This window comes from Odontesthes bonariensis, chromosome 14 (assembly GCF_027942865.1).
Source record: "Odontesthes bonariensis isolate fOdoBon6 chromosome 14, fOdoBon6.hap1, whole genome shotgun sequence".
In the NCBI taxonomy this organism is placed as follows: Eukaryota; Metazoa; Chordata; class Actinopteri; order Atheriniformes; family Atherinopsidae; genus Odontesthes; species Odontesthes bonariensis.
The window spans coordinates 9,830,501-9,971,344 of NC_134519.1; the positions used below are offsets into that span (position 1 = coordinate 9,830,501).

At 40.0% G+C, this 140,844-nt stretch overlaps 1 protein-coding gene and 2 non-coding genes across 4 annotated transcripts; 2 read left to right on the forward strand and 1 right to left on the reverse strand.

Annotated features, from left to right (window-relative positions):
- The first annotated feature begins 1,465 nt into the window (after positions 1-1,465).
- On the forward strand, positions 1,466-115,397 carry LOC142398674 (contactin-associated protein-like 4). Of its 2 annotated transcripts, XM_075482773.1 has the most exons (24): positions 1,466-1,768; positions 35,088-35,198; positions 50,520-50,713; positions 54,583-54,730; positions 55,248-55,451; positions 62,274-62,449; positions 62,645-62,773; positions 65,064-65,331; positions 65,922-66,071; positions 66,442-66,613; positions 75,707-75,813; positions 77,739-77,858; positions 79,997-80,197; positions 80,954-81,116; positions 82,237-82,364; positions 83,442-83,612; positions 86,526-86,744; positions 95,096-95,335; positions 97,982-98,206; positions 99,729-99,862; positions 104,454-104,541; positions 109,593-109,811; positions 110,697-110,768; positions 111,535-115,397. In XM_075482773.1, the coding sequence occupies exons 1-24, from the start codon at positions 1,684-1,686 to the stop codon at positions 111,729-111,731; spliced, it is 3,921 nt and encodes a 1,306-aa protein (XP_075338888.1). In that variant the 5' UTR covers positions 1,466-1,683; the 3' UTR covers positions 111,732-115,397. The 2 variants fall into 2 exon arrangements, with proteins under 2 accessions (XP_075338888.1, XP_075338889.1); XM_075482774.1 differs by lacking the exon at positions 110,697-110,768.
- On the forward strand, positions 37,140-37,222 carry trnal-uaa (transfer RNA leucine (anticodon UAA)). The gene has a single exon. It is a non-coding gene; the product is annotated as a tRNA-Leu (tRNA).
- Positions 68,472-68,554, reverse strand: trnal-uaa (transfer RNA leucine (anticodon UAA)). Its single transcript has one exon. It is a non-coding gene; the product is annotated as a tRNA-Leu (tRNA).
- Positions 115,398-140,844: the final 25,447 nt, after the last annotated feature.

Genomic DNA, 140,844 nt, shown 5'->3' on the forward strand with positions numbered 1-140,844 from the left:
CATAGCTGAAAATGTGTTACTCTCACTTTGGTTATGCCCGTATATTACAGTCCACAGTCAGACCACAAACCATGTCTCCTGAAAGAAACACACCACCACACACTTCTAGTGGTTGAGAAGCATTATTTTTGGATGAACATACACATTTTTGGTATTAATATTCTGCCTATTATGCCTGTAAGTAAAAAAAAATAAATAAAAAAAAAAGGTCAGTAGCATGACTGGGCATTAAAAAAAGCACCTAAGAGAGGTGAAGTCTCTATAAGTACATCTCAGATAATCTGCAAAAAGCAGCGTAAGCAAATAGTGAAGTCATTTCTGAATATTGTTTCAAAGCATTTGAATACTCCTTCATCTACAGTACATAATATCATCAAAAGATTGAAAGAACCTGGAGTTAAAGCTCTGTAACAAACGCAGCTGTCTTCTCTGGGCCAACGCTCTTTTAAAAGGGACTGAGGCAAAGTGAAAAACTGTTCTGTGGTCAGATGAATCCAAATCTGAAACTCTTTTTGGACATCATGGACGCCACATCTTCCAGCCTAAAGAGGGAAGGGACCATCTGGCTCAGTTTAAAGCCTGTATCTCTGATGGTATGGAGGTGCATTAGTGCCTGGAACTGATGCACATCTGGAAAGGCACCATCGATGCGGAAAATATGCCAATTTTAGAGCAACACATGCTCCCATCCGAATGACGTCTTTTCTTTTCAAAAAAAGGCCCCATCATATTTCAAAAAGACAATGCAAAACCATGCTCTGCTTGGCTTACAACAGCATGGCTTGATACAAGAAGAGTCCAGCTGCTGGACTGGCCTGCCTGCAGTGCAGACCTTTAACCATCAGAAAACTGCACACCGGGAAATGCAAAATGCAGTAAAATAGACCCAGAATTGCTGAGCAGACTGAATCCTGTATCAGATAAGAATGAGACAACATTCCTCTCCTAAAGGTCGAGGTCTGGTCTCACTTACCAGATGTTTACAGACTGTTGTTAGATGAAGAGGGGGGGGGGGGGGGGGGAGGGGGGCACACAGTGGTAAACATGACCCTGTCTCAACTTTTCTTCTCCCAAGACGTGTTGCTGCCATCAATGCAAGATGAATTTAAGCAAATATTTTTCATTTTCAACACTGATATATTTTCGAAGTTCTGATGTGAATAAAAATGGTTGATCGGATTTAACCACTGCATTTCTAAAAAAAAAATCATTCTACATAAAGTCCCAACTTTTTTGGAATTGGGAAGTGTGTGGAAGCCTCAGTGTTGGGTGGGTGGCGGGAACAGACAACATGTTGGGTAATCATTTTAATAAAATGGCTTCCACCATTCTCTCTGGAGCTTTTGGGTAGTTACAGCTTTCTTTTCCATGAGAGTCCTCCTCAGTTTTACTTTAAAGTCACCGCAGCTATGATCAATTAGCCTGCGTTCCCAAAGAGATGATGCTCTTCTCAGGACCACGGCTTCAGTGCAGGCACATGCCCATTTTCACTCCAACACAGAGCAGCTGAGTGTCCAACAAATCTGCACACAGACAGCACAATCCCCTCATCCTCTCCCTCCCTCCGTCACTCCACCTTCAGCCGAGTTTGAGGAGATCTCTCTTGGAGCTGGAGAGGAGAGGTCGTCCGTCTCTCTCCTCCAGCAGCAGTCGGTTTTCTCTGCAGCCTCCCTCTGGTTCAGCATGGATTTGGGGACTAAAATAGGCGCCGGAATTATCCCTCGGTTGGCCCTGCTTCTCCTCTGCTTACACGGGACAACCGGAGAAGGTGAGACGGCTGTGCGCTTTTTACTTTTCCCGGAGGAGGCAAACCGAGTCCGAGCAGCGCAGAGCAGCAGATAAAGCTTTAACTCTATCTGTCGTAACATCTGGGAAATCTAAGTTATTTATGTGCTGCATGCAACCAGATTGAGTTGTTTTATTTCTTAACTTCTTGTGTTAATTTGAAAGACGGTTGGGCTGCAGGATTTTGCGCGTCTCGGATGCGAAAGTCTTTGCTGTGAAGAGGGTGTTTGACTTATTTACTGCAGCTTTGTCGACATTAATAGAGTAGATATTAGATTAATGTATTAATGTATTAATGTATTTTTTAGCTACTTTCAAGGAAAAAACTAAATATTTCCACCTAAAGGTCTTAGCGGGATGCTGCTTCTTAGCGCATGATGCTGTCGAACATAATTATCATGTTACTGTCACCTGAACTGGGCATATTCCAGCTCATCTGTATGCATGAAGCAGTTTTATTTCTGGGGTTTCTGCTTAGTTTGTTGCTCAGCGGAGCGTGACGGGCATCCTCGGACTGATCTCCTTTGAGCAGTCGGGACCCGTTTTTAATGCAGGTTGGAGAGGTGTTAACCCTTTATGCAGTTTTAGAAATCAACGTATGCCCAACTGTTAGTCACTATTCAGATGTTCTGGGTTAAAGTGGCAGGGATCGTGTGATTATAGAAAATCAACAAGGATGGAGATGTGGTGAATTGTTTGAGGCAGATAGCTGTGAAACTTCTTGGTCTCTCTGATGTTTGATCCTTCTCTTCCACAACTCGCTAATATGCCACTTTACTCCTCATTTGTTCCTTATCGTTACTATCTTTACGTCTCTACTCCTTGCACCGTCGCACTCTTCTCTGAGACAGTCCCACATCTTGATAAAAATGCAGCATCTGTAACTGTGAATGATCCCTTTGATGTAAAGAAAGTCTGCTGTAAAGCATAAAATGAGGAGGAGTCATTCTCTTTCCACAGGTGGTCGGATGAAGATTTCTCCTCAAAGAAAGGTTTATGGAAACAGAGTTTTTTCTCCTCCCCGCCGCTCTCTTGTCCGTCTGCTGTGCTTCTCTTTCAGCTTTTCCTGCTGTTTCGCACTGAGATCAGCCTCTAACTCTCTGCACGCTTCTCTTTTCTCTCCGTCCTGCTGGTCCTGCTGTCAGCTCCCTTTCGCTCGTCAATGGATTTCCTTTTTCTCATCTTCTCTTTCTACTTCCCTCTCCACGTTAGCCATCTCTTTGTGCTTCACATCCCCCTGGATCTCTGCTCCCCTGCTGCATCTGTATCAAAGAGCCTCTGCTGTTTCGCTTCCCCCCTTTTCTTCACCACTCTTTATCTTCCCTTCCCTGCATGTTTTCTCAATGTTTCACCACCACAACGCCTCATTCCTCTTTCTCCTGTCTCTCCTGCTGCTCTTTTCATTCTCTGAGGTTGTGCCGGTAATTTTTCAACCGTCGTCTCTCAAACAATTGTTTATAGGACTGAAATCTACGCTCACACTGCACTTTGCTTCTCCCGTTCATTCGGGCTGTGTAAGCCCTTCAACAGATGCTGGTGTATTAGCCGTCTGTTGGTCCAGTTTGAAACTGATGTAGTGCCATACTCTCCGTGTTCATGTCGCATTGTCTGACAAAACTGAACACTCATCATGCACAGACTATAAATCAGAGCAGCATCATGATGAGACGGCAGAAGACAAAAGAGTCCAGCTGCAGGTTTCTGACTTGCTTTTACCTCTCCATCCCTCCTGAAGACATTTTACAGTTCACCAAGGCGGTATTACTGAATAACAAAGCAGAAATACACATCTTAACAGTCTCCGATGGTGCGATGATGACTTGTTAGCTGGAGGACTGCTTATGCGATGAGTTTCAGGACAGTTAATGTGAGACAGAGCTGCCTGGAGAGCTGCGAAGTCACTGTGTGTTTAATCATCTCTGATATTAACAGCCAGAATCGTGTCCTCTCAGACGGTTTCTTTCTCGAATGCAGAGTAAGGAGGTCGGATCTATTTAGTGTGCAGATAAAAGGAAAGTACAGCAACGTAAAAGGTGTGTAGCATTCTCATCACATCAGTGCTCATTTGAAGCCTAATCCCGATTAATAGAATTTCTATTATCTGTTCCTTTTTAATGCAAAGAAATTGCTTTTTTGGTGTTTAGATGCTCCACTCTAACTTTTTTAATTAAGGGAGTGATCACCGAGTTTATCAGTGGAGTTCCTAGTGACCTCAAAGATGCCGAAAGATCAGAATTAGAAACCTCCACTTTCAGATTAGATCCAATAGTTATTTGAGCCATTATTAATATCTGGGCAGGTGAAAGTAGATATGAACCTTTTTTTGGAAATACAAGAAGTGTCAGCAGCTTACTTTTAAACAGGTACAAAATTGACAGTGTAACATAACAAACAAACTCGGGAGGTAAAAGGTCGATATGGCTGAAACACAACGGCACATGACAGAACCAACCGGTGGGAACAGAGGAGGACATCCAGAGTACAAGTGAAGAATGAGCAAGAACAGGGAGCGTCAGCACGCCATAAATGACATAGATACAGTTATTACAGTGTCAAAGGGAACTTGGAAATGCATTTCTGTTTTTACTCCACTGTCTGCAGAAAAAAGCAGCAATAAAATCACATTTGTTTCAGCATAAAAATGTAAAGACTTGTGGAGTTGGCAGCAGTTTTGCAACAACATCAATCTTACAGACCAAGAGAGACCAATTTTTTTCCCAGAATTCAGTGATGGCTCAGGTATTGTAGCCCTCTGAGAGAAGAATGTGGCTGCTTTCTCAAAGCCAGACTTAGCCTGTTTGTGTGGCCACACACTATTTTATTCAAAAGCAAAACTTTTATGCAAACCGCTAAACTTTGCAGAAGTAAAAGTGGAAAGTGGGTCGAACTAACAAAGGATTTAACACAACATTTTATACAAAAAAATAAATCAATTAAAAAGTATGTTACAATTCAATCTCAGATTCTTTGTGGTTTTATTTATTTTTCTTCAAGCTGAGTATCAAGAGAAACTCAAATAATCTGAATCTTTCTGTGTAGCTGCCGAAATGGAAGAAGATATAAGCATCAATGCAGAGAAGTTTGTTAATGTTCATGAACAGTAACCCGGATACTAACATTTTCACCGAGTCGCAGTTCAGAGATGTTTCCTCCAGAGGCGTTTCATGTGAGAATTTAGATGCACGCAGCATTTATGCTGGACTTCTTGTGAAGAGTTTTTACCTAATCTCCTCTTAAACATCTGGGAGATTAGCGAATGAGATAATGTGCGAATGTAACTGCATTTTGTCCCCATGATTGCTTATTTGTGCCGCCTCATTCTCCCTTTGATTAGTCCGTATGTTGCTTTCCCTTCAATTTTTTACAATGTGGATGCATTCACATAAATTTGGCATTTAGATCAACACAAAACAGTCATCAAGGAGCCTCGCAATTATTCCCAACTTGGTGTAAAAAGGATACATCTATTTCCACGCTGTACATTTTGCATCATGCCTTGCCTCAGGGCACTCTGACTGGGTTTTGCTGTGAGAGCACATTTCCAGCAGAAATTCTCCCTGCAAACTGCATGTCAATGCCTGCGATAAACAAGACCAGATTGTCCGCACGTTCACCTGAGACTGTCATGTGTGAAAACAGCTTATGTTTGTGCACCAGTTGTCTGAATTTATGGGAAACGCATCAGTGCAGCAGGTTACTGGCCAAACTGGCAAAGCTAATCTTGCTAAGATAAGTATTTTTGTCCAAAAAAAGTCACCGGAATTGTGACTATGTGTGTACTTGGAAAGCTGAGAACAGTCTTTTCTCCTGCATATGAACATGTGTCGATCCAAAGAATGGATGGGCCAAAATATGACATAGATGTGAATGTCTTTGCCTTTATGTTATGTCCGGATCCCATATAATGTGGGACTCAGACGTCACATCGGTGACAGAGTTTGGTTTGATCCTCCACAGCGAGTCAGACTCAGAGCATCTCAGAGGCAAAGCATTGTGTTTTTCTAACTGTACGAGTCACAATAAGATGGGCAAACATGATGCATTGTAAAGACATCCAGTTGTAAGGTATTTCACCTTTTACTTTTACTTTTACATCTTGCTTTTTAAAATGCACTGGGTGTTTTATCAGGAGTGTGAGTTCCTGCATGGCTCTGTTGCTGTGTGCACCATGACACGGCCTCTGTAATAGGTACACCGAGTCCGTACATTTAGCTCAGCAGAAGGCTACTTATCTAAAACCAAACCATGGTGCGAAATAATAACTGAAACCTTAAAATGAATAATTAAATCTACGAATGGGTTTGCCAAATATACCTGGTTGGCTGTGAATACGTGTAAAGTCTGTGTTCTTTACTCTGGTTTGCTGAGAGATGCAGCAGCAGAGGAGGAAAAGCTCAAGATATTTTGACTGTAAACTCTGAAGGACAACAGAAAAACACTTAGAAGAAAACCAATAAATTTGTAATCCCGTATATCATGTAAAATTTATAGTGTCCGACTTACAGATGGACTCACTCCACATAAATGTACAATTTGATAGAACTATTAAATAATTTTTTCTTGTATTTGAAGAAGTTTAGACCAACGTGTTGGAGAGAGAGCTTTTATTCCAGTTGCTGAGATAATCTTGTAGGAGAATGTGTTGGCTGTACTCCTTCTGCTATAACTAACTCCACTTTGACAACTTTATACCATTTAGAAGTATATTCATCACGTTCTTTAAGAACCTAGATATTTGTATCCTAAGGAAAATATTAATTTAATGGCAATATCTCACTCTTAAGAACAAATGTCCACCTCATGCTGGTGCAAGATGAACAAAACAAAGTCTTAAAGTTTTGATAGAGTCGGAATCCTTCAGAGACCAGGGGTCAAATAAACCAGCGTGTTTATTCATGACTAAAGCTGTGTGACCGCACAAAGGCAGAGATATTTTCACCGGATTAATAAAGCTGTGTGCGTGCATCGTTCTCATTTTTTAAATTTGTCATCTAGAAACTATCCGCACTTGCACAAACTTGATTTTTAACCATGAGTGGATGCCGGCATTCCCTTGATTTCTCATTTCCGTACGAAGACAAGCTTGCGCCGTAATTTGATCGTCATGATTATTAAATTAACAGTGAAGAAGAAGCACAGTTTTACAGAGAAATTCATCAGTGAAGCAGAGAAAAAGAAAATCTGCTTTATTCTATGGTTTCCAATCGGAAGGTCGGTGGTTCGACCCTCGGCTTCCCCGGGCTACATGTCGAAGTGTCCTTGGGCAAGACACTGAACCCCATGTTGCCTACCTTGTAAGTTGCTTTGGATAAAACCGTCTGCAAAATGACTGTAATGTAATGTTTCAGTTGGGAAATCATAAGAAAAATAATGAGAATTGCTAAGTTAGAAAGAACCTGCAGAGGTAAAAAAAAAAAGTTGAGTTGACTATAGCCCAATTCGCACGGGATAAGTATTACCTATGGGCCCCCCCGTAATTCGGAATAATTGCGGAGAATGTCTGAGTTCTTAGTCCTGTGCGAATGCGCCATGTCCATGATTTGTGGGGTAATAATTCCGCCGCGAATTACCTACTGTATTTCGGCGAAACACAGACGTCCTGTGGTAATTTAAGTCCCGTCTGAACGCACACCTGTGTGTTCAACCTATGTGTACAACCAGGTACAACGGGGCAAAACAGGAAGTTACGACAATTACGGAATATCCGCTCATGATGTCTGTGATTTCAGTAAATTACAGACTTTCGCTTGTCCCGTCCGAATGCGCCACAAAAAATTACAGAGGTGCGGGGGTAGTTGCGAATTACCAGTGATCCATAGGTAATACTTATCCCGTGCGAATTGGGCTTATGACGAACAAAATTAGAGAGAATCAACATAATACTGAGCAAACTCAGTAAAATTCTGTTTGCTTTCATGGTAAATTATGTGGCGTTTCCTCCTCATGTCAAGGTTACATTGAGGTAGACGCGTGGTCTGAAGAATGTGCAAGGTGCGCACATGCTTCCCTTTTATCTACCAGTTTGTGTGGAGGGAAAGGCATACACTGGGTTTTTGTGTGTACACATCGTTTATGCATCTGGTCCCGGGACTATCTGAAATGCCACGGCAATTAGTCTGATAGCTTTTAAGATATCTGGATCAAAGTGGTTGAAAAACTGAGCAAATGACTGTGATCAGGGACTCCCTGATGTCCCGTTGGGATGCTCTTGAATAACTCTGTCAATCACTAAGAGTTTAAAATGTAACAGAGCACACAGACGGGCACACATACTGTTGTATGTCTTCCTTAACTGTGCTTTTTATCTGTAATCTGCTCTCAGTGTGCCCTCTGAAGCTTTTCTTCACTTGTGATGTGTTGTGTTTGCTGTATTTTTCCATGTCTTCAAGCACAATTTGAGTGCTACAGTAGTGACTTTAATGTATCTCCACATTGATTTGTGGGTTGTTTGAACAGTATCTTGTTTTTATAGCTCTCTTTGCAGATAGGCTGCTGTATTTTCGACACACTGATCAGGCTTCCTCTTATTATTACAGACACTTGTTGTTATCGTGAGCTGCACCATGCAGCCAAACATGAGTCAGTGTTGTTCTCACATCCAAAGTGTAATAACAGTTTGGATGGACGAACAGGTGGGGGGGAATGTGCACAACTCTGGTAAACTCTTGTTATTGATCAGCAGAACTTGATTTTCCCATGGCTGCGGACATGTGGGACAAGTCATCTCTAATTGAAGTTAGTAAGTTAACAGTTTTCTGTGTGTATTTTCCTTTTTTTTTTTTTAGTTTTCTCATCCTACTATGTCTGTCTCAGTGAAATATTGTGTTTTACAGAAGTTTCCCATCTAACCTGCGGTACTGTGGTTTTTGTCTCTTTTTCTGGCGTGGTGGTGCTCTGGTTAATTTTGCTGCCTCACAACAGGAAGCTTCAGGTTTGGCTGAGGTTTTTTTTGCTGTTGTTGTTGTGGAAATACACTTTCTCCCTCTGCCCGCCTGCATTAGTGCAGTTGAGGGGCTTTGGCTTACACATCAGAAACATATACCTGTTAATTGGTGATTCCGATACACTTTCAGTGTGAGTCTGCATGTTTCTTTGTGTTCCACCTGTGATCAACCAGTCCAGGGTGAACACCACTGTTTGCTATCTCCAGCCCTGTGTGACCTTGTACAGGATAGAAAAAGGACAGTGGATGCCCTTGTAACACCATATCAGGCGGTTATCACCTCACACTGGATACCAGACGTCTTCATCACAGCTTTCAAATGAGTGCTTTGAGTACATGTGATGAATTCCTGCATCCTTCTCTTCCCTTTAGAGATTTAAATCCAATAAATGGGCCCTGTGGTGTGTTTCAGGCAAACATGAAGTCAAAGTTTATGTAAGCACATTAATATTCAGATGCAGTTATTTAAATGAGACACATCTGACCTCCTGCTTGACTCAGTAATGTGTATCTGTGGCTGAGAAGACGCTCACTGCCTCTGCTTCCTCAGGCTCAGGCTGTAAAGTACTCCGAGTCTAAATGAACAGGTTAGTGCAGAAGTGTTCACAAAGAACTGGGCGTAAAGCACATTAAAGCTCCTCAGCGTAGATCTATGAAATCAGAACAGAGGTGAATAAAATAAAAAAAAGAATACAGCTTGCTGTTTCCAAAGGGAAGAAAGATTAGAGGCAACGATAAATAATGGATCATTTTGTTACACTTCAGTTAGATTTAGAAAATTTAACTCAATTTATCATTGAAGATATATGCAAATATTATGTATGTATGTAGCCTTTACTGCATATATGTCCACACAATACGATGCTGTAGCTAAACGAAAAGAAAATATTTCATTCGGAAAACATATTATCAATTAAGATTTTTTTTTTGAATGCCTGTTAAACCAGGATCCCCTGCCATAAAGATAGATTATGGAAGATAAATAAAACAAAGATGTACACATTAAGTAATTACCGCATTGGTAAGAGAACAACAGAATTAATGGAAATCCAGTGTGCAACCAAAGACAAAAGAGTGCTGCTTTAAAGGAAGTGGTTTCTGAAAAGAACCCACAGCTCGCGCAGTCCATTAAGTTTCCCTTCAGTCATTTATTCCTCAGGGAGCCCACCTTTGTTCAACATTCTCTTAATAACCCACGTGCCGTCCGTTTCAGTTCTCTGGTTAAAGCTGTTTATCACCAACAGAGCTGAAACACGACCGGAGGGGATGTTTTGTTTGTACTGTTTCCTTGAAAATGATCATGGCAGCAAACCAGCCAGCTGGAGGTTTTTATTGAGTTGGAGATTTGATTAATTGAGTTTATTTTTCATTCATTTTCTGTTCGTATTGTGAAAATGATCGATTAGAAAAAGCTAAATTAATTGGTGCACGTTTAGAAGCAGCGTAAAAACGCTTGTGATCCCAGAAAATAAACTTATTTTTATTCATGCATTTGTCCTCAGGCGTTACCGTTACACACAAGGTAATTATTTGTTAACAAAGTTAATTGACTTTTATATTTGCTTCCAGCTTTTGTTATCTTGAACTAAAGTAGTTTTGTTTGAGCATTTCATGGTATTTTGTCTAATTGTTAAGAATTTTAATTTCTAAACCAAAAGAGCGACATTGTCATGCTTGGAACGCTGCGCGGTTCAAATGGATCTTACTGGAACTGGAACAGCTGCAGCACATGCAAAAAAAACTTTGGTCAACAGCATGAAACAAATGGTAAAATCACTACAATTCCTGAGTCTGCTTGTGTGAAACTTGTCATGTTTGATAAAATGATGCTAAAATACCAAATTTTCAATTCTCCAAAAAACATTTCATGCAATTTTCATTTAAACATGAAAACATGCCAATGTTTGCATTGCGTGAAACTCATTAAAGGGATATCGAACTGCTCTTACATGTGTGAAAAGGCTTCTGAGGAGTCAGGATGGGTTCTTTATGAATCAGGGCCCTTGTGTTTGGTAAAATCTCATCTGCTTAAACTGAGTGACAGCTACAGCAGGGAGTTGTTCTCCATCTTCAGACTTCATTTTACTTTTACTGTAGGCACAATTCAGAGCTAAATGGGGTCAACATATGGAGCATCACTTATTAATGCAAATCTATCTCACCAAGCAGTCTCTGCTGAGTGGGAATTAGATTTAGTTTTTAGGATTTTTAGGAGATTTTAGGATGATTTAGTTTTCATCTGGGTTGTTGTTAATCATTTTGATTGATAATTGCACCGACTTTCTCAGCTGTCATCTTCAGGTATGTTCTCAGTCTCGTCAGTCTCATCAGTCCTCAGGTTTTTCTGTCTCCTCAGAGCTGATTAAGAGCCACTGGAGTGTGACTGTAATCGTAGCCTAATAACAGATAATCTTAAGAACACGAAATTACTTTAATCCTACCCTAATGACAGGCACACTAAACCTCTGTGTGTGGGTCCTGATTTCTGATTTGCATTTTCCCTTGGTGTTAAATGATGGCAAGCTGTCATTAGTGATCAGTTTCCTTTCTCTCGGCAGTGGGAAAGAAAACTACCCTGTGCTATTTGAAGTCAAAGGTTTTGTCAGGTCAAAACAGACTTTTAAAGTGGAGGAGAAACAACGAGCAGCTGAACAGGATTTCTTTATTAGGGACCGGGCAGTGAAACTGCAAGGACTGCAAGGACCCTATTGTATCTGTAAGGTTTCTTATTATTCCGTCTTCCGTCTTATTCTTTGCAAAAGGTGCTCGAAATCACTTGAAATTTTGCGAGCACCACCTGCCAGTTGACGACATGAAAAAATCTAAACTTTATATTTTTGGGAGTCGCTCATTGGCTCTGTAGCGCCCCCTACGATGCTTAAAAATAGTCAAAATTCGGTACACTCATTCATCATGCCCAGACGCACAAAAAGTCTCTTGGCGCCATGGTCCCACGTCCACAGGAAGGCGGCCATTTTGGATGGAAAGTGCGTTTTCGTGCCATTTTTGACCGATTCCACGCCTTGCATATGATCGAACTTGTCCTACAGATTTAATGCTACAGACTTCAAACTTGGCCAGGTTATTCTTAAGACATGGGGGGGAAAAAATCATGGGGAAACTTTTTCAAAAGGGCGTGGCCGTGGCGATGCCTCAAAGTTCGATGACTCGCCATCACTCGCCACAAAAAATGAAGTCGCTTATAACTCCCACATACATTATCCAATCTGTCCCAAACTTCATTCGGTGAATGCTGGACCCAGCCTGAACGCTCACATATTATCATAGTGACATCCTCCTATAGCGCCACCTGCTGGTGGTTGGAAAGGTCTTTTTTTTTACAACACCTCGCATTTGATCGAACTCCTCCGACATATTTAATGCTACAAGCTTCAAACTTGGCCAGGTTACTCTTAAGACATGGGGGGAAAAATCATGGAGAAACTTTTCCAAACTATGAACGGTGTGGGCGTGGCCAGGCGGTGAAAATCGTGCGATGGCGTTTGTTATTTGAAAGCCTTAGGCCGATTTCAGACCAGAGCGTGGCGTGGCGGCAGCGTAACGACGTCAGTCTTACGCCGGTTATCAGGCGGTGTGTTCAACTTGGCTTTTCACACCGGACAGTCCGCGGCCGCGGTAGTTCTGCTCCAGCCCTGTCTGCATTCCCCATTCATTTCAACGGGACACCGCCGGCCGCCGCCGGCCGCTGCCGTCCAAATTCCGCTCGAGTTCTATTTTCCAAAAGCAGCGCGGGACGGAGGCGTCTCCGCGCCGCTACCGCCCGACTACCGCCGTGTCGGTGTGCAAGGACAGATCTGTTTCCATGTATTTTCACCTCCGCCGGTGAAAATCGCTTCCGTTCCGCCACGCTTTGCCGCCCTGGTCTGAAATGGCTCTTATCATCATCGCAAGATCATGAAACTTGGCACACACGTCCACCCTGTCGACCTCGTACGTATGTAAAGGGTATTGTGTGTGGGCGGAGCAAAATGGCTCAGTGGCGCCCCCTAGAAATTTTCAAAAACCCCTCCGCATTGGGGTTATTATGTGCTCGTACGTACGCAGAGGGTATCGTGCATGTGAGCAAAGCTGCGTGACTACGACGTCCAGCGCATGCCCCAACGTGCGCACATCTCGGTCCCGCATACAGCTGCTTGCAGCTTTCTAGTTTAAATGTTGTAATTGTATCAAATCTAAGAGAGCAAACGTTGTGCTGAACAGTAAAATTTAGAGATGTTATTCCAAACTCAGTGAGGGCCCTTTTTTAAAAAAAAATAAAATAAAATAAATAAATAGATAGTAGATAAATAAAAAAGTGGGATTTAGCCTTGAGAGCCTTTTGAGGGATTATTGGGGCTTCTTCGATGCATCTTGAAGCTCAAGTATGGCACATCTTTTTCAGAATCAATTGAGCACAAAAAATTCTGCGGATGGTGTAAATTCAGCGGCTTATTTCAGCTCCCAGGAGAAGTTTTTGCTCTATGGTGAAAAAACAAACATTTTAATACAAATCATTTGGGAGTTATCGTGTGGTGAAACTCCCTGCAAACCAGCCCAGTGTTTATGATTTATGGAAGGGCAAAAAACTAAGTAAAACCAGAGGAGGAAAGCTGAGAGCAAATCCTATTCATATTTCTTCTTCTTTGGCATCATTTATGGAAATATGGGGAAGCAAAGTAGAGCCACGAATGGGTTCTCATGAAGTCAAGGCTACACAGCGAACAAGAAACCAACTGGTCATAAATCTGGAGCTCAGCAACAGGTCGTGAGGAGCCGATAGGCTGCTATCGTCCCTTCATTTGATATCTTAACCTGTTGGGCTGGCGTTTTTGTTCAAGGCCTTCCTTAGAACGAGGCTGTCCCTCAACACAATGAAACCATTAATCACGTGGGGTTACTTCCTGTATACAGATAATAAAACACTGATCTCAGTGGAGAAAATGAGCTGCACAAGTTTCCCGCCCATAATTTATCTGCAGCGGTTTCATGTGTGAGTGGAAATCTGATGTCAACATGTTTGCTAACAGCTGAATGAAAGCTATCAGAGAGTAGTTGGGAGCTTTTTACACTTGTGTGCAACAGACATTTTTCCATTTTTTTAACTGCTGAAAGCAGAAGATTTTGAAGAAGAAATGTGCTCGTTGTTAGAGCATTTAAGATGAAAAATAAAGTCAAAGTATCTTATGTGAGAGCTTAAACTATCCACGACCACATAATTCCTATTCATTCTCACTGATGTATTCAGGTCAGCATGTTCACTCACAATTAAGACTTGTCTGTCTTCTTATTTATGACCTAATGATGCAGTACTGATTACTTGATGTGACAAGCAACAGCAAGGTAATCACGAGTTAATGAGGCATTCGAGTGAAAAAAAAAAAGGTAGCTAATGTGTACACAGCATTAAATGACAAGCTAATAAAACTACAAGCCAAATATTTTGTCATCGTACACTAGCTGAGGGAAAAAAAAACACCTTTAGGCGTGTGGCAAATCGTTGAATATGGGTTAATGAACAGGTTATTATCCACCAGTGTGTTATCTGGGTAATTTATTTCAATGTGTTATGCTGGCCCGAGTGACAGAAGAGGCCATTATTTAACATTATTTAGCCAGTCATGTGAATTAGGTCAACATGATTGCTCCCAACAAAACATGTACTCCAAAACCATATTTCATCCAGTAAGCTGTAGTTTTTCTTTGTTTCACTGGAAAAAAATCTAAATTACCAGGTATATTTGTCTAATTTCTAGTCAAATATCTCATTACACTTGATATAAGACACAATTGCCTAACAAGTACCATTTCAGCAAGATATCGGGACTTGTTTGAAGACAATACATCTTGAATATCTTCTAAAGTGAAATCTTGACAAGCCGATTTTCACTAGTGCCATTGGCAGATTTTACTACTTATTTCAAGCAAAAACGTCTTGTATTTGTTGTGTTTTTACTTATTTTTGGAGGGGCATTTTTACAGTTTAGTTTTATTTATGGAAACTAACGCATCCATTTCACGAGGCTGGAATTCTTCTTCGTGTTCAGTTGGACTCAAACTGGTCCAAAGGTTCGCTGATGTCAGAAAATCCAACCTAACAAGCTGAAGAGGGGCATATCGCCACCTATCATGGCAGAGACAAGCAAACTTCCTGTGCTTGTACACTGGAACAAGGAGAGTGGTCCAGTTTAGTGGTAGAGTTGAGATGAGGCCTTATTTTTACCACTGGCTCTCTTGCCTTTGATATGGTAGGGAACATCACTGACAGCTAACTTCAGCCTAATTGGAAAGATTATGTATACTTGGATTAAAACAGACCCTTTTGTTTATTTTTGTTTAATTAATATCACTGTTTAGTTTCTGAACTATCTGTTTTGTTTTAGAAAAGGTTTTGGTTTGGGTGAAGTGGACATGAAGAGACTAAACAATAAACCCAGATGCTGACGAAGAGCTCGACATTCTCTTCCTTCTGGCCATCAGTGTTAAACTTTCACACCAAGTGAGCCACAATATGGAGGAAATCCCCTGTTACAGCCCACTGAGTCCACTTAAAATGATGAAATACTGGCTGTGCATCAGGCCACAGACGGGAACAGGTGGTGTCATTTAGATACAGAGCGCTTTGGGAATTTTAATGTCACATTTTCATATGTCTTCCCCCGCATTGGAAAAACAAGTTTAACCTTGCAAGTCTGACAGGTGTCGACTTAGCATGCTACTTATAACCTGTGCATTATTTTAATGCGCCAAGATCAGTGCATTTACATAACTTCATGGCTCACAGTAAGGAGCTCTAATGTGCCCCCATTACAAAAATAGATGGTCACAGCGAAATGCTGTCACTGCTGTGTATTTTTTATGAGGTCAGTGCGGCGTGACCGCAGCTCTGCAGCCTGCTGCTCTGATATTCGGCAACTTGATGAGAAAAAACGGGGCCATTCGGTTTGTATTAGAAGGGACTACTGAGCTGACTCGGTAACCATTAAAGATCGAGGGGTAAGGCCAAACTTCAACACATCCAGACAGTGCTACACAAGAGGTGGGTGAGGAGGAGGGGAGAAAAATGTAGATGCGAAAAGGTAAACTGCAAAGGTCGGAGTCTGTAGCTGTAATATTCCTTTTGTGTTTTTCACAACTGCCGTGGCATTTTCCCCATTTTATCCCTCAATGACTCAGATGTGTGTGTGTGTGTGTGTGCCACCATTTACTGTCTGAAAACCCTGCCTCATACCTTTGAGGTGAAAGGACTCCATAAGATGAATTAAGACAAGGCAGAAAGGAATAAGAAGGAAAGTAAGGAAGAAGAAGGGTGAGGACCGAAAGCTGGAGCCAAATATTTGAAAGCTGAGAAACTGTCATTGTGACATAAGCTGGGGTGGGATAGGGTAACGGGGGGGGGGGGGGCTTCTATAGAAGATAAGAAAGGAACAAGAAGATGGAAAAGAAGATATTAGAAGATGGTTTTGCTCAGAAAATTTTGCAGTTTGCCTCTGGCTGTTTCCTGCTGTGACATTCTCAGCTGCCTCTATAATTTCACTCCCTGCTGATTTCCACGAGTGTGTGTGTGTGTTTTTGTGTTCAGCTCTCAGTCTTTTGAGTTCGACAAGTTGTAGGTTTTTGCAAGATTGCACTGGTAGGAATCTTAACGGGCTGCCCATGAAAGTGATGATTCTGGTGATGTATTTCTTCCGTTTCTCCGCTTAATCGATTAACCGTCACAGCACCGTCATAGTGCAAAGGACTTTTCCGACTTTTTACCACTAAGGTTTCATCTTTCAACACATCTCAGGGTTGCAGTTATTCTTATTCTATGCAACATAACACAATTTCCAAAGTTTCCTTACTTGTGTTGCCATAATTTGATCATCATAGTCTATTTTCTGGCTGTGAAGTAATCATTTTAAAGCCACTACCCTCAAGGGCTGAAATCTTGCCTGTTATTTTTTTTTCAACGTGGGCCCCGATTCTTCATTGTATTAAGTGGTGAAATAATACCAGACACAAAAATCTTTGCAATATGGCCCATTTTGAGTAAAATCACCATAACTGGCAACCACATTAGCTGTAACTAAATCCCTACGAGCATGTGCCAGATCCCACAAATCTTTCTCTTGCAAAAGCATGAAAAGTGATTCCGACAGAGATTTGTGGATCAGTTATCACGAAACATACACGTATGAGCAAATATTCTGGTGTCTGACGCAATCCGTTACATATTTCTGTTGATCTTCAGGGAGAAAAGTGTCGCAGCAGGAGGTTTTCAAGCCTCGAGTTGGTCATTTCACAGCTGTGTGATGAATTCCATCCTCGTGTGTAAAACAAGAAACTGTATTAAATTTATTTGAAGTGTATCATCAACAAAAAGATGAAATACTCCAAGCTGTGGGAAAAGATTCAATTTAAGGCAGGCAGAGGACAAATGTGTGCATTACTGATCTGCAGCTATTCCACCCACAGTCTGCTCCATAACCACCACAACCTGCATTTCTCTGAGAAGGAGCTGGAAAGCACTTAGGCTGTGATTCACCCGACTAAAGCCTCCGTTTCATCAGACTTCTGAGTCAGTCAAACAAGCCTTGACAAGACATTTCTGAGCAGTTGTGCAATTGGAGTCTGTGGCATCTCCAGTTATCTCCAATTTAACTGTCTTATGAAGCTCAGCATCAATTCCCGTGACAACTTTTTTTAAAGGACAGAAAGTCTTTTCCGAGTTTGTCAAAGTAATCTACCGTGGGTGGCATTGGTGTATCAGCGTTAAGGAAAGCAAAGTGCTTAAGAGGCAGGAGATGATTGACATACGTACTATTTTCTGCAGAGAACTTTTTTTAATAGCACTCGTCCTCTAATTGCTCCTGAGGGAGATGGCTTTAAAGTCAAACTAAGCAGATGTTGTGACTGCAGCTGCTGTCTAGAAAAGGGTGAGAAGAGTCATTCAGACACACACACACACACAAGCAGAGCCGAAGTGATGGCATTTACTTTTCCCTTCCTGCTTGAGTTAACTTGGACACAAAGAAGGACAACCTTAAGGGACAGCAGAAGGTGCTAAACTTTGTGGAGGAGAGAACAAAGCATCGCCTGCACACTGTTTCTAGCAGTCACTGTTCTGTTCTATATTCACTACCAGTCGGGATTCCTGACATTTCTACTGCTCTCTCACTGGCAAACAATTAGATTAGGAGTTAAATGTGTCTGGTTAGGATTAATGTACACGATTAGATGTACAAATACATGGTTAGATAGTTCCAGATATCTGGATGCAGATATTCCAATAAACAAAAACTTGGTTTATTTCCAAAAAGTCAACACAAGGCACGGCTGAGCCGGAATACAAAACTAAAAACTATGAAAAACACAAAAGAACAACCCTGACCAGAACAACTGTGACTATCACGAGAGACTGTGACGGTGAGGATCTGGCACTGATGCATGGGAAACCTGGGAACTAAATACTGAGGGAGTGATTGGTGAGTGAGTGCAGCTGTGGGGAAAAACACAGGTGTTGTGAGTGAAGGTGATGGCAAGGCAACAGAAACTAAGGGGAACATGGAAAATGTCAGCTGGGGGTGGGTGCGATGCGTAGAAGAACACGGATGCGGACTTTCAAAAACAAGACTCGATTATTTATTTAAAAAACAAGCTTAACATAATTTGTGGCTGAGCCGGAAGACAAGATCTACACTGTGGAAAAACCCAAACATGACTAAGGCAAAACAAAACAAGGAACATGACGTGGCACAACTCAAAAGTACTTATCTTGGCTGTGACTGTGGGGAAGGATGTAAGGATCTCACAATGAATGTGAGAAACCAGAGAGACTAAATACTGTGGGAACTGATGAATGACTGGATGCAGCTGAGAAAATCGACAGGTGAAGTGAATGAACTAAAGACCTGAATATGGGGACTGGGGAAACAGAAACTGTGGGGAAAACAATGGCAAAAAACTAAATACAAGACCTGAACTAAGAAGACTAAGGCATGAAATAAACTAAAACATGATAAAACACAAAACTAAGAACTCATAACATGGGGAAAACCCCATGGACATGACAGAAAAACTAAAGGTCAAGGTGAAGTTTATGTATAGAGCACCTTATAACAACCTGGGCTGACCAAAGTGCTTTACATAAATAAAAAACAATAAAATCCAACAGATAAATTTAACAAAGAATTTCAGCAAAAGATAAAAACAGTCGACACACAAAGGCAACATTCGTTTCAGCCAGGTCCGAAAGCCTGGGAGAAAAGGTGGGTTTTAAGAGAAATTTTAAAAATTTCCAGTTTCTGACCAACGGATATGCAGCGGTAACCCATTCCACAGCTGAGGGGCAACCACTGCAAAAGCTCAATCACCTTTAAAGACTATACCTGAACTTGAAACTTAAAAAAACTAAGACATGACAAAACTAAAAACTAAAGGGGAACTAAAAACATGACAAAACTCACAGACATGACACTTGTCACTTGGATGCTGCCTGACAGAAAACATCAGGCTAGGGATACACACCCAGCTGACAATTTGCAGTTCCAGATTGGGAAACTTTTGGACAAATGTCCATATTACAGGTCTTTTGGTGGATATAGGCTCAAACTTTGGAAGCGTGACACCTGGTTTGAGGCAGTTTTTAAAATTAAAATCATTCTATTGTTCTTCAATTCCCTTTCTCTCACCTTTTTACCTCCCTTTACCTCGCTTTTTGGTACGATTTGAGAAAAGATTCTCGTCTGGTTCACTGCATCACAACATCAACATGGTGCTTGGGATAAAATATATATTTTCACTTTGTTTAGCCAAACTGATACTGGAGGGTACCATCTTTATTGATTTGTTATGCCAGGTGGTTTGACGAGGTTGAGAAGGGGTTAAAGCCAAGAGTAACTATAAAGTAGCTAAAATGCTTCTAAATAGCTTGTTAAACCACAGTGTCTTGTTTTGTGTTCCTGTACGTTAATTAGAGGGCGTGATGTCAAGTAGCAGTATGTGGCCTTGTTTATTTGCTCATTTGGTGGTAGATCATGTCCTGTCCACTTTAAGTGGATCATTTCTCCGTCCAGTGTTGGAGGGATGGAAATTGTATGCTGGAGAAGTTTGTGTTTCGAACTTATAAGTAACCTCGAATCTGTAGCCTGTAGAGGGCCAAATCTAATGGGCCAGACACTCAGTGGGGTTACATGGCACTGAAAGGATCAGATTATTGGCTAAATTACAATAAGAATGAGTTGAGCAAGGGTTATTATCCTTGGATATATGGCGGTGAATGAATCGAATCATAGGCTCAAAGCGTGTCATACTCCGGTATGATAGGTGGCGCTGTACCCGTTTCTACTATTGCTAATAGAGCCACTTCCTGTTGACCTCTTCACCACCAACAACAACAAACTTAGGCATTCGAGAAAATGTTGAACGCAGAGCAGGATGAAGCTACGTCCCTCTACATTTGGTCTGTGATGAGCTGCTTGTTGCACAAACACGATGCACAACGGAGCATTCTCCATCGGGTTGTTTGTTTCTTTCTGACGGCGACAACAACAGGAATATCGTCTCCTTTGACTTCCGGGTCCCGACCCCGGGAAAACATCTGGAGCATGCGCAGAACGCAAAGTCTAATTCACCACGTGCTTCAGCGTCTACAAGCAGGTTTAGTGTGACTTTCAACCGAGTTATCTCGGGGTCTTAATCCGATCCGATCCAATTTCTTGTCAAATTAAGGTGTCTACATGAACTTAATAACTCAGTCTTATTGTAATTCAGCCAATTATCTGATCCTTTCAGTGCCATGTAACCCCACTGAGTGTTGTTTGTTTCAACTTCCTTACTGCACTGGCGCCACAGAAAAGTGTCTTCTTAACAAACAAGATGGCATTTAATAAGAAAATAAAGCATTATGGACATAATGTAGGGAGGAGTCCTCATCTATGTGAACTTAAAGATTAGACACCAGGGTTTTTTTTCCAACCTTGAGCAGAATCATTGCCCACAGTTTATTGAACTTCTTCTCAGATCTTACTGTCTGTCTAAAACACGCCTATTAGTGGAGGTTGCTGAAAAAGGATAATCATTTCCCCTCACTGAAGCAGTTTTTTTTTTATTGCATTTTATGAGTCTTCAGTTTAAAGTTTCACTTTCAGATGACTTGAGGAAGCCTCCTGGATGAGGCCAATATCTGCGTGCATGTTGCCTAACTGACAGACACAAATGACTTTTTTTCTGTGGAAATGTGTTGATGCTTTCAATTAAGAGGAAAATATATTCAAATCATTTACTTTACCGCAGCCGGGAGATTAGTAGATATTTTACTGTACACCTCTCCCACCGGAGCCATTAGTATGAGTGATGCCGCCTGCAGCCTTCCCTCTTAATCTGCATGATTCTGCCGTTACGATCCGCAGCCAGTGTTTTGGGTTTTAGGAGTGTTTGAGCTGAACTCTGCTGGAAGTCATGTTTTCTTGCAGCTTCTTTCAACACTCTGTCAGAGTGTAAGCAAGTCTGACCTGGCAGTTTGAAGATGAAGAGATTTTAAATGTTCCCTTTGTGCTGTTTTGATCATTTCTGTCTCCCACACAGCCACCCACTCTGCTGTTTGGTGTGACACGCTCAGATAGGAGGATGATTATTTTCTGCTTTCAAAGCCAGCAGTCGATTAGTGTAATGTGAGTGGTGTGTGCATTGGGATGCTGTTTGTGTGGGATCCCTCTTGCGTTTTTATGAACCATGTGATGCTGACAGATCCTTTCACATCAAAGAGAAAAGCTATTATGGCACTTTCCATCTCTGGAGTAGTATTATCAAGTGATGTCATCTTACTTAATAGAATATGGGCTGTTGCTGTACTGGCTGCGGTCAGAGCGGCTTAAAAAAGGTTTTACTGTTTCTCGGCCTTTGCGAACTACAAATACTTTCATTTCGAGATGCACATCCCTGCCACATATCACAGTTTTGACAACTACATAGCAAGATTTCTGCAGACGTGTTCAACATGCCTTAACATTTGGATTAGTTGGATTCTTTGGGGAGTACAAACTAAGTGGAAACAGCTAATCTGTCTCTGTTCAAAATTCCCAAACAGTGCTTCTAAAACTCTGTCCTGTTGAATAACACACAACGTGTTAATTACTGAAATTCAAACCACTTTAAGGTAGATTTCAGGGCTCCAGACAAACTTTTTGCATTGTGTTTACATGGTGCATATAACTTATTTTTTCGGTGCATTGCCACAAAATTCAAGTGGAAATTATTTATTGTACCTTTAGCAACACAATGATACATTTAACCTTTTGTCATCTTATATACTCATAGATGGTTGTGTACATGATTGTGAACAGGGATAAGATAAATAAATCAAATAAAATAGGATAATTTGTGACTTAAATTTAGTAAAATCATCTTTTCTCTGGCTATAATGAGCAATATTGAATTTTATTGTGGTCTTCGGCTCCTCACTGCTTCAGCTGCTGCTGATTTATAGGGATAGACCTTTGTTTCTGTAGACTCTGGTCGCCTGGATTTCATGCTACACTTTTATTTATAGTACTGATTGTAAATACAATTGAATTATCTCATCTAATTCTTAGCCAAATAGAAAATAGATTGACTGGAAGTATATCATTATACAATTATGTAACATTTAGAGAAGCTCGGTCTCTTGGTAAACCAGAATAGGCAGTTGAACAAAAGTCATTGTGTTTGTGCAGATGGACACAAACAGTATCTTTGACGTCCAGTGTGACTTTCAAAGTGATGCATTTCATTTGGTGCTTTATTTGACGCCTGCCCCGTGTCAGTGTCTTTTGCAGATGGGGCGGTACTCAACTACCTTTCCTCATATTTAAGTCAAAAACTGTGAGTTTGGGTTTTGGCAGGACACGGATGCGGACTCCAGAGGTAGAAAGCAAGACTTGGTTTATTCACAAACACACAGTTAATAAAAGGCGCGGCTGGGCCGGATGACAAAACTAAACTGTGGGGACAAATAAAACATGAATATACTGTGACAAAAACCAAAGATTTGGCATGACATGACATTCACAAAATGAAAGGGGAGCATGGAAACTAAATAGTGAACTGAGTGATTGACAAATGAGTGCAGCTGGGGAACGATGGACAGGTGAAGTGAGTGAACTAATGACCTGGCATGGGAAGTGAGAAAAAAAGCATTGGCAAACTTAACTAAACATGGGCTGTGTTCGAAACCGCATACTTCTCCAACTACTCATACTGACTTTTTTCCCGGATGCATACTAGAGTCGCCGAAATGTTGGGTATGCATCATGAGGTTACTACTCATACTCAAACTACCCAAGATGCAACGTAACGTGACGTCGCCGATCGTCATTTCCTGTCAAAACGGCAGTTTCAAGCTAGCTACAACGAGGGTAGGTTCACTTCCTGTTTTCAAAACAAAAGCACCAATTGTATCGTAATGGCTTTCCCTATGATAAAAGGCAACGGGTATTTTATTTTGTGAAAATAACCGGAAGTGCGTTGCTCACTGCGGCTAGCTTTAGTAGTGCCGAATTCGTCGGAACAAAATTGTAAATAGCCGGTATTTTGTCAGATTTTCAACACGTTGGGGATCTAAACGACTACTTTCTCACCTGAAAATGTTTCAAATGTTGCTAAAGTTTACAGAGTTTAGACCTTAAGCGAAATCAGCTTCAGGCCGGCTGATTTCAGCTCGGACAGGAGCGAAATGCATTGTGGGTAAATGCTCTGCATACTGTCTGATCGATGAGTATGCAGTATGGAAGTATGTAGTATGCGGTTTCGAACACAGCCATGGATTTAAACTAAGACGTGACTAAGCATGATAAAAACACAAAACCAAAAACATGGGAAAAACCCCATGAACGTGACACTTATGAAGCCTTTACCTTAACATTCAACTGTGATGCTCAGTTGCTCGTACCTAACCAAACAATGCGAAAAGGATTTGCATGGGAGAATTTAGAATTGTGTGAAGTGTTTTCAGGCAGGACTCAAACTCAACAAGTCAACTGCAACTCCAGCCTCGTCACGCAGAGATTTTTCATCTTCCAAAACTGATCGATAGTCTTACCTCTTTCGTGGTGGCTTCACGATCCTATCTGTGGTACACAGAAAAAAACAAAACAAAACAACAACACAGTTGTTTTCCAGGTCACAGATCGATGCATTTGGTGACGGCTTCACAAATACCTGAGAGTGAGTCTACCTGTAATATGTGGCTCTACTTTTTTTTCTAAGCCAGAGAATCTCTTCAGAAATGATTAGTTAGAATAAATCAGAATGAGGTGGGGTTGGCGATATTTCAACATCCAGGATATCCAATTTGGCTTCATCGCAACTAGTACTTTTGATCCTTTATAGTGCTTTAGACTCCCCACACAATTTCCTTTTATCATATAATGGGGCTAAAACTTCAGCGAATCAGTATTCTTTTAATTGATAGATACTGGACAACTGACATCGTGAGACCAATAAATATTTTGGGTACGCATTAAGTCAAAATGAACGGCATTAAACTGATTTTAAAGTTTGAGTTTGCTTCTGTAGCTCATGCGGTAGAACAAGCTTCCCATCCATGGAGAATGAGTCCCGTCTTGGGTTCGATTGTGACTCAATTTACTGCATGTCAGTCAACCTCCCCCTTAGTTTCCTCTCCTCTCTTCACTTCAGCTTTCAAAAGTAAAGGCAAACAACCTCAATAAAATATTTCAAAAAGAATATTCTATTATTTCAATTCAGGTAGTTTTCTAAGCAGCGCCACATTTCAACATGAGGTCCTTTAGCCTCAAACTCACTCAGCAGAGTTTAAGCTCCCGGTTTCCTTATCTGACCTTCTCAACTACTGATTACTTACGTAATGAAGCAGTTTCTTTTAAGTAATGCACATGTAAGCTATGCTAATAGCATGCCGTGATTAATCTCGAGAATGCGCTACCCTAAAATATAAAAGATAATTTCTTAAGTGTCGGTTTGTATTCTCTATATCTGAGTGGACTGTTTTAAATGGCTGATTGAGGTCTGCTTCAGTATGGTTAAACTTCAGGTAGTGCAGTGGGTGCCATATGCTAGTCTGAAGTCTGATCAGATTCCCTGATCTTGTGCTATTAATTATGTGTCGGAGTTATGCTAATTAAACCATGAGAGGGGCGCTCCTGCCATGTCCTTACCTTCGGGGTATTAGTTAGCGCAGTACACTGTTCTGCATTTCAATTAATCAATTAACAAGTCGGGCCACAGGCAGCTTTAGAGCAGACATGGACTACTGTTGAATAATTCAGCAGTTTTAATCAGCTTGCTCTATCAAGGCAAGAATATAATTCTAACACGGTGAGTAAAGAGAATGGGGGGGGAAAGGAGGCTGTTATAGCTCCAAGGCTTATTAATGTTGGCAGTAGTGAAAGGCTGTCTTTCATTTCCTTAAATGAAGCATTAATGCTGGATATCAGTCTTTTTTAAAACCTCAGTCATCTAAACTTGGATAAAGTGTTGTGTGGTTTCTGCTGTCATGGCGTCTATACTCACAAAAAAACAGCTTCAACAATCTGTTATTTAGAATAAAATGATATATTAGATATATTCATTTTCTTTTAGCACTGATATGATAGGCAGTAAAATGGATTAGTTGATCATTTTGATGATTGATTAAACACCGAAGGGATTTCTCAGGGAAGAAATCTGCTGGTTTTCTGTTACATCACAATGCATTTCTTGTCTTTTGTATCTTTTGCCATCTTTGTATCATAATAAACATTCAAAATATCACCGGCAAGGTTATCTCAATCTAACTTTGTTAGTTTATTTTAATTTTGTGAAAAGGTAATGCAGGTGAATACATGGTTAGTTTCCTGATCCATGCTGAGAATGTACCACTGAGGTTTCAGTAGCTATAGTACAAATCAGAGAGAAGAAGTTGCTCTATACTTCAATACTATCAATGAGTTTTGTTTTCACTGAACAAGAAAGTTGAAAATTTAGACAGCAGCTGTTCTGGAACTTGGATATATCTGGACATCTAATGGCTGAATATGGGAGATTTAATTGCTGAAAAAAAAAAAGGCTGCACACATTGCTGAGCTGTATTTAACTTCCAAAGATAACTTAGAGGCTCAGGAGCAGCTTTTTAAAAAAGGGATGGGGTGTAGAAGCTGTTATGCTAACAGTAAATTTGTATTGGTCATATTTGCTGTGGAATATTTTTATCTGAATAAAACAAAAGAAGAGGGTTAAGCAGCTGAAAATCTGAAATGTGTGTGTTTCTCCACTGAGTCGTCTTGCTTAATGCAGGCTTGATTCTGAAGGTACACTGTTCACCCAGCCTCAGCTCTTTTGGGTCCCACTGTAGGCAGAAGCTGTGCGCATTAATAAAATGAACTTTGACACTTTCTGCTTGAGGATGATTGTTAGCGCCGGAGCAAAAACAACCACCACTGGAGCCTCATTATCCTGCTTTCTGCTACGTGCTTTGAATGGCCGAACAAGTCAAACTGTCTTACACTGGGAAGTGCTGAACTCCGAGTTTGTGGGGCTTTTAGAGCTCTGAAGAGCAGGACCTTCAGTTCACTGCTGTTTTCTGGGGTGATGGATGGAGCTCATCGGTATTCAGGGTCTCCCGCTCCGTCATGGACTCTGTGGGCACTTTGTCATTTGGAAAAAAAACAGTAAAGAAGTAGATAATGTACGACAGTGAGCTGTGGTCTCCCTCTCTGTTTCTTCAGTGCCAAGTATTAGTGTGCCTGTCATGTCAGAGGTGATTAATTGTGCTTGACAGTGCCAAGGCCTCCACACTCCAGAGATTTTTCTTTAAATCTTTTGAGACTTTTTACAGCTGTCAGAATCACAGTTTATTCACTCCGAATGATAAAAGTGACACTGCGGGTGGGTGAATAGGCTGCAGGAGAGACCTCTTTTCTCCTAAATCATCCTCCGGTTGCAGGAGCCGTTAAACTTTTATTCGAAGGAATATATATTATTAAGATGAAAAGTAAGGGGCTGCACGGTGGTGTGGTGGTTAGCACCGTCGCCTCACAGCAAGAAGGTTCCAGGTTCAACACCCAGCTGGGGCCTTTCTGTGTGGAGTTTGCGTGGGTTCTCTCCGGGTACTCCGGCTTCCTCCCACTGTCCAAAAAATCATGCATGTCAGGTTGATTGGCATCTCTAAATTGTCCTTAGGAGTGAGTGTGAGCGTGCATGGTTGTTTGTCTCGTATGTCTCTATGTGGCCCTGCAATGGACTGGCGGCCTGTCCAGGGTGTACCCCGCCTCTCACCCATTGACTGCTGGGATAGGCTCCAGCCCGCCCGCGACCCGATCGACGGATTCAGCGGTATAGATAATGGATGGAAGATGAAAAGTATTGCCCCATCCCCCATGTGTCAACACTTTGGAGTCCTGTTTTTGTCAGTGGAGTTCTGCAGTTCCTTTTATTATTGACACCTCAGGTAAAAAAAGAATGCAACCATATGTATTAAAAGGTGTTATTTTGCACCACAGTATTTTCTTTTCCTATATTACATTTAAAGAGGGAGAATCCTGGCTCATCTTTTCCACAATGGACTCCTGCACTTGCTCTGAAGGGATCATGTTTTGAAGCAGAACAGCTTTTGTTGTCTCGAATGCGATTCTAAACAGGTTGTCTAATGTCATAAAAATGAGTTCTTCATTTCTCAGATCCCTCTAACCATATACTGCCAGATGCCTTGGATGTAAATGTCAGAGGGAAAAATGTTATTTTGTGAGTCTACCTTTGATGTAACGCTGAGGCTGACACCAACGGAGGAGGCGTGCTTGTGTTTGAGGAGGGTGCAGCATCTTAGTATTCAGAAAGGCTCTCGATGCAACACAGCCAGGGTCAGTCTTGAGGTTCACTAGCTTCAGAGGCCGGCAGGTATTCAACGCTTACTTCCATTTTCCTGTGAGCTGTCTGTGTTTGTGTTCCGCTGGTCGCACCGTGAGGGACGTCGGCTCTTAAATGCCAAAGCTCCGCCGAGGAAAACTGTCTGGGTGTTTTTAACTCCGCCGCCCTCTCTCTGAGTGTTACCTCAGCGAGCCTTTGCTCCCACCACGCATCAGCTCCTCGGGGATTACAGCACTCACATTTCACCTCTTCAGACCATTACAATTTACCTGCTTCTCACACCGAGAACTCCCTGACCACCCACGGTAAGAGTGTCTCACATGGCGCGGCCCGCAGGGATAAAAATGATCAACAGAAGCTTCAGGGGAGTTTTCTGATAACTGTGGAATTAAACATGCGTGAGCCTTTGGACCACAGTGTTTTGAGCAATGTAATTTTTTTTGTGACTTTGGATACAAAGTGCAGTATACAGCTGTGGTTGAGAATTTATAAACTGTTTAGAATCTATTATTTCTGAATGTTTATGACCCAAATCATCAGATTAGATCAGAATATGTGAATCCATTTAAACAAATGATCTTATCCTCTTAAGATCCCTTTGTTAACATGACAAGCCACATAAATGTTTGGTTGACAATGTGTGTCCAAAATAAAACTTGGTAGACTTTACATCCTAGAATTATTACAGCAGAACGTATCAACACATCTCTGCATGAAGTGAATCTCATGAAGGTGAATATCCTGACCTTAATCCATCAGAAATGTAATGAAGGGACTTTAACTGAGCAGTTTGTGTGGAGAAGCCCATTACTATACCAGAGCTGAAGCTGCTTTCTCCACAGGTTTTCATTCTTTTGCCATTTAAAGTGCCTAATAATTGATGTTCTTCAATGAAGGAATGATCAAGTACATCAAGTACCATCAATAAGCCAGAGCCATATGACTGATGGGGAATGGATGTCATTCAATGCAGTCGATATTTGGAAGAGAAGATGTTGAATTAAAGAAAACAAACTAATCTTTTCTTGTTTTGGGGGTCACTACTAGACTGAAAAAACGGAAGAAAACACAGCATGCGAGACCAACTACCCTTTGGTTAGCTTTGACAGAAAACTGACGGAAACTTGTCTGACTACCTAATTCCACAGAGGAAGCTAACGGGACAGGTGGATTCTTGAGTCCAATTCCAAATAAAGTTGTGTCGCTGTGTGAAAATGAAATTTATACATATTTTGCATTCATGGAGCACCAAATGTTGCAGTTGGTAAAAGGCCTGCACTGCCAGCTGGCCAGTCAAGCACCTGGACTCTTCTTCTATGAAGCCATGCAGTTGGAATAGATGCAGTATGTGTTTTTATTTCCCCTAAAAAGAAATAATCTGGATGGGACCATATGTTGTTCTAAAACCTGTATATTTCAGTCTTAATGGTGCCTTTCCAGGTGTGCAAGTTGCCAGCTAATGTACATCCATACCATGAGAGATGCAAGCTTTTGAGTGCTGAGAACAGGCCGGATGCTCCCATTACTCGTTTGTCTAGAGGAAGCAGCACCAATGATTTCCAAAAAGAATTACGATTTTTAATTCTTCTGACTACAGGACAGTTTTCGACTTTGCTTCAGTCCATTTTAAATGAGCTTTGGCCCAGAGAAGGCAGCTGTGTTTCTGGATCGTATTCACGCATGGATTCTTCTTTGCCTGAAAGAGCTTTAACCTGCATTTGTGGATGGCACAGTTAAATGTGTTCACAGACAACTTTTTCTGAAAACAATCTGACCGACCCCATACAGGAATTATGCCTGTTTTTAATGCAGTGTGAGAGTCCAAAGATAATGGGATTCTAATTTTTGGCTGTGTCCAGATGCTCTGAATCCTTTGATGATATATTTGAACCCTTAGGAGACTGCGTTGCACGTTTTTATTTTTTATTTTTACGTAGTTTTCTTTGTGTAAAAACATCTGTAGCATTTGCGCTGGGTTTTAAGATTTACCGAGTTTCTTCTCTGACATTTATATTACCAACTCCGAAGGGTTAAATCATCGACAGTACGTTAAAGTCTGATCAATTTTACATTGAGGAACAATGCTCTGACATAGCTCCACAATCTATAGACACGTTTATTTTGCATATGGCTGAATCTCTGCCCATGTTTTCTTCTCAGAGATTCTGCCTCGGCGAGGCGCTCCTTTTATCCCCAATTACATTACTGGCCTCTTGCCAATTGACCTGATTAGTTGCAACATTTTCCTCCAGCTATTTCTTTTTAGTACCACTTGCTTATCCAGCCTTTTGTTGTCCCCTTCCCAATTATTTTAAGATGAGTTGCAAATCTTTGCTTGGTTCTTTTTAGATTTTGCACCGTGTCCCATTTTTTTCTTGACATGGAAATTTGCCACCAATCTTTCCACCACCTTTTTAAGCTTCTTTTGAACTTCTTTCAGTTGCACAGGAGATTAAAATGAATATAGATATAATAGAATGAAAATTAAATAAAAAAAAGACATGTCATTAGTTCATTTCAAACCTAAAAGAGGATTTTAAAGACATTTCACCGATGATGCTTAAGGAAACTATCATTTTAAATCAAAGTTTGATATTTCTTGAACCCTAACCAAGCCATTTTGTGTCCAAACTTAACTAATCTCATATGTTTTGTACACAGCAGGTGTTTCAGGCCCTTTTTTTTCACACATGTGTGGTGGAACAGATACTGTGTGCTTGTATTTTCATCAATACAGCTGTCAGGTTGCTTAACCGGCATACATATTGTGGGATTTTCACACATTATGTGATTACAGGGAATGATTTTTGGCATGTAGTTGTGTGTTTAAACACAGAGGGACAACACTGCTGACGCATTCTGCACCAATCATTATCCTTTCAAACGTTGTAGACAAAAATCGTATGTTGTTGATTTTTCCGAGCCTGTTGCACTGGAGATGGTATTACAGTATGTATCACTAAAAAGAGAGCCTATTTCTGGATGCACATAGCAGGTTGTCAAAGACAGAAAAAAAGCCACGCTTTGCTTGAAGCTCCAAACACAGGCATAAAAAGCTCAGGGATAAAATTTAAGCCGTCGTACAACAAAGGTAACCAAAGCAAACGCAGAATGTGTCGAAGCATGGTGTGAAAATCGCAGGGAGAAATACGTGGGAAATACAAACAAGGTAGACAGACAGACCGACAAAGAACTGAGGGGGATAACGGGTGGATGCACAAGGGAAGGATGACGAGGAGCAGTTAGAATGAATCAGGGAAGAAGCTGCATGTGAAGATGACATGCGAAAAAATTCAATGGTTTTGTTTGTCCGACTGAAAGAAGACTTAAAATAAATGTCAATCTGACTAAAACTGTATTCAATTTCTTAAAGCTGGACTAAGACACCCAGATAATGTGGATGGGAGCTGAATTGCATATATATGTTCCATTGGACCCAGAACTAGGCAAGGCAAGTTTATTTGTACAGCACAATTCAACTACAAGGCGATTCAAAGTGCTTTACAGATACATTAAAACAGTAGAAATAAAAAGCATGATTTGAATTTTAAACAAAAAAGAAAGAAATAAAAACAATGGATAAAATCAGTAGTTAAAATGTGATTAAGTTTTGAAACTCAAATGCAGCTGAAAATAGGTGTGTCTTAAATACACTGAGTGTTTCAGCTGATCTGAGGCTTTCTGGGAGTTTGTTCCAGACATGTGGAGCATAGAAGCTGAATGCAGCTCCTCCATGTCTGGTTCTGACTCTGGGAACTGATAGAAGACCGGATCCAGATGACCTGAGGGGTCTGGAAGGTTCATACTGGGTCAGGAGGTCACTGATGTATTTTGGTCCTAGACCATTCAGAGCTTTATAGACCAGCACCAGAACTTTAAAGTCTATAACTAACAGAAGAAGCCGGTGAAAACAGAATTTCTTAAACGGAGTCTTTCATTTTTATAATGAACAGAGATACAAGCCTGTCCAGTTCACCGGTCAGCATGGCACCAGTTTGCCACCAGATAAATTGTCATTTGTTTTGGTCAGTAATGTAATTTGTTTATAGAATATAAACCCAGCAGAGCTCTTAGATCCAAGGACTCAGGTCAGCTGGTCCAGTCCAGAGTCCAGACTAAACATGGAGAAGCAGCATTTAGCTGTTATGCTGCAAACAAGTGGAACAAACTGCCAGAGGAGATTAAACTTTCACCAAATGTAGACATTTTTAAATCCAGGTTAAAAACATTTCTTTTCTCATGTGTCTATGCATGAAATCTGCACGATATCTTTTAACTTATCTAGACTGTTGCTTGTTTTTAAATTCATTTAAATTGCTCTCAACTGTGACAGGAATAATAAATAAAAGAACAAAATCGTAACGTCCAACTCAACAACCAGCAGGTTAATGATGGTTTTGTATTCTCAAATTTTACAAAATGTAACTAACAAGAATCATTAGTAAAGAGACGTAATCTGTATCATTTACTAGTTTTAGTACCGTGGCATTTCACTTTCACATGTTAAGATATCAACAGGCAGGTGAAGCGGTTTGTTGTTGAGCGCTGATGTTGACCGAGTAAATGAAGCTAAAGCCTCGTTAGAGTTGTGGATCTGGACCATTCTGCAGAGTGAATCATCGTAATTGGCTCTTGTCTCAGTGGTGGAAAACAACATCCATTAACAGATAGGCATTAGATGGAGGCGGCGGTAGTTTGACTTTAAAACTGCACATCTATGGAGCCGAAGTTCATAAATCTGCATGTATGAATGTGGAATGCAATTAAAGTGAGAAAATCTCACAATATCTCAAATCACTCTTTTTTTTACTGCGTGTCTTTTTTATTGTTTTAATATATCTTCTCTTCGTGTGCGAAGTTGCTGGGGCTTAGTTAACAAGTTTTTTTTTTTAATAAAAGCAAATGCATGAAGATTTGTTCCTACAAGATAAGAAAATTTAATATGAATGACAGAACAATTATGGAAAAGAAAAGAATATATAATACATGGGATATTTTCTGCACAGTAATATGTTTTAATTGCCACCAATTGTGAATTATATTATTATAAACTGCGAACAGTGTGTTCCCCTGACAACAATGATTCATCTCCTTCAGTCAGAGTTCCTCAGAACGCTGTTAAATCTCCACCCATGATTACGACATTGGTTATTTATTTATTCATTTCTCTGATGTGGTGCAATTATAGCAGAAAGACCTTTGTCCTGAAAGTGAATATTAAACCTGCTCCTCAAATATTTTACCCCATTCTGCCTCTCATGTTGTAATGTTCAATAAGGAATTAAAGGTAGGGTAGGAGATCCTGGATTTTGAGTCCAGCGAAGCTGCATTTTGAAAATACACCGGTAAAAAGTCCCAACCCTTTTCTTCACTTTCCCCCTGAAGCCACGCCTCTAGAGTACATGAACGCGCACGAGCACGAAGGTGCACGAGCGCTGTTCTGACAGCAAGCATCGATCGTTGCCGTATTTAGTATTTAGTTTATGCTAACTATACGTTTAATAATGCTAGGTGCTAGCCAAGCTGGCTCTAGTTTAGCTTCCTGCCAAGCATCGTTCACGGAGCAGGGTACGCGCACAGGGGGAAGGAGGGGGAGGGGGAGGGAGGAGCAGATTGCAGTTTGATAGACGGCATCAGTATCCAATCATTGTGAACGGTCCGTTCAGTATGATTGGATACTGTTTTTCCTAGATTGTACGTTCTAGAGGCCACTAAAACTTTTCATATTTGTGTCAAAACTTTTAATTAATTGGTTGCAATGAGGGTGTGAAGAGTATTTCAAGCAATATGTAAAAAAATGTTCCAGAAAAAGATCCCCTACCCTGCCTTTAAATGCTGCTTTCACGCTGTACTCTTAGTGGTTTTCTGATGGTATCAAACACATCTTATTCCCGCTGTATAAGCTCTAAAGTGCAACGCTGAGGCTCTTTGATCCAGAAAAGGTGCTAATTTAGCGATAGAAGGCAGCTCCTCTCCAGCTGATTTTTATCAATTCAACTGATTACTGGAGAATAATCCATTTCCAGCTGTGTCAGATTCTGTGATATCCCTCGTGTGGTTTATGCTGTTGATCTCTGCTCCGTGAAACAGTCAGTTTTTTATCTCTGCAGAGGAGTTTTGACACATCATAAGATTTTGCTTCACTGAGAGACTGAACTGTAATGTCAAAAGCCTTTAGGCTGACATTGATATCAATTACCTATTCCACTTGCACTTAACAGAATTTCTTGAAGCTAAATGAATAAAAATTCATGCTGAAGTCAGTTTTTTTTACGTCTATAAGACCTACGATCTTTCACTTAGTCATGCAAAAATAAGAAATTTGCCTCAGATTTTGAAATACATCCATCTAAGCAAGGGCCTTGAGAAATGAACAAGAAGATTTGTTTTCTGTGGCAACAAAAGAGGAACTACGAGGGGAGAAATGTTGGAGTTGCTCTGATAAAATTGACCCAACAATAGCTTTATAAAACCTCTAATTGTCCTCGTGTTGAATTGGTATAATAACCAGGCCTTCATGGGTCCAAAGATTCAGGTAAATATCCCAAAATTATTAAGGTCTGGAAAGGAACTGCCCACCAAAAAGTACTTTTTTCCATCTATTTTACACATACTGGAACACTCTACTCTCATGATTATATGTACGATCAGATCACAGGTTTGTTAGAGTCTATAGGGTACTAAACAATTTATTAAAAAGATCCAAAAACCACTTGTAATAGAATGAGAGCAGACTTAAAGGATAAGACCGGTTTTTTGACATTGGGCCCTTGATTTCACATTATAACATGATGTTCTACTCACCCCTGCTTGTTGTTGAACATTTGGAGCTGTTCCGAAGATATTCGCGAGGCGTCTGGCTGCTCTCTTGAGATATTCGGCCATGAAACGGTTTCCTATGGGCAAGCTTATACAGGCACAAACTATGCTGTTTATAATTTATTAATTACTCTACACTAGCACTGATAACGTGGAGGTGCGTCGCTTACTTAAAAAAATCCGGGTTACTAATTTTGAATTTTAGCCGAATGAATAAATAGGCAGCAGGTCTGTGGGCTGTCTGTGGCAGTAGCACGACGATGACGTCAGTAACACCCACTTTACGACAAAAAAATCAAAATTACAATAACCCGGATTTTTTTAAGTAAGCGACGCACCTCCACGTTATCAGTGCTAGTGTACAGTAATTAATAAATTATAAACAGCATAGTTTGTGCCTGTATAAGCTTGCCCATAGGAAACCGTTTCATGGCCGAATATCTCAAGAGAGCAGCCAGACGCCTCGCGAATATCTTCGGAACAGCTCCAAATGTTCAACAACAAGCAGGGGTGAGTAGAACATCATGTTATAATGTGAAATCAAGGGCCCAATGTCAAAAAACCGATCTTATCCTTTAACTGACCCTAACCGAGCATGGTGCAAACTGTGGGTCGGACCTTTCGTGTGCCCAGGTTTAGGGGAATATGTGAAGATCTAAATTCATGTGAAGCTATAACAGAATCTGTATTTTTTGTTTGACAGAAGTGTGTGACAGCCCGCTGGTGTCCAACCTGCTGCCATCGTCCTTCAGGAGCTCCTCTAAGCTGTCCAGCAGCCATGCCCCGGGCTTCGCCAAACTCAACAGGAGAGACGGTGAGGAAGAGTTCTTGCATGCGTCTGTCCCTCAAGTATGTGTCGATGCTCAGCCAATGCTGTAGAAAACAGCATCATAGCTAAAGCTTGTTTGCATGCCTATCTGCAGATGGGCTAAACAATCCATCAAGTTATAGGTAATGACATATTAACTACACGACTAATAAACCTTAAAACAAACAAACAGCAACAAAACATTTTCCCAGAGTTGGGCCTGTCATGCTGCAGGAGCACCTCTGCTTCTGCTCTGCTGAGTTAGGGGGAGAGAAAAGCAGCAGCACAGTGCGCTACTTGCACATTTCCAGTGTTGCTCTTGTAGTTTCTTACTCAGAAGGAGTTTTTCTGTAGCCTGGGTGCCAGCCGAACTTAGCCCCGCCCATAAAACTTTTGGTCGGGAAGTTCGGTCTGGCTCTGCTCAGTTGGGAAATCATTATGCCCGACATGGAATCAGTCGACCCAATCAGATTGCCAGGGCGGGCTTTATACGATGATGGACAGATGATCAACAGGGACATTATCGACTACGTCACTAAAGAGCGCTTGGTTTGAATTCTGATTGGTTGTAGGTCTATCCAATTGAGCGAAGAGGCATTTTTTCTCCTGGTTCGGTTGAAACACGCCCCATACTCAAAACTATTGAGCGGTAGGCTATAAGACTCACATTCTGACTAGAATCGTGAGTATGACGTAGTCAGGCTAGTTTTTCTGCTCCATCTAACAGAAAAAGAAGGATATCTGTCACCTGTAACTTTCTCTTTTAAATGATCTTAGCATGTAAACACGGACCAAACGACAGCACTGCTGTTCTGTTAATGATGTGGATGGTCATTTTAATCAGACGGCACTGCAGTTACAAACTTTAGGGTTCAATCAGAGCAGCAGCCTCACGATTTCAGGCTTAATCTGTGAAAATGAAAGTTACTTTATTGGGAATTTGTTTGTGTCAAGAGCACAAAAAATGAATAAATATAAAGATCTCACACAATCAGCCCTTTTGACATAATCCAACAACAGTTAGCGAATTAGCCTGCTGGCTTTTGCTCATTAGCTTCTCTGGGGAGAAGCGTAGTGAGGAGGAGCAGGTTATGACTGCTTCCCATCTGCTCTATCTGAACAGTTCTGTTGCTGTTCAAAAGCCACCAATAGACAAATAAATATGCAGAGAGAGATGTTTTAAAAATTCATTCCATCCTCTTTCCTGTGCACGCAGCAAATGTCTGTGTTTGAGAGGTAACACCCTGTGTTGCTCGATGGGTGAACAAGTGCTGTGTGGATCCATTGTTTCTTTGTCTTTATTATTTAAATAAGAGGCTCAGAAGAGAAATATACCTGTGAATGGTGTTTGTTCCACCAGGTGGGAGTCTGTGCTGGAAACTGATGTGAGGCTTTGAAAAAATGAAGATTGTGGCTGCTTTATCTTGACATCAAAGCCAAGAATCAGCTGTGAGGCTGAGGCAGGTTTAATCTGGAGCTGACTGATTTTATCCACCAGGGAAAGCAAAGGAAGCTGAGCATGAAGAAGTTCGTGGCAGTCAGTCGCTCAAATGTGAACAAACATGCAGTGAAAAGCTATTTAGATGCTTGATACCTTTTTGCCTGACGTCTTCCGGCAAACTAACAGTAGTATTTTTGTTTGTCGCATTACGAAAATCGTTGACAAATGATAAATGATGGCTGATTTCCATCGTTTTGTTTTGGTTTCAGGATCCTTGTATTGTGCGTGCTGGTTCTCTGTCACGGCTTACTGGGATACTTAAGTAGAACAAAAACATTTTCAACATTTACTTCTTGTGTTTCTGTTGTAGAAAAGGTTTAAATATCATCTCTGGAAAACAAGCATTTTCTTTTGTACCTCTTGTTAGCATTGAATTGATGCCACTGACTTGCTGTGGGAATATGGCAATATTGACCAATTCAACTGATAATATCTTATAACTGAACACCAGGATGGCCGAGTGGTTAAGGCGTTGGACTTAAGATCCAATGGGTAAATACCCACGTGGGTTCGAACCCCACTCCTGGTAGACTAAATGATCTTTATCTTATCAATCATATATGCCAACTGATGTTGAACACACTTATAAGTTGCTTTGGATAAAAGCGTCTGCAAAATGACTGTAATGTAATTTACAATTTTTATTATTACCCCTGTTTTCTAGCCCCTTCTGTCTTCTCTAAAAACAGTTATTTGCCTCTTTCATAATATAGGAGCAATTATGCTCAATATTTTAGTCAATATTTCAGCATTATCAATGGATCAAATGATCCCCTGTAATATGAAAGCTGTTTCTTATAGCAGCAAAGTGTCAGATGATTGCTACCCAGTTAGCACATCTCTTAATCGCTGTAAAACATTCAGCTTGTTGTTTTCGTTTTACAGCCTGGGACTTGTTATTGCTGTGAAAGGATCTTTGATAGAACAAACTAGGAGGAGGCCCATAGGTCCAAAAGGCCAAATGGTATTTAAGTCAATCTCCTTAAAAGAGCATTATCCCTTGTTTAAAGCATCATTAGAGAATCTGGCAATTCTCTGCTCTTTTGCTTCCCCTTAAGTTGTGGAATGTCAGGAAAACTAGCCTCCATCTGAGCCCTGCTCATGCACAGCTGTACATTTGGGTCAATATTTGTTGTTTCGAAGCTGCCAAAAAAAGAAACCACCTCCAGAAGCCCCCAAATATATCAAGAGATAAGTATGGATAATGTTGCAGGACTTCATAATGTATATTAGTTAATCTTGTTCTATATATCTGATATGCATTTGTTTAAGTATTTAAATGTGGTGTATACGTGAAATCAATGCATGTGCAATGTAATGTGCATTGTATATACTATAGGGTCGTGTATTGCAAGATAGCAGAAAACATTTTGAAACTCTGAAAACTTCCAAGATTTTTTACATAAAATTTGTTAAAATCTTTACATGAGAAGAACTTGTGACTAAGTGAGGCTTCATCTGTGAGGCAGATGCGATAATCAAAGGGGTTAATACTTACATTTCAGTCTCTGATATACAACAACATGGATGAACATGCTGCTTTTGTAATATTGTGTGCTTCCCATTAGTCATGATTAGGGCTGGGCAACGATTAAAATGTTTAATCTAATTAATCACATGATTTCCCTGATTAATCACGATTAATCGCATTTGTACGCAAAATCCAAAAATGAATCCAAAAGTAGTGTATAGCTTTTAGCATTTAGTTTTATTTTAAATGTGCTGCCATATGAATGAAAGTGCCATAACATTTGTTGTGCAAACACACTTTTAACATCAGCATCTTTCTGTAGTTTTTATGTAGAAGCCTCGCTCCCAGCAGGGAGTGGAACTACTAGACTGGAACTACTACGCTGAGAAGACAATTCAACTTGGCAGTGTTTACAGATGACTTTGGTTCTGTCGACTCCGCCGTCTGGAAAAACTTTAAAATGAAAATGGCCGAGTAAAAGTTCCGTACCCTTCTCCATGTTTGGTGGATCCGCCGATTACTTTCTTTTCCGGTTCCGCAGCAGACAGTAACAGACTTTTACAAAATAAAAGCCTGTGAGCAACAGACTTTAACAACAATAAAATGAAAAATAAAACCTGCGTCAAAGTGATACAATGTAACTTCTCAAAAATAGTGAGGAGTCAGAAGGTGCAAGCTATGTCGACCGAGAAGGTAAGAGTAATCAAATGTACCTGGGAGCGTGAGAGGGGTCTATTTGTTTTTGCGGTAGGTGTGCCAGAAAGCAAGTCGAAGTACTTCCGCTCTAGCCTGATTAACATAGACTTTCAAATCTCTTCGAGATTCTGGTCTGACCAAGACCATAACGAATACGATTCGAAATGGCCTGGTCAACCCGCCTCCCTCGGGTTGCTACTGGTTGTGGCCAGAAAAGGCTGTGCCTAAGCTTAAGCCAATCACACCACTCTTTCCTCTGACGTATGATTTAGCTACCAGCGGGGCTAACTGGTAGATTAAACTCTTACCAAAGCCAGTAGGGAGCAAGGCGAAAACGTCTTTCCTGTCAAGAAATGATTCAAGGGCTGTTCTTTGCTCGATTTTTAACGAGAATCTCCCGTCGAACACTTTCATTACAGCATCTACAGCAGTGTCAAAAGCTTGACGCTGCTCCATGTTGATATTGAATGAAGCGCTTCCGTGTACAATCCATGGGTTGAGTGGCAGTTCAACCACGTCACTACCTTGAACACGCCTCTACCCTGGGCCTTTGGCGCTGCTCAAAGTTGATTGCTTCCCGACAAAGTGGGTGGAGTTCCCATTTTTTCGGGAACTCGAATCCACCTGAATGAGCAGTTTGCCTGAGTAAGTGTAGCAGAGCCGAAGGTGTTGCGTCACTGCGAGGGCGGAGCCTGGGTACTTCCGCTCAGCTCCCGGGCCGGTCCAGCAAAGTTACATAGCGCAGTTTTTCCAACTCAGACCCCCGAAGGGCATAGGAGACAGGCCAATCGTAATATTAAAACTCATTCTAGCCGCACAAAAGGTAGAAATGTTACATAGTATTGCTTTAATGCGCGATAAAATATTTGTCGGCGTTAAATAATTAACGCGTTAACGCGATAATAACGAGTTAACATGATACTCTTTCCTGTGGCCATAAAGTAAACTGATGTCAATCATTTTTTACTTAAAAAAATCAATCGTTTTCATATCAAAACTGTAACACGCCTTTCATTTTTATTATAACTGTACATCATATCAACTACCATTTATTATGGTATTTGGATTAGATTTCAGTTAGGTGTGTAGTGAATGATCGCCGCACCACTTATAGCTTCACTTTAGGATGACCTGTCATTTCCCTCACAGCTTATTTAACATCTACCTCTTGTTGCTGGCATGTCAGGTGAGAGTCACATTTCCTTCCCAGCTGTATTGATGGCGCTAAACCCACATGATCCCATCTGTTTGCAGAGGAAATCAATGAATAAATGAAAGCCTCCATCTCATTTCCCAGCGCTACTGCTGCTAATAGTCTGCTTCAGTTAGTTCTCAGAGGAGCAGCTTTGCTTTCGCTTAATTTACTTCCGAAATTAACAGATGATCAAAGCCCTGGAATACCTCCCACAAAATGCGTATATGCGTTATTAAAAGCTGGCTTTAGAATCCAAGAACTTTGTTTAATAATGATGCTATTCATTTGTACATGTACATGCACGTATGCTCCATGTTTCCAGCATTTTCTAGAACGATCTTTTGTTTCAAGAGTGTATAAGACCAAAAACACTCAGGATGCTGCTTCAGGATTGAGGAAGAAGTCAAAATACTTTATTATTTTAGAAAATATATTGATTTACATTGATAAAAGCTGTTTTGACCCGTTTGGGCATGGACAAAGGACTTCTGGGAGTTTCCTGTGGTATTTCCAATCGGGACATTGGGGCTGCAGGTTCAGGCATATCCAACGGATGCTAGATCAGACTGGGATCTGGGTTGTTTTGAGGGTCAATGCCGGATGGTCGTTTAACCACTCCTTATTAATGATGACGGGGCGCACCATCTTACCGAGGAAAGCCACTGCCATCATGGAGACCTGTTGGCTTTGGAGAAGGGCTGTGCTTGGTCTATGTAGGCGGCACATACCAAACATTGCGTGATAACAAGATAATCAACTTCTACCTTTCACCTTGTCAGTTGTTTTCATGTTGTGGATCTTTGACGTGTTCATTATTTAATTTTTCCTTTTTTTCTTAGCTTTCGGAGTTAGGAAAAAGAAATCTCTGGGTTGTTACAGAACTGATTTTTACATAAACTCCTTAAACAAGATATGCAAACCCCTGAATTCATACTAAGAACAACCATACTATTCTCTTGCTTAATCTAATCTGGAGTTGCTGTTTCTTTTTTCTGACACCCCGATACCCTTTAACAGAACCAGCCTTTGTCACTGCAAGCGGTCAGAGGATGCTTTGTTTTGCCATGTTAAGCAGAGTTTCAGCTGAAATAACCAAAAGTCCTTCTTTGATGTTTTAAATGCATTTATCTCAGCTGTGATACTCGTATTTGTGTCTTGAGTAAAGCATGCACAGAGAGACGCGCATTCCTTTCCATACACAGCAAATTCTTTTGAAAAGCAGCACAATGAATATTTTGTGCTGTCACATCAATTTTACATCTTGGCTCAGAAACGGCTGAAAAGCAAAGGCAAAGAGGGTGATTGGAGATGGATGTTTTTCTTTCGAACAACTGGCAGGATGAATTACTCATCACTTTAGGCTCCCCACTTCTCAGAGATTCATCACCGCCCACCTTCTCACTCAACAGTTAAAAAAAACAAACAAAAAAATGCTGAGTTTTTCAAAAGTCCTACCAAAACCAGACTTTAATGATGCCTGTAAACATGTTTATCCAGCTGAAATCGGACAAAATCAAACTTCTCAAAGCTGTACTAGCACACCCAAATATTGCAGTCGGGAGTTGCTCTTGCGTGTATATGCACATTAAAGGATAAGACCGTTTTTTTGACATTGGGCCCTTGATTTCACATTATAACATGATGTTCTACTCACCCCTGCTTGTTGTTGGTCATTTGGAGCTGTTCCGAAGATATTCGCGAGGCGTCTGGCTGCTCTCTTGAGATATTCGGCCATGAAACGGTTTCCTATGGGCAAGTTTATACAGGCACAAACTATGCTGTTTATAATTTATTAATTACTCTACACTAGCACTGATAACGTGGAGGTGCGTCGTTTACTTAAAAAAATCCGGGTTACTAATTTTGAATTTTAGCCGAATGAATAAATAGGCAGCAGGTCTGTGGGCTGTCTGTGGCAGTAGCACGACGATGACGTCAGTAACACCCACTTTACGACAAAAAAAAAATCAAAATTACAATAACCCGGATTTTTTTAAGTAAGCGACGCACCTCCACGTTATCAGTGCTAGTGTACAGTAATTAATAAATTATAAACAGCATAGTTTGTGCCTGTATAAGCTTGCCCATAGGGAACCGTTTCATGGCCGAATATCTCAAGAGAGCAGCCAGACGCCTCGCAAATATCTTCGGAACAGCTCCAAATGTTCAACAACAAGCAGGGGTGAGTAGAACATCATGTTATAATGTGAAATCAAGGGCCCAATGTCAAAAAAACGATCTTATCCTTTAAAACTGAAATTGGTCCAGGCACTCTTTGCATGCTTGACAGTTCCCATCCAGTTCACAAAAGGAGAACAATCTACTAATGACAAAGAAATAGCTGTAAGGGATAGCATTCGTCTTTGTGTACATTAATACAGCTGGATTCCCATTAAAGCTGCTCCCATTCACATATGTCTTTCTGTTGGACAACTAAACTTAGCGATTGACACAAAGCCTTCACAAGCAGCTTTTCAGTCCCTGTTTCTGCTGTCAATTTAGATATTTCACTTTGAAAAAATCTTCATTTTATAACCGCAGCGTCATCTGGCAAAATCACTATTCAAGTAACTAAAAGACAACGTTTGTGCAGTGAAATCGACTGTACCTACATGTACAATAATCTCCAACAAAGAAAGGTGGAAGCAGCAGAATGTTTTGAAGGTTTCTCACACAGTCTAAAGCAGAAGTGTCACACATACCTCAGACAGTAAATCCCCTCCCATGCACGTATACTGGGACAAAGGAGAGTGGTGTAGTTAAACTACAACCATAGCTCGATTAACAGCATGTAAATATGCTCACTGTTTCTCTTATTTCTCCTCCAGCCTCTTTGTCTTGTTGCTATGTTTTCATTCATTCATCCCATCTGTCTTCCTGGTTGTACAGAATCTCTTTCGGAATGGCCTCTTTCCCTTCCGTTCAGTTTTTTTCTCTCTTTGTAATCATTTGTTTCACTCCATCTGTACTCATATTTTCTTCAGTAAGAACTAAATTAGTCAGCTTGCCAAATGTTGATAACATTCTGCGTGTTTAGACGTTTTCTTTTCTCTGGCAAAGCTGACAGTTATCAGTTATGCTGCTGCAATTATGAATGAAATAGCTTTTCAAACTAATCATTGTGACACTGTAATCACTATGTAGAGGAATTTGATTTATAGTAGAATGTGACTTCATTTGAAACTTGTTATGAATGTGTATGTGAGGATGGCTAACTAATGTTCTACTGGTTATCAGGCAACTGAAATTACCACCCAGGCTCGCTTGTGTCATGCAAATTATGAGCTTCTTCCTTCTCAGCTACTTGTCTGCCAGTTCACTGTTCTGCCCATCTCTCGCTGTAACAGCTCACTGCTTCCTCTGCTCGTCTGGCCTTTTCCTTTCTTCGCTCTTCATTTTGCTCATGTCCCCCTCTTCGTATGATTATGTCACTCCTCTGTTCTTGCAAGATGGAATATCAGTGCATTATTAATGTTTCGGCAGTCCTTTCTTTACTTGTCCGAGCATCTACTTCTTACAGCGACGCTGCTTGTCAGGCTCCATCTCTGTTCAACAACAAAGTAGAAGGAGGGCTGAGCGGCTTGACCGACTCTCTACCTGCTCGTGTAACAAAGAGAGACTCTTGAGTTGGTTTCAGATGTCAAAGTCCTTGCAGATGTCTGGATTAGGGATGAAGTTGGAGAATAAATCCACCTCAAGCTAGTTCCTAATTAGCTCTTATTTTATTGCTTGGAATTTGCCCCGTCTCTTGGCCATAAGTCATATTGCAATATTATGAAAAAAGGATAAAATAAGGTTAAAATAACTCCATGTGGTCTGAAGGTTAAGCTTCCTAGAAACCAATTTTCTTTGTATTTTGGTACCAATCAGGAAAAATAAAGATTGCCCAATCAGTACAATTCCAGTTAATTAAGTCCAGTTAATTGCAAGCGTGGCCTCGAGGCTTTTCTGTTCAGTGAACATTAAGTCAACAGAACATCCAAATATTGTTGGTTGTACTGAATTTCCTTTGATTGCACAGCCTTGAAACTGCTCGGTGAGTATTTATTGTGTCACAACATCCACATCGATTATTTTCTTGACAAACTCTGGTGTGCAACCAGTGTCAGGTTCTCTAAAGACGAGGCTCTCTGACTTTGTAGCATTAATGTTTGTTTTGCTTTTAAGTGATTCATATTCAACAGTAAGAACTCAGTAGTTTAAAGTATAAACAATCTCAATTATAAACAATCTCAAGAGCCAACCTCATGGGTTGTTTGTCCATGCAGGCAATAAGTACAACAATCGTGTTCAAAGAATATGTGACATGTAGAGTACCAAAATGGTGGCGTGTAGTCCCAATAAATGCATTTTAGCCCAAGTAACTTTGATTTCTTACTAGGGCTGGGCAACGATTAAAATTTTTAATCTAATTAATAAAATGATTTCCCTGATTAATCATGATTAATCGCATTTGTACGCAAAATCCAAAAATGAATTCAAAAGTAGTGTATAGCTTTTAGCATTTAGTTTTATTTTAAATGTCCTGCCATATGAATGAAAGTGCCATAACATTTGTTGTGCAAACACACTTTTAACATCAGCATCTTTCTGTAGTTTTTATGTAGAAGCCTCGCTCCACTGTCTGTTTCCTTGAATGACTTGCTGCTATCAGTTGCGTGTTTTGCCTTTAAGTGATATTTTAGACTGGAACTACTACGCTGAGAAGACAATTCAACTTGGCAGTGTTTACAGATGACTTTGGTTCTGTCGACTCCGCCGTCTGGAAAAACTTTAAAATGAAAATGGCCGAGTAAAAGTTCCGTACCCTTCTCCATGTTTGGTGGATCCGCCGATTACTTTCTTTTCCGGTTCCGCAGCAGACAGCAACAGACTTTTACAAAATAAAAGCCTGTGAGCAACAGACTTTTACAATAATAAAATAAATAATAAAACCTGCGTTAATGCGCGATAAAATAATGATCAGCGTTAAATAATTAATGAGTTAACTCGCCCAGCCCTATTTCTTACCCTTACCGAGGAAGTGACGTGTTTACATAATTCAGATGTGGTTACATTTACATGGCAACCAGCAAAATGGCTTGGGCTGTACAAAGAATGCGTTTTAGCCAATTTTCTAAACTCTTTTTACAAAAACTCCTTTTTTTTCTTTTTTTTTGGGGGGGGGGGAAGGGGCAAAGTATTCAATATAATGCCTCTTGTGCGATAATGTGGGCCTGTGTTGCTACGGATAACTCAAGGGTGATAACGCAGACACAGGAAACAAACTCCAAAGAAAAGAGTATAATCTTATTATCAGCTGAGGCATGAAATTCAGGGAGGCAGTCAGAGAAGATAAAGCAGAGAAAGCAGATAAAGGAAAGAAAAAAAACTAACCGAAAGTGGTCCAAACAACCAGGCAAAGCAAACAGAGCGGTGATGTCACTGTCCTGACTGTCATCAACTGTAACTGCATTTCTCTGGAGACGGTTACAGTCAGTTTCTTTACAGACACAGAGGCAGAAACCCCAGAGATAGCTTTAATTATAAGGAGCAGTCATGACAGAAAGTGCTGACAACATCAGTCATCGCATCATCGTGGCTTCAATTATATCTGACAGGAATAAACACAGTAAATCTTCGTAATGCCTCTCAGTCACTGAACCATTTGCCTCCGACCTCATTATCCTTTTCTCTGGCCTAATAGTGATGAGTAAAGGTCAGAGTGCCAGGTCTTTTCTGCTCTGCTGTCACTGGAAACATCTACCAGTCAGGTGCTTATTAGCTCTGGCCTTTAGCTCTTAAAGGATCAGCCAGAACTGCCACCAGACCAGCACTGATTCATTTTCACTGTGAGCTTTTATGCTCGGCCTGCTGCCGTACACTGTCCACGGTTCTTTTTGGTCATTAATGTAATATAGGAAATACTAAAGCTTTAATATTCTCTGCGGTACTGCACACACAGAATAAAGGAAAAAAGGTACTTTTAGTCTAGATGCTAAACAGAATACCCATCTGAAGATAATGCATACAGTATAGGTGCTTTTGAAAGAAAGTAGACCTGCTCACACTGGACTAAGACCCCGATGCGTAGTGGACCAAATATTTCAGTCTAAAAGATGAACCCTGAACATGTGGATAAATGACTTGTTAATAAAAATGACTATAAATGACTCGGCTTCCTGAAAAAGACAGACTCTGATCAGATTGTGACACAAAAAGAACAACTTTTGACTTCTAAAGTTTGACCTATGAGTGTTCGTTCAGCCGATCTAATTGCCCTTTTTTGAAACTTAAACAAGACTTGTAACAATATTTTGGTAGTTAATGTTAAAGTAAACAGTTCTGTTTAGTTGTTTTCTTATTTATTTCTTATTTGATAGATTAGAACATTTCAGTAAACAGCTGGAGTTTGGATTTACATTGTAAACATTAATGCATCAAAAGCTGTAATCCATTTTTATTTGAAATGATCTCAAGATTAAGGGGTTCAGACCATGGAGCAGAGATATTTCTGCCTCTGTTTAGATGCCGACCAACTGCACATGAATAGACTCGCCGCCCAAATGGATTCCAAGAGGACAAGGCAAGACTGTAGTGCCTCCAGTGGTCTGTGTGTAAATCCTCCAGAAAGTATAGGCCTTAAGTGTTCTGCCGTTGCTCAGTACTGGAAGATTTCCAGTCTACAAATACAGCCAATTAGAATTGCACTAGTAGCCAAGGACCAGCCAATTTACAGCCAGTGTGAGTCTTCCATATGTAGGGCCTGGCAGAGAGTCAGCTGCGTGACAAAGTGAATGGCCCGTGCACGACGCTGCCGACCATTCTAAGCGGCTGCATCTGTAAGCAGGGTTAACTTGGCAATAAGCGCCAGATTGATGCGCTGATGCAGGCATTGCCTGCTATCGCTGTGTGGAGTAAGTAGCTGTGAATGTAACAGATACACCATCCAAATGACACAAAAATGTGGGAAACTTTCTCAGCCAGAGGATATAATGTGCAGCTCTGATTTCTGCCCCAGTGCTAAAATCAAATTGCCAACTATATTGTCCCCCGGATGCTTCACATAAATTCTGTGTGCTGCTCTGTTTCTAAATGTTGGCCTCTTGCTGCTGCAAGGACCGAAAACAGCTCGGTTAACACAAGGACCAGTGGTATTCATACAGTTCCATTTAAATGCTTTTCAGTAGCTTGTTGACTCCAAATGTTCACGTGTGAAATATCTCCTCTTTGCTCTTTTGTATCAGCAGTCACACATGTTCAAACCTCCATCCTCCCCTCTGTGTGTGTAAGTGTGTAAGTGTGATATTTGTGCAGCATCCTTCTTCAAAATCATCCATCTGGTGTTTGAGCTCTGAGATATATCTTTAGCCTGACAATACATATACACATACACCGACTCTAGCCTATAACTGTTTTTCTTGTGACTATCGTCTCTGTATCTGAATCAACATTTAAATCAAATGAAAATAAACTGCTTACCCCACTGTCCTCGTTGACAGTACTTTAAGATGAAACATGTTGCCACAAGCTTAATGATGATGTGCAACAAACCAGTATTTTCCACAAGAGAAAACACACTTTTTTTTCTACCTCAACATGTTATTACCTAGAATACGATCTGTCAACTCATTTTCTGTATTGATGATGTGCAACACAAGAAAGGAACCTGCATAGGTGCTGTGAAACTAATCAAAGCTTGGCACCACAACCTCTCATTGATATTTTATATCCTAAAGTCTCCATTCTCGCAGGCAAGCTGTAAAAGTAATCAATAACCTTCATCACAGCCACTCAGGAGAGTTTCATTCGGCAGATCGTGCAAATGGTCAAGCATTCTGTGCAACTCATCAATGCATGGCATTGACACCCTGATGTGTGCTGTATTACGATTAGACAAAAAACATTTTTTTTTTTTAAATTGTTAGTTCAAAGAAGATTATTCAAGGTTATTCTGATTGATGTTGCATTTCAGTGATTAGAATGAAACTGTCAGGTAGGGTGGGTGCGAGGAAGGATGCGGACGCAGATTCTGTCAAAGAAGAAAACTTGGTTTATTTTCAAAAGAAGGTTTTAACAAAAAGCGCGGCTGAGCCGGATACAAAAAACTAAACTGTGACAAAAACAAAACATGACTATGGCTTGGAATACAAGAAAGGTAACTTGGTTGCATGAGTGAGAAGTGACCAATAAGGATCTGGCCATGAGCATGGACAAACCGGGAGACTAAATACTGTGGAGGGTGATTGAGTACAGCTGATGGGGAAAACACAGGTGAAGGAAGTGAAGCTGATGGCAGGGCAGGAGAAAGACTGAGGAAAAAGGTGGCATGGCAAGGCAAAACTAAAAACAAGACCCGAACCTAAAAGTTAACAAAACTAAGACATGAGAAACTAAAACATGGTAAAACTAAGAACTTAAACAGAAACTAAAAACGTGGCAAAAAACCCACAGACATGACAGAAACATCAAATAACAACACATTCATCTTCTTGCATTTCCAGTTTGCAGTTTATACAGTTTCTGTTCTGGCCACCAAAGGAATTAAAAGACAGAAAAAGTTAGATTTGATAAGCTTGCATCGACTTCTGGACAGACAGCCACCGAATTCTGTTCAGATAATGATAATCTGAATCAATTTGTTTCCAATTTATTTCAACATCACTGTCATGATTAGAGAAATACAATGAAATGACCAACACTGCTCAGTGATCAAACATCTGCTAAATCAATAACATTCCAACAAGTCTGCAGCTCTGTTGTGTGTTAAGTGGCGAACAAGGTAGCAACTTTTTACATGTTAGCATGCTAACATTAGCATTTATCTCAAAGCATTAAGCCTCACAGAGCTGCTGGCATAACGACTCCTTGTCTAATTATTTCAAGCCATTTGTTAGTTTATTTTTCTTTTGTAAGAATATTCTAATTTGAATGTTTCTTTTTCTAAAAAGGGGGACTGAAAATACAAATTAAGAGTAACATGTTACACTGATCAGCCTTAACATTATGATCTCCTTCCTTATATATAGAGTAGGCCCCTCTTTTGAAGGCATGCAGTGGTTTCTCGCAGAAGAACTGTTAGTGGTAAATCCTTTAAGTCCGGTAAGTTGTGAGGTGGGACCTTCATGGGTCACACTTGTTTGTCCAGCACTTCCCACAGATCATCGACTGAAATAAGATCTGGAAAATTTGGAGGTCAAGTCAACACCTCAAACTTGATAAGGGAGTTTCTGCTGTGTGGCACATTACCTGCCACACGCTGTAACTAAATACCACGAAGAAGTGAACTTGGTTAGCAACAATGTTCACCAAGATGGTACAAGTCAAAGCAACATCTACATGAATGTTAGGAACCAGGGTTTTCACAACATTGTCCAGAGAATCACGCTGCTCCTGCCGGCTTGCCTTTCTTATGGAAATACTATGACCCAGCTGTCTAACTATCACAGAAATGGCCTTTTTCAAATCCTTGCTCAAATCCTGATGCATGCCCATTTTTATCTGCTTCCAACACATCAACTTCAAGGACAGAATGTGCACTTGCTGTCAAATATATCCCACCCACTGCCAGGTGCCTTTATAATCGATGCTCTACACTTCCCAGTTGTGTGCCAAGAAAGGGAATGTGAAATTGAGAAAAACTGAATACGGGCAAAGCTGCACTGCAGTTTATCAAAGTGAAAAAATATACACTCACATGAAATCAGAGGTTTTCATTCTCCCTTGGAGACTCCAACATGTGCCTGAATTTTAATTTCTAAACCATGCAGTAACAGTACCAAGCTCAGCATGTAGGTTTCTGTAAGTGTGGTAAAAAACTAAAAGTGTCAGCTGTTACAGTCAAGGTTGATAAACTTTAAATAAAGCTTTCAGTTACTGATAAAAAAATTTGTTCTGAGCTTTTGAATGTGCAACTTTAATTCAATTCAGTTTTATTTATATATATAGCTAGCGCCAAATTACAACAAATGTCATCTCAAGGCAAAGTCCAATTCAAGCCAATTGGAGTTCAATTCATTGTTATCATAATTATTTTCAAAATAATCCAATTCATTCATCTAGAGCTAATTCAAAAACAATTTCCAGCTAAGGAAACCAACAGATTGCACCGAAACTTGTCTTCAGTCCAATCTCCCGTCCTGAGCGTGCCTGAGGCGACTGTGGAGAGGAACGACTCCCTTTGAACAGGAAGAAACCTCTGGCAGAACCAGAACCAGGAAGGGTGGCCATCCGCCTCGACCAGCTGGGGTTTGAGAAGACAGAAAAGAGGGGAAAAAACCACTGTAACACCATTCAAAGGATACCTGTTGGAACAAGGAAACACGAGTTAATGACCACAATAATGTCACATGTACATAATATCATTTGGGAAATGAATACTGCTTTAATAAACTGGATTTATAAAGCAAATCGTTCCTCACAGACAGACATTTTTCATCTCACAGGCTGAAATATAACAATTGTAAAACTTTTTTTCCTCTGCAGGAGCTGGAGGCTGGTCTCCTCTCATCTCAGACAGATATCAGTGGCTGGAGGTCGACTTGGGCCAACGCACCAAGATCACCGCCGTCGCCACGCAGGGCCGTTACGGCAGCTCTGACTGGCTGACGTCCTACCTGCTGATGTTCAGCGACACGGGACACAACTGGAGACAGTACAGACAGGAGGACAGCATAGGGGTGAGTCCAAAGTGAAGTATACAGTCCCACAGGAAAAGTCCAGGACAAACTGAAGACAGAAGAATAAGACGTGACTCAGAGGCTCAGCTTAGAATGACAACTTGAAACCTTTGCACAGACACACGGACAAGCTGTACTACAGATATAAAATAAAAATGTGCACAGCTTAGGTTGATTACAGCTAATTCTTCTGGACTACTGTACCACAGTCATGTTTACAGTGGATATGTGGCATGAAGCATAAAACTGTGTGTGGTTTCACGACTAAAGCTGTGTATCCACAAAGAATAGTTCATAAATATAAAAGATGTGTTTACTATTCTATTTATAGAGCTGTGTGTGTGTTGCTCTCTTATACATATCTGTGATTGTGGAACTATACACACATGCACAAACCTTCTACACCCAGTTTTAGCCTTTTTAGAAACAGGCACTCCCCTAATTAATCGTTTGCACATAAAAATATCGTCTGCACCGCAACATGAAAGCAGTAGTAACAAAGCAATCAACTCGCTTCTGTAAAAGGAAAATAAATCTGCAGAATTAAAACCAATTTGGTGGGATTAGAAATGAGAGAAAATGCACATTAGCTTACATAAAGACAGCATTAGAGCTACCAGCCAAGGACCGGCAACTTCTGCTTAATCTGCACCTGACGGATGCATAGCCTGTACAGTATGCAGCCTGCATGGAGGTGATCAGAGGGCACACACAGATGCTAATCTTGAGCCAGAAAATCAATACAATCTCTAAATACTCATTCTTTTTGAAAGCCTTATTAGCAACGTCCTCCACAGCCCTTATGTGTGTATTAACCGTGTCACACATCTGCAGTTTTTTAAAGTTTACACATCTGAATTAGAGAACATTGTAAATTTAACATTAATGGTCATACTCTCTAGCCTGACTACGTCATACTCATGATTCTAGTCAGAATGTGAGTCTGATACCGCTCAATAGAGATTTGAGTATGGGGCGTGTTTCAACCGAACCAGGAGAAAAAATGCCTCTTCGCTCAATTGGATAGACCTACAACCAATCAGAGCAACGTAGTATGTGACGTAGATTAAGCAACACACACTTGTTGTAGGAAGGACGGCAAAAACATATTTTCTATCGATAAAAGCCTTTATCGCGTTCCTCTGTTCGTCTTTCAAAATGAATGCAATGTGGAGATCCTGTAGAACAGACTCGATGGCAGAATCTACACACCCTAGCTCTCCAGCGGCAGCCATGTTTGTTTCAAACCAAGTCAAACCAAGCGCTCTTTAGTGACGTACTCGATAATGTCCCTGTTGATCATCTGTCCATCATCGTATAAAGCCCGCCCTGGCAATCTGATTGGGTCGACCGATTCTTGGTCGGGCATAATGATTTCCCAACTGAGCAGAGCCAGACCGAACTTCCCGACCAAAAGTTTTATGGGCGGGGCTAAGTTCGGCTGGCACCCAGGCTACATACTCTCAGGAGTTTGGCAAAAAGCAGACACTATTGAAAGACGATAGTTTATTATAACAAAACAAAGGCGCTGCTGTGGCAGGATCAGGAAACCAAGACGGAACATAAAATAACTAATTAACAGAACAAAAAGGACTCTCTGACTGGCTGACGGCTGAACAAATGAACGAAGGAAGGAATGAAGAAACCAGCTAAGTTACTTAGAGAGGCAGACGTCAATGAACTGACAAGGAGCAAAGAAAAACCAGGAGAATAATATACTGAGGGAGTGAGGAGAGGATTAACAACAGGTTGAGCCATTAGCAACAGAAAGCAGGTGTAAGAGCGGAAGTAAACATAACACAATACGTATGGGACAAATTCTACAAACTAAAACAGTAAGCAAGGGAATTAAAATGCAAAATGGAAACCAAAAGACAAAGTCAAACACAACAACTCAAATGGGCTGAAGAATGTGTGAAATCCTCACATTCTCACCGAACAATCGCTCCTTTGTAAATACCGGATTGTGAGATGGAAAAAGCGTGCTCGTGGTTTTTTGTGCGTACGTGTCGTTTATGCGTGTGACCTCTGGTGTTTAACAGTGCTGCTCTGCTGAGATCAGCCCATCCTGCTCAGATAATCACAGTCATCAGGAGCCTTTGACTCTTCATTAATAATGGATGAACTGCTCACAGAGCTCTGCTGAATGTGCTGACCTGTTGCCAGAACTCTTGAAGCTGTTGTTGATGGACGCAGAGAGGGACAAAGAGGCTGAGGGGGTGCGGTCCGGAGCGCCGCCAGGCTGTGACGGTTGGATTGAAAAGATGGGATGATTTATGGACATGTTCAGACTGTCAGGAGAATAAACAAAGTGAATTGAAAATGTTTTCTGGCAGGATACGTATACAGTAAACCTGGTTGAGTGTTGTTAGACATTTTGCACAGTGGGGTCATGTATAATCTGTGCAGGTTTAATGTGAATTTAGATATTTTGATGGAGGTTATGACAACCTTGTTACTGTATAAATAACAGATACTCAGATTTCGATGTGCTGGTATTGGATTGTAGAACCTTCGGATTGAGCCTCACTGGTCCAAATATACAATTATATACAAAAAGGTCTGTAATATATTGTCATATGTGGTATTGTGCATCTTTTGCATAATTATTTAGTCTTTTTCATTTCTTTTTAGAATTCAAAAGATGAAAAAAACCCACCAAAAACTGTTTAGACAAAACATAATGAGGATATAGACACAATAGACACAGATAGCATACAATATTTGCACAAAGCCTCAGCTCCCTTCACCACACGAGCAGATCCAACTCTGCTCTCATTGTTACAGAGGAATTAATAAGTTAATTATGTGTCTAAGATTGTTTCAGCGGTGGGAGAGCCAGTTAACCCACATGTCAGCTTCAAGGGTGGCTTGTAATTATGATAGATGACCACATGGAAGAGATGGAAGGTAATAAAGAGAGCAATTTATCAGGCATTCACCCCAAAGTCTAAAAAATAACTTTTATTCTCTTACAGAAAATACTCTGAACAGACGTAGAGATTAATAATATAGACAAAATACCATTAAGTGTTGGGTATGGCTTTAAAATTAGAGCCACTTTTTGATTCACACCTGTGATGTTTTGTACAGAAATTGGTCTGTTGTTGTTATTGTCTGTTGGTAAAGATGCACACCACAGCATTATTATAAGTACCCCTTCCTGCCACATGATATATGTGTTATGTTAAACTGTTAACCTGTTAAATAGAGGACCTGAATGCAGAATGATTTAATAGGACAAAAGATGAACTTTAATGAATTAACTGATGATACAAATTAAAAGGCAGAGGGGAAACTAAAGAATCTGTCTGAAGAATAACACGGCTCTGTAACAAAACATGTAGGGAAATAACGACCTGGCAACCCACCAATGTATCAGGCTGTATGTGCAGAAGTACTGAACCGCTAACAAAACAAAGGTGTGTTACAATCAGCAAAGTAGGAGCTGGTGTGAATCCAGGACGGGAAGCAAAGCCAAGAGGAAATAAAGGGAAGATATTACCACAGCATGAAAGCACAGACAAAAACTAACTAAACACAAATAAGCCTGTAAATGTAAGTAAAAGTCTCCAAAAGCTTGGAAAGAATGCCATAAACATAACATTTATTATATCATATTTTTTTTGTCTATTTAGTTTCAGTTTTATGTTTCCATGGTCAACCTAGTAGTTATAGAAAATAAAAAAATATATCATATTTCCTTTAATGCACTTTGCACATCACATTCGTAACAGTGGTCAATTACTAATGAAGGTACGGTCTACAAAGATAAAAAGCAAAAAATAAGACAACTCCATTAATGTGTGATGACTTTTTTCTGTGCAGTGATTGCAGTCTGTTCACATGCTGGTATTCTGGGTTTTCAGTCTTTTCCAGGTAACAGTAATGCTGACAGCGTGGTTCAGTACAAGCTGCAGCAGCCAGTGGTCGCTCGCTTCCTTCGCCTTTTTCCTCTGGACTGGAATCCCAACGGGCGGATCGGACTTCGGCTGGAGACCTACGGATGTCCTTACAGTGAGTGCTTGTACTCTGGACTCTCACACGGCACATAAAGCTGCACTTAACCACATATACAATCTTCTTAGACATGCAATCGCTTTTTCTTCCTCCAATAAAAACAGTCCTAAACTCTCACGATTCTAATACCAGCTGGACCGAGCTGCCAATATTGGAAGTGCTTTTATGGACTTACAGGCAACCAGATGGCGGTAAACATAAACAGTGAGGTGCTGTTTATGTAGGCTGGGTTTGGACATGGTGGAACAGAACATTATGCCTGCACTGGTGAACCTGCCGCAGTCAGCTGCTACTCTTCTAGGATTCAGAGACACACAAACATAGACGTGTAAACTCGTGAAATTGACCCACTCACTGAAACTCATTATCTGTCGTGGACTTCTGCAATCAGACGCCTACATTAGCTGAAGCACTTAACTTGTTTTTAATGCTTCACCTCTCTTTTACATCATAGAGCAACACGCTGATTTATGACCCCAAAGCCCACGACCGCTCTGTCTGTTTTGCCTTTCAGCCTCTGATGTGGTGGGTTTCGACGGCAGCAGCGGTCTGGTGTACCGGTCCAGGCTCGGGATGAAGCGGATATCCAGAGATGTTTTCACTCTGAAGTTTAAAACCCTGAGGAATTGTGGAACGCTGCTTCGGGCAGTGGGACGGGAAGGACTCCATCTGAGTTTGGAGTTAGAGAGAGGAAAGCTGCTGCTGCTGCTCAGACAAGGTACAGCACACTGATGTCTTTGTGCTGACTTTTGTATAGATCTTAATAAAAGCTGTGCTGGATGGGAGAATAGCAAAGAGTTCAGCATAAACAGGTTTTATTTCGAGGGTGGGTGGATTACTGTGGCCAAAAGCATTTACGACAACGATATTGTCGACTTATTTAAAATTTTAGAATTGTAGACATATTTTTTGTCACTTATTTTCAAAGTTAAATATCACCCAAATCAGGTAAGAAACACTGAAAAATATTTACAAAAACTTAGATCCTTACTCGAATCATAATATCTTCACATGTAGGTAAATGGGCTGTACTCAGGGCCGTAGCCAGGATTTTGGAATAGGTGAGGTCCATGATGCGCGCGCCGAAATTTTTACTATATATATTTTAAATTATATAGTTTTTAATATATAGCCTACATTTATGTATATGTACAATATATATTTATATTTTTTAATGTATTATTAAATTACAGGTCACACAAGAGTTGTTTTGTTTAAATGTCTTTTAATTGTATAAACCAGCATTTATTTTTTTAAATGTAGGCCTACTGTACTAAATTTACATTTTTTTTATAGTACACCACCATGTTTTTAAAGAATATAGGGGGTAACTTTGAACTTGTTGAACTGAATGATGAATGGTATTGATATTCCAAAATAAAAATAATATTGAAGTAGAAATAAATCATTGCAAATTACAGCCCCTAAAAGTACAAATGGCATCACCTAAAATCTCAACAATCTATGCTTTTACATGAGCCTATGTTTTTAATGTTCATATTTTATGCAGCTGATGGTGTCAGTCCGTCTTTTTTTTTCTCCACTAACCAAATGACGGCTTCTTAAAAACAGTGACTTATCAAATTGCTTCACAAAGTTGTCAAAGAAGACATCATAGCCTACTCATAACTCATTATGCATAGGCTACTGTTTTAAAACTGTTAGCTTTGTTGCGCCCAAGTGCTGCGCTGCGCAGGCTTAATCACTTGCGATGTCTGCTGAATTGCGTTCTCTTCCACGAGTCGCACCACTCCACTCGCACAGTCTTTTTCACTCACACAGGCAAAAAACGAAAACAAAGCCCATGGATGTTAACCACAATCTGCAAAGCACGTTTCACAGAGGTTTTGAGGTTTTTTATGTTTGATTCAGTTGGGCATTTTTGGCGGTCCAAAAAAAAAATTAAAAAAAAAAACCTCGAATGAAATAAGGGAGGTCCAGAACTCGCTGTCCTCTAATGTCACTACGGCCATGGCTGTACTTACATACTGCTTTCCTAGTCTAGTTGCCTCCTCAAAGTGCTTTGACACAACAGGCCACATTCACCCATTTTCTCTACAACACCGATTCACTCATTGGAGGCAAAGTGGTTGTCAGAGTCTTGCTCAAGGACACTTCAACATGTGGTCCGGAGAAGCCAAAAATCGAACCACCCACCTTTTAAATGGTAGACTGCTGCTCCTCCGGCTCAGCTACAGCTGCTCCTGGTTTATGTGTGGACTTTATCGATATTTCATTCTTCAGATATGAAGAATGAGAGTATCTTTATCATATGAAAACCCTGTACAGCACTGTTCAACATCTCATGAAAATTAAACACATTTTCACTGATAACGTGCACAATATTTCCATTCTGTGTGACAAAGCAGCTTATTGAAACTTTAAACAGTTTTTTGATGAGTGAGATGGCCAACTCGCACTCTAAATCCTTATGGTTTAAATCATGATGACCGCTCTGCTGCTGCAACCCGGTCTCGTTACAGCCATGATGGATCGCACCCATTCACTGTAGCATGTGTTAGCGCTGGACTCTGCAAGACTTGAGGCATGCCAAGTGTGTGTGAGTGTGTGTGTGTGTGTGTGTGTGTGTGTGTGTGTGTGCGTGTATATAAACGGGGTTAAACCATAGGTTGTCAGGTTGCCATGCTGAATCATCACCATCTGGCCCACCTCTCACTAGGAGCTCCATCTGGCCACAGAAATACTTTATCAACACATTAATCTTCTCTCTCTTTCTTCATCTTTCAGAGCACTCCTTCCTTTCTCTTTTTACCCATCTTTGGATCTGTCTCACTCTTAGATTTAAGTTTGAATCAACTCCTTTTTTGGAGATAGCCTTGGTGCTTACGTGGTTATTTGTGGGATTATGAGAGCACTCAGAGTAAGAAAACTAAAAGAAAAACATCCAACAAGTTCAGCAAAGCTGCAGATTCCGGTGATAAATCACTTTTTATATAAACCACAATTAATGTATTCGATATAAATTTCAATGATATTCAATATTCTCCTTTTACTCTTGTGAACTATTTGAATATTTTCTGTCTATCCATAAAATATACTCTATACATTAAATTATAGAAGCTATAAATGATCAACTTGTCGCTTTGCTTTAACTTCACCATTAAAAGGTATGTTGAGTGGTTATTGTTTTGTTAACACAGACAGTAGCCACAAATTTCCTCGCTTGTAAACCACTTTATGTTTGCTAAATGTTGTGTAATGTATTGTAATGCAGTGCAACGTTTGCAGAATTGACCCTTACGTGCTGCTAATGCTGCATTCGGTGTATTTCCGAAGTGGCGAGTTGGAACTTTAAATCAAATTAATTTCAACCTTAAGAAGGAGTGTTTACTGTGTAAGAAATCTTACAGCATGGTTTGTCCTAATTGGAGACTGAAAGTCAGAAAGTATTCTTTCTTTTTTCTCTTTTTTGGAGAAAGAGACGGTGTGTGGTTAGTCACAAATAAGTCGTCCTGATACTTACCGGTGTGGCCTCGGCCAAAAGGTTGCAGCCTGATAATGTCCCAAACACAACAAAATAATAAAAATCAAGGGAAATACAAGCAGAAGGGGATAGCTCTGCAGACACACCACCAAACTCTTCTTTAGATATAACTTAGAAAGATTACTTTGATATTAGTCAATATGCTATTCTTTTTAGGAATGTTTTCCATAAAATGCTTTTACTGTTGACAGTAAAGCCTTCCAAATTGCCTTTGTCATTGTAAATAGAGAACGTAGCTCAGGAAGACGATAATTAAAGTTGTCTACGGAAAGGACAGAAGAGACTTAAAACAGCTTGGAAAGTGCTGGAAGCATCAAGGAAGGATTTCTTTTATTGCTTTTTTCCTCTCCGTTCCCATGTTTTTTCTCCTACATCATAGGAGGTCATTCGCCTTTTTCCTCTTCTTACCCGTGCTCTCCATCTCACATCATTTGGTCTTTCTCCTGAAACAATACTTTTTATTTTGGTGTGTTTATATTTAAGTCAATCATTATTTCTATCTCTGCCTTTATCTCTTTTTTTTTTATCTCTTGTGCTTTTTTGACTTGCATTTAAAGGTTACATGTAGTGTTGTCACGATACCAACATTTTGCTAACGACACCGGTACCAACATGTATTTCTATACTTTTCGATACTTTTCCAAATAAAAACAGAACACAAAAATTGTCATTATTGACTTTATTTTAATAGAAAATCTTAGAACTATAACTATGCATCAGTAAATAAAATAAAAGCTTTCATTTTTTTCCAGAGCTACTTCTGTGGAGAGTAAAGGGGGCTGGCCTTGCTTGCTTTTAGCACTGAATGAGGCTTTTTTTTCATGGGTATATAAGTTATTACCTCTCTGCACTCTCAGAAATAGGGGTACAGTACGAGTCCTTTTTTGTCCCCTGAGGTGCAATCTATACTAATGTACCCCCTAGGGTTAATCATTGGACCTAAAGGTACCTATATGTACCTTTGTTTCTACATGCTGGGGTGTACAATAGGCAGTCTGTGTTAGGCTCTACAAATGGCAGTAGCCTAAATATTGATATGTTTAAATAATTATTTAGTATTTTTTCAGTAGGCTAGTAGTTATGTTTTTTAAATGTGAAGGTTTCACTGTTTCCTTAAGTATTCAATGAAGATTTTATCTTCTAAGCCATTTTTTAGTATCCTTGAGATACATTTTTTTTTCTATCTGCAGAGAGCTCTGACAGCCAATCACAACCTTTGTAATGTGGATTTTACAGACAAAGCTATCCAACGTGTGTCTGAAGTTTGAGCCATGAGTGTTATTTTCATGTATGCAGTTTTAAAGTTGGAGTTACCTGTAATGGACACTTTTATATTGCTTAAAGTGAAATTGAAATGTGAAAATAAAAAGAATACATTCTGATAAATTTCAAAGTTATTTATATTTTTTGTAATGTAGATAGACAAAAAATATATAGAATAAAAATTAATGCTACTATACTGCATGGTGGTGTGGTGGTTAGCACTGTTGCCTCACAGTTAGAGGGTTCCAGGTTCAACTCCTGGCTGGGGCCTTTCTGTGTGGAGTTTGCATGTTCTCCCTGTGTATGTGTGGGTTCTCTCTGGGTACAGCTTCCTCCCACCATCCAAAAACATGCATGTTAATTGGTGTCTCTAAAATTGTCCCTAGTAGTGAGTGTGTGTTTCTATGTGGCCTGTCTGGGGTGTACCCTGCCTCTCACCTGCTGGGACTTTTGGGCTTTTTATGCCTTTAATGGATAGTGAGTTGGAGAGAGAGACAGGAAGCAGGGGGCAGAGAGATGGGGAAGATATGCGGCCATCCGGTGCGGGACTCGAACCGGGGACAGCTGCAGCGAGGACTCTAGCCTCTGTACATGGGGCGGCTGCTTAACCCACTACGCCACCGACAGCCCCACCCTGGTATCTATTTAGTACCTGTATACCAAACGAGCCTAGTTACATTTTGAGCCATTTTCTTCACGTGAGCCGTTAGCTCACGTGTCGTCGGCTCTGCTTTGCCAACACAAACACATCCGTCTCCGACACCTCCAGAGCACATGCAGTTTGCTTTGTGAGGCAACACAGAGTGGTCGTTACATAACGGCAGCAAAACGCTGGGAAACAAGACGATTACTGAAATGTGCAGCTGCAGTTAGGACCTGTCACGTGCCGTGTTGTATAAGTTGATGTTGGTCAGAATGAGTCAGTGAGATAGTACATGTAACTGGAGCACACTTTCCCTTGTCTTTCATGCCCCGCTGCACCTTTTGAGTTTTGATCTGTGCCACTGTTTTGTCTTTTGATTACAATCTCCTTTTCACTCAGACCCTTTGTTTCATTCATTTTCGTAATTTCCCTTTGGAATGAATATTCTGAAATGACTATTTTTTTTATTTAATTTGCTGCTGTTTCCTATTCAATAAAGTCCTCATGGCTTATCTGTGTGGAACCCATTATATTGATTTAAATGACAGCAGCTTCTGATAAGGAACACATTGCGCGCCTATGTAATCATATTTATTACATAGTTATTGCAGGATATGATTCAACTTCACAGTCGATGTTCAGCAGAAGCTGCAAAGGATGATGTGAAAACATCCAGTTTGACCTCCAGGACTTCAGTCATTGGCAGTATTTTAATCTTCCTTCTTAAAGATTTTGCTGAGGAAGCTCACTCTTGTTTAGCATCAGCCTTATCTCACATACATTCACCACCATCAACTCATTTTGTGGGCTGCTCTATTGCTCCAGACATTCCAGCATATTGAGACATACTGTGCACGCTGATGTTCAAAAGATTATTTTACACCCCAGGAACTTTCATTTGTGTTAACATCACTTTGATGTTTTGAAATTCTCACATCCACTGACATGCTCCTTGTCGATATTTACTCTGCAAATTCGGGATTCCATCAGGAGGTAACCCATTGATTTTTAGTGACCCCATCTCTATTAAAATAATAATCTAGCTCATTGGACTGTGAACAACCTTGGGTTCTTGCCCTGTGCAGATCCAAACCATTAGCAGTCATGCACATAGTCGTCGGCTTAAGACAAATATGAGTAATTTTTCATCCACCCGAGGAGCAGAGTAAAGCATGACACTGTTGTGGTTAGCACTCCTGGGACTCCAGCTTCATCAGGCTGTCAGAAAACATACATGTTAGGTTAATTGGTGATCCTAAATTGACCTTAGGAGTGAGTGTGCATGGTTGTGTGACCCTGTGATGGCCTGGCAACCTGTCCAGGTTCAGGTTGTACCTCGCCTTCCACTTGACGGCAGCTGGAATAGGCTCCACTGAGAGAAATAGAGCAATAAATTGCAAAGACAGAGTGCTTTATTTATTAATATCACTTCCTTTTGTCTGCCCTCCAATCTCTCATATTGATTCCTGCTTTCTTTTTTCAACCATTCACGTCATAATCAAATTATCTCTCCAGAGAAAGTCCTCTTCCTGTTCTCACTACCTCTTAAATCTTGGAAATAATTGCATTCATCAGTGCTAATAACGAAATCTCACTTGTTTTCATGTCGTGCTACCTTACATTAACTGTAATCGAGCACACCAACTTTCTCAATCTCTGTTGTCTGTCTTCTTCCAAACTTTCTGTTTTTCCGTCTGAAGTTAAAATTGTTGTTCCCTTATGAAATTGTAATACATTTTTAATGGCTTATTGTATTCAGCTCTTTCTATTCTTCCTTCTCTCAGCAGAAAGTTTCTGTCTCGGTTCTTTGGGGAATGCAGAAATCTATCTACTACTTTGGGCATGTTGGTGCTCATTTATCATTAATGATGCATCCCGGTGTTTACGCAGCAGTTTTCCATGTTAAGATTCATAACATTCGGCTTCAGATTTCCAACACAACTCTGACAATGTATGCGTTTGTCCCCGGTCAGATCAGTGAGGGTGACCTCAAAGTGATCCTCCCAGCAGGATGCAGAGAAAATTGAAATATTCAAATCAGCAGATGAAGTTTTGTTAGGCTCAAGGTTAGATAACAACTCACTTTTGTTTTGCAAAATAGTGTCTTGTTTTCCTCCTGTTTTTTCCAGGTGGGACTTCATCCACTGAACCCCAACGCCTCGCATCCGTTGGCAGCTTGTTAGATGATCAGCATTGGCACTATGTGGCAGTGGAGCGGCACAGCTTTCACCTAAATCTGACTGTGGACAAACACACAGAGAGGGTTCAAATCCCTGCAGAGTTCAGCAGCTTGGATTTAGAACAGGTTGGATAAATCAAACATGCAAATGTACATAAGTGCACAAAAGCATCGCAGATTGACATAGAGCATACACAAATGTTTTGTAACCAACAGAAATGCCCACAGCTGCAATAGATCCATGAAAAAAGTGCATCTGTTGTGTTTCTATCATTTTTCATGTAAATACAATCCTTTATGTGCTTTATTATGTCCATACAGCTGAGTGTAGGCTCAGTTCAGGGTCTCAGCTCCAAGAGGAAATTCCATGGCTGCCTGGAAAACCTGCTTTACAACGGTCTCAACCTGATAGAACTAGCTAAACACAATGACAACACAGTTACTGTATTGGTAAGTTTTTTTTTTTGTTTTTGTAGTCTAAACGTAATCACCTGCACTTGTTGTCTGTAGCCAAAACATTAGAGAGGTAGGTTAAAGTTAAACAGCAGCTAATGCCAAGTTAGTTTTCTTATTTTATTGACCTAAATAAATGGTATGCTACAGTATCTGCATGTTAACCAATATGTTAATATGCTGATGTTAGTTTATGGTAACTGTTGATCCTATTTACTTGCAGAAATTTATAGTGAGGGTAATGAATTTAAAATAGTATTATATTGAAAAACGGAGTGAAAAAAGCCATATTTTTCAGTTAAATTCAGGTTAACTGGTTCTGTAAGTTCATAACTTTTTCTTTGAGCTTCATGTTTGTCTCAACACTAAAAAAAACATTAAAAAGGAGTAAGTGCATTCATCTTGGTTTTAATTGCATTAATCAGTATTAATTCAATACTGAACTTAAGTGCGCAAAAAAAGCAAGTGAACACGTCACTGTTTACAAAGTTTGTTTTTGTTTAATGAAAGTAAAGACAATTGAATTTAAACTAAATTTGCAATAGAAATGTTTGTATTAATTAAATTTGATTACTGTTGCTAATTAAGATGTTGACAGATTATACCATATTGTTTATGGAAGCTACTGTCATTCCCCATTGTGATGTTTCAGATGTGAAAAACCTATGGTTGTCACTCTGAAAAAAAAACAAAACAAATAAACTTGCAAAATCTCCCTTGTTCAACTGCAGAAATTAGGCTATAAATGCCTAAAGCTACTCAAGTATGCCTAAACCAACTCAAACTGATAACAAATCCATCTCCTGGAAAGGTTCCTGTTCCTACATTACATTAGACGATGACAAGAGTTGGGTCTATGCACATGGTACAGGAGGTCATGCTGACCCATGCTGAAACATTAAATATACTGTGGTTCCTGCCTATTTAACTTTGATTCAGACATACAGCGACTTTGTATTTCTTATGATAAGGTTTAGGTTAGTTTGGTTTAGAGAGCACAAAGTCAGTAAGTCAGGACCAAAATGTGTCAACTGCCTCAGATTGTGACCCACCATGTGATTCTTTCTGGTCATTCAAAAGCAAACAGAATATTCTTATTGGTGCTTTTTAAAAAACTTTTTTATGACATACTGACCAATTATTCAACATAGTGCATACATAAAATGAAGTACAATATGTGTCTTTTAATGTTAGAGATGCCTTCTGAAGGTTTTTTAAATCCTTATTGGTCACTATGGTGTGCATGTTTCCATTGGGATTGAGTTTTTTGTGGTAAGATACTGGCTTTACCACTTAAACATTAGAGCTGTTGGTTGATGTGGCCGCTGCTCTTTTAATAAGCTGTTAGACTTGTTCATAAAGCCAAGACGATTGACGATAGTGTAGTTAGAATCTCTCTAACTCCTTCTTGTTTTAGCTGTTAGGATCTTCAGATGTTTCTACAGTCATAATAGGAGGAGCAAACTTATTATGGAGAGGCTGTGAAGCTCTTCAGCAGGGAGTAATAAATGCTCTGTCTTTACACCCTGAAGGTACAAAAAGCAGAAGCAAACATAAACTTCGGATGATGTTGTTCAGGAATTTATTGTGGTGGCCGGTTTAGAGTGGTGCTGCGGCTCAGAAAGTACTTGCCACAAAGTTACGATTGCATTTACGACAGAGACTACATGGTTCTCTTATGGCTCTATGAGGAGGCATCGACTCAAAGAAATTAGGAGTGTGGGCGGACGAGGATCGTCTTGTCAGTACTTTGGTTTTTTAAGGTACCTTTTTAACTCTCTGTTGTGCAGCAACACAGCCCACTCCAACATGAATTATTGCTCATCTCTTTAAGTGCACCACAAAGGGCTTTTAGATGTCATCTGTGTTTTTAGAGCATTGTAAAGCTAGCAGGCTGAAATTCTCAGGAGTGTAGGGACTGTGATATATTACTGCTGCAGCCTTAGCAATCACCACAACTTAACACAACTGTAACACAGATGCGAAGATACTGCTGTAGGGTCTATTTCATTTTCATTCTTTATCTTCTTTAACTCCAAGCAAGGTGACTTTGATATTTTTCGGTTTGCTTCTCTAATCTTATCCTAAGCTTCGCTGTTATCATTATGGTAATACTGATGTCCTCCTTAAGGAGACTCGCTGATGAGATCACCGTGACATGAGGTTGCACCGACACGCCCTCTGCAGCTGATCAATATTCATGTTTTCTGTTGTTTCATCTCTCCAGTGATAATTTTTTTTCTGTCCCACCTCTTCTTTCTTGTCACTCGGCATGTTTCTCTCTCAGGGAAACGTCACCTTTTCCTGTGCTGAACCCGTTTCCGTTGCCGTGACGTTCCTCGGGCCCCAGAGTTTCCTCCAGCTGCCAGGGACGACGGCATCCCCCTTAGGGGGATTGACTGTAGGCTTTCAATTCAGGACTTGGAACAAGGCAGGTCTTCTGCTCACCTTTAATCTCCCTGGAGAAGGGGGCCTGGTCTGGTTGTACCTGAGCGAGGCCAGACTCCGCCTGCAGATCCATAAAAGTGGCAAGGCGCTGCTGGAGCTCAGTATAGGTCAGTCCTTTTAGTAAGAGGCCAAACACCTCCAGAACGAACTGGACGTTCCCTCCATTCATACAATTTCTACACCAGTTTGATACAATTCAGGGACATGGGGGCGAGGGTTTGAGCCTATCCCAGCTGTCATTGGGTAAAAGGCAGGGTACAGCCTGGATGGGTCTCACGTCCATCACGGCTTTCTGGCAAATTCTGACACAGTAGTGCACAGTCCAATAATTGCCTCATGGTAAACAGTGGCTTAGTGATAGCCTTCTGGCTGAACCTTTGGCCACACATCAGTCTAAGCAGCAGATGGCACTGTAAGATGAAAAAAGTGTTTTTTTAAGCAAAGAATTGCCATTGAGAAAAAATGGAAGCGGTAATGAGATATTGATCTTACCCATGAACATTATACAAATACATAAGGCAGATGCAGGCCTGGATGTATTTGGTACAAGTCAATCACACAGAGGATTTATGAAGCATTGTAGAAATGAATCATAGACATAATTAGAAGCTGTTTCCAAATAGTAATATAGTGCTGTGGTGATAGGATATGTGATTTGATGCTTGGCTTCAGTTTTGGTTTGGTATTTGCTTGCCAGGTTCCGCTCTAAATGACGGTCAGTGGCATTCGGTGGAGCTGAACTCGAAACGAGGTCGTCTGACCATCTCTGTGGATAAAGAGGAAGGAGGCAGTGCTCAGGCCAGTCCATCATTTACTGTCACCACAGAGAGTGACCTCTTTTTTGGAGGTAAGATACACAGTCCGTTGAATACTTCCAAGGCAGTCAAACTTGTAAAGCTACAGACAGCTTTGTGGACATTGCTGACCGCTGGTCATTCTGTAGAATCTAAAATTAGTTTTGGGAAATATTTTTTGTACTGAGACCTGAAAAAAAAAATGTTATTTTTCAAATATTGCTGTAGTTCTGCATCACAATACAAGGCATGTTTATGTTTTTCTGTCAATCTTTGGACAGTCACTGAGCATTTAAAGTTACTCATGGAGACAAAGTCAATATTGCTGAACTATCTTAGTTTTTTTTTTTATGAAATCTATTATATTTAATATCTAAATAGCTGTCAAGTGCACTTTATTCTAACTGAGTGACTTCTCTTCAGGTTGTCCTTCTCAAGACGACAGCCAGGAATGTCGAAACCCATTTAATGTCTTCCAGGGTTGCATGCGTTTGCTAACTGTGGACAACCAAGACATGGACCTGATCATGGTGCAACAAAAGCAGCTGGGAAACTACAGCAACCTGCAGATTGACATGTGTGGAATCATAGACAGGTCAGTTCCAAAAGACAAATGAATGCTTGTGCTAATGCATATTGCTTTTGATGCTCTGTCATCTACGATGCAGGCCTACAGGAGTATTCTCCACAGCCCACAGGGCTTTTTTACTTCTATAGTTACACAATGAAACTGTAGATATGATTTACTTTGTCGTGATAAGTGCAAACTGTCCCACATGGAGACAGAAACCGCATTACAGAGTTTCCAACCAGACCTGCTTTGTGAGGCTCAATTGTCTGATTCCATTTCCTGATCAGACCAGTCACCGGTACTGTGTCACTATTTCCTGAGAACTTCTGACTGACACAAAAATAAAATGAGGAAAAACATCTAAAATGTTTTGTAAATTCAGGTACCGTTCAAATCATCCATTTTTCAGAAAGAATTTAAGATCAGATCATCGAGTGGGAGGTTTGAAGCCATGAGGGCTCCTGAAAGAGGAAGGAAGATGAAAGGAAAGAATAAGGGAAAGAGGACAGGAAGGAAAGAAAGGAAAAAAGAGATGAAGGAGGATCCACTTTTCTCTCATTCTGTATCTTTCCCACCTTTTCCAAGGAAAGAGTAAGATGCACTAAGATGTGAATTTGAAAATGGGATGAAAGTTCACACAGATTCCGCCATAGATGTCTCCAATGTGCTCAAATATCACTCTGTGAAACTGTGTAAGCACTGTTGTTGTTAATAGTCTGATATCATCCTGTGTTTTGAATAGGAGCTGCTCTTTTGTTCTGAGATATTGCAGCGATAACATTGTTTTAACTTCAAATAAGTTAGAGCAATTGTAGCAAAAGGCCTTGAAGGTGAAAATGTGTCCTCCTCCTTTTAGTCCTAAGTACCCAGCTCTCAATGAAAGAACTGCAGGATGTGTATCCCAGTAAGAGGCCAAAAAGAAAACAGTCAATCACCAGAAGTCCGGTTTAAACCCACATGATCTTCAGCACAGTGGTTCTTAAGTCTAACACCTTAACCACTCAGCAATCTGAGTCACTGCGCTGTTCACATGAGGAAAAATGACCCCAGACATCGTGGATGATTGAAAGTTGCCTTTATTTATGAATCCTTGCCATATTTTGGAGCTGGGTTGATGTTGCTTTCTGAAGTCACCTTTATAGTTTCACTCATTTCCCTGCTTGATTTTTTTAAATGAAGGCTTAAAACTGATGGAAAAAGGTGTTGAACTGAAGAAAAAGAGACGTTTTAACAGTAAGAAACGGCAGCTATGTTTTGTCAAACCGATGAGTGTTTTGTTCTTCCCAAAGTGGAAAGATTTCTTTCTTTTGTTCGACTGCTTTTTTGGACGTAGCGTCCTCTTAAAATAATTTCTCTTATTGTCTCTGCTGGCAAAAATAATATATTTCATTGCATAAAGCTGCCCAGCATTTCACAAACAGGGTCTGAAACACAGAATTTATATGTGTGAAATACCATAAACCTGTGTTTCAAAGGACATTGCAAAGTTTTCATCAAGATCTGTTTCGTGCTGTTGTTTTGTCCTGTGCCTTACCCATAATCAAAAGCCACCTTACTTGAACCCACAAGCACTTGAGTTTATTGCATCTTGAGTGCAACACCTTGCACTCGTGCAAATATGTCCCCTACTCAAAAACAGGGCAAGAAAAGATAAACAGGCCAACCAAAAGAGTTCTTTAAGTGTTGTTTTTCATTCTTGCGATTAAGATAGTTGAACGTTTTCTTCTGAGTGTCAAGGAGTGTTCATCAAGCCATCGAAACAGCTACCAACAACCTAGTTAAAGAGTGTTTAAGAGTGTCTATTCTTTGATACTGCCCCAAATAAGGGGCATCTTATTTCCTGAAAAAGAAAGGAATACGGGCCTAAATTCCCCCGTAAATTTACCAGGAGTGGGGTTCGAACCCACGAGGGCTTACGCCCATTGGATCTTAAGTCCAACGCCTTAACCACTCGGCCATCCTGGTGATGTTTTCGGCTCATGTTTATGCACTGAAATCGAAGCAATGCAAGCAGCGTGAACAAACACGACATACAGTTCTTCTTACACGGTGTGCTTTTTGCATTGCACATCTCTAGGTCCCTGCACCTCGTTGCATGAACAGAGGCTGAGCAATGCAGCCTACCAATGATCAGCTGCGGCTGATCTAATCCCAAAATACCAACGACTACAATACAGTCAAATTTACTGAAAAGCGTGGAAAACACAAAAATCACATACTATTAAATCCTTTTTCTATTGGACTTCATTCCCTTTTTGGTTAAGGTTAGTGTTTATGCAACTTGTTTGCGAGCAGATATTTTCTCCTACATGGAAATGCTGCCACTTGTTGTAGCTGTACGGACATCTGGATGGAATTATGTTTTTCTTTGGTCACCCTTATGTTCTCAGTCACTTCTTTTCCATTTAGATTTATAATGTAGAAAAAGACGTGATGGGGGAACAAATAATGTTGCAATTAGAGGTAATTTGCCTGTGATGGCAGCTTTGTTGTGTCATAAAAGGTGTGTTTTGCTGGTCCCTGAGTGGTAAAAACTATTCTGTAACTGATTGCTTTGCCGTAACTTTTTTTTTGTGAGAAGCAGCAAGCAGCATTTCTGTTGCCTTGAAAGGTAATTTTTCTCTTCATTTTCTTCGCTGGCAGAGTAATTGATTTGTGGAAAGAAGCTGGGCAGCATTTTTTAATACAGACCACCGTCAAGCACGCACACAATCTCAACCCAGTACGCTCTCTGCCATTACTAGTTATTATGAATAAATGATTCATCTCCAGTTGAGACCAGCGGTGTTACAATTGTTTTCTAGCAGATTTCTGCACCAGTCATGTTCAATATGAGACCAAAGGAATGTTGATACACAACCATGAATAGTGCCATCCGTGTAGGCCTGTTATGACATCCACTATCCACAATATTTAATCTCTTTAGACAGGTAGCTGAATATAAATATGGAGAATCTGTACACAAGGGATGGAACTGCTGGCAGTGGAACAGTTCATGTTTCCGTTTGTATTCTGAACAGTACATCACTCTGAGCTGAGTTAGGTTTGCATGCATGTTGGATTTCACATTGTGTGAAAGAAAAAGAAACAAAAGCCTGAAAACAACATATTCTTTCTTGATTTATCTGTATCCTGGTCAGGATACGCCCTTCTGCACCTTCACTGGCCTTGTTGTTGCAGTGCATGTGCTTAGTTGCTCTCATTGCTATGGCTCGCAGAAAGGTTGCTGCTCCCGTTCCTTGTTACATGTCTCTAGTTTTAACAATATTTTATTTCAAGATTTCCTCATAAGAGGCTAAACAAACCTGTTCGATCATCAAGAGTGGGGTTTGAACCCACAAGAAATTTTACCCACGGAAACTTAAGTACAAAGCATTAACCACTTGGCCATGTTTGGGGAGATTTTTCATAAATTGTCACTGATTTTGCTTAATTGTTGAGTCCTTGTCTTTGTTTTTCATGGTGTTTTCGTCCTTTAGCAACAGGAAACATTCTTGCATTTTAAATTTGGTGTTATTGTGCAGTCCACAGAAAATAGGTTGCTTTGTGCTCACATGCAGCTTTCTAACCAATGTGACAAACAAGTACCGTGTATATGTCTGCAGCTCCATAGATGGGCCACACCCTGGTTCACCAAATATTGACCCAACTGCAGCTGCTCTATACTGTTATTTGGATGTGATGAACATAATCCAAACAAATTTAAGACTTTAATCATTAATCAGATCCTTTAATGAAGAACTTATGTCACCAAGTACATCATTCAGTCTCTTTAAATCATTGCAGATGTTTTCCATCATATCAATACTTTTGTTCTTTTGTTCTATTAAAACCCTATTGTTCTAGAATAGGGTTAATTGTTATATTGTAATTTAATTAGTATATGGTATATATTTATTGATGGGGATAGTTATATATTCATATTTACAATTATATTTACAAAGATATGTGTATATATTTATTTTGTGATTATATATTTATTTAGATATTTAGGAAGTGTATATATGGCATATATTTATATAGGTGTATTGTAGTTAGGATATTTACAAACTGAAGAGTATTTAAAAAGGGGTGGGAAACTAAAATAAGTATTGTACTTCTTCCCATTCTTTTTTCGAACAATGTGTGGTGTTTTGTTTTGTATTAGCACTTTATGTGATTGAATTGTTTTTTAATTTCTCTTTTTCTTTCTTTTGTATGTACAAATAGTTTTAAAATTAGTTTAAATATTTTCTTTTCTATACATGTTCTAAAATAAAAATCTATCTATCTATCTATCTATCTATCTATCTATCTATCTATCTATCTATCTATCTATCTAATACTTTTGTTCTGTGTGCTGGATCAACTGGCACATAATTTTATACATGCTGATATTAATTTTTGTGTGCTTTTACTATCTACCTGCAGATGAATATGGTCATGTGATCCAAAGTCAAGAAATAATGGTATAACGCATTTGTGAACAAGTAATTATGCTACATAACTTTGCATTTTAGATTCATATTTTCTGTACACATTAATTGCTGTATGGTGCAAAAAGCACAATGCTTGGATCATCTGTTGAAATTCAGATTCAGTTTGAATCTCAGGAGAGTTGCATATGAGGGGGACAGAAGGGGAGCAGAACCAATCATTTGTTTTAGTGTCACGCCAAATAGCAGCACAATTAATGAGACATTTATAGCAATTATAAACCTGCCACCGGAGCCCAGAGGGAAACATACAGATTCACACAGCACACAGTCAGTGACTGCATGCAAACATGAACATACGCACAAATACCGAACCAACTACACATCCAGATAAGGTGAAACTGCTTGAATGATTTTAATTGAATGCTGCTCTGCTTCTGCGTCGTTATTCAACAGAATATAGTTCCACAGATCTGTCTTCTCACTGGAACAAACCAGTCAAGACAGAAAAAGAAAAAAACACACAAACACACAACATATGCTCCCTCACTTTAATCCTGCTGATTGAATTTTGGGCTCGTGGGACATATTGTGCCATAAAGTCAGGTGGAAAATGGACTCACTGACACCACTTCAATATGGTGGCCATATTTCAGAGGAGGTTATTACTGTATATGTGCAGCTGTGAGTCGAGTGCGTTTGTGTGTTATGGTGTTGTGCAAACAGTAAAAAGTATTATTAGCCAAAGCAAACATGCCATTAACGGCTCAAATTGAGTCCGAATCCACAGGGAGCTCAACTTCAGCTCAACACCCTGTGTCCTACAGTAATATACCTCCCGCCTGATTTAACTCAACAACCTACAGACATTATTATAGATATAGTTTTTTTTCTTTTTCTTTAACAATATTTGTTTTAGAGACACTTACGTGGTCCAGAATTTACTGCTTTCTACAATATTTGGTGCCTTTGTCGTCTTTGCATTAGCCCTTTTGTTCCTCTTCTCAACACATTTGTTCTTCTTTTCTTTTGTCTCCACAGCTCATCTTCCTCTTCTTCCTTTTCTTCCTTTTCATCTTCTTTTTCCCTTCATCCTTCGCCTTCTTTTTTACCTTTTTTCTCTCCACTTGTCTCACCCTTGTTGTCTGTTTTTGCCCCAAGTGTCTTTTCTCTTCTTTTTGTCGTTCCTTATTGTGTTGCTGCTTCTTCTTTTATCCCCCACCCTCCTTTACTTTGTTCTTTCAGTGAACTTTCAGAGGCTTTTAGGAATGCTTCTGCTTCACAGGATCATGGCTACAAATGTCTTTTTCTTTGTGGGATTTTTTTTCCGCAGGGTTGGATGCTGAACTCAGTGTGGTTTGTTTGGCTAAATTGGCCTTTCTGCTCACAATGAATTGTTAGCCGCTGGGCTGAGAGAGCCGGATGTAATGTGTACAGAAGGGCTCTACAGGAGTCTAAGGGGTAAGAGTGAATTTCCCAGATAGGCGTTTTTCTCCAACGAGGCTGTTTGAAGTCAGGCCGGTCATTTACCTGTGGTTATCTGACCAAGACGCTGCATTTCCCCAGAGAAATATGGCGGTCTCTCAGTGTTCTGTTTTTATGATGTATGTGTGGGGCACTTGTGTATGTGAATTGTGCCTATGTGTACATTGGAAGCTGGAGTGGGTTTTTACTTTTTCATAAGAAAGAAGTCATGTTCTCCATTTCCCCTTTTCTTCTTAGGTTATAAAAGGCATAAAGAAAGTACGCACTCACACCAAAATGCTACCTGAACTGCGTGGCAGGGTGTTTTTCTACAGATTCACATTCCCCTGTCAGTACTTCCTTTGTTTCTTCAAAAAAGTATTGAGCTGCAACCTTTGGGCAGAGTGTGTTTAGACTTTGAGAATAGTCTGTGGATGTGTAGGCTAAAAACAACAATCAGTTCAAATCGTCATCTCACACAGACTCAGATATAAACTCTGCTGCAGGATGGACTTTAACGTCACATCTGACAAAATAGCAGCTTCAATTTGGGCATTTGAAGTTGTGTAAGAGTATATTTGTGGTTTAGAAACATAACCACTGTGAAAAAATTGGTAAATAGTTTCATATTATTCTGATTTACTGCTTTGTTCGATAAGAGATCAGAGTATTTTCATGTTGCCGCATTCAACGGCAACAGGAAATTCAGAATTTCCCATCTCAAGAAATTTTACGACTGTACTACACAAACAGACAGTTTGAGTAGTATGAGTACCCCACCAAGCAATCCTCTAATGTTTTTAAGAGACAGAGGTTACCACTAGAAGTCTAAAAACAGTGAAAATACAAAATAAGTCGGCAGTAGGCTTATAGGCAAGGTTATTGACATGAATTCATTGTAAATGCTTAACTGGCTCACTTTAGCAAAAAGCAGTATGGAGATAAATGGAGGTAGAAATTACACTGAAGCAGACAGGCTGCTGAGGCAAGACTTTTATCTAAAGGGTGTTTCCTCCTCAACATTGCACCGGTTTTGGTTTACACCATCCAGCTATTATTGAAAATATCCATTTTTTGATATAAACTCTGCAATGGTAAAGTGAAAATCTATATTTTTTTTGTGCTTGTTTCCAAAGAGATTTAAAAGGAGGCAACGACAGGATAAGAGACAGTTAGAATAATGTTATTTTCAAAATATTATATTTATTGAATCTCAGTTTGCCCACGGGTCTGCATAGGTGCACACCAAGCAAAAATAAGAAAGAATTGGCTCTAATGTAACATATCGGATAATATCTTTCCTCAAGCAAAAGAAATTCTCAAATAAGAAAAGCATTTAAATGTGTTTAGCCACAGGACCAATGAATATTTATCCCACTTTTTATCCCTTATTAATAGTTTATTTCTCTCTTCATTATCTGTGCAAAATGAAGTAATCTGATCACTTTATTTCTTTGTCATGTAGTTACTAACTACCACTTAAACCAGGTTCTACATCCATCAATACAACAGATATTTTACTGAATGTCTTCTCCTAGTTGAAAACTCTGTTTTGCCTGTAGTCCGGGTGACAAAAGGTTTGTTTCATACCCTTATTCACAGTAGAATTTGACAAGTTATAGCTGCCATGACTGTTTACCCTGAGTGTATTTCTTTTTTTTTTTAGAAATATTCTGAGCCTGAAATTTCCTCTTCAGTAACTCTACCAAACTTTACAGCTTCATTCATATTCTGACATATTTCTGAGGGTTTTATTCATATATCATCCACAGACTGTATAGAACATTTCATTGCTCAGAACATTTGCATCAGTAGGCTACTTTATTGTCAATCTGACAAGAGTTGAATAAGTGAAGCACAAAAATCTGCAGCAGTCAAGACACATTTCAGGAAACCAAAAATACATGCAGTTCCTAGAATAGAGTAGAATTCTTAATGCACGCACACAGTGTATACGTGCTTTATCTACTGTTGACTGAGCTGATGTATACAGCCAAGCCAAGTCTAACCTCGACAAGGTGTTTTCTTTCCTCATAATAACCAGTTTTTAACCAGACATTTTATTTTCTAAACTTGACCAAGGGGCTTTGGTGCATCTGACACACCAAATGAAAGTTTAAAAAATAGGATATAAGGTTGGAACAGTGATATTAAAAGGTAGAACAAGTGGAGAAGAACAGTTTTCTGTGTGGATTTGATTTGGCCTCTCTCCAAAAAAAGGCCAAATTCTTTTGTTTAAAACACTGATGTTCAGTTGTTTGTGCATGTGTTCCTAAAGTAGAACAAGGAAAGAATCAGATATCATGCAGATATTTGGAACGTCGACATTGTACATATTTGTCATTTACAGAAACGCCGAATGGCGACTGGGTTAGATTTCAGGAACTTTGCTTCTTAATTTTTCACGTTGATTTGAGCAGGCTGATCTGTAGTTATGGAGCTGCAGCTGTTTATTGTCAATGAATTGCATTTTATGTGATATAAAACCTTAATACTTGTTCTTTTTTATTAAATAAATACAGAATAGTTTCCACGACAATAAAAGGAAAAAAAAAAGGAAACCCGAGGACGTTTAGTCTTTCAGAGAATTATTTTTCCACTTCATAAGCCTCCCACAAAAGGAAAATAAGGCCTTCTCCAAATATCAAAAATATTTGTGAACATGTATTCTAACCCTTCCACACACACATTTGACCAGGAAAGAAATAACTTGCCTGGATAAACATCAAATTAAATATTTTCCATCCATTTGATGAAAGAGCTCTTTTTCGGAAATTATTTCAAGAGCACTCGTTTCTCTAAGAGGACGGTGAGTTTGAAAACATCCTCGGTCATTCATCATTACTCTGCACATCCTCTTCTGTGTAAAATAACTCCAAAGTGGTCAAAGGTTTGCTCCTGACAGGCGCTCTTATACCCACAAACTCTTCCATCTTGCTCACTTGTAGTTGGATAAGTGACTCAGCTAAAAAATAAACGACTCTTCAGCCGCTGTCTGAAGCAAACAAAACTGAGCGCACGTCTTTTGGCAGTAACAGATGAAAGATGTGTTTGGCATCCACTCCTTTTGTCCGTTTTGAGAGTTTTTTGGCAGAAAAAACCTTCAGAAATTCTTCCGAGTGTTCAAACTGCCAAACTAATTCTTCAAATCTGCTTTCTCAGTGTATTTCTTGACAGCAAAAACACATTAAAGCCCACCCAGAATCCCATCAGGACGTCTCTTGTCTGTCTGTCTCAGGTGTTCACCCAGTCGCTGTGAGCATGGCGGCCGCTGCAGTCAGTCCTGGACCGTCTTCCACTGCAACTGTTCTGACAGCGGCTACAGCGGAGCAACCTGCCACAGCTGTGAGTCATTTCACGCAAACATCGGCCTTTAGCCACTCAACAGCGCTGCTGAAACACCGACAGAAAAAGTTCAGACCCACGCAGATAGCTGTGCTTAAAGGGATAGTTCGCCTCTTTTGACATGAAGCTGTATGACATCCCATATTAGTAATATCATTTATGAACATTTTCTTACCCCCTGCTGCGTCCTGTGAGCCGAGTTCCAGCCTCGTTTTGGTGTTGATGAAGGTAGTCCGGCTAGTTGGCTGGGGTTTAAAAAATAAAGCGTTTTGCTTCTCAAAACAATATGCGTTCAAAAGAGTAATACATTTGCATCACAAAATCGTTCATCCAGAAAAAGTCAGACCTCACAATCGCTTGGCGCTATTTTCTCTCCCTTCATATCACTGCGTGCCGCTGCCTGCCGACAGCCGCACCTGTTACGGTGTTTGCTGCTCAGAAGCAGGGGACTGCTCGGTCTGCACTTCGGTCTGCAAAGAACTTCGGTTTTGCTAGTATGGGATGTCATACAGCTTCATGTCAAAGAGGCGAACTATCCAATATAATTTATGAACATTTTCTTACCCCCTGCTGCGTCCTGTGAGCCGAGTTCCAGCCTCGTTTTGGCGTTGATGAAGGTAGTCCGGCTAGTTGGCTGGGGCCACAAAAATAAAGCGCTTTGCTTCTCAAAACAATATGCGTTCAAAAGAGTAATACATTTGCATCACAAAATTGTTCATCCAAAAAAAGTCAGACCTCGCAATCGCTTGGCCCTATTTTCTCTCTACCTTCGTATCACTACGCTGTGTAAACCGTGCAGACTGAAGTGCAGACCGAGCAGTCCCCCGCTTCCGAGCAGTAAACACCGTAACAGGTGCGGCTGTCGGCAGGCGGCAGCAGGCAGTGATACGAAGGGAGAGAAAATAGGGCCAAGCGATTGTGAGGTCTGACTTTTTCTGGATGAACAATTTTGTGATGCAAATGTATTACTCTTTTGAACGCGTTTTGTCTTGAGAAGCAAAACGTTTTATTTTTGTGGCCCCAGCCAACTAGCCGGACTACCTTCGTCAATGCCAAAACGAGGCTGGAACTCGGCTCACAGGACACAGCAGGGGGTAAGAACATGTTCATAAATGATATTGCTAATATGGGATGTCATACAGCTTCCTGTCAAAAGAGGCGAACTATCCCTTTAAGTCAGAAATGTTCAGTTGTGGCAGGAAAATGTACATACAGCACCTTTATAGATATATTGTTGCATTATTATGATGGAAACAAAGAGCATTTTTAAAAGTGTAAGTTAATGGAAATATGTGAATACCTACCGTACATTTCATCAAAAAATACATTTAATCAGCTGTTATAAGATGATTTTGTATTATATTTAAAAACTGTTCTGAAACTTGCACACAGTGTTCGTTTGGAAAGTATTCCCGGAAACCAAACGTAAATCTTCCTATTGTTTTGGCCAGAAGAATAGAAATCAACCAGATAAACATACTAGCTGTCCTCAACACTGAGAACTGGAGAGTTTTTATGATTATATAACAGCCCTGGGGAGCAGGACGAGTGACAGATCTTTTTCTGGGTTTAAGAAAAAGAATTTAAGAAACACGTGAGCAAAGTGTGTCACCTTTATGGTATAGATTCGAGCCGATGGGCTGAAGACGCGTGGAGGCAGAGAAGAAAAGGCAGGCTTGATAAAAGTCTGATAAAGTTTTATTTACTGAGTCTGTGTTCCTGTTTACTGTCTCAGTCAGTTTCAGCAAGCTGTTGTTTATGGACTCTGCTGTTGAAGTAAAACCTCAGATTATTTTCTCCACTGTGACACATTGATTCAGTGCTGTTACATACACATGAAGCAGCACCCATGATCCTCCACAGTCTGTGGTCTTCATCCCCCTCACAGCTCCTGTCTGACGCTGATCTCATTGTTTTCCTCCCAGCTGTGTACGAACAGTCCTGCGAGGCGTACAAACACAACGGCGACACGTCGGGGTATTTTTATATCGACGCTGACGGCAGCGGACCGATCAGGCCGCAGCTGGTCCTCTGCAACATGACAGGTGACGCATGCACACTCTGTTTCTCCTCTTCTTCCACCCATCATCGCTCAGTGATTTCCATGATTACAATTTACATAATTGCAAATGATAATGCTCCTCTCATCAAGCTCTGATCCACTTTATCCTCAACAGCCCTTTAAGAAAGGCTGATTCTGCCTTGGTGCATTGTCCTGTCTGTATCATTATGATGTTGAACAGAATATACATCATTCTGTCGACCTGTGTCAAAAACTTACTGGTTTAAATCAGAGTAAGAAAACGAATAGCACTGATTCTGGTGTTGTTTTTTCAATCTATTTGCCCCTTCTTATTTACTCATCCTCCCTTTGGCTGTCACCTTCCTTTATGTACAGCCATTTTTAAAAGTATGTAGAATAATTATAAAGTGTCATCTTGCAAACATTATTGTGCTTCCCTAAACATTTGAACCAGAGCATTCAGGCACATGACCGTCAGAGAGGTTGGACCAGTGGATGGCGAAGCCTCTCATTTAGTGTCTCTTTTGAAACGTGAAGATTCTTAATGAATTTGGTTTTGTTCGCAGAAATATTGAAAGAAAGTTACTTGCACGCTGCTCCGGGCTCAGGCATCAAAAATCCTAATTCTAGGAACTGGAGACCCAAAATCCCCCAAATTTACTGATATAAAAATCAATATATTCATTCCATTTTGTCCATATACATAATATGTGCTGAGAGAGAGTCCCAAGCTGATGAAACTGAAAATGCTTCAGCTCAGCAGCAGGTTACATCAGCACTAACGGGGAAAAAAAGAATATGGAGGGCTCAGTTTCTTGTTCGAAATTACATGTGAGACGCTTGGATGAGTGTAAAAGGTCCTGAGTCACACTCTGAGACACGAGCCCCCTGCTTCCATACTTTTTCCAGTGGAAAAGGTTGACAGGGATGGCAAAACAACAGCAAATGTTCACATTTCTCAAGTTTGTGTCAATTTTTGCCTGCCAATTCGACTGCAGTTAACCTGCTACAAAAACAATACACACAAACACAAAAATCAAGAGGGTGAAAGCCTGATGCAGATTGAGCCATCAGGTGCGGTGTAACCTGCAGTTGTTTCCGCACATTTGAAAGACGTCCACACAAAAAGCAACCTGATGACAGCTGTAAGAAATTGGATCGATTTATTAACAATGGTTGAACCATTTAGAACTTTGTTAATAAATAAATAACAAGACGTTTTATGGGAGTCCATTTCTTTTTTATCTTCTAATTTTCTTCAAACTTTGTAATATTTGCACTAGTGTTGGTTGTTAGTTTATGAAAGGGCATGTTGTTCACGCTAGTAATGTTGACTTAAGCATATCTTGCAAACGCTATTTAATATTCTATCAGTTCTGGTAATGTCATGGCATGTATGCCATTTTGTTAATAATTATTTCTCGATGGACATTTCAAATAAGTGACATATTGCAGAAGTTCAGAGGTTGAGAGAGAGTGTATTTGGGATTTCATTGTTCATGAGGAAAGCAATAATTTTATTTTTGTTAAAGCATGTTCAGTAGCTATTTATTTTGGCAATTATATTTTTCTAATTATTTATTCTGAGTGTAAATGTTGAAATACTTCACTGCAATTCTCTGATGTACGTTTGTCCACCATAGTGTAATGGCATATACCATGTAGTGGCATGTTTTGTTTTGTTTAAAATAAAATAGTATTTTAAAGGTGTAAGTCAGTCATGAATGTGTTCACTGTTCAAACGTTGATATTGGACAGATATTGGCTTTTGCTTAACACATGCTTGTTAAGCAAAAGCCAATATGCTAACAGAAGAGATTGTGCTCATACTTGCTCTGTAGTAATTTGCTCAAACAGCAGGAAAGGAGCAAGCTGCTGAAAATTAAACCATAGTGAGACCGAGCTGGACCATTATTCATCTCTTTTCCAGATTTTTTTTAGATTTTCGCCGTGGTATCGGTTCAGTATCGAGTATCGAGGTATTTATGGCAGGTATCGTATCAAAGTCAAAATTTTGGTATCGGAAGAACACTAATTTGCACAGTAGAAAAAGTAGAAACGTCACTCTTTGAAGTTAAACGGAGAAAACAAAGTATCAGCACCATAATCAGAGCGCAGCATCACTATCACATAGTCTTGTTTTTATCCGTCTCCTCACAGAAAAGAACACATGGATGGTGATCAAGCACAACAACAGCGAGCTGACCAGACTTCGACCGTCTCCCGGTGTCGAGCAGTACTCGGTCCGCTTCGGCTACTCGTCAGAAGAGGCACAACTTTTGGCCGCCATCAGCCAGTCGGCGCATTGTGAACAGGAACTGTCCTACCACTGCAGGAAATCCCGCCTCCTCAACACTCCAGGTGAAGCTTTTGTTTCCTTTTTTTCAGCCTGGTCCATTTATCCGGGGTTTTTCCCATGAAAAAAACAGACAAAGCAGGAAATGTTTACCAATTTGAACCGTCGCCTTTTAACCAAAAACATCTCTTTGGGCTTCACCTTCAGTAGAAAGAGATTTACTCGCACTAAGCAAGAGAAAAAGGAATGATCATCTTCAGTGTAATGAAATGTTCTATTTAGTTTCATTGCTGGTGATTTACACAAACTGTAACTACTGAATCACACAATCCGAGAATCATGAGACATATCTCATTCTGTACATAAAAAACCTCCGGAGAAATCAATCCAACTCTCTTTATCTCCACACTTTGCTGCTCCACCAGATAAAAAACAAATAGATTGTTATGCTCATTCCAGCAAACTTAATTGGCATCTGAGGATTTTCTTCCTGTTTACCAACAAGGTGACTAATGAATTGTGCAGTTAGGTTAAACTTCTCCATCTGTTAGACTTGAGAATTAAGTCCAAACATGTTGATTTTCTTTTAAATGTTCTTTGCCATCGACTTGCAGGTCATTAATTATAATAATGAACCGAATCTTGCTTATTCAAAGTAAACATGATCATGACTTCAAAGGGATCTGGAAACAGAAGCCGTTGCCATAGCAACGCTTCATTTGGGAAGACAATGTGTTGATGAATATATGCAGACTCTGCATGATGGTGAAGTAGATTAAATCAGTGAAAGCGAAGGTTGTGTTTGTTGGTGTGTGTTTCAGAGGGCTCTCCGTTCAGCTGGTGGCTTGGAGGTCCCGGTCCCGGTCGTGTCCAGACTTACTGGGGAGGAGCTTATCCCGGCAGCCAGCAGTGCGCCTGCGGCCTGGAGGGCGACTGCGTGGACCCGCAGCACTACTGCAACTGTGACGCCGACCGCACGGAGTGGTACAGACCTCGACTTATATAGATAAATACATGTATTAGTTTGTTTTTAAAGTGTCCAGTTACTCCACCCTTCCATGACCCTGAACAGGATGAAGTGGATGAAGAAAATGAACGGATGCTCTGCTTTGATATGTAGCGATCAAAGCAGTCAGTACACACATTATAAGTACATTAAACCATTACCACAAACTGCTGGGTAATAGAATGTTTGTTTCAGAAATGACAGAATGATCTTCTTTTATTCCTGAAAATTTCTAGTAATTCAAAGCAGAAGTGATGAGAAATAAGGAAAATCAGTTTAATTTGAGGTTAATAAAGTAGTTTTACTTTGTTTCTTGGTTTTGAGCCCCACTCCTCATGGAATAAATGAGAGGTAACTTGTTTAAAGCTGTAACTTTCACCTTTTAAGCACACTTAGAGACAACTGTAAGTGACTGTTGATACAACAGTTTGACAAAGTGCACTGTAACACAATTTATTTCAATTCCAATCTTAGGTAAACCTCAGACTGCAGGATACCACACATGCTTGACCAGCACTGGTTTACTTATAGCTTCAGCAGTTTAGCAAACACCAAATCGGACGAATTGAGCATAGAAAAATAATTAGAAATGGGGTTAGGGTTAGTTGTTCATGTTGTAAGCTGACCTTAATGGTTCACTCCAAACTGTTTGTGCACCAGCAACTTTATTTTAACAGACTGGAGCTGCTGCTGCACATTTCAGACCTGCACACACTCTTCGCTTTCAGTCCTGGTTGTATTTTTATGCACAACTTTCCTCTGCAAGACGGCATGAAGCTGAATGTGGGTGGAAACAGGCAGGCTGCGTCTTATTTGGAGGAAAAAAAAACTGTCAGGGATGGAGTTTTGACTGGGAGGATGGCTGTAATCTGGTCCCTGACAGATACACACTGCAATGTTTGCATCAGCCGCTCACCTCATGTCACAGAGGGATGTTATTTTAAAACCCAAACAACAATCAATCTTTGAATAAAATCAATATGTTTTGAAATGTTTTTCTCTTCACCCTTTTTTTTTAAATTTATTGTATGGGTTTCTTTATCTTTGCCATCCTTTTTCTGTCTCCTTGTTTGTCTCTTTGATTCTTTTCTTCTCCAGGACTGAGGACTCAGGCCTGCTCACCCATAAAGAGAGCCTACCGGTCAGGTCTCTGGTGCTCGGTGACATTAAGAGGTCGGGGTCAGAGGCGGCCTACAGGGTGGGACCACTCCGTTGTCATGGAGACAGTGAGTTATCTTGAATATTTCAGTTGCTTGGTTACACTCTTTTCTGCAATTAGTCATCAGATATATACACACATGCAAAGTAATACATTAGAACATTGGAAATACATTGACTGGGAGGAGATCATATGACACGTCACTCCCGGGCTTGTTTCCCTTCCCTGTTAGTTTCAGGATCCAGTTTAGATTTTAATTAATTGTTTTTAAGATGCCCCTACTTGAGACCCACTTCTTTGCGCTGGCTTTTAAATGCAGTTGAGTTTAACAATTACAAATTTCCTCATTTTATTCAGTTTTTATTGTATTTTTTTTTGTGGATGTTGTTGTTTTCAGCACTTTTGGCACCTGGAGTTGTTGTAAATATGCTGCATAAATAAAGTTGACTTTGACCTTGGAAGCAATAGTTAGCAACTTATTTAGCTTTTTAGTAGATAACATCGGTCCAAACATCGGTAGCTTAACATGAACAACATAAATAGTAGGAAACAAGCAGTCAAGCCCTGTTCAAGGGATTTATTGAGATTATAGTAATGCTTATTCATATATTTCTTCTCTTATCACATTATACAGTGCTTCACACAATAAAGAAAACTGTAATAAAATGATTTAAAAACAACAACGAACAAACCGAGCAAAAATAAAAAGGACTGAGACTGGTACAAGTATAAAAAGTATATGATATAAGATAACCATTAATGGTAAGAAAGCACTAAAGAAAATAATCAATTATTAGAAGCCAGTAGTCAAAATCAGGAAAGAGTCAGATTTGTTAAAGAGCTCATTGGTCTGTGGGCTGCAAATGTTCTGTCACCTTGCTTCAGATAAATAACACACTGAGCAGCCAGGAAGTGCTTTAAAGGTATCAGAGTACAGTCCACTCTGAATTATACTAAAAGATGGAGAGGCAGACATGGGTGTTATGTGCTCACTTCTCTTGGATTTTTTAACTTTAGTTGAAGCACAACAAAAATTACGGAACGTTTTTGTTAAATCTATTTAGTTTAACGGGTTGTCTCATTTGATTTAATTGTGCTCTCGGTTTAAAGTTCTTGAAGTTGACTTTTTCTTCTGTTTTTTCAGAAAAATTCTGGAACGCGGCGTTTTTCGACAGGGAGACATCATACCTTCACTTCCCCACCTTCCACGGAGAGCTGAGCGCAGACATCTCCTTCCTATTTAAAACCACAGCCTCTTCTGGGGTGTTCCTGGAAAACCTGGGCATCAAAGACTTCATCCGGATCGAACTGAGCTGTGAGTTATGGATCTAAATTGTATTACATGCTGCTTCTTACAACTTGTTTTATCATTTGTGTTGGGATGAAAGTGTTTTTACACAGAAGAAGAAAACCTCCTCCTCATAATATCTCTTTTACATGTTTTTTTCTCCACTGCTTCTCGTGTGTTTCCAACATTTTACTTTACTTTAAACTGAATCGTGTGTTGCTTTCTGATTGTCATCCCACACACAACACAGCTAATTGCATCACAGTCATACACCCCCACCAATAACGTATGATGCACAGCATTTTAAGCACCGCACGGCACAAAATTGTTAACATGATTAAAACCATAAAATGGAGCTCCTAATTACTGCAGGTAGTTTTGTGCCCCCGTTTTTAACTTAACACTCATTTTATGAACTCTCTTGGGCATTTATAGCCCTGGCCCCCCATTCATTTCTCTCTCTTGTGCAACGCACACATTTACAGGCGTAACAGCAGGACATTTAGATTATGACAGTAATCACCAGCAGGGTGTTATTTGGCTTATGGGTTCCATGGAATTGCAGCTGGGTGTTCGATGTGGGTTTTCAGCCTTCCATAGATTGTGTAATTTAGACAATAGCTGTATTACCCAACAAGGTGCCCTTTAGCCTGCGTGGTTATGGCACACATTTACAGTATGGGCAGCAATGGTGTTTCTTATTTAGATGCTTGAATGGAGGCCTCAGTAATAAGTGATATATGGTTGCATTATGAAGCTCTTTCTTTAGTTTGTTTTTGTTTTGCATTTAGGAATAAAGTTGTGGCATTCAAGGGAGATACACAGATTCCAGTACAGGGACATAAACCCATAACTCTCACCTCTGGGAAATCATTGTCAGCATGTTTTTTTTTTTTTTTTTTTTTTCCAGCGCTGAATACTGCTGCTCTGTTTCCATCAGCCTTATATTGCTCTATAACGTTGTAGCTGTTGCAGAGAACAAATTTCTAAATTAAGTTATCGCAGGATGGGTTATTTTTTCATCTTGTTCTGTGCTCCCTTAGCAATACATCCCCACCTTCCACCAGCAAAACATGAAGGATGGCGGTTTGCTTCATCGGCGCTCTCTTAAATCTTTTCCCGTCGGTGGAGAAAACAAATAGAGCGGGACAGACAGCCTGAGAGTTAATACAGACATCCAGCACTGAGAAGCTGTCCATGGTGCTGAAACAGGGCTGCAGCAGCTCTGGAACTGGCCCTGGTGCTGAATTATGATGCAGGAGGAAAACTTGCTGAAGGCAGCAGTGGAGGTCTTCCATTTTTATTTCCAATAAAAACTCAAAATATTACCACCTCCAGTCATCCAAGTAACAGTGAAAAGTTCTGTATTGGATAAGGTTCTTTTATTGTGTGGTTGACCCTCAAAGGGTTTCAAATGAAGAACAAATATGAAGCTTGACTTAATGTGGTTAATCTGATGCATTTTCAAAGGAAGATCGATTTAATTTGTCACACATTCAGATGTTATTCATGTGAAGTGAAGTGAAATGTATTTATATAGCACTTTTTAGCAACAAGGTGATCCAAAGTGCTTTACAACACAAATAAAAACATCAAAATATAGAGATACAGAACATCAATCAGGTAATTTTACTTATAACAGGTCATTTGAGTAAACTAACAAAAGCTAACAAACATGGATAAACTTTCCTCTAAGAGGAGGCATTTAAAAATATAGCTAATAACAGAACGGTTGATATAATGAATGATAACAAATCTTTAAAAGACTTTCATCTGAGAGGAAATATTAAGGTTGGTGGTAATAGGTCTTAATAGACCATTTGAATATGACTAAATTTTCCTCCTAGTGAAGTATTAATAAGATCAGAAACATGGATAAGCTTTCCTCTAAGAGGAAGCATTTAAAAAGCCGTTCGATCATCTATAAATTAATGGGAATACATGTGATTATGATTAACCTGTTTTATAGTGGCGTAGCTTGTCTGAACACAATGGCACATAAATATGAGCTTAGCTCAATTTCTATTGGCTATCTCACACCATTAAAGCAACGCAAACCAAATCAGGACAGTGACTTTTTTTTTTTATATCTCAGTCTAATTTCTCACATTCAATTTAGTAGATGCACCGTTGGTAGAATAAGAAAGTCCAACCATAACAACACAGTAATGCACCTTAAGGTTTGCTCGTAAATCAGCAAGAAAAAGAACGTTTTAGCAACCTGGAAAGAATGAGACTGCTTTACTTTTCATGTAATCACTACACGGGCCCATTTAGCTGTTTTTTTTTTTTTTGTTTTGCTGTGAGAACTGTTCCCAGTCTGCTTAGTTAGAGGCAATGTTGGCTTTAGTATTTGTTGTGTTTGTTGTGAGAGTAATTAAATTTCATTCCAGAGGGCCTTGCATCTCCCTGTCTGCCCACTTTGTCTCCATACACTTGTGTCGAACACTGGCTTGTTAAAGCTCCAGTCTCTATTCTCAATCATGGTATTGGCAGACTTGAGACTTGCTGTGGGAGCTTTATGGAAACATAAGTGAGGATTGATTCCAGCTGTACTTGGCATGAAACACCTGTCTTCTCAAACAAAATCACCGGGAGGTTTAACAGAGTTGTCCAACCCTCATTAATTGAGATGCAGTGAGTGTGGGCTGTTTGTACTAATTAAATGCTTATTTCATTGCAACTGTATTCATATGAAATGATGAGTTAATGCTCAAATTTGCAAATTTATGAAGAAGGGTTACTTTTTCAGTGCTTATCAAAAAAAAAAGGGGGGGGGGGGGGCTGGTACTAAATGAGTCACTTTATTTTAAGCATCATAGCTTTGATTTGTGATCCAGATCTCGCATTAAGATGTCTGGTGAAACACAACATTATAGCTCTTTTACCATCCCTCACTTTTACCTATAATCTATATTATTCCACCTTTCTTTCATCAAGCCTCCACTCAGGTGGTTTTCTCCTTCGATGTTGGCAACGGCCCGCTGGATGTTCGTGTGGAGTCGAACGTCCCACTTAATAACAACCGGTGGCATCGGGTTCGAGCTGAGCGGAACATCAAGGAGGCGTCACTTCGACTGGATGATCTTCCTGTTGCTACCCAGGAGGCTCCTGCTGACGGACACTTCCACCTGCAGCTCAACAGCCAGCTGTTCATAGGTACGGAGCAAGGTTTTTCCAAACATTTGGGATGACAGGAATTTGTGCCTTGATTACTCCTAAAATATGGTCTAACCTTAAAAAAAATAATAAATTAGGAAATCCACAACCACAAGCTGGTTATACTAATCACATACTGACAGTTGTGTTCGGAACTTGTGGCGGAAACAACCTTCATCACATCTTTACTGTAGCTGTTTTGTGGCTGAGATTTGTATCCACAATGAAGAACTCAACATCATCTCCTCCAACCAATCTGTTTCAGTGCATCAGTATCTCCGGGTTGTTCTGATACCTTAGGACAGTGACTATTTTTTCTACTTTCTACTTACTACTTTTTCACAAGAGCCACATTGGCAGAGCAAAATCAAGGGAAGAGCCACTTTTACGACAACATACTAAGTTCCCCTTTTGCAAATATGCATTTCTACATATAAAACATCCCACAAAAAAAGGAACAACACAGCCAATACATTTTCAATTAAGACCACATTTACCTTAATACTGGGATGAGCAGAAGCTGGCATGCATGTCCTTGACTTTCTTCATGTTGTATTTGTAGTTTGTTGTTGTAATCATAGTGAGACATTCAGGATGAGCATGGTTTTTGTGCTGGTTTTTGCCCTTTTTTAATCAAAAACCGATCCATTGTGCCTGCATCTCGCTGGCTAAAGGAGCTAGCGTGCACTGCGGTCAAGTGTGACGGTGGTTTAAGCGGGCTGCGTTGCCAGGTTTAACAGAGCCCCCTTTAGGAAACACCATTATGACTTAATTAATACATAATAAAAATACTTAATTCTGTGCAGTATTCGCTGTATGTTATTTGAAAAAATATATTGTTATTGTTATCATATTGTTATAAGCTACTCTATGCGAGTGTGAGCCACCAATTAAAGCTTGAGGAGCCGCACAATGAGTATCTCTGCCTTAGGTCAAAGCTCATTTTCTTCTTTATCAGTTATGCTAATGTCCATTAACTAGTGTGTGTTGTGTCATTACTTTTATCCTTCATGGCTTGCTGCCCTGAGGTTCTCCTATAATTTATTTTTCTAAGCAAGCCCAAACCCTGATGCCCCCTCCACCAGGCTTTAAAGTTGGCTTCTAATGTCCTTAGAAGGCTTTAATTTGAATTTACTCAGAGAGAGTTGACGTTGTCTGCGACCACACTTTGTGTATCTTGTTGTATTTTTTATTCATTTCTTTCAAGAAAAGCTCTGTAAGTCATACAGAAATCATAGCAGTCTGCAGAGTTAGAGACAAAGGGCTGCAGCTGCCGAAAGTCTTTAAACATATGAGCTGGGAAAGATAACACTGTGTGAGAAGATGCTCTGCTCACACAGTTTGCTGCCGAGTCGAGACACTAACTGAAGGTCATGGAAAACTTTTATAAGAAACATACAAATATTTCCCATGTTTTGAGCGAGGACAATGCATGTATTGATTTTCCACCACAAGTGCTTGTGTGTTCATAATTTAGTCAAATTGGGCTTTTCAAGTATTGTGACACAGACAATAATTTAATTAGTAAGTAAGTAAGTAATATTTATTTATATAGCACCTTTCTCAGACAATGAAGGTCACAAAGTGCTTCACAAGAAGTGCACATAAAATACAATAAAAGTTGACAATAAAAAAAAAGAAAAAAAAACAACATACAGTTATTAACAACAATAATAATATTAAAATAAATTACACTGTGTGTTCCACGATAAGACATTTTAAACTTGTATAAAGCAGCAAATAGTCCCTTTTGTGAAGACATAGGGGTGTTCTGTTGTTCTTATCAGTGTACAAGCCTCTTTCCTACATATTTTTTTCGTCTTAATCAGAGCAAGCAAAGCTGTGGCTTTTCCTCCACAGGATAACTAACTTTTATCTCATCAATACTGTTAAAAATACTCCCTCAAAGAGAAATATGATCTAAGTCCACTTGGGTCAGTTGCTACCGATAAATCAGGATCTATGAGCTATTTATTGAGCTCAATTTGTTTTGGAGCTAGTATCATCATACTCAAGAAAATAGGGAAATACTTTAGACAGAAGAGAACTACTTCTATAATGTATTCTGTTTTACAAGTTATTTGTCATTTATTTTACTTTTAACTCATAGGCTGATCAGCTGGGTTTGTTTTCATGTCATCTGTTGAGCTCTTCAGTACAAATTCTTACTCCCCGAGTTTGTTGGTGGATCTGCAGGGAAAACAAATAATGAAAATCCATAACTTATTATCAGGTTTTATCAATCTGTAAATATTATGCATGTCGCTTCATATCAGAAAACACAAAACAGAAGGGAAACAAAACACTAAACGGTGAGATTGGACGAGGCAGCAGCAGGGAAATGGTGGTGGATATTGATTTGTTCAGAGTGTTAAATCTATAATCCACTCAGGATAGCCAGCAGGTTGATACCAACAGCCTAAAATAACACATGTGTATCTGTCAATTATCAGCGCAGTACACTGGGATAAGTCTGCTGGTTGTGTGTGTGTCTGAAAGAAAATGTGTTTTTAAAGAGATTTTACTGGCTGGTCTTTCCTTGACGTGCTGTTAGGAAGAATTTCCATCCTCCCTGTTCTGCCTGAGATTAACAACATGATCTGTTCTATTTTCTAGAAAAATTTTGGGCGCATCGGCTACATTCCTTTAAATAAACATTCATATCAGCTCAGCTCAGCACGTTTGCAATCATAAGCCACATCACCATTTCTGTGCGCGTTAAATGGTGACGTACATCTTATTCATGAACGATAATCCTGCCCTCAAATTCCCCATCGTAACCATAATAGCCTGCATCGAAATTGCTAATTTTACGGGACCCAAGGATGCTTAAATTCATAGGCCAAAATGTTTCCTTTTGTGTAGGTTTCTAATTATTGTGTGCCTTTTTTGAATAAATAAACCATATTGCTACGTACGGTTCATGAATTAGTTAGGATTCACAGTTACCTTCTTTAGATTTATATACCTTACTTACACAAACATTGTAGCCTTAATTATTCATCGTACTGATTAGTAAGGCAGCAAATAGCATTGTTTTGATCAGTAACTCTTGACTGCTTTGGTTAAATCATAATCCAGCATAGAGGAGCTTTCTCGCTTTCTTTACTGCCATTACTGGGTGTAAAATTTCCCCACACAGCAGTTTGGGATGAAAGATTTATGCATTCATTGCATGTTACTTGTTGTATTGCCTGGTTTGGATAGATAAGCCGTTGGTTATTTGTGCTGCATTGGCATCGGTTTGAGTGTATCAAAATTTTGCAGACACTTTTGTAGAATAACTGTTGTAATCAGTTCAGTTTGGTTTCCCGAAATGCTCATTGTTATCCCGAACTCAAATCATCTTTATCTCTGTTAATCTAATCATACCGGCTGGTCCAGATGTCGTATGTTCTCTTCCCTGCATTTGCAGAGTTACTGTGGCAACAAGCCAATTTGCAACACGTTTATTCAAAATGTGTTTTTTAATTAAATGTCAGACATTTGCTTATACTCAGCTTATACTTTCAGAGAGTTTGCTGCCTTTCGGATAAAATCATGCTTAGTAGTTGTGCAGGACACAGTTGAGAACAATTTTTTCACAGTACAGCTGTCTATGATGTACTGTGAAATAGACAGTCTATATCAATTAAGGCCAAATCAAAAAGTTCCACTTCTCTTTCCTTTGGCTCTCAGCTGTTCAGAGGTGACTATTCTTTCCTAAAGATTCACCTCTCAGACATCTGTCTTTTTTTTTTTTACTCCTTCACAGCTTTTGTCTGAGATCTTTTGCTGTATTCTGCCACTTTTTGTCAACGTGTGCTGTGGGAAGTGTTGCTCTGCTTTTCTACACATCTATAAGTTAACATGTCTGTAATTGTCCTAATGCAGTTGCATAAGTTGCATGTGTGGTATTTTTGCCTGTGACTGGAGCAGAAATCATTGCAAGGTCTGTGACCTCCACTGGAGCGCGCATCAGCATCATGCAGGTAAAATTCAGCACAATTCATTGTTATAAAGGTTGCGTTACTCAGTTTGATATCATGGAAAATATGGATGCTGCTTATGAACTTACTTATTATTCACACACTGAATGTGTTCAATCTCGCCCAAACTGGCCACAGAAAAAGTGAATTACACTTCTTGCAGCCAGTGGTGTATTTGTTCATTCCGTGTTTTCACGCCGGTGTATCGGCACAGCATGGGTGAGGAAAGCAGCCTCTCCTACTATGCTGTGTGTCTGCCATCTGATGCTTTCTTAGTTTCTCTTGAGTTGACGTCGGTTTCACAAATTTCCAGGAATCTGTGGTGCTCCAAAGCAGAAAAAAAGACCAAATATTAACCGAACAAACACACAGACTTTGGTGTCTGTACATCCCTGCAGCTTGAATACAGCTAGTGTACAGAAAAAAGGACAAATAATTTCACTGTAAATCTTTTGAATATTCACCAGCTAGCTCTATTTACTATAATCTATAATGTGCTGATTGTATTTGTCATTTTTCACCCAGAACGGAGACTGTGATGCTGGATCTCTCAACTCAATACTTTTCTTCCCTTAGCTAATTTTTAGTTTTCGCTCTTTCTGAACATCCAGGTCGAGCTTATTTGCATTTGAAGCCACATGCGGGGCCTTTGATGGCTTCTTTGATCTCTGTTTCACTAATTGTTTTTCCAGTCACTCCCCTGTTCTCACGCCTCAGTTACAGAGGGCTCTCTCACGCTATGATCTCATGTAGACAGACTCTGATAGTCCTGTTAGAACTGAGGTTGTACAAGAAATTGAAATTCTCACCGACACTGAAGGCCTCACCGTTGCTCCTTTGGTCAGTGGAGTTTCTGCTTTTGGCTTTTTTTGATCTTCGCTTTGATCTTACCTCCACAAACACTTCATTATGCTTTTTCTAAACGATCTTAACAGTCCCAGAGGTGACTGCTTCGGGCACAGTCTGCAATTGATGTTGAGAGATGTTGTGCTTGTTTGAACTGAAGCTGTATTTCTGCAGAAGTGGTTGAAGTGCTTTCTGAGCAGGTGTAGCTTTTAGCTATACAGTGTTCACATTCTGAAGGTTACACTTCTCACACCAAAAACAACTTTCTAAGAACAAGCAGAACAAGTCATGTTTTTTCATACATTTGTTTGAAATCATTTCCAAAACCCTGCAAAAAAAATACTACAAGACAGGAATTTCAGCCCATACAGAATTCTTTTAGGTCTTTATTTTCCCAGATGGTACTTAAATATTTCAACAAGACAGATTATTCTAAAAAATAGATCTCATGTGGTTAATTATTGTAGTTTTTACTGAAATGACCCTTTTTGGCCACAGCCTGATAATCAAGGCAATGGTACTAATAGATAATTAGCATAATTACTTTACTCCCAGTAAATTAGAGTTATTGTAAAATGGAAAATGGGACCAAATTTATTTTACTCACAAGTTTTAGTTTATCAAATAGTCTTTTAATTAAATAATAAAAAGAAACCTTAATAAGACAAGAGTGACTGTAAAAGTATTTAAAGATACACTTTGCTGTTATTTTACATGATGAGAATTATGTAAGAATATTTATGTTTTCATTAACTGTAAAGATGTAGTCGTCCAGCCTTTAAACTTTGAAAATAAATCTTTATCAATATTCAAATATTAGTATTTAATATACTTCATTATCTGTATATCACAATCAGGTTTAATACCACTTAATTTCATGTTTGCTGTGACCTGTAATTATTTAATTATACAAAAAAGAAGTCAAATTAAAACTTGAAAAAAACAATTACAGGTATCTGGATTTTTCATTTGGTACAATTATTTATTTTATCTTCCTGCTGAAATTCCCACTCTGTAGTAATACTTTGTACAGAACAGGATTACATTTATAAAGAAAATGATTTCCTGTTTTATCTTTATTCATAATTTTTATCCGGTCTGTTTTTCCTTCACACCTGTTTCCTTCCTCACCTGGGTTCAGTTAATCCCATATTCCCCGTCCCATGTGACTGCTCATTTCTTTATTTTTCAAACAGATTGTCTTTGTGGCCATGTGTCCATCTTTTTTTCCCCTGAGTGAATTCCTAAATTGGGTTTAATGTGTGGTAGTGTGTGTTTAATGGGTGGATGAGGTCCGTCCTGAGTTCCTCAAAGCTCTGGATGTTGTAGAGCTGTCTTGGTTGACACGCCTCTGCAGCATCGCGTGGACATCGGGGGCAGTGCCTCTGGACTGGCAGATCGGGGTGGTTGTCCCCCTCTTTAAAAAGGGGGACCGGAGGGTGTGTTCCAACTATAGGGGGATCACACTCCTCAGCCTCCCTGGTAAGGTCTATTCGGGGGTACTGGAGAGGAGGATCCGCCGGATAGTCGAATCTCGGATTCAGGAGGTGCAGTGTGGTTTTCGTCCTGGCCGTAGAACAGTGGACCAGCTCTATACCCTCCGCAGGATCCTGGAGGGAGCATGGGAGTTCGCCCAACCGGTCTACATGTGTTTTGTGGACTTGGAGATGGCGTTCGACCGTGTCCCTCGGGGACTCTTGTGGGGGGTGCTCCGGGAGTATGGAGTGCCGGACTCCTTGATATGGGCTGTCCGGTCTCTGTATGACCGGTGTCAGAGTTTGGTCCGCATTGTCGGCAGTAAGTCGGACATGTTTCCTGTGAGGGTTGGACTCCGTCAGGGCTGCCCTTTGTCACCGATTCTGTTCATAATTTTTATGGACAGAATTTCTAGGCGCAGCCAGGGGGTTGAGGGGGTCTGGTTTGGCGACCTCAGAATCGGGTCTCTGCTTTTTGTGGACGATTTGGTTCTGTTGGCGTCGTCAGACCGTGACCTTCAGCTCTCACTGGAGCGGTTCGCAGCCGAGTGTGAAGCGGCTGGGATGACCATCAGCACCTCCAAATCTGAGACCATGGTCTTCGGCCGGAAAAGGGTGGAATGCTCTCTCCGGGTCGGGAATGAGATCCTTCCCCAAGTGGAGGAGTTCAAGTATCTCGGGGTCTTGTTCACGAGTGAGGGACGAATGGAACAGGAGATTGACAGACGGATCGGTGCGGCGTCTGCAGTGATGCGGGCTCTGCACCGGCCCGTCGTGGTGAAGAAGGAGCTGAGCCAGAAGGCGAAGCTCTCGATTTACCGGTCAATCTATGTTCCTACCCTCACCTATGGTCACGAGCTGTGGGTAGTGACCGAAAGAACGAGATCGCGAATACATGCGGCCGAAATGAGTTTCCTCCGCAGGGTGTCTGGGCTCTCCCTTAGAGATAGGGTGAGAAGCTCGGTCATCCGGGAGGGGCTCGGAGTAGAACCGCTGCTCCTCCTCATCGAGAGGAGTCAGATGAGGTGGCTCGGGCATCTGGTTAGGATGCCTCCTGGACGCCTCCCCGGTGAGGTGTTCCGGGCCCGTCCCACTGGGAGGAGGCCCCGGGGAAGACCCAGGACACGTTGGAGAGACTATGTTTCTCGGCTGGCCTGGGAACGCCTCGGGGTCCCCCCGGAAGAGCTGGAGGAAGTGGCCGGGGACAGGGACGTCTGGGTCTCTTTGCTCAAGCTGCTGCCCCCGCGACCCGATCCCCGGACCAGCGGAAGATGATGGATGGATGGATGGTTTAATGTGATGTGTTTTTGGACTTCTTCCGGGTTAAAACCATTTGTGTGCCTGTCCCTCGCCTGGTTTATTCTCCTGTCTGACTGCACTATTGTGCTCAAGTCTGAGAATAAACATGAATTTTAAGTATTCTTACTGTGTTGTTGCTATGCATCTGGTTCCATATAATTTTGAAAGTTTTTGTAAAGTCATTGCTGTTGTTGAATCTATGATTTAATTATATGCAAAGCTCTTGCTGCTGAACGGTAGAAAGTTATTGCTTGAAAGCTAAGTGCTGCTTTGATGAAATTCTGAAGACAGCAGCAATTTCAACTTGTGATCTTTGGAGAAATGGTAGCTTATAAGTTTTTGTCAGTTTTCTGCTGCTATTATAAAGTTGGTAGAGAAAAAAAGAAATGTCTTGCACATGAAAAAGAATTAAATCCGCCTTCCTGCTTCAAATGACGAGATGATTCACAGACAGAAATTCATCAAAGACCAATCAGCAGCTGGGGTAATGCTGCATAGATGGAGTTAAAGAAAGCTGACAGGCGTTATGTCCCTGTATCACCGTTCTACTTTTCACAGGTTTCATTGTGTCTGTCTCATAAGAGTGTTGACATGTTGGAGCTTCTGGGGGATCCAAGGTGGCACCGAACAGTTTTAGATGACAGGAGGAGAAAAAGAAAACCACAGAGGAAGAAAAAAAATGCAGATTCATCAGCTCACGTGACAAAAAGATAACGTTGAGTATTTTACGCCATCAGACAGAAATGTTTTCTTTGTTTGTCAGGAGGCACAGCGTCGAGGCAGAAGGGCTTCCGGGGCTGCATTCGCTCCCTGCAGCTGAACGGCGTCACTCTGGACCTGGAGGAGAGGGCGAAGATCACGCCCGGGGTGCGACCCGGCTGCCCCGGTCACTGCAACAGCTACGGCACACTCTGCCAGAACCAGGGCCGCTGTGTGGAGAAACCCAACGGCTTCCACTGCGACTGCAGCCTGAGCGCGTACACGGGAGTCTTCTGCAGCTCAGGTACATTAGTGATGCAGCAAGTCTCAGACGCACACTGCCAACATGCCGTAAAGGTGTTGTTTGAACCCAGAATCAAACACTTCAAACACAAGCATAGTTTGGCTATCCAACTTCTGGACAAATATGGATAAACACACACACAAGCAAACAGAAATGAGTGAGCAATCACAAGTCATTAGTGTAGAGAGCAGATGGACAGCAAAGTGCCTCGTGGATGTTGTGAAAATAAGGCAAAAACCCACAATGCAGTGATGTGTGGGGAGAGCAGATCTGAGGAGCGGCTGCTGTGGCCTTCAGACACAAAGCTAACCAGAAAACACTGAGAATGTCAGGCTGTGGCAGTTGTTCTGTTGTATTTAACAGAACCCTTTTATTTAAAAGATTTAACTTCTTGGTTACCATTCTGATGGCAACATTATCCAACCATTAAAAGGGCTTATTCATCATGACTCAACCCCCTGCACTGAGCTCTCTTTATAAGAGAGCAGCATCCACCTACTTACTGCATAGTGCCACTTCATGCCTACATCCCCTCCTCTCTGCTTTATGTTCACTTCCATCAGCTCACACAGCATCTCTCACTGTCCGAGGTTAAAGCGGTGCTTATGTGTTGGTTCGTCAAGAGCACCTGGTCTAGTCTTTTCTTTCTTGTTTTACCGAGCTGGAAAACATTGTGAAGGTTAGGAAATGTGGTGGGAAAGAGATATTTGTAAGAACAACAATGCTGCAATCAGAATACAACCACAGTAACACTAAGCTGGGATGAAGATCTGCAGCGGTGAAACTACAGCAGGCCAATAAAAATACCACAAAAAGGACATTGATTTCTTTGCCTTGTGCACTCTGATAAAAACTTTGTTGAGTATTTATATCCTAATCGTCAAGGCTGGTAATCCCAGGTTGTTTGAAAGAAATCAAATCATCAAGAGTTGCTTTGAATGAATTATCTCCTTTATTTCATAAAGGATGGTCTAGTGTTTCTTATGCTGAGGACATAATAACCTCGTTTTCCTTCAGCAATAAGAAAATTCAACCAGTTCTAACTTAGATACTCCATTTAACCTGATAATAATAATAAAAAAGTTAAAAAACTAAGCATCTCTACCTAAGGCCCTTCAGGCTGAGGATATACCCTCCGTCCACATCTGCTCCTCCATACAGACGTTGTCTTATCAGCCAGTTAGAGAATATACACAACATTATATCTCCTAGATGATTAAAAGGATAAAGTCTCATAATATATTTGACAAAACTCAAAGAATAGTGATGCAAACTAGATAGATGCAAGAAGGCACAGTTGGTCTGAGTCTCTGTGAGTGGGTGTTTTATATGTTAAGAATCTATATTGTTCCGCAAAACCTTTCTCTGCATTTACCGCACTTAACACTCACTAAAAAGCACTTGACTACTGTTACATCAAAGGCTTCATGCATGGACAGTCTGTTTGATGTGCTGCAGCGTAGTTAAGAATGTGTTGCCACACTTAACTTTATGTCTGGGTTCAACGATTTCATACAGTTGAGCAGCTTTAAGAGGACTCTCATCTCACCGGCTGCTGGTGTCTACTGTACTTATCTGCATCTCCAGCAGGCTGAAGCAAAGAAAAAGGATTTTAATTGGCTCCATGCATTTTTGAAATACTGCACCAATACAGCCATGTTTAAAAACAAGTAATAATATTCTTTGATATGAATTGTTGTCGGCCAGGAAAGCAATTATTATCTTCCTGCTAATAATGAAGAACTATGATAGTGAGGGTAAACAGCTTTATTACCCTCAGTTCTGCAAATAACTTGAAGTTTGGGAAATTCTTTACCAACAAAGGAAAAGTACTTTAGTCGACTTTATAAGTACTCTTTATTGTTCAATATGAAAAATAAATTTTCAAGAAGTCAGAGACAATCGTTAAAAGAGGAAAAGCATGACCTGAAGCTCTGAAGACTCTCTCCCATTTCTGATATCGATTAAAGGGATAGTTCGCCTCTTTTGACATGAAGCTGTATGACATCCCATATTAGCAATATTATTTATGAACATTTTCTTACCCCCTGCTGCGTGCTTTGAGCCGAGTTCCAGCCTCGTTTTGGTGTTGACGAAAGTAGTCCGGCTAGTTGGCTGGGTCCCGAAAATAAAGCGTTTTGCTTCTCAAAACAATATACGTTCAAAAGAGTAATACATTTGCATCACCAAATCGTCCGTCCAGAAAAAGTCAGACCTCACAATCACTTGGCGCTATTTTTGCCTCCCTTTCATATCAACCACCTGCCGATAGCCGCACCTGTTACAGTGTTTTCTGCTCGGTCTGCACTTCGGTCTGCACAGCATGCAGTGATACGAAGGGAGAGAAAATAGGGCCAAGTGAGTGTGAGGTCTGACTTTTTCTGGACGGACGATTTTGTGATGCAAATGTATTACTCTTTTGAACGCATATTGTTTTGAGAAGCAAAACGCTTTATTTTCGGGACCCCAGCCAACTAGCCGGACTACCTTCGTCAACACAAAAACGAGGCTGGAACTCTGCTCACAGGACGCAGCGGGGGGTAAGAAAATGTTCATAAATGATATTGCTAATATGGGATGTCATACAGCTTCATGTCAAAAGAGGCGAACTATCCCTTTAACAAAAGTCTGGCTGCTTTCTTCCAGAGGTGTCGGCCAGCTTCACGTCAGGAACATCCGTCAGCTACACCTTCAAGGAACCTTATGAGCTGAGCAGAAACAGCAGCGCTGTGCCCTCCTCCATCTACTCCGACATGACTCTGAGAGGAGAGAACGTCTCGCTGAGCTTCAGGACGACCCAGAGTCCGGCCCTGCTGCTCTACGTCAGCTCCTACTACAGAGAGTACCTGGCCCTGCTCATCAACAAGCACGGTGAGGAGGAGGAGGCATGCTTTTTACTTTGAAGAAATTTGATCAGCAGGTTCCTCACTTTCACCTTCCGGGCTTTTCCTCCCACATTGTTCTTCAATTACTTGGCTCCCTTTTTGTTCGCCCTCAGCTTCTCATCTTGCCTCTCCTCCCCACTTTCTAACATCCTCGCTCCCAATCTCTGACCTCACCTGAAATCAACAGATCAGATCAGATCAGATCAGAGCTTCTATTTTTCTGGATCCACCTCATCAATCTCTGCTGCTTTTTAATCCTTCCAGCCTTTTCCAGCTGCCGTACTTAGTTCTCATCACAGAAACCATTCTGCAATGAGCCATTCTGCAGGAAACTTAGGGCTGCTAATAGATGGTGGGTGTTCGCACTGCTGAATAAAACGACTTAAAACTTTTTTTTTGTGAAATAATTTAGTTGTGGCTTTTAAGAGTTGGAGTAAAGACACTTTGAACTTGGAATCCCCATTTTTACTATCCAGGACTTTAATAAAGTTAGCATTTTGCAGCTCATTTAGCTGTAAGTGGCTCTTTTCTGGTCTTAATGACCCACAGAATGCTGATGGAAAGGAGGGCATTAAGGTTTCATGCTGACCGTGGAGTCATCAGGTAAATGCTCTTACCATCAAGTGTCCAATTAAATTCCTGAGAGCTTTCTCTTGTTCACCTCGTGTTTTTCCACTGTGCTGCAGTTGGAACTTTTCAGTCCCACACAATCAATTTCTTGTCTTGGTGCTCAGAATAAGCAGCTTAATGAGTAAACTCTCACAACAGTCATTACGTCTCCATTAATAAACCTTTGTAATATCAAATCAAAATCAAATCAAATCAAATTTATTTGTATATCACATTTCATGTACAAACAATTCAAAGTGCTTTACATAAAATAAAAGCATTGCAGCAGGGAGTGGAAGAAGCATTAAAAATACATAAAAGAATATAAAGAGAAACAAATAAAATCATTTAAATTAATTTAAAAACAAGCAACAGTCAAGATAAGTTAAAAGATATCGTGCAGATTTCATGCATAGACACATGAGACAAGAAATGTTTTTAACCTGGATTTAAAAATGTCTCCATTTGGTGAAAGTTTAATCTCCACTGGCAGTTTGTTCCACTTGTTTATAAAGAGATAATTGCATTAAATCATTTGTAATAGAACATTCTAATCATGTAAACATGTATGACTTTGAAGGACAACGTCTAATTTATCCTTTCTAATCTTAAACGTTTCCAGATAAAGTGTCTTTATTGAATCTGCTGAAAAACGACCCTACTAATAAGAACATTTCTTTAATTTAGAGTTTTGTTGTTGATAAGAAACTACCTCCTAATCATCTTAGCAGGAAAAGTTTTATTAACTTGGATACTCATCATTCTTTTTTATCCTCGAGGTGAAAAGTGACTCTTCAACAAACAAAAGTAGAGCTTAGAGAAGAAAGAAAGAGATGTTTTTAATCAAGAAAAAGAACTTTAAATTGGACTAAAACTTCTGTGTTCTGTTCTGTGTGTAGATAAACTGGAGGTGAGATACAAGCTGGACAGCAGCGGAGATACTGAAGTGTTGAGGAGCAGCGTGAGGAGCCTGGCCAACGGACAGCTGCACTCCGTTACCGTCAGAAGACTGGCGCACACTGTGTCCGTGCAGGTAACACAAACTAACACATGTAATTACAGTTATCGTCATGTGATGCTATCAAAGCTGTTGACTCTCACTTTGTGAAGGCTCGAACTGAGAGGGTAGTGCTTTTTCACCAGTCTGTGGTCCACATCATTTAAAAACCATTTAAAAAAAAAGACAATCTCATTTAATCTTTTGTATTTCATGCTACAATTCAGCAGTGGCTCAAAATCTTCCACACTTCCATAGAAAAATGTGTACTCCTTCTTTATGACAGCTTTAAATAGTCTGACTTTGTGATGTTGTATTCCTAAAGTTACACCCAGTTTCTTTGAAAGAAAAGGCATAGCATACATAGCCTCCAATTTAAACACAGACCTCTATATGTCACTGACACTGTAGCCTGTAAAGTTTTCTTCCTGACGTGTTTTTTGTGGCCATGACCAATATAATAAACTAACTATACACTGTATACTTCCTTCATCCACCAGCTTAACCTCAGTGTTCATAAGTCCTAAAAAAACACACCACAGATTGATTATCTGTGTCAGTGTTTCACAGTTTACCCCAGAAATGCCACTTTCCTACAGTTAAACTGATTTATTTTTCCACTTGTGAGACAGTGAGTCACCTGCTGTCACCTCATGATGCACCAGAGAGACACGGAGAATAAATATAATCTGTATAATGCGTGCAATTTAACCAGCAAAGATGGTCTTTGTATTTCAACAGCTAAAGGACCAGGAAAACTGGTCTTTGCTGGCCTAGAACTAAGAAGTTCTGACTGAACATAGGAGTCTGGGGTGGAGTACTGTCACCAACTCCACCAGAGCTGATGATATCCCTGTACAATAGAATTGAAAGCATGGTTTACTCAATGCCCAGGTTAGTCGTTGTTAGGGATAATATTTCATACATTTATCAGATAATGATACACAAGTAGGAAACAACCAATTAATACCATCTGATCAGCATCTGATCTTGGTGTTATCGGGATTATTTTATGGTTGCTACTCGTGCAGAACCTTGACATCCATATGAGTCATAAGATACCAGCTATACCCGCCTCCTCCTTCTAATTTGGAATTGTAGCTTGTAAACACTTCATAATGACATTTGTACCATTTAATGAGATGAACGGCTGCGAGGAGGCAGAGGAGGAACCCACTGGGCCATATCTGTGGATAGAATGTCTGCTGATAACTATTTCACATGAAAACAGCATTGGGTGGACTGTATGAGACATAAAATCAACAAAGTGCTGATAAACACTGCAACTTTTACCACTTTTTCTTCACAGGTCATTCATGATGGATTCCGATTGAATTGTTTAAATCAAACAAACCAAAACAGCAACTTCGATCCAACGTTTTGTTGTTTTTCTGAAACAGAGTGTAGTATCCAGCCTGACAAATCCAACAACAAACAGTATGGAAATGAAATCAGTGCAGCAGTGTAAAGCCATTAAAGTCATTACTGGTTAATCATCCGCTGCCAATCGATGTCCTAATATCTGTCATAATTTACAAAGATTGTTGCAAATGATGGAAAGTGTCCGTGAACGTGCAGCTCTTTGTGGTGCAAAGGGTAACGATCACAAACGCAGCTGTTTGCGGCAGGTGTTTATGTGGACATGCAGGCCATGTTAAAGCATCGAGGGGCAGATAAAACGATCCAAACAAGGAGCTCTGCAGAGGAGAAAAGCTACCTTTTTGCCCTGTGGCTCTTCATGTTCAGAATGAACCAGACAAAACTGTCCTCCAAGTGTGCCAAGTGTGCACACTGGAAAAAATCTAAATCTTACCAAGTATATTTGTCTCATTGAGTATCTCATTACACTTGATATAAGACACAATTGCCTAACAAGTACCATTTCAGGAAGATATAGGGACTTGTTTTAATAGAATACATCTTGAATATCTTGTTAAGTGAAAAAGTCTTGAAAACAAATTGTTTTGAGTCATATTTCACATGAAACAAGCTTTTTTTTTCATTTGAAGAGGTTTTTAAGCTAATTTAAAGATCACTTTTATCTCAAAAGTCCTAAATATCACATCTTATTTCAAGAAATCTTGACAAGCTGATTTTCACCAGTTCCAGTGGCAGATTTTTTTTTGCTTATTTCAAGCAAAAACGTCTCGTATTTGTTGTTTTTTTACTTATTTCTGGAGGGGCATTTTTTTTCCAGTGCTTGGATGGAGTAGCATTTAAGAAGTCTTTGTGGCCTGTTAAACAACAGACTTGACATCAGCTCTGATGTGGAAATGCTTATGTGAGGTGTGCTTCCCTCATGCCGCTTAGGGGTGGTACTTTAGAGGAAGGAATGAGTCATATTTAAAGGTATGAACTAACAACACGTGACGTTTCAGTTGAAGGACATGTTGATGAAAGAGAGCATCCAACCAAAGGAAACCAGAGTTCAAACAGGCATCTGTGGTAACAGAATGATGCGAGTCTCTGGTCCTCTGAAAAACAAAACTAGTTCAAAGAGTATCTTGCAAGTTGAACAGTCCAGAACTAACTCGGAACCAATCAGTTTTGTGTTGCAGGTCGGCAGGAACAATCTATACTTTAATTAATAACGCTGCACTTCAGATGAAATATGAAGCGCTTTAATCTTATCTGGATCCAGCAAATCTCTTATCTTGTTAACAGCAGCCTGAGATGATATATGAGGTAACTTCTTCTAACCAGGAGCCAGCAGCCTGAATGTCTCCTTAATTACTGGAAGATATATTACAAGGTGACCTCATCTTGATTCACCGTTGGGGCCTCGGTGAAATATGAGGTGCATCTCATTGTGCCTGTTTCTATCACCCTGAATCATTGCATTGTTAGCGATGCGCTCCGAAGACATCGGATGAACTTCAGAGAGCGTTTCTCACAGCCGTTTCCTGATGACCTGCTGCGCACACTGCACACACTGGTTTCACAAGTGGACACTATCACATCATCTCGCCCGAGCAGATGAAAAATGACTCTGAAGCACGAATCACTCTGGGCTGCGAGTACACTGTGTCCTTTTATTGTTATCAGTGTCCTGCGGTACGGTTCTTTTTACAGACAACACTCCACAAGATCTGTAAAATAGTAAATCATTCACAGAAAAATAATGCCACGGTCTTATTTCCCACAGAGCACAGATCATTTCCTGTTCAGACTCTAAAATTTGAACGCACCAGGTTATAATACAGTTTGTAAAAAGGTAAGATACATGATGCACAAGGCAAAGCAATGCGAGCTGTGTGTTTGAGGTCATGGTTATTTTAGCAGAGCAAGCTATAGTATCCATCTTTAATGCACAGTAAGCACAGCAACTCTTTAAATGAACTGGAGTCAGGGGGTTGATTTAGATTGCCAAGGAGCACTTTTATAAATAGATGGTTTCTGATGGTTTAATAACAGGAGGAGATGAAGGGTTTTATCGCTATTTTTTGATTTTCACCAAACCAAATCTGCATCTAAAGCTGCACAATTAATCCCACAAACAGGGAAGCTTTAGTTTCACTGCACACATGTGATCTTGTCAGGATTGTTTGTATCTATCACCAAATTTACACTAGAAAAGAACAGTATCATCTATGATGGCTATGTCATTTATTCCTCGTGATGTGACCTTGTTTCAAAAGATGTTTTTTAGTTATATCGTGTTCATAAAATGGAAATTCCTGAAAAACCTGACAAAAAGAATATGTCAGTGTGTTGAAAATTGTGTTATCTCAGCACAAGAGGCACATAAATAAGCGCTCAGTGGTATTTTGCTCTGAATCTGAACCATTCCGACCCCTCTTTTCCCACTGTAAGACTGAGTAAAATAGTTTAATGGGGTGTATAAAAAATTACAGTGAAGCTGATTTTTGCCATTTTTTAATCCACAAAAATGATTGTATCTACATAAAGCTGTGATAGCTCCATGCAGCTGTACCGGTGCATGTCTGCAGTATTTCAAACTTATGATGCTTTAGTTGTTCCTGCGTATTCATTCAATGGATTCATCGAGCCTCGGGTTATATACAGTTTACAGTTTTTCTTGTAGCTTAAGTAATGGCCATTGTGGGATTTAGATTCAAAAGATCAAAAGATGTACCCACATTTCCTTTGGTCTGCGTCCTTGAAACATGCAGGTGTGTTTCACAGCAGCCAATATTCATTTTTGTTTTGAGGTGAATAAAGGAAAACATTTTTAAAAAGTGCATTTAAAAATGTATGATTCCATTCAGCATTATATAAAATAAAGTGATGCCTCGTTTGTTTAATCAGTATAATATAACTACAATTTACATAGTTAAAAGGACTAAGAGGGAATTAAATGTTGGTTTAATTGGCCTTTAAATGCAGAAGTTTGCTAGTTAACTTCAGATTTGGCTCATTTTGACCACATTCTTTCTTCACAGCCACATGGCGAGGCTCTCTGTGGACAAGCCCTCATTAAGATAATCTCCTGTGGAGAATTTTACCTCGGATGACTGAATGTTTTTCTCTACAAATATGGACTCTCCCACTGAGCTTGTGTGATGGCAAATAGAGGAAAAGTTCTAGATGAATTAAATGTTTGGGTTTTTGACTCTCAGAAAGAAAACAACCACAGGTGTTCTTCCCTTTTTCCCCCCCCTTCCAGGTTGACCAAAATGTCAGAGAAGACGTCAACCTGACATCCGACGGGGAGTTTAACGCCATCAAGTCACTGGTTTTGGGCAGAGTGCACGGTAAGTAAGGCACAGAGAAGGTTTGGAGCTGAAGCCGTTGGTACTACAATGAAATAATCTAAATTCTTTAGTGTAGTAAATGCTCAAATTAGTCAAGGCACAAATAGAATTAAGTCTGCACAAATTTCAGTGCAATACTGATAATTCTGTGGAAGGAGTTTGATAAAATTTATCATCTATAAATCGAAAAAATGACCAAAATTTAACCAAAACGACCGACTCCTTTTAGAGTTTGGCCTGTGATTTCAAAAACATTCTCTGTTGGGTCTGGCAAGTTCTGTGTGCCAATTTAATAATTGTGATTTTTTTTTTTTTATGAGCTGCAGTTTCAGGGCTGCCACAATATGAAGTCCCTGCGAGGCCATTTTAACCTGAGCATGCTCAAAACCCACCAAAAATGAAATTTTTTTGCATTACTTTGGGGGCGTACTCAAAATTTCAGTTATTTTCAGGTATGTTCAGGCGTCTAAAAGTGAGATTTATTTATTTGGTAGAAAATAAGAATAAGAATAAATGTCGGGGTTTCAATAGGTCTTTGTATGGCGAGGAGCGGAGTAAAGGATGACATTTTTAGAGCCAACAACGGACTTCTGAAACCCAATTGCTGTAAGGACACAGGGTCGTGACTGAGGAGGCAGAGACAGTAAAGTAAAGAAAATATATTTATTGAAAATATCTATGAATAAAACGGGCGAGAGAAGAAACGAGAGAAAAGGGTTAATAACAAGACGAATTTAGTAAAGTATTTTTATTAAAGCAATACAATGTAACTTCTCAAAAAGCCCATTATGGAGCTCCCCCTACAGGCTTGGAGGTAATGTACGGTTAATTCAATTCAATTCAAATTCAAAAATACTTTATTTATCCCAGAGGGAAATTAAATGTTGATGTAACTCAATTAAATCAAGGAGTTATTATAGATGCTGATGGCTGTGGGCAGGAAAGATTTCCTGTAGCGGTCTGTAGACACTGTCGCAAATCTCTTTCTCTTCCTTGCTTCATCAGTCAACGTCTTCTTCTGTTTCTTCGGTGCCTCTGCCATGATGATCGTAATGACAATGTTGCGCTAGCTTAGCCTTATACCTGGGAGCGTGAGAGGGGTCTATTTGTTTTTGCGGTAGGTGTGCCAGTAAGCAAGTCGAAGTACTTCCGCTCAGCTCCCGGGCCGGTCCAGCAAAGTTACATAGCGCAGTTTTTCCAACTCAGACCCCCGAAGGGCATAGGAGACAGGCCAATCGTAATATTAAAACTCATTCTAGCCGCACAATTTTTTTCAAACTGTTATTTTAAGGTAGAAATGTTACATAGTTTTGCTTTAACAGAAAGCTAAAAGGACAGCTACATCAATATTAAAAGCCAAATGACTAACAGAATTAAAATCAGTGGGCTGGGGCCTCAGTGGAAGGCCTCACCACAGTGGCTAGCCTCCCACCTGATGAGACCCAGGCCACACTGAAACTCAAAAAAGGAAAGACAAAAGGTTAACAAACCTAACACTTAATTGATATTCAAACTAAAAGACAAAGAACTACACAAGCAAAAGAAAAGTAGAATGAACCAAACAAAACAGCACAACAAAACTGTACAAACAAACTAACAGCACAGCAGCAAGTAAACCTAAAAAGACAAAAACACATGTTAGTAGGAACCAAAGATTGCATCACACATGCATGATGAAACGGGAACCCTACTCACCACCTGGATTAGGTAACCACACCAGCTCAGCAAGAGGCTGAATGGAGCCATTTTGAGGCTTTATATACAGCATGGGGAGGAGCTAAGGGAGGTGCTTACAGGTAGACTACCTGGGTCATGTTCAAGACCTATAGGTCCACTACAATCGCACCAGCTTTGGTGCTCAGGCCTGAAAATATCAAAGCTTACAATGAAATGTTATAAGTTAATGTTGACAGACCTAAAAGTGCCACATCTGACCTTTCACTTATGTTTTATTCTGTCTAACAGTCTAACAAAAAGCACCTTACAGTAGGTCAGAAACATTGTATGACTTTGGCTTCACATCTCTTAGCCCCTTGCATCATGATTCATTAACAAAGACCAAGCTGTATCTATCCTAAAAAAAACACGAGATGTGTCGTGACATGCAATTTCACCAAGCAAGGCACACTCTGAAGGGACTGCCTGATGTTAGCGTGATTAAAATAGATTGCAGCTTTTGTTGTACTTCATTATTGCATCAACTCTGAGTATGTGTCTAATAACACGAGTGTTTACTGATAAGTTGTTGTTTACTGGCTCAGTGTTGTAAGGCTGTTATATACCCTCATTTACAGAAATTAGCATAAACAGAGCTGAAAGTTAAAACGTGAAGTGTTGCTGGTGATGGAAATAAGAAATAGGCTGTTGTTTCCAATGTAATATCACCTGCACCTAACGTTTGGAGCCCACTCTGAGTGTTTTAGGTAAAAATGTCCTTCACTTTCAATTTCATCCCTAATTAGTTGTTGTGCAAACAGTGTTTTTTCATGTGCAAATGGATAATTAGGTGAGTAGCTGCACTCAATTAGATTTGTGCATGTGCATATACTTTTACAATGATTGAGATTTATAAAAATAAAAACATACCATATGTCTTTAGAAATCAGGTGAAAGAACATGTCTGCCTTTGTGTGTACACACAGTATTAGTCAGCTAACTGTTGGATTAAACTCTACTGGCTGATGCAGCTGTTGGTTTAGATGAATTAGATTTACTTTAACATGCATTTAGTGGATGTAAGTCGTCCGTGATAATTACATAAAGCTGGTTTATTTCCATGTCATTATTGAGAAAACAATTATATTTTAAAACTAACAGCCAGAGATTTTATATTCACGACCATTCATTCGGTCTCTCCTTTTTGTAAGATTGCATCTGGCATCTCGCGGTCTCGTCCTCATCACCCGTGGATTATTGCAAAGAGCCAGCAACTTCAGGACCCAGTGTTTCAGTACAAAGCTTTATCCTCTTAAATGCTCAGTCCTGGACAGGGACTTGTGAAAGCATTGGGGTGAGGACAGTAATTGGCTCCGTCATGGTTTATTCATGTTCCCTCTGAGCGACTCCTTCAAAGACGGTCTGAGATATAAGCTGTGAGTAACATGAGGGGCTGAGACGCTGCAGGCTGCCATCACAGCTCTCTGATAAAACAGTCACAGCAGCCGCACTGTTAACTTAAAGGCAATCAGAGAGTAGAGAGTAGACGTTTTCTATTATATCTACCTGTTCATGTCTTGAATAGTTCTGTTGTGCAAGATGATAAGCAACAGTTTTATATGGTTACGTGTGTGTATGTCAGACAGAGACACTGCAGGAGTTCATGGAGGCTCCATTACAGACCCAGAACTTGCCGAAGGGATTATATCTCCCAGAAGGAGCGTTACAGGGGAGAAGGATGGCTGGGTTCCATCCTGGACCTGTTGCCCCCCTGCGATCCTTCATTTATCATTTATTCGTTGATATGATTCAGTTTATTTTGTGATTTCAATTCCAAATTTCTGTTCGGTTTCTGGAAAAAAAGAAAAACAAACAAAAACTCAACTCAACTTTCTTTATAAAGCCATTTTAAAACAGCCGTGGCTGAAACAAAGTGCTGTACATGAGTAACAACACGAAATATAAAGCATTAAAAATTAGAATAATAAACAATAACAATATTAAAACAATAAAACAAAACAGAAACAGTCTCATGCTGGTTTAAAAGCCAGGGAATAAAAATGGGTTTTAAGACGAGTTTTAAAAATGGGCAGTGAAGGGGCTTGTCTTATGTGAAAAAAAAAGGACAAGAGAAAAAGATTAATTTCAGGTTATCTGTTATTCTATTTTTAAATCCTTTTAGCCACGAATCTGATCTAAATTAAAAGTATTGAGTTGAAAATTTACATGCAAAACTATGTAGTTTAAAGAAATGAAAGAAACTCCTTTTCTGTCCAGTCAAATGCATACGCGATGGCAGCCTGTTTTTGAAGCTAAAAGAATATTTCAACACAGCTCAGTGTAGCTCAGTGTTGTTTCAACACTGTCATGTCAGCATGTGACCTGCCGTCCACTCTGTCACACCAGAGGAGGCAGAGAGTCAGATCAGCATCAGAAAAGCAGCGGCAAAGTGGATTTTCTGTCGTTTTCTCCAAACCCCAACATCCATCAGTCTAACTAATGGACCCTGAAGGAATACAGAGAGACTGAGAGAGGGAAGAGACCTGATGTAGTGCCGAGTGTATCAGCTGAAAGCAGCTTACAGGCTGCAGTGATGTTTCCTGCTGCTCTCATCAACACGCAGATGTGTCCCGGTGAAACCGCAGTCACCTCTCAGTCATCCGATCAGACACTGATGCAGCTGCTCACGGCGGTTAATGTCGGCGTCCACAGCTGCTGTTCACGCTGCCGCGAAGAAGTGCCGATGAACGATGAAGGGATGGAAGCCGGCAGAATGAATAGATAGACGAGGAGAGTGCACATATGTCTCATGGAGTGATGGATGCAGACTGAAAGCAGAGTAATTGACAGTCTCCTCGCTGTAAAGGAGGACGCGAGTTTGGAATCCATCTTGATTAAATTCTGATGAGCATCTTGGATCTTAAATTGGTCGTGTCCGTTTCTCGCCCTGCTGCTCCCGGAGTAAGCAAACAATTATCCGACAGATGAACAGTATTCCAATAAGCAAAACATGTTTAATGGTGCTATAATTTAATGTTTAGCCACATTTGTGCCCACAACAAGAAGCAACAGGAGAATCTGTACAAACTGGCTCTCTGACTAGTGGCTTTGAAGGGATAGTTCGCCTCTTTTGACATGAAGCTGTATGACATCCCATATTAGCAATATCATTTATGAACATTTTCTTACCTCCTGCTGCGTCCTGTGAGCCGAGTTCCAGCCTCGTTTTGGCGTTGATGCAAATGCAGGACGCAGCAGGGGGTAAGTCAATGTTCATAAATGATATTGCTAATATGGGATGTCATACAGCTTCATGTCAAAAGAGGCAAACTATCCCTTTAATACAGTTTACAGCCTTCTATCTTTGACCGTCTCATTTGTTTTTGCTTCTCCAGAGTCTGACGACTTGGATCCACACCTGGCCCGGTTAGCGTCGCTCGGTTTCACTGGGTGTCTGTCAGTGGTTCAGTTCAACTCCATCAGCCCACTGAAAGCCGCTCTGCTTCACCCAGACACCAGCCCCGTCCTCATCACCGGCCCTTTGGTCCAGTCCAGCTGTGGCTCTGTGGCCTCAGCAAACCCCCACGCAGCTGAGAACACGCACCACCTGTCAGGTGAGAGACGAGATCACTTAGATCTCTGGAACATTTGAATTATTGTGTTTCATTACAAATTCTGGATTTGTATCTGTTTTGAGAATGAAAACCAGAAAACTGCAACACAAGTTAGAAAAAAGGGCAATTTGCACCTTTTCAGTAGAGCTTGAATTTCTACAAACCCAGAACAGGATGACAGACTCTGATAAACACAGTTAGGCAGTGAAAACAAAGCTGCTGTGTGTAAGGCAACAACAAAAAATTCAGTTATGACAGATTTAGCATCTTTAGTTTCACTTGTCGAGCCTGAGGCCCTTATTATGTATGACAAGCACTCCTAAATACTGTTATTACGTTACCTCACTCAGATTTGGCCGAGTTTTTGCTTCTACTCGAGCTGCAGTGGTGCTGTTGGAAAGTAAATTCAGCTAGTTGAGATGTTGATGCCCGTTGTGGGTTAGTGGCTCTACCCGCCCTAAATGTTTGTGATAACATGGAGAGGAAATGTAGGGAAATGTATAATTCTGTGTTACCACTCAATACTTTGAAGGTATGTGTCCATCTCTCTGTTCTACAGTTTATTCTGTGAACATAGTTGCTGGATGAATTCCCATTTCCTGGTTCATAAAGGGCTCAGTGATCACAGAGTATGCTAGTTGTTTTTGACTAAAATGCCTCCGATTCACTCATTCTTCCTCTCTACTGATGCACGGCTAGTTTGGGATGCTTTATTCTGGTCATCTGGGGAGCTGATGTAGAATTCTCTGATCTGAATGATATTCTGAATACTTTTCTTACTTTTTCTCTCATTTTGACCCTGTGTTACCTGTACATAATTTCTGCTTCTTTATTTCCTTTCTACTCCATATCTTCCTCTGCATATTTCCCCTTTCTCTGATGTAGACCAGTCTGGTTCAGTGGGTTCAGGTCAACCTTTAGTGAATGCCATCAGGACTGACTCGGCTCTGATCGGAGGTACTCAACTGTCTTACAGTCTTTCACTGTGCTGGAACCTGTTTCACCTTCATTTTGGGACTCTTTTGGTTATCACTGTTCAGTCAGCAATCTTACTTTGTGTCTAAAGTACCAACACTCGATATTTTTGTTTTAAAGTTACCACGGTTAAGTTTAAAAGTTGGGTTAGCAGAGTTACGGGCGGGCGCTGAATTACGAGTAGAGTGAGTCCATTTGAAACTAATTTAAACTTTGTTGCTCCGCCAGCACAGATTGATTCAAAGTGGAGACTCAAAAGGTTCAATCTATAACTGTGTAGATAGAAAAGGTGAAACCCTGAGAAAAGTCATTTCAAATTGTCCATTAAACTTTTCAGTACACAAAGGGCAGCTTACTCAATTAGATCTATGCAGGAATTATTTGCTAATGAGAAAACTTTTCAATTTTCATAAAAGCCACTCTCACTCTAAACTATAATGTGGTATTAAATTGATCTCAGATTGATTTTGGAAATTCCAATTTAATGTAATATGTTGTAGCATTTCCCAAGTTGGCTCAACAGGGCAGATGTAACCGATTGATCAAAAGGTGGAAGATGTTTAATGTTTCCCATAGTTGGATTAGCAAGACAATCCAAGTTTTATGGGATAGGTTTACTGTGCTACAGGAAAATAACAGTTTGCTCTGATCCCAGAGTAGTAGAGTATTATATGTATATATATATATATATATATAGAGAGAGAGATAAAAACATATATGTCACCTCTGAAACCCCTCTGCGTTGCAGGAGTCATAGCTGTGGTCATCTTTGCGGTTTTGACCGGCCTGGCTATAATTGCCAGATTTCTCTACCGGAGGAAGGACACATATCGAAACCAGGAAGGGAAGGGAGTCAAGCAGGAGGACAGTCCAGATTTTCCTTTCAGCAATCAGGCCGACTCTCAGAATCTCTCCTCTGAAAACCCAAAGGAGTATTTCATCTAACAGGAGGCCTGATGACCTGGTGTACTGTTGGTGTTTTAGAGCTGAGGGTGTAGACAAGAGTGTCCCGACACGCCTCAGGACTTTGCAGTGCACTTAAGCGCCACTCAGACCCTTTTCAGGCCTGAAGTGGCTCCGCAGCAAAGTGGAAAGCAAAGAGGAACAATTCACACGTCGCTGTGTTTCTCTTGCTCTTCTGCAAATTGTGAATATAATGATACAAACAGACCACATCTGGACTTCTAGATGGTGATACATGTGTTTCAGCAACTGTGAATATTCAAAATTGTAAATGTTGCAGCAATCTTTGGCTAATGTCACTTTGTCATTTTGAAATGTTTGAAGTGGTGGAGGTGTTAGTATTCTTATTGTATATAGGCAGGGAAGAGGTGAAGCTCTGCCTTTGTGTGGTCACATTTTCCTAAATCTCTCATTAACCATCCACCCATCTTTAACTTTAAGGGTGATTTCCCTCCCACATCACATGGTTACTTGCCTTTTGCAGACATTGCTTCTATGGAAGACTTTTTTTTTTTAACCAAAAATAAATTTAAAATTTGAGCTTTAAAGCAGTTAAATGTCAATTTGACGATGAACTATCATCCAGAACCTGCAGCTCTTTTCACTATTTAAGAGCTTTGCTGCGAGTTGAAGCTCACAACAAACCTTGAGTTTCAATTGTTTTGGTGTAAGACCGACAATTACCAACACTCTGCTCTCACGGCATGTTTTTGTTACCAACAGCCACCTTTGCTCAGACAAAGACTCCACTGAGTACATCAAATAACAGACAGAATTGGCATCCTGAATTGACTTTTTCAGCAGCTTAAAAGTCAGATATTTCCTTTTGGAGTTGGTAGAGACAGAACTTGTACTAAACAAGTGGGGATATTGCTTTTACCATCACCATGGAGACATGCTAGACCACAGCTGCTGGATGTGTAAATAACATTTGCGGTTCTGACTACAGTCATGGTTGGCTTAGTGAAGCCCTTAGTTAGAGATGGCAATTGTTCTTCAAACTGCTGCTTATAAGTACAACAAACAAGGTGTGTCTATATGGTGGGGAGATATTCCCAATCCACAGATGGAATAGATTGTCACTTACATTTAAAACTATTGTACAGATGGATTTGTAATTATGTAATCTCAAGGATTCTTTCTCTTAAAGCAAAGCATGGTAACCTCGAGTTGCATAGCTTGGCCCCACCCACTTCCTTTCTGCTGGGCTTCAGCTTAGCCTCCAAAGCTTCCTGCAGAGGATGCCGGTTAACATGCAGGTTAAAAAAAAAAAAAAGAGGCTTTTTTCATTCAGGCCTGTAGATTTTTGCAAATCGGATTTGAAAAACCAAGAATCAGAGAAACTCTGGGTTTTATCCACATAGCACTGTCTGCAGTTACAGTGACCAAAAATGATTTGAATGTACACTTTAATCACGTCTGAATTGTTTGGTTTAGAGTTTTACAAAGAGAAGCAGAGGTAACTTTGTCCCAAACATTATGAAGGGCACTGTAGGGCTAGAAATGTTTAGCTTTTTAGTGACCAAGTTCTGCTTTAAGTACATAAACCTCCATCTAATGGCCAACACCTGGCAAAGTAATGTCAAACATTAGTTTTCAAGCTGATGAGGACAAGCCTTTCAAAGGTCCCGACACACTTGACCACTAAAACTAAATTACAACTAGCTGTTACGAAACTGACTCAGCATTTATGGGGAAAAAAATTTATTCTTTTGTAATGTAGCATCAAAATTTTCCAATCAAAAAGGGGCTCCTTGTCCTTTAACAAGAAACAAAGAGACTAAATTCTTATCGCCCCTTTTGCCAAAACAACTTCAGCCTTCAGTCTGGATCATTGTGTTTTGAGTTGGTGGAGTCGGGTTTTGAGGCGTCTGAGGTACAATGAGGGTCGTAATGAACTTACTTTGGCATTAAATATCATTTTCAAAGTGAAAGGACACAGCACTGGCAGGAGGCTAACTGTTATATCCAAACATCATTTGTTGTCACATGTGCAGCTCACTAAAAATATTTGACATCCACCTTACTTTGCTTTCTCTTTGTGTCTCCTCTTAAAAGTTTTCTTCTCCCTGCTGTCTGCAGGGAGCTTCCTCTCCCCGATCTCTTAATGACTTTGAACTGTGAGGCTTTTAACAGTCAGCAGCAAACACTCTATAACATGGTGGCTGGCTGTCACCTCGTTCACTGCACACTGAGGCGGTTATTGTGTTTCCCAAATGCTAATCTGTTTCCATCTGACAGGTGGATTGGGATTCAGTTGCAAGCAGAGAGATGATGAGAATAACACAGGAAGGTAATCTGAAGGAGTTTGTCGAGCAGACATGGCTATGAAAATACATTACGATATATAAGCACTATAAACATTAAGGAAATCCCTCCAAGTGTTAATCCAGCTGGTGTAAAGAATGCTGCTGACAGAGGGAGGATGAGGAGCGGAGAGGATCGACAGCAGCTGTTTATCACCGCACGCCATCGCTTTTCTGCGAGAACCCAAAGCACAGATGGGATTTTAATGACAAAAGTTGCAAAATCTTCAAAGAGCATCTTTAGACTTAATCTCCTTGTGTGTTTTCTGATCCCACAACATGAAGCCGGCACTTGATGGCAGCTTTCTTCAGTGTCAATCTTCTCACTCTTGATGCTGGAGTTGACATGCAGTACCCGCTGCTGCTGGGCAGACTTCTACACAGTAAAGGATATGGGTCGTATCCAAGCCAACCAGTCTTAAAAATGACCTCTCTTCCTTGATGTACAAGTAACTGCTCGTAACTTTAGTTCATTCTAAAAGGCAGAAAGAATTTCTTTTATATTTGTTTTCAAAAGGATGAGTCCTACTGCATTTAGTTAGGACCCCTCAGTCCATCACAGGGCCACACAGAGAGTCTAGAACCATAAACACTCACGCTCACTCCAAGGGAAAATTTAGAGTCACCAATTAACCTTCTTGCATTGTTTTTGGACGGTGCGAGGAAGCTGGGGTACCTTGAGAGAAACCAAGCGTGCAGGTTGAGAACATGGCATCTCCACACAGAAAGGCCCCTGCTGGGATTCAAACCAGGAACCCCCCTGCTTTGAGGCAACAATGCTAACCAACACGCCACTGTGCAGCCCAATTAGAAAGATTTGTTAAGGAAAGCAAACCACTGCAAAGGCAGGACGTCCGTCGACATAAATCCAAAATGCAGAGCTGAGCATGACGGGCACAGAACTGAATTAGCATTTAAATTAAAAAATGAAAGTCTGATTTGAGGTAGTTGAAAACCTCAAGAACAAAGGTAGTGTTCATCTTTTTAGGTATAAAATTGAGGATTTCAGAAAACAGAATTTACTGTCACATTACAATTAGCAAGAGAAGTTTCATAGCACCTACATTATAATATGCAAGGCTGCGTAAGAGTGTCTGCACACTTTCAATCGTGTTTTACTTTACATTTCAAGATATTTGTGTCTGTGATTTGGTTCCTTTTCTGGAAAGATTTGTACTTAAGCTGAACAGTCAGTGTAAACATAATAATGTGTGGGCACGTAGTATTGGTGATGAAAAATAGTGATGTCAATGAATTCAAGTGACTTGCCATGAATTAAACAATGTCTAAGAGATTTGACCATATTCTGGTTCTTTGCTTACAAACAAAACATCTTGTTTGAAGAGAATAAAAACATTTTTCCAGAGAATGATTTTGGTATTTATTTGGTAGAATTGTACTTCTCTCCTACAACTGAAGAAGTCATACTTGCCCCATCACAAAGAACCTTGTTTTGCTGATGAAACCATTTAACCTAGAATATTTACTATATTTCATGCGATAACATCTCGGGATGTTCTGATCCGAACACGTGGTTTCAGACTCGATCGGAATTGGACGTTACATCCCGATCAGGGATCAGATATATATCCATACATGTATATTTATTCTCATTTTTTTTTTTTTATCAGAACTATAATATTTCAAAACAAATGGGAAAGAATAACAGCTTAGTATTTACTGTTATGTGGTGGTACAGAGTCAGACCGTCTCAGCTCCACACAGAAAAATGACCTACTGCGGTGTGTAGGTATTTGGAAAAAAATCAGGGACATCCTGGACCTGTTTCTTCACTGTTCTTCATTTTTTTAAATATACTGTAGAAGTATTGTATCGGGACTCGGTATCGACAGATACTCAAAATCAAATGTTTCGGACTCAGGGGCAAAACATCCCAGTAACACCTTAAATATCCACCTCTTGGTGTCAAAGCCATTCTCTGAAGTTCCACTTGGTCTCTGTGTGTTTAAAGGCTCATACTACAGAGGACACAAGATGACTCGGCTCCCTCAGATCAGTAATCTCTGCATGATTTACCCAAATCTTCTCTTACTGGTTGAGATCAAAGAGAAGATGAGGAGCAGTGTACAGACGGCTTCAGTATCAGCCCTGATATCAAAGACTCACTGTCACACATCATGAAGGCCAAACAGAACTTTTAAATTTGTGATAAATCTATCCCATCTTAATGCAGTGTCATACACAGTTACAGAGATCTAGCCTTTATCTATGTCACTCATCTGTTTCTAAATCAGATGTCCATAAGTAGTATTTCATCAAGATTAGGAAAGCATTTCTATTCTTGGATGTTTGTGGAAATGTCATGTTGTGATTATGAGATGAGATTCAAATTTATTGTCATTACACATATACAAGTATAGCATAACGAAAAGTAAGTTCCAGTACACCCATCCAGACAGACAACATAAAAAACAAACAAGGGAGACGGGTGACTGTGGCCATGCAGCTCATTGATAAGCGCTGCCAGACAGGAGAAATACCACATTAGGTGAGAGGAGGAGAAAAATCATATTTCACACTTTACCCTTACCAGGATACAGTTTGAGATTGCAAAAAATAACCTCAGCACAAAAAAGAAAAAGCAACACATACACACAACCTCAAGCATTGGGACCGGTGAGGAGGTGTGGGAATTGCGTATGTTAATCATTGACCATGTGTGTGTGTGTGCGTGTGAGTGTGTGCAATTAAGTCTCAGAGGCCATTGTCCTTGATAATGCGATGGAAAGTTTATCAGCCAGCCTAAACAGTTTCCACAGGTGTCCTCAGGAAGGGGAGGGAAAACATAGGGCAGAGCGTCTTGTTTACATAACACAACAGAAAAAGTTGCAGCTGGCAGCCCAGGCCAGCACAGGGGAGCCAGATTGAGATAACAAAATTGTTTAGGTCAGGCAGACTCTTAATTTTTCCACCTGGCTTGAAGTCTTTGCTGGTGCGTCTCAATGGCGAATCCAAACAGCCAAATTCCAGGACCTTTCCGCCCGGTCCGAGCGATCAGCTTTCTCCCAGATTTATTCCATTTCTCTTCTGAGTCCAGGAACCTCAGCCAGCCTGCGAACCTGTGTAAGGGTCGCATCCAGCTTCCGATTCTGCTCACGTAACATTTCAGTCAGAGTGTTGATTGCTCTGCCGACCCCCTGAAACGCTGCCCACGTTTTCTCAATTTCTTGATTTGACAGGTATCCCCCAACTCCAAACAGCAGGAAACCAGTAATCATAAATCCAAATGTGTATAAATCTTCAACATCCTCGACGGACAACATCGATAGACACACAATCCTCCACTTCCCCCAGGAGTCCATTGAGTATCCAGTAAAGAATATACCGCCAGGGCATGAGGGTTCTCCTTCTCCCAATTTTGCATTAGAACATTTTTTATCAATTGCGATGAGAAACCAGCTGACCAGATCCATAATTCTTGAATTCGTACGATATGTAAAGAGAGGCTCCAAAAGACAAAACTCAGACACGCTGAAGCAGGGCAAAAAAGGGAGGGTGGGGAAACGGAGAATATGCGTCCTCCTTCACCGAGAGCAAGAAAGAAAAGTAAAGTTATAGTAAAGTTCTATAGAGTTTACGTTTTTCTGACCCATCCATCTACCCCAACTTTGTCCTTTTGTGGACTTTGCTGCTCTAAAATATCACATATTGCAGCTTCTTTGCTGTAATAATTACTCAAGCAACAGGAGGTTATTCTCGTGGAATAACCCGACTTTGTTACAATTAACTGTACAGCATCCCAGAATTTGCACAAACTGGTGTCAATGTCAAGTTTTGGTGAGTCGTTGCCGGTTCCAGACATTAAAGCACCCTGAGTAAGCAGAAGGAGCCACCAACTTTGAGGCCATGCCGTGTTACTGTTGAAGAACATACAACCTGAAAATAATTGTCAGATTTTGTGGAGAAAGAAGAGTTAATGCATTTTTTTTAGGAACATCACAGTTTTCGGTTTTCAGTCATGCACATCACGCACTGTAACGTTCGACTTGACTGTGTTCATCAACTTGTCATTATCTGCCTTGCAGACTCCTGTCAGTTCTTCTTTCAGTCAGCGTCCTGTCCTGTGAGGCCTCTTGCAGCACAATCCATCTTTTAAAACTGCAGATCGTCAGTCCCTTAAGTACCTTCAAAAGTAGAATCCTTCCATCAGTTGGCCCACAGGAAACAGTTTTAATGTGAGAGGCCGTCTCTCGTGGCAGCCGTCACTAATGTTAGTGATAACCTCTGGCCATAACTCAATCTTCACACTCTAACTCGAGAGAGGATTGCTTTCCATTTCGGCCTCACTGTGATTGTGAAGAGCAGAAGGCAGCAGGAAGAGGAGGCATCCTGTTAGCTGATCCTAATTCAATCAGTTTGTAAGCAACCGTTTTAATTAGAACACAGTACCTGCTCATTGTTTGACCTCTATTTCACATTAATTCTATATAGCTCACCTAACCGGACTTGACTGTCGAACCTGTCTCTCTAAAACAACATAAATAGCAGACGTCTGCCTCCATACATCTATTTACCATCGATCCATTAGTTTTCTATACCTGCTTAATCCAATTCAGAGTTGCAGGGGGCTTGAACCTAGCCTGGGCGAAAGCCGACTGTGTTGACTCTGTCAAACAGTCTGGGAAAACCCAAGAGGAATCCGTTTCCATGGAGGGCGGGACCTTACCCAGCAACTTAAATTCATTGGAGTAACGGAGTTCCCTTAACCAATCATAATGTTTAGAAATGACGTTGGTTATGCGCCGAGGTTCATACTTACTCTCGCGAGGCTCTAGCTCGCGAATCACGCTTCCCACATCCGCTTTCATTATACCGGTACCATTTGATAAATCAAACTTTTCCCAAAGCCAGTTGGAAGGAGAGCTTCGACATCCTTGCCACTAACAATATTGACGAGGCATTCCTCTTGCTCTCGTTTTAATTGTGTAATGCTCTCCAGAGTTGAGACAACTTCATGGATAGCTTCTAGCGTTCTTCCGTCGCCATGTTTATTTCCGCTGCGGTTGAACTACAATTATATGGACTACAATGGACTCCGCGCGTGGGTTCTGCGTCACCACTCGCAACTGTTTGCTGATTGGCAAAACACTGAGCGAACCGAAGTAGGGGGATTTGGCCAGACTATGTGCGGAGCCAAAATCTTTGGGCGGAAGTACGTAGGATGGCGTCGCCAGGCTAGCTTGAACCTACTCCAGCTGCCATTGGGCAAAACACAGGACTCACCCTGGACGGGTCACCAGTCCATCACAGGGCTAACATAGCCACAAACATCCATGCACACCCACTCCTAGGGTCAATTTAGAATCACCAATCAACCCGACATTTTGGATTGTGGGAGGAAGCCAGAGTACCTGGAGAAAACACGCAAACTCCACACAGAAAGCCCCCAGCTGGGATTCAAACCAAGAATCTTCTTATTGTGAGGTAACAGCGCTGACCACCACACCATCATGCAGCCATAGTGGAAACAGTGTCTGCCTTGGAAACATATACACAAGAAATGTTTCATATGATTAGTTTCAACCCTGCTATCATCCCGATGGCTGATAATTACTGCTTAGAGTCGGCAGAGCACCACCTGAAGTCTCAGTAAAATGTTGGAAAACCTGACAACAGACTGACTTCACATTAATTGTGAGGCACAGGATAAGAAAAGTTAGAAAAAGAGCTCGGGGGAGAGGGCAGCTGAAGCAAGGCCACACAGAGACCCTCATGACTTGGTCGGTGCATTTTAACTTTTTTCAAAAGAAATAGAAAGTGATACAATGTGAATACATTACCGTTCTGACACTTTCACTTGCCCTCGTCCCTCCTTCCTTCTGAGAATCGCTCTTTGTTTCAAACATGTTGCACATTTTCACTGCATAGTGCATCGTGGAAGGGTCAGGACGGTGTCATAAGCAGGTGAGCGGAGAAGTGATCAGGGTCAGTTTATATGTGGATGCCAGTGAATATCAAATATTCTGATCACTGAGTCTCATGCAGACTGAACTACATTTCAGCTCAATTTCTCCAATTCCACTGAACAGAAATACTACTCTACTTTCAAGATAATTGCTGTGGTTGTACGGATTCCATCTACGATAATTTTATGGGTTATTATTTCTAATCTACAGGTGAGGACTCTCTGCTGATCTAGAATAATATCCAACTCAATTTGCTGCTCCAGTCTAAAAATGTAACAACCTACACATGTAAATACCCACTCAAAACCTGATACGATTGAAGAAGTAAACATATTGATGCAAAATGGGCCATTGTAGCAGGTGATTTAATTTATTATGTGTTGGACTGTACTATAACCCATGCTCTGCTGTGCAAATACAACAGTAAAATCTAACCATAATAATAGACTGGATCTATTACAGCTATTCAGAAGGTCAAGTTTACATTTAATTAAGTTTAACTCCCTGTGTTGGAAATGAATACCCAACCACCACCATCTGTTTTATCAGAGATTAGCCAAAAAGGATGTATTGTACAATGCATCTATACCAAAGACTCATGCTTCTTTCCTGTACTATAACTTGATGTTATCAAATATTTTATATAAAATGTGTGACAGCTAAACAAATGTTTTCTCTGTTTTTTTTTTTATGATGAAGATATATAGGAGACAAGACTTGAACTGGCCTCCCACTTAAAAGTTGAAAAGCAACATTCTGTAAGACCACTGTGGTAAGGTAATTAACGCCTGTAATGTGTCAGAAAAGTCTAAAAAAGGTAGTAATCTAATGCACTAAACAGTAATATCCTAATCATTTCAGGAATTTACTGGGATCTTTAATTGAAAGATCCATGCAATTTGGTTTGCTGAGTGATAGTGATGTACACCCGTGAGTGTTCAGAACGTGCACAGCGTGTTTTGGAGCCTCTGAAGGGCAATTATGGGGAACGTCTTACTTCTTTAATGAATATAATCTATCATTTGAAAAGAGTGCTGCCTTTCTAATTGGTTTGAAATTGTGGCTAACCATTATCATTTTCTGAGGTGCTCATTTCAAAACTAAAATAATCACTTGTGTAGATTCTACTTCATTCAGGTCATTGTAACCCTATTAGCTTGAATAAGTAGAGAATCTGATTTCCTTCTTGGATCTCATCCAAAAAAATTCTTCACTCCTAAACTAGTTGAAAAGTACAAGTGCAACTGGAAAACTGGAAAAAAAAAATCAAAGTTAATTTGTCTAATTTCTAGTCAAAATATGTCATAACACTTAATATAAGACACAACTGCCTAACAAGTACTATTTCAGCCAGATATAGGGACTTGTTTGAAGACAATACATCTGGAATATCTTGTTAAATGAAAAAGTCTTGAAAACAAATTGTTTTGAGTCACATATCATATGAAACAAGGTTTTTTTTTTTTTTTACATTTGAAGAGGTTTTTAAGCTCATTTCAAGATCACTTTTATTGTAAAAGTCCTAAATATCACATTTTATTTCAAGAAATCTTGACAAGCCAATGTTTCACTAGTTCCATTGGCAGATTTTTTTGCTTATTTTAAGCAAAAACGTTTCGTATTTGTTGTTTTTTTTAACTTATTTTTGGAGGGACATTTTTTCCAGTGCAGCAAATTTTGTCCGTAGTAAAATGTTATTGTGTAGCCTATTGTAACCTAACCATGTTCTCTAATCTTAACAAAGCACCTTTTTTGATGAACTTTGAAGGGATATGTTTAAGGCCAAGCACAAAAGTTTGGTTGGTCGGGCTCAGTTGTGTCTCATCACCTCTTCCCCTCTGACCTCCTTGTGAAACCTGACTGAATCGTTCATGACCAAGAATTATTGAACTACAGTTCCAGTCATCATTTCCTAATACTACAGAGGTTGCATTACTTACAATGGCAGAAGAATTACTCTCAATATGTAGCAGTACAGCAATTTATTACATTTTTTTTGAGAAAGAACAGGGCTGCACGTCCCTCTCATGGTGCCTGATTCTGTTGTATTTGAATAATCTGTTGAATGGCCCCTGCTCACTCATGATGAACAGATTAAGATCGACATTGTGCCAACACACATACTCACAGAACAAAAATGTTATGGTATGCCCCATCTCCAGCCCATCCACGACCCTGAATTGGATCAAGCCGGTGTAGAAAAGGGAGGGATGGGTGGATGATATGAGATAAGAAGACACTGGCAGAGTTATGAAAAATGCTCCACTTTTACAGATAACAGACACCGTTTAGTTGAACTCCATAAAGTGATAAGAGGAACTGTTGTAAGCTTCAGAAAAACAGTTAGTGTGAACCTTTACTTATGATTATCTTGGCAAAAAAAAAAAAATCTCCCTGAAACATCAAAGGCATCAAACTTGTGGAACTTGTTACATTAAAATGGTGTAAAAAAAAAAAAGGAATCAGTTAGAGCAGAGTCCTCTGTGCTTTGTCATGCTGCTCCACTGGATGGAAAAGCAGAGCAGCAGTAATTATCCAGCCCACCTACAGTGTGTGGTCTCAGTGGCTGTGGAGGGGTTCCACACTCTGGTGTCTGAATTAATCAAATGAGCAGTATGCTAATCATCAGCCCACCTGCAGCATGCAGGGAAAAGTCTGCACTGTCACTCCCCTTCATTTGACTAATCTGGGGGCTTGTTTATCAGAACATCTGTTAACTTCCGAGTGAACAGCTCATTACAGTCACTTAACATTTAAGAATGTGTAAAATGCTTAAAACAGGGAGTTTTATGAAACACCTCGTTACTGCCCTGGCAAAGCAGAACTTTTTCTTTGAGAGACTAGCAGATGCTTACACTGAGTTAAGCTATATATATATATATATAAAAATATATATATATAATAATAATAATATAATAATAATAATAATAATAATAATAATAATAATATAATAAAATACGAGTGATTAGGTAAGTCGATGCAGGTGAGCAATGAGTGCAGGGAACAGGTGGCAATGTGGCAATCAGGTGACAACACAAAGGCAACTGTGGGCGTCTTGGGGAAACTTAAAAAAAACACTCTTGAATCAACAGGAACCACTAAGTAGAAAGTGAACAGAATACAAAAGAAACTAGGCTCCTCAAAATAAGTATTTACCAACTAAATGTGCAACAAGAGCTGAACAATAGTAAACACAGCTAACTAAATGACAAAATACAAACTAAAACTTTTAAAAACTTTTCCTACTGAGGAAAAACTACTTGATTATATGACATTATCACATAGGTATTTATACAGAAAAAAATTAGCTACAGTACGCAGCATTTAGCCTGTGTTCAAGTACTTTGACTTGATTATGTTCCTTTGGTCTAATATTTAAAGATCAGACAAACCAATCAACTGGTGTTGGTCTAAATAAATGAATGAATAGATACATAATGTTAGAAACACAGTGTCCTCTTTGCTCTCATTGGTGAGACTGAGTTACAAAAAAAAAAAGCAATAAAGCCACAGACGAAAAGAAGTGATTTGTGTGTTTTATAGCATAACCGCTGCGAGATAAAATCAAAGTAGGACCATTTCTCCAACTGACTCCTCTTTTAATACGATCAAAACTCAATTTTAGTTAATTAATGCAGGAGAAACATCCGTTTGGCTATTTTTCTGAGTTTGGGAAGCACTTGACAAATGATCACCACTTAAGTGGAAAAGTAATTAGTGAATACAGGGGGGTTGTAGGAAATTAAAATAGGTCTTCAAGTAATGAATGAAACAGTGTAATATGTAAAAATTTGAATCATCACGAGGAATGCACATATTTGCAAACAAATATATTATAAATGAATTCACCCTGTTCAGCTGAGGGCTACAGCTTGATTTTCCCACAGGGTACAGGTAAAATGAGTGGAAGAAAGCGCACTCATATCTGCAAGATATAAGCAGTATGTTGCAAAGAAAATGTTGTCACTGACAACTCTCTTTTTTGTCCTAAACCAAAGCAGAGAAACAGCATCAGTTGCTTTGTTGGTTGTATATTTCTAAGGACAAAAACCTGGACAAAAAGGCTACCATGGCAACAGATGCCAAATGCAGTATGACTATCAGCGGGTACCAGTTGAGGGGGTTGTGACAGTGATGGATATATTTTCACTGCTCGATTTGATTCTTTCTGACAACTGATGGAAAGAATAAAATCATTCAGATTAAAGAGAAACAAAAGCTCCTTTGGCTGCTGCTGGCCATGGGTGTGTCTTCCACCTCCTCATGGTTCCTTTGTTCATTGCCTGTACAAACACAACAGAGGATTGATGGAAGAATTACCTTTTCTGCTCCTGCCGACTTCCAACCATGGCGATGTCTCTGTAAATTCAGTAAGTTCTGCGTGTCTTTGCCAGTTCAGAGACACAACTAGGTCCCTTAGAATCTGCAGCGTGTTATAGATCTTCTCCAGGGTGAATGATGGAGAGAAACAGAAACTCTTCAGATGTAGGATGAGGACTCTTCTTCATCAAGATATAAAAAGTAAAGAATTCAGTTCTCATGTTTTAAAACTGGAGATCACTAAGAGATAAACAGATTTATCGACAGTTTTATTTAGTGAAATTTAAAGTTCAGTGAAAAGATTTGCCTTTCACAAAAATGTCCCATGAACAAAGAATCTCACAGTAGAAATGTTTGTTTATGAGAGTTCAGTGGTCTGAAACTTTGGGTTGCTATTATGTGCAGGCTAACAGTTTCCCCCTCCTTCCAGTCTTACTGCTAAGATAAATTTTGACTCTGTACTGGATGCATAAACATAAAACTGAGCAGATAAATCTCAGATGCTAGAAGATCCCTGAATTCCCCCAAAATGTATCATTGTTAGAAGGAATATTTAATTAAATAATCAACTTGGCATATTGATCTGTGTTGTGTTTGGTGTTTTTACTTGATTTACCTACACAGATGCTGTTAGCTAAGACATGTTAGCTGGCTACATGAGCAGGAGAATTCTCAGTATATTATAAAATAGCTTTTATATTTAGCTCACCTGTAAGGAAAGCTTTAGATTCTCCAAACTCAGAGCACTCTGATCACTGTCGACTGTCTGTGAGACACCGGCTACACAAACTACCCATAAAAGGGTTAACCCTAACCCAAGCACTACACAATTTAAAAAAAAAAAAAAAAAAAAAAAAAAAAAAAACACACCCCAAATAAGTTTTGGTTTGTCAACATGTCATTTTTTTTGTTATTTTGTTCTCATTTCCATATTTTGTATTTTATGGCTGCTGTGTTAGGTTTACACTATGCTAAGGTAAAGGTCATTACCGTCTTAGTAGACTGAGAAGCTCTCAAACCAAATAGTTTTTGTTAACCCAGAAACAAACTTTAGACGTGCTGCTGCTGCTGCGATGGAGCTCTACAGTCCAGCAGTTTGGAGCTTCTGTTTCTCTTTAATCTGCCAGATTTTACTCTTTTTAAAGAAGTTCTCAGAAAGAACTAAATCAAGCAGGTGTGAAAATATATCCATCACTGCCACAACTCCCTCAGCTGTTTCCTGCTGATACTCACACTTCTTTTGATACCTTTGTGAATTGGCAACTGTTGCCATGGTAGTCTTTTCCTCAAAGTTTTGCCCTTAAAAACCAAAAAACTAGCAAAGTAACTGATGCTGTTGCTCGGTTTTCACAAAAAAAAGACAGTAAACATTATCGATCATCACTCATTTACTCAGCTCAATATTTTCTTTGCAACTAGCTGCTTATACCCTGCAGATATGAGTGTAATTTCTTTAAAAAAACAAAAACCTAATGGGGTAATTGTAGCCATCAGCTCCATCACAGCTGTGCTGCTCCCTGTGTGAACACACACAGGCGGGGAATGAAAATCTTATTTCTAATAGATCCTTTTGCAAATTTGAACATTCCTCATGGTGATTCATTCAAATTTTTACCGGCTGCAATGTTTCATTCATTACTCGAGGAGTTTAGAACAAAGAACATTGAGACATTGTTGAATCAAAGCTTCTTGAACACAGACTGAATGCTGCTTACTGTAGCTTATTATTTTCTGTTCAAACACCCAATATGACACATGATGATGTCATATTTTAAGCAGAGCTGTCACGATCTTTGAGGTTTTTTTGTTTTGTTTGTTTAAGTTTGTATTTTGTCATTTGGTTTGCTACGTTCTTTACTTTCTTGTTGCACATTTAGTTGGTATAGGCTTTAAATGTTTTATTTTGTGGCGCCTTGTTTCTTGTGTATTATGTTCACTTCCTAGTTAGTAGTGCTTGTCGGTTCCAGCGTGGTTTTGTAACCTGTCAGTTTCCAGAGAAGCCCTCAGTTGCCTTTGTCTTGTCACCTGATTGACACAATACCACCTGTTCCCTGTACTCGTTACTCACCACTAATCACCCCTCTCAGTATCTATGCTTTTTGTTCTTTGTTAAATTCTTGTTGCCTTAGCAGTGAAAGTAGAGTTCATTTATTTCGAACACTTGTCTGTCTCCCACCTGTTTGCTCCTGAGTTTTGGTCCTCCTCTCTGGACATTATGGACTGTGACAAAAGCAGCTTCACAGAATTTCCTTAGCTTCCACCAAAAACTGCAACAAAAATGGGTCATAGTAGATGCAATGGCACCAAGTCAGTGTTGCCATCTGATAATCTATCAAAGAAAAGTCATGCTTTGCCAGGTCAGTAACTAGGTGTTTGAAAATGTCCTGCCTTACCTCAAAATTGACTGTGATCAATATTCAGTTTGTATCAAAATGTATTACAAAGAAGCACAGGAGTCAAATAAGAAAGTACTGTATTAGGAATAGGTACCAAGCAAGAACACATAAAAACAAAGGAAAGTAGGAATTCCTGCTGAGCTTAAAATGGCCTTCACTGTGATGCAAGTAAATGACAAATTGGACTCCAGTGTAAATGTCAGAGTGCAGGTGAATGTAAAAGGGAAAACCAATTTGGTAAATGACATGGTTCTGTCAAAAAAATAATGATGGGAGCTCCTGGAAAAGAAATACTGACACATCCATTCATTGTTATCTTAGACTGGGCTAATTAAGACACTTTGGTAGGCCTGACACTGAAATAGACGCTATCATCTCTCAACACATTCACCCAACTGTGGCCTCGTGTCATTTCAATAATTACTGAAGGCAGGACAACTTGTCCTGGAATGTAAGGGAAACATATGGAATATTAAAATGGGATTGTCTTAATTATAATTTCACCAGAAGCTGTAAATTACAGACTTTACCTTTCACTGTCACTGTTAAACAACAGATATTTGCCAAAGTCACTGGGATTGGCTTAAAATGTTGGCAGAAATAAGTGTTGGATGGTGGAATTTCATCTCTTCTTTGCAGAGAGGGAACAGAAAAAACAGAGTTCACCATACTTACTAATTAAGTGGGTGAGGTCAGTGCAAAACAAACCACTTTATGCTGATGTATCATCTGTACTTTAGAGAGAGGGGACACAGATCATGTCGGACTGAGAAAACTAGGCTGCCATAATCTGTATCCCCCCATCATTTGATAACAGATGGAATAATGAACAATGAAAATGTATTTACTTTTTCTTTTTCTTTTTTCTTTACACTGAAAATCTGTCTTCATTTAGTTACTTTTCTCTTATATTCTTTGCTTTTTTTTCTTCTTTTTACATTCCTGACGGTAAAACTTTCACCTGCATAAAAACTTCTCTAGTTCTAGTTTTAATTTATCACAGCTGTCTGAGTTTTTGAGTCAACTAATTGTCCATTTTCACCAGACTAGATTCTCCCAATTTTTCAGGCCTAAATTACAGACAAAACATGTCCCAAGCTCTCATAAATCACACAAAAGGGTTCCCAGAGTGGAGCAGAAATATGCAAACAAGATATTTCACCATTCTGTTATGATAATTATTTGAGCGGCGGTCTAATTTATGACATTTTCAAAATAATTTTCCAGGTTGACTTCTGTCCCTTCGAGGGTGGTTCTTACCGGCAGTCATGTTTGGGATGACGACTCTGGGGACTTGTTTCACTGACACCGAGTGACTGGACGGAAAATTTAGCTGGGAGCTGTATGGAATCGACAGAAATTACTGAGTGTCTATTTGCACCCCTGGTACAAATAGCCTTAGCCACACAGCTGAGCTATTCACACCCCGTGACGTAACACCAAAATAAAAGCTGCTGGCTTGCACAAAAAAAACATGGCGGATATCCGTTTTTTCGTCATCAGAAAGTGAAGAATACTGCTAGGTTTCGGCACTAATATCTGTTCCAATTAAAAACTAGATGGAAACATTGTGTTTTATTTTCATAATCTATGTTCAGTGAACACATTACAACCGTCAGTTTGTTAGTTTTTAGAAATTTCGCGATCATGACGTTCAGCCATATTAAGTTTAAAGTTACCTGCACACTACAGATATGTGATGAACTAGCGTAGTGGTGAGCGATTTAGGTAAAGATGCAGGAGTCCCGGGTTTGATTCTTGACCGATACGTTTTGGAAGCGATAGTGCGCATACCAACGTCTCTGCAGAGAAGGCGCGCAATTTTAAAAACAATTCAGTTCTCAAACGGAAGTTTTGATTGCAACAATTAGCTAGTGCACCAGGGTGTAAATAGCACACTTTGCTATAAATAGCATACATTATTCTGAATGTCTATTAGCACCCCTGGTACAATAGCCTTACACTATTCACACCACTGATCTATAAAGAAGGTTCTTTAAAGATCTGTGATTCTTCACACCCCGTGAATTACCACCAAAAACACCTTGCTCGTGAGCACAAAGGCCATTGCGGACATTCATCAGAAAGCGAAGAATTCTGATGGCACTAATATCTTTTTAAATTGAAATATAGATGTCTTTCTTAACTCTTAGCTGAGGACATCTCTGGCCTAATGGATAGCGATGTAATCCTCCATACGGGAGACAATGGTTCAACTAGCTATCATTTCATGCTAAATCACCTCTCACATTTTTCATTATGATTATTAGCTATATAACCAAAGCAACCATGAAACAAAACTTTAGCTGCCATTTCAGTTTATTTTTTCATAATCATCCTTGGGTTCAATTTGAATGCGAGTAGTAGATCGAGATATCTTATGCCCTGTTGCTTGAAGCATATACCTTTGACCTGACAAATAGCATACACTTCTAATTGCACCGGGGTACAAATAGCATACACTTCTAATTGCACTGGGGTACAAATAGCATACACTTCTAATTGCACCGGGGTACAAATAGCATACACTTCTAATTGCACCGGGGTACAAATAGCATACACTTCTAATTGCACCAGACGGGGTATCAATAGAACACATTGCTGAGTGCACCGGGGTACGAATAGCATTCACTTTTATTTGCACCAGGGTACAATCAGCATACAGTGCTAATTGTACCAGGGGTGCAAATAGCCTTACCCCAGAAATTAATATAGCCGAAGGCAGAGAGCGGTTTGATGGATTCTTAAGAAAAAGACACAAAAGAACTTAAAATCCATTGCACATGAAAGCACTTTTCTCAACAAGTTATTGAAATGACCTTCAGCTGGCCTGAGGACTTTACCTGCATAAGCAGTCTGTGTTTAGGCTACGGCTACACGAGAACGAAACGAGGTTTTTTTTGAAAACGGGTACGAAAATTCTTGCGACCACACGGAAACGCGCTGCTGTCCAGACGAGAACGGATGAAAACGATGAAACGATGCAGTACACACGCCGCTGTGTCACGCCACGCTGTGAGACAATAGAGAAGTGTTAAAATTGGCTCACAGCGTCAACGTGTGACTGACGCAAAAACGTTTTAGCTGTAACAATGGAAACGAAACGAGGCCGTTTTCAAACTTTCCCACTCTGGAACCCGTTTTCAAAAACTATCGTTTTGGGGTAGTGGGAACGCCGGCTCCTTGTGGCCGCGACAGCGAAACGATAAGAAAAAGTATCGTTTACAGTGAAAAACGTTTTCGTGTAGCCGCAGCCTAAGCTGCACAGGCCTTTGAACTTGTGAAGTGCTGTCAGCTCAGCTCTGAAGCACTTCATGATTTATCAGCTCCATTTATCTCTCTCTTCAGTTAAGAGGTCAGAGTAAACTGAAACATGTTGGTGTTTTTTTTTTATCTTTTTCATTTGGTGACACTAGGAGTCTATTTAAAGGCACATATTCAATTCAATTCAGTTTTATTTATATAGCGCCAAATTACAACAAATGTCATCTCAAGGCACTTCAATAATACAGTCCAACTCAAGCCAATTGGAGTTCAATTCATTAAGTTAATACAATTCATTCATACAGAGCCAATTCAAAAGCAATTTCCTAGCTAAAGAAACCAACAGATTGCACCGAAACTTGTCTTCAGTCCAATCTCCCGTCCTGAGCGTGCCTGAGGCGACTGTGGAGAGGAACGACTCCATTTTACCAGGAAAAGCCTCCGGCAGAACCAGAACCAGGAAGGGTGGCCATCCGCCTCCACCAGCTGGGTGTTGAGAGGACAGAAAAGAGGGGACAACAAACACTGTAACACCATTAAAAGGATACCTGTTGGAACCGGGAAACACGAGCTAATTACCACAATAATGCCAAATGTACATGATACAATTTGATAAATTAAACGGGGGGAAAAAGAGAGTAAAGTGAGGAAAGGTGGGACGGATGAGGCCCCCCAGTGTCACGCCCATGGGATTTCTCCTCATGTTTTTAGTTCAGTGTTTTATCATGTTTTAGGTTTTATGTCTTGGGTTCATGTTTTGCCATTTGCTTTTCCCCTCACTTCACTTACCAGCTCAGTAGTTTCATGCACTTCACCTGTGTTTTCCCCATCAGCTCAACTCAACTCAGCTCAAATTTTATTTATAGAGCACATTTAAAAAAAACAACCGAGGTTGACCAAAGAGCTGTACAGGATAAAAGCTGCATTAAAGGTAAAAGTGACTCAGATAATGCTACCGTTCCAAGCAGCTAAAATCAATAGATACTAAAACACAGTGCAATAAAAGAGAATAACATAAGTTCAAATAAAATACGTTAAAATAAAGATATAAAACAAATCAAGGTTATAAGCCAAGAGTCTACTTAAATATGGTTAAAAGCCAGGGAGAAAAAGTGTGTTTTTTAGGAGGATTTAAAAGCCTCAAAAGATCCTGCAGATCGAATGTGCCAGGGAAGGCACACCAGCTGCACTCATTCACAATCACCCAGTTCACTACTTAGTTTCCAGGTTTCCCCTTTCACTTTTCTGGATCTTTACCTACCTTGTTACCTGATTTTCACAACTCATGCCACAAAGCCACGTATTTAAAGTTAAGTATTTATCCATGCAATGTCAAGTATTTTGTTTTGTTTTTGTCTCAATTATATTCCAGTATTTATTCCACAGTTTACGTTTTTTTATATCCGACTCAGCCGTGCTTTTGTTTAACTTTTGCTTTTGTGAATAAACCCAGTTTGCCTTACATCCTCTGAGTCCGCATCCGTGTCCTACCACTCCACCCCCAACCTGACACCCAGCAATCTATAGCCGCTTAATTATGGGATGTTTCAGGGTCACCTGAGCCATCCCTAACTATAAGCTTTATCAAAAAGGAAAGTTTTAAGCCTAATCTTAAAAGTGGAGAGGGTGTCTGCTTCCAAGACATTTACCGGCAGCTTGTTCCACAACAGAGGGGCCTGACAGATGTCATTTCATTAGGCATTGTCCATCACTTTGGGCCCAGGCTGAAAATCCTGAATCATCAAGATGGGGAAAAAAACACACATTTACAACTATAATTGAATGTTACAATTGTAGCTATTTTGTGTTGTTGATAGATTTTAGGCAGTGTGACCAGCTGCACAGCCCTGAGTAGATCTAGTGTTCTTGAAGTAGGAGTTTTACAGTATATGAATACAGACAAACTTGAGATCAAAAGAATTTTAAAAACTCTATGTTGACACTATAATTTGATGTCAACAGAAATCATGAACTTACCGCATGGTTTTTTTGTGCCCAAGCTTTTAGAGCCATGCCAGATGTTCAGTGTGTGGTGGACTCCACTGTTTGCATAATAACATTGAAATGAAGTCAGTTTAGTTATGTGTACCATAAGTAATGAATGTGCTCCAAAACTAAATGCCGCATGTTGGATAGCTGAACAAATCTTTAAAGAAAACATTTTCAAAATCCACTAACTGAACTTGGCTTCAATTTGGGAATGAGCATCTGTTCAAATCTCAGTTACTTGAAGCTCTTGGATCGGTGTGTCAAAGTACGTATGAAGCCTCCTTTTTCCATGATCAGAGTTCCTCTGAATCTCTCGCTCGTCAAGATATACCTCGCACAAAATCTGTGGTGAGTCATTGTCCATGGTAGTGTAGGCACAATAACGTGCACAAAACCCAGAACTGTCAACTCGTGCATCTCCTTAAAAGTAGAAATAAGGGGGTGGTCCGTGGCGTGGTGGGTTGAGCAGGCGCCCCATGTACAAGAGGCTACAGTCCTCGCTGCAGCTGGCCCCGGTTCGAGTCCCGCATTGGACGGCCCTTTGCTGCATGTCGTTCCCCCTCTCTCTGCCCCCTGCTTCCTGTCCATCTTAACTGTCCTATCCGTTAAAGGCATAAAAGTCCAAAATAATAATGAAAAAAAGTAGAAATAAGAATAGAAATTAATTTAAATCCCATGGGAACAGAAAAATAAAAACTAAGAACACAAAACTGAGTAAATCAAAGACCAAAGAAAAAACCAAACCATAGAAAAGACTAGAAAACTAAAAGGGACAAGAGACCTTTTAACTTCGTGTTTTTTTTGTTTTTTAACACATAACGACTGTAGCTGGGTTGTCATCATCCACATTTTCAAATGCTCCCAAAGAGCAGTGGAGTCAAATGTTACCAGGTGTCAAGGATGCATTTATGCACTACAGATATATATTCACATGCCCTCATTTTTTGAGTTGGGCTTTAATGACTTCCTCAGAGGTGCGCCGTCTGATCCTGAACAAAAAAACAAAAACAAACGAAACATGCAGTTAAACTGAAAAGAGAAGTGAAAACTTGTCAAATGCATCAACAACATTTGTGTATCACATACCTGTCAAAAGCTTAATTCTGCTAACAAACACGAACTCGATGAAAATATCAAAAGCAAGTTTTGAAGATCAACTTTTTCATTATAGCAATACATTACAGAATCAGACACTAATTGAATAACTAAGTCTCCCCATCTGTCATTACCCAGCCTTATTTTAAAAAACCTGTCATCATTGCTTCCACAAGCCCTGCACATTTAATTATAGTTGAATACATTTAATTATCTTATTAGTCAGCTAATGAAAAGCAAGAATTCCAACACTTTAAGTGTCAGGGTATCAAGTTGATAAGTAAAAAAGTTATTTTGTCTGGCTCGACTTCCAGTTCTCAGCATAAGACATTCAGCAGCTGGCTGTGGAATCCAAACTGCAGGACAAAGTTTGGGTTTCAGTCCCAGGCTTGTAAATGTTTAACTCTGCTGTCAACGACTCCCTGTTCTTGCAGGTACATGGCGGAGAAACAGGGTTTCAACAAAGGAACTGGAGTTTATATTCATTCTTGTCATGACCTCCTCTGTATTTATAAGAAGGACTGAGACACCTCTGGTTTCTAAGACAAACCGTGTCAGCAAATACCAGGAGAAGGGATTACGCTGTGATACCCAAGTGCCTCACAGGACTGACCCGCTGCCGGATAACAGCAGAGTGTGAGGAGGGAAAAGACGAGCCGGAGCTGAGCCGACCCAACATCCTCATGTTCGAGAATATAAAAAAGGAGAGCTCTCACAAACGTGAGAGCTGTGCACTTTATACGACATTTTTATGAACTAATTTATCACTGTTTTGTATAATGTGACCCCCTAGCATTGTATTGTATTACCTTAATGTGCTGTGTTTTCTCTAATTGTTACGATACTCGCGGCTGAACAATCGATACTTTACCGGGAAACGAAATATCGATATATATCGCAGTATCGATAAAGTTGCTCAGCCCTATAGTTTATCATACCAAAATGACAATGCCAGGATTCCTCGGGCTACAATTATGAAACTGAAAGAGTGGTCCAAAGAACATGTGCAGAAAACTTTAGGCAGCGGTCTGATTTTCCCATCATCAATAGAAGAGCTTGGTGAAAAATGAATGCAGCTGTGAACAGACATAACGGTTGTGACATTGCATTAGCTTATCCAAACAATGCCACAGCAAACCCACGGAGCAACCAAAGCTGATGTGGTCCAACAAAATATCGCCCTGACTTTTCTTTTTCTTTGTCTTGGCCAGTATGTGTAATAGGGAAGTCACAGACATTCATCTTATTGCTCCCTTGAGAGCTGCTGGAGTCGCAGTGATCAACAATTTAAAGAAAAAGTGTAAAGCACGACACCTTGAGTTATGGTAGGTAAGGTAAGGTAAGGTATCTTTCTTTATATAGCGCATTTCATACCACAGGCAACTCAATGTGCCTGAGTTATGTGAGCCTAACAACTAGCATTAGATATAGTTCTGTTTGTCATTTTGAAATAATCTGGATAGATGGACTAAAAAGTCACTAAATCACTAAAACATAAATATTAGGATGTGCACGATGGCATATTTATCTCTGTTCCTGCTTGTGCCCGAGTTTAAACGTGACATGTTCTCAGACTACGGGGGCTTGACAGTATTTCAGATGCCATTGTTCATTATTGCCAGCGTCACTATTTGTTCTCAACTTGTCTTAATTGTTTTCCTAAGAAGAAATACTCTATTATAAACGAGATGGGGCTTTCTTTGCTCATACCTCAAGTGTATAAAGCCTGACTTCAATGACCTGTATCAGCTTATCTCATCCTGTTTTTCCACAGCAAAATGTCCGGTGTTGAGAAAATATTGTCTTTAATTAAACTCTCCCTGTTCCAGACTGTATGTGCATCCTGTCTCGTGAAAACAAGTTTGAGCCCTCTGATGTACACAGATTTCTTTGCCGGTGGTTGTCTGTCACGTTGTATTGCTTTTTGGTGTTTTTCTTATTTCTTTTATTAGGTGAGTGTACTTGAGGTGCAGCCATTGATTCTTCGCATGTCTGCTTCTCTCTGACAGAAGTGAAGTCATCAGCTTTGCTGGATCAATATCTCTATACTGATAACAGATAGTGAAGACAAGCAAACTGTTATCAGATACAAGATTATATTAGTTCACTCTCCTTGTCTGTGGAAGAGGAAGTCTTACTTCCTCACACCCGAAGGATGATACACTCATATATAAGTCCACCAATCATTGTTTTACACGTATTTGACTCTAAATACTTGAAATCCTAATTAAGGACCAGTGTGTTGTATCTCGGATCAACTTTTACCACATTATGGGATCCACCTCAACACAAATGCATCTTGATGACAAGTGTGTCTGTCGCATTGTAACAGTTAAAGACACAATAAGCCTCGATCTGTTTGACAGATTAAAGCTTTGTTTAAGGTGACATCTTCTCCTGCTCACAAACTTCTCTCCCTCTGTGAGAGATCCTCCTCTTTCACCACTTGTCATTCCCATTTTGCCGAACAATTGGCTACAAACCCAGCAGAAACAGAAACTTTAATAAAGTTAACCTGTTTAAATTCCTACAGCCGCTCCCAAATGTTCAACTTTCATAAAATAGATTGCCAGTATCTTTGTTTGTTTTGAAGCTGTGGAGGTAGTTAAGAGTTTAATTTGCTTTTTGAAGATTGCAAATGTCTGCTGTGGCTTGACAATATATTGAGACATGAACATCAGTAGTTAATACTGTAAAACGTAAGAAAAGCTAATGGGTTAAAATGCTCAAAGCTGTAGAGCTGTGCTCTCGTCCTATCACCACAAATGACCAGTGGCTGGTTTGTCATTTGTTCCATTGCTAATGAAAGTAAAACACCAACTTCTTGGTGGAATTTTTACTGGATGGATGGAATAACCAGAATTAAAGGTGCATATTTGCCAGCAGGAGAATGGTTCTCTGAAAAGTACAGACGAGAAGGGACATTTTCCCAGTGAAGTAGTAGAACTATTAAACATCTAAATGCACTCTTCTAGGGTGCAAGCACTTGGATGACGAGGAAAATGTGCATTCTGGGACCATTCCTGCAGCTTTCATTTCTTAGTGTAGACTAATATGCACTTCATCTTTGGCCCTTTGTTATCAGAGTTTGTCCACCAGCTTCTCATTTGATTTCAATGATAGTAAAACAGTATGAAATGTAGCACAACAATGATAAACTTGATGCTGAAAATATTCTGACAGCTTCACAATACACAAAATAGGCCATCTGAACCATCAACCCTGAGAAAAAGACTGGTTTAAACCAGTTGAAACTGGATATGCCTTGCTGTTTTCATACAGATGGTATAGTAGAGGATGAGATGGTGCCTGAACAGATGCCTGAATAGATGCCTGAACTACATGTACCATAGTATTAAACCACTAGAATTAGTCAGTAATAGGGGTAAAGTTGGCCAGAGTGCGGGCCCAGCATGACAGGAAACACAGATATACGACTTGGTTATTTCCAGAGAAAAAAGAAAGACTCGGCTCACTTATTGTGGCTCTCCTGAGGGGGCCTTACATGTCCTCAGGTCAGCTGTGACGTTTAATAGTTCTTGTTGTTTGCCAGGATCCTCACAGAATGCCTCCACAGTGAAGTAGTGGTTCTTCTGATTAAGTACTTCCTTAAGTTCCTCTGTGTCACTAAGTCTGCTTATTGCCTTCACAGGTTGGTCGTAGCCTAAGGAATTGTCATTGAGTGAAATTAGCAACACATTTAATTTGTGAGCAATACTAAAATAAGTTGAAATGTGTGCCAACATTTATCTGCGGGAAAAATCACAACAGATCAAGTTTTAGGAACCTTGTACAAAACGCCCACCTTTTTATATAGAAATCTGACATTAAATGTTCAAACAAACATTTCCACAAGATTTTCTACCACGCAATTTCTGATTAGCACAACCTGTAAGTTGCTCTTCAATTCCCTGTGCCGGCGAAGCTTAGAAAAATGATATTATTTTTGCTCTCCCTGCTCTATTGCTTGCTTGTTGTTTGGAGATTTATTACATTTCTGCCTGAGTGAGTTGCTTTGCATAAGCTCATCGATTAGACACTTAGAGGTAAATGCATAGGAGGTGTCTGCAGCAGAGAGGGAATCTGTTAGACAGGGACAAACACAGATCGAGCTGGGGGGGGCGGGGGGGGAGCTGAACTCGACGCAGCCACATAGGAGCTTATGACAGACCAACAGTGTTTCTTCCTGCATGAATGCTTTAATGGCGGGCAGCAAACTCATTCAACAGGACAAACAAATTACTTCAAAACTCAACAGGAATCTGCCATCACACTGAAACACTGCCCTCTGCCGTGTCCTTTGAACACATATAAAACCATACTTAGATTATAAAGGTTTGGTTTATTTAAAAAAGAAAAGTAGTTTCTGATTGGTGCATGGTCTAAATGAAAGAACACGAAGAGAAAGATGTACAGCAGGACACACACAGGGTCATAATCATAAAGCTGATTCAGTTCTGGCTTTTGTTCTCCATCCATTAGTTCTTTTTAGTTTTCTCACTAAGCAGTGAAATTCAGCCCTTATAGTTTCTTGTACTACAGTGTGTTTAATCAACAAAAATGATACAGTTAGGCCTCTTATCACAGAAGATGAGAAGAAAACCTTGTTCTTCCCTGACCATGTCACATCTGTCTCTCACTCAAGTCAACTTATACTCTGCAACATAAGAAGATACATCCATCCTTCCATTTTCTATACCTACTTATTCCAGTTCAGGGTGACTGAAGCCTATCCCAGCGGGCGAGAGGCAGGGCACCAGTTGTGGGGCACAAATAAATGGGACAAACAACCATTCATCCTTGGTTGGATTAAATTAAAGCAAATTAACCCGGTAGCTACTGGATGTCGAAGCTGAAATCGAGACTTGTCCGACCAGGCAACGTTTTCAGATGTTCCTAATAAAGTGGCCGGTGGGTGCACAGTATTTCAGCACTTTCACCAGACACTGTGTTCTACTGCCACCCGGTGGTTCTGATGCAACATGCAGTTTGATGTCTGAAGGGTAAAGGTCACAGTAGGTGGGATATCACTAACTGAAAAATTGGTAAATTTTTAGTTTGCTGAGTTTTATACCCTGACTTTAATATGTAGGTACTTTTAGTTTAGGTCGTGTCTCTGGATGTGCAGTAATCCCTGGTTTTGCTTGGTCTCACTTTACCATTAAAGAAAAAAAAAAAACAATCTCTCTGGAACCAGAAGCCCTGCTGTTAAGTATTTATTCCCCTAATAATGCACCCAGCATTTGTCCCACAGCAAACTAAATCTAGTTTTAGGAAATTTGTACAAAATGTCTGCCTTTTTATATATAAACCTGACACTGAATGTTGAAACAAACATTTCATACCATATATTTGTGATTAACACAACCTGTAAGTTGCTTTTTAAAGCTCCCACTTTCATCAGGTACATTGTGAATATTCATTAGAAGGTTTTCCAGACCATTAAAAGCACTCTCAGTGCTGTAGTCTCCTCTGTAAAAGTGTATAATGAGCGTTCACTGTTGTCATTATCTGGACACGAGGAGAGTTTTCTCCCATAACAAGTTGCATTTATTCTCTCTAATCACCCCAAGAAACAGACAAATGAAAAAGTGCTGCATTTATACTCTTCGACCTTTTTAAAATGCCTTTTCAAAGTCTATAATCTTTGCCATCTCAGAGAAAACTTTCTTTGCTTTGTCTAGTCGAATGTCACCTCGGCGTTACATCATCGATCCATTTCTTTTCTGCCACCTTTAATTTGCACACAGTAGCTACGGCAGTGTGAACAAGCAGCCATGCAGTTAATCCGTCATGAGCGACAAACAACAACAAAAGAAAATTGATTTTAATGAAATTACACTCAAATAGAGCATAAAACTCTCATCAGACGAGACTGGCTGGAATAATTACGGCTCAGAGTTGTTGTTCATGAACGATTCGGCTCATGATTCACGACACGTTGTGATCTTCAGTCTTCTGCTCTGACTGAACCGTGAAGATCCTTCAGGTGCTGCCTTAGAATAAGCTTCCAGAAAGTTCCTCCATCGTTTCACTAAATGTTTGGGTTTACTTTCCTCATTTCTGCATCTCGTGTCATGTACACTGGAAAAAAATCAAAGTCTTACCAAGTATATTTATCTAATCTCTAGTCAAAATATCTCATTACACTTAATATCAGACACAACTGCCTAACAAGTACCATTTCAGCCAGATATAGGGACTTGTTTGAAGACAATACATCTGGAATATCTTGTTAAATGAAAAAGTCTTGAAAACAGATTGTTTTGAGTCACATATCACATGAAACAAGCTTTTTTTTTACATTTGAAGAGGTTTTTAAGCTAATTTCAAGATCACTTTTATCTCAAAAGTCCTAAATATCACATCTTATTTCAAGAAATCTTGACAAGCCAATTTTCACTAGTTCCATTGGCAGATTTATTTGCTTATTTTAAACAAAAACGTCTTGTATTTGTTGTTTTTTTAACTTATTTTGGAGGGGCATTTTTTCCAGTGTAAGAACCGAAGCTGGGCGGCAGCGTCCACCGTGGTCACAGTCTTCAGTTCTATGGACATTCAAGTCTCTGAATTTTAATGATTTTCTTTAAATGGGATTGTCATCAGCTGAGACTTAAAGCAGATCCCTTCCAGACAAATAGTTGGAAAAAAAAGGCTGTTCTGTAGATAGTGATCTCACAAATAAATATGTAATGTACTTGGTTAAAAATGTCCTAAGATGACATCAATATGAGTCATTTCAAGTGTCTTCATATAAGGCAAGTTTATTTGTGTAGCTCAATTAAAAGGCGATTCAAAGTGCTTTACAGAGACATTAAAACAGTAGAAATAAAAAGCATGATTAATTTGAAACAAAACAAAAAGAAATAAGAACAATATATAAAATCAGAAGTTAAAATGTGATTAAGTTTTGAAACTCAAGCTTCAGATTTGGAGCTTTATTCAAATGCAGCTAAAAATAGGTGTGTCTTAAACACACTGAGTGTTTCAGCTGATCTGAGGCTTTCTGGGAGTTTGTTCCAGACATGTGGAGCATAGAAGCTGAATGCAGCTCCTCCATGTCTGGTTCTGACTCTGGGAACTGATAGAAGACCGGATCCAGATGACCTGAGGGGTCTGGAGGGTTCATACTGGGTTCAGTAGGTCATATAAAAAGACTTCTACTTCACAGAGGAGCCCAGTCCCACGCTCGGCGTACCGGAGGCTTCAGATTTCCACACCACACTTATAAATAAACTGCTCTTTGTCACAGAAACCTGGTTTCAATGTGATATTTCAAGGGGTTACATGATTCTGACTCATTTGGATTTGAATTAGTTTGATTTTATTGGGATTATGATTGGATTACAATGATAACTGGCTTGGGTTATAGGGGAGTGCCTTGTGCCAAATTAGTAAAACTGAAATGAAATTAATTGGTTATATGCGTTGACATCATGACCTTCAGACTAAAGCTGAGCAGATCTGAGCATGAATCATTATTCCAGAGTTAGACTTGGGCAACACTTCAGAGTTTAATAATCATCACTTCTCTCCTCGTGATGCTTTTCTGTCTTAAAACTGCTACTGCGCACAGATTCATGTCTTTCTCCTCATCTTCTTCTGGAGTTTGAAAGGAATTATCATCAAGTTTACACCAACTGTTCTGCTCTGCACTCACTGTATAAAGGAACCATGTCAGGAGCACCTGCATTTTACCTTTGTTACAATGCCGATGTTAATCAGTGTTTACATCGTTATTATTCTCCCATATCCTGTTTGTTCCTCTCAGATCTGTCCCTCTTTGTGTTTCCTGTGT

Coding starts and splice junctions, on each gene's coding strand:
- LOC142398674 (XM_075482773.1), top strand. CDS start 1,684: ATGGATTTGGGGACTAAAATAGGCGCCGGAATTATCCCTCGGTTGGCC. Junction 54,731..55,247: donor GACCTACGGATGTCCTTACA/GTGAGTGCTTGT, acceptor TTTGCCTTTCAG/CCTCTGATGTGGTGGGTTTC. Junction 83,613..86,525: donor CATCCGGATCGAACTGAGCT/GTGAGTTATGGA, acceptor TCTTTCATCAAG/CCTCCACTCAGGTGGTTTTC.